Below are 124,376 nucleotides of genomic sequence, written 5' to 3'. Positions count from 1 at the left end.
AAACATGTGTGAGTCTTCTGGAAAACATGTGTGAGTCTGCTGGAAAACATGTGTGAATCTACTGGAAAACATGTGTGTCGGCTGGAAAACATGTGTGAGTCGACTGGAAAACATGTGTGAGTCTACTGGAAAACATCTGTGAGTCTACTGGAAAACATGTGTGAGTCGACTGAAAAACATGTGAGTCTACTGGAAAACATGCGTGAGTCTTCTGGAAAACATGTGTGAGTCCACCAGAAAACATCTGTGAGTCTACTGGAAAACATGTGTGAGTCCACTGGAAAACATGTGTGAGTCTACTGGAAAACAGGTGTGAGTCCACTGGGAAACATGTGTGAGTCCACTGGAAAACATGTGAGTCCACTGGAAAACATGTGTGAGTCCACTGGAAAACATGTGAGTCTACTGGAAACATGTGTGAGTCGACCGGAAAACATGTGAGAGTCTACTGGAAAACATGTGAGTCAACTGGAAAACATGTGTGAGTCCTCTGGAAAGCATGTGTGAGTCTACTGGAAAACATGTGTGAGTCTACTGGAAAACATGTGAGAGTCCACCAGAAAACATCTGTGAGTCTACTGGAAAACATGTGTGAGTCTACTGGAAAACATGTGTGAGTCTACTGGACAACATGTGTCAGTCCACTGGAAAACACGTGTGAGTCTACTGGAAAACGTGTGAGTCTACTGGAAAACATGTGTGAGTCTACTGGAAAACATGTGTGAGTCCACTGGAAAACATGTGTGAGTCCACTGGAAAACATGTGTGAGTCCACTGGAAAACATGTGTGTCGACTGGAAAACATGTGTGAGTCTACTGGAAAGCATGTGTGAGTCTACTGGAAAACATGTGTGAGTCTACTGGAAAACATGTGAGAGTCCACTGGAAAACATCTGTGAGTCTACTGGAAAACATGTGTGAGTCTACTGGAAAACATGTGTGAGTCTACTGGACAACATGTGTGAGTCTACTGGAAAACATGTGTGAGTCTACTGGAAAACATGTGTGTCTACTGGAAAACATGTGTGAGTCTACTGGAACACATGTGTGAGTCTACTGGAAAACATGTGTGAGTCTACTGGAAAACATGTGTGAGTCTACTGGAAAACATGTGTGAGTCTACTGGAAAACATGTGAGAGTCTACTGGAAAACATCTGTGAGCCTACTGGAAAACATGTGTGAGTCCACTGAAAAACGTGTGAGTCTACTGAAAAACATGTGTGAGTCTACTGGAAAACATGTGTGTCTACTGGAAAACATGTGTGAGTCTACTGGAACACATGTGTGAGTCTACTGGAAAACATGTGTGAGTCTACTGGAAAACATGTGTGAGTCTACTGGAAAACATGTGTGAGTCTACTGGAAAACATGTGTGAGTCTACTGGAAAACATGTGTGAGTCTACTGGAAAACATGTGTGAGTCCACTGGAAAACATGTGTGAGTCTACTGGAAACATGTGTGTCTACTGGAAAACATGTGTGAGTCTACTGGAACACATGTGTGAGTCTATTGGAAAACATGTGTGTCTACTGGAAAACATGTGTGTCTACTGGAAAACATGTGTGAGTCTACTGGACAACATGTGTGAGTCTACTGGAAAACATGTGTGAGTCCACTGAAAAACATGTGTGAGTCTACTGAAAAACATGTGTGAGTCTACTGGAAAACATGTGTGAGTCTACTGGAAAACATGTGTGAGTCCACTGAAAAACATGTGTGAGTCTACTGGAAAACATGTGTGAGTCCACTGGGAAACATGTGTGAGTCCACTGGAAAACATTGAGTCCACTGGAAAACATGTGTGAGTCCACTGGAAAACATGTGAGTCTACTGGAAAACATGTGTGTCTACTGGAAAACATGTGTGAGTCTACTGGAAAACATGTGAGAGTCTACTGGAAAACATGTGTGAGTCTACTGGAAAACATGTGTGAGTCCACTGTAAAACATGTGTGAGTCTACTGGAAAACATGTGTGAGTCCACTGGGAAACATGTGAGTCCACTGGAAAACATTGAGTCCACTGGAAAACATGTGTGAGTCCAATGGAAAACATGTGAGTCTACTGGAAAACATGTGTGTCTACTGGAAAACATGTGTGAGTCTACTGGAAAACATGTGTGAGTCCACTGGAAAACATGTGTGAGTCCACTGGAAAACATATGTGAGTCCACTGGGAAACATGTGTGAGTCTACTGGAAAACATGTGTGAGTCCACTGGGAAACATGTGTGAGTCCACTGGAAAACATGTGAGTCCACTGGAAAACATGTGTGAGTCCACTGGAAAACATGTGAGTCTACTGGAAAACATGTGTGAGTCTACTGGAAAACATGTCTGAATCTACTGGAAAACATGTGTGAGTCCACTGGAAAACATGTGTGAGTCCACTGGAAAACATGTGTGAGTCCACTGGAAAACATGTGTGAGTCGACCGGAAAACATGTGAGTCTACTGGAAAACATGTGTGAGTCGACTGGAAAACATGTGTGAGTCCTCTGGAAAGCATGTGTGAGTCTACTGGAAAACATGTGTGAGTCTACTGGAAAACATGTGAGAGTCCACCAGAAAACATCTGTGAGTCTACTGGAAAACATGTGTGAGTCTACTGGAAAACATGTGTGAGTCTACTGGACAACATGTGTGAGTCCACTGGAAAACATGTGTGAGTCTACTGGAAAACGTGTGAGTCTACTGGAAAACATGTGTGAGTCTACTGGAAAACATGTGTGAGTCCACTGGAAAACATGTGTGAGTCGACTGGAAAACATGTGTGAGTCCACTGGAAAACATGTGTGTCGACTGGAAAACATGTGTGAGTCCACTGGAAAGCATGTGTGAGTCTACTGGAAAACATGTGTGAGTCTACTGGAAAACATGTGAGATTCCACTGGAAAACATCTGTTAGTCTACTGGAAAACATGTGTGAGTCTACTGGAAAACATGTGTGAGTACTGGACAACATGTGTGAGTCTACTGGAAAACATGTGTGAGTCTACTGGAAAACATGTGTGAGTCCACTGGAAAACATGTGAGTCCACTGGAAAACATGTGTGAGTCGACCGGAAAACATGTGAGAGTCTCCTGGAAAACATGTGTGAGTCGACTGGAAAACATGTGTGAGTCCTCTGGAAAGCATGTGTGAGTCTACTGGAAAACATGTGTGAGTCTACTGGAAAACATGAGAGAGTCCACCAGAAAACATCTGTGAGTCTACTGGAAAACATGTGTGAGTCTACTGGAAAACATGTGTGAGTCTACTGGACAACATGTGTGAGTCCACTGGAAAACATGTGTGAGTCTACTGGAAAACGTGTGAGTCTACTGGAAAACATGTGTGAGTCTACTGGAAAACATGTGTGAGTCCACTGGAAAACATGTGTGAGTCCACTGGAAAACATGTGTGAGTCCACTGGAAAACATGTGTGTCGACTGGAAAACATGTGTGAGTCCACTGGAAAGCATGTGTGAGTCTACTGGAAAGCATGTGTGAGTCTACTGGAAAACATGTGAGAGTCCACTGGAAAACATCTGTGAGTCTACTGGAAAACATGTGTGAGTCTACTGGAAAACATGTGTGAGTCTACTGGACAACATGTGTGAGTCTACTGGAAAACATGTGTGAGTCTACTGGAAAACATGTGTGTCTACTGGAAAACATGTGTGAGTCTACTGGAACACATGTGTGAGTCTACTGGAAAACATGTGTGAGTCTACTGGAAAACATGTGTGAGTCTACTGGAAAACATGTGTGAGTCTACTGGAAAACATGTGAGAGTCTACTGGAAAACATCTGTGAGTCTACTGAAAAACATGTGTGAGTCCACTGAAAAACATGTGTGAGTCAACTGAAAAACGTGTGAGTCTACTGGAAAACATGTGTGTCTACTGGAAAACATGTGTGAGTCTACTGGAACACATGTGTGAGTCTACTGGAAAACATTTGTGAGTCCACTGGAAAACATGTGTGAGTCTACTGGAAACATGTGTGAGTCTACTGGAAAACATGTGTGAGTCTACTGGAAAACATGTGTGAGTCTACTGGAAAACATGTGTGAGTCCACTGGAAAACATGTGTGAGTCAACTGGAAAACATGTGTGTCTACTGGAAAACATGTGTGAGTCTACTGGAACACATGTGTGAGTCTACTGGAAAACATGTGTGAGTCTACTGGAAAACATGTGTGAGTCTACTGGAAAACATGTGTGAGTCTACTGGAAAACATGTGAGAGTCTACTGGAAAACATCTGTGAGTCTACTGGAAAACATGTGTGTCTACTGGAAAACATGTGTGAGTCTACTGGACAACATGTGTGAGTCTACTGGAAAACATGTGTGAGTCCACTGAAAAACATGTGTGAGTCTACTGAAAAACATGTGTGAGTCTACTGGAAAACATGTGTGAGTCTACTGGAAAACATGTGTGAGTCCACTGAAAAACATGTGTGAGTCTACTGAAAAACATGTGTGAGTCTACTGGAAAACATGTGTGTCTACTGGAAAACATGTGTGAGTCTACTGGAAAACATGTGTGAGTCTACTGGAAAACATGTGTTAGTCTACTGGAAAACATGTGTGAGTCCACTGGAAAACATGTGTGAGTCCACTGGAAAACATGTGAGTCTACTGGAAAACATGTGTGTCTACTGGAAAACATGTGTGAGTCTACTGGAAAACATGTGTGAGTCTACTGGAAAACATGTGTGAGTCTACTGGTAAACATAATTGGGGGATAGATGAGACTAGTTATTTCATAGTACATGTTAGCAGTATTGTGATGTCATGCCTGGTATTGAGGGCCACCATCCATTGTTATGAAAGATTCGTCATCGCAGACAGGTCGCAGGTCTCCGTCTTCTACAACCTCCTTTCTGATATTGTACCCACTGCTCTTTCCCCCGAGCTTTGTCCCTCCACTCCCAGTTGTCTGCAGGGACACACACAGTCCAACATCAACGCTTTTCTGGTAAAACTACCGAAATCCAGCATCACTGTTCACCTCCACTCATGTGTTCCTTTTTTCTCACTGGAGGAACCAACTTCCACATCCTCTTCAATCTCATTCTTCCCTCTATGTCTTCAAAGCAGGTGTTCACCACCATACAGATCATTCCTAAACCAATACTATGATATTTTCTACACTAGTTAACCCCTTTCCCCCTTAGTAGGGTCAATATACGAAAAAAAACTCACCTAACCCCCAAAAAATTGATACAAAAGGTTTTTCAATGGATTCTGGTACCATTGGGCATGCTAAATAACATACTAAAAATCTAGTAACATTTGACTTCCGGAAAGGGGTCATTTTCAAGATGGCGTCCAAGATGGCCGCCAGGAGCTTAAAATGGCCATATCTCAATTATTATTCAACCTCGAAAGGTGGTTTTGGTGTCTAACCCTAGGTTTTAGGGCCCAAGGAATCCAATTGAATCAATAAAATTACCATCAGTTAATTATTTATTGACAAGTCCAAGATGGCATCCCAAGGTGACATCCTGATCCACTAAAATGGCTCTGTCGAATAGTAGTCAACCTAGAGAGATATTTTCAGTGTGTATACCTAGGTTTAAGGCACCCAGGAAATCATCAAAATTACTTAAATAAGCACAAAGTAATCAGGTAATCCAGTAAGCCAGGTTTACCAGCCCATTAGGCATTTGTTGTCTTATACAGTTAGTCGCTATTCATCGTCATCCTCCGACTCCTCTGGAAGAAACTTGTTATGTGGATTGTCACATTCTTCAAGTTGGCACGGTCCACAGGCAGTAGTACATGGTAGTCTATATCGTCTTCAAGAGCAGCGGAGTGTCTTGCAGGCAGTGGAGCAGTTACAATGAATGACCTTCAAGAGACTGTCTGGAGCAGCGTTCATTCTTGACATAAGTGGGACAAACTGATTATCCTGCAGGCTCCACCCCCATTTCATGGCATCCATACCCTCTTTTTTTCCCATCCACACCATGATCTGGTAGTACGCTCTACGACAGTGAAGTTTGGTAGCAGATTCAGTTGGGGGCAGACGTTCGGGTGTTACAAAAGACGAAGCAGAGACAACCTTCTTGCTGAAGGTGTTATATCGCATTGTTGCAAGGGAATCTTTGCACTTGCCACCAAAGAGGATAGCCATTACTCGGCATCCAAGGTCATCGATCACCTCTGTGGTCTGGTTTGGGATGGTGAATGTGTTGGCACAAGACCGAAGGACAGGGTCTCCTTTAACAAGCTTCTGGAAAGCAGTCTTTTCGCCAACACCAAAAATCCGAGAAGTCGTGTCACAACCAATCATGGCATGGATGAATATCAACTGAGAACACATGTCATGTCCGAGGATTTCTTTTAGACGGTTGATGTCATACACTTTAAAACTGCCATCAGCTTTGGACTTGTCTGATCTGAAATAAAGGCTCTTACTGTCTCCTTGCGCATAGTAAAGGAGTAAGACAAGGAGATCAGTATCTTCTCCAATCAGTGTAGTGGTGTGTAGAAGAGATGCCTCCACTGCAGCCTTTACTATATCTACGTCGGCATCTCCAGGTGCATTGACCACAGTGCAATACCTTTCTCTCAGTTCATCACTTATCATCCCGATCAGTCTCTGTTTATTGATATCTCTTGACAGGACCTCCTCCTTCTTGCCTGAGAACTTTGTCTCAGCAGTGAAGCTGACAATGGGATGAATATTGTGTCCTCTTCTCTGATGCGTGTTGTCTTTAATGGACGGCCCTTCCTCATAGCCATCAAAGACAATGGTCGTAGCTGAACCATAATGCTGGATGGTGAAGTCAGCATACGACTGCGCTATTTCACCATAGCTTTCTCCACTCTTCCATGGTATTCTGTGAAGGAGTGAACCTCCATCAAGGACGTGGATCTCCGTTTCTGGTACAGAATCTAGGATGGCATCACTTGCATGATCACAGATCGCGTGAGCTAGTTGTGGCTTATCAGCCTTTCGGAAGACGTTTCTGGCTTCAAAGAGGGCAGGAGGGAAAGGACTGAGCTCATAACTCATAACCTCCTGCAATGATAGCTCTCCGGTTTATAGGATGACGATGAATAGCGACTAACTGTATAAGACAACAAATGCCTAATGGGCTGGTAAACCTGGCTTACTGGATTACCTGATTACTTTGTGCTTATTTAAGTAATTTTGATGATTTCCTGGGTGCCTTAAACCTAGGTATACACACTGAAATATCTCTCTAGGTTGACTACTATTCGACAGGGCCATTTTAGTGGATCAGGATGTCACCTTGGGATGCCATCTTGGACTTGTCAATAAATAATTAACTGATGGTAATTTTATTGATTCAATTTGATTCCCTGGGCCCTAAAACCTAGGGTTAGACACCAAAACCACCTTTCTAGGTTGAATAATAATTGAGATATGGCCATTTTAAGCTCCTGGTGGCCTCTTGGACGCCATCTTGAAAATGACCCTTTTCCGGAAGTCAGATGTTACTAGATTTTTAGTATGTTATTTAGCATGCCCAATGGTACCAGAATCCATTGAAAAACCTTTTGTATCAATTGTTTTGGGGTTCAACCATATATTGACCCCTCTACCTCCCACCAAACACCAATCCCTCCTCCTTCCAAATCTCCAGTTTTCCCTCCTTGGAGTTTCCTTCTCTATCCATCTTGTCCACCCCATGCATCCTCTCTTGGCCCCCAGTCGTCCCCTTCCCCATTGTTTGTCGAAGTCTGCCTCTATCTCGGCCTTCACCTCTGCTGCTCGTGTTTCCCCCCTCTCCCACCTGTTCCTTTTGTCATGTTACATCCTGATGCATTCAGTGGATTCACTCTTCCACGATCCTTGACTATGTACACAAAAATAAACTAGAAAGCATCTGTAAATGCAAAGCCCGCCCGCGTCCGCTTTGTATTCAGACGTCTTTGTCTTCTTCTTCCATATGCGAAACATGACAAAAATAGCTGAAAAGAAAACACAAAAAATTGACGATTTTAGGCGACCATGACCTTTTGATCTCAAAAGCAATATAGTGCATGGTGTTGTGTCATTGTAGTGCAAAATTTGCTACACCAGTGGAACCAATGTTTTTTGGAATCCTTATACCCTAGGCAACAAGACCTGAGTTGGTTCCATTTTTTTCAATGGCGTCTTTGGCGGCCATTTTGACTTTCAAAATGGCCGCCATTTTTTGCAATTTTGTATGTACCTTTTCACATAAAACACTTTGATTAACCATTTTTCTGGCATTTTTGTCATTCCTTGTACAGAAAATCCACCAGAACACTTATATCCAGTTAACAGACGTTTTTTGAGTGTTTTCTGGACACACAACACTATTGAGGTATGAAAGCTTCTCAAGAACTGTCACCAGTGTTGTCCACTCATGAGCTGGTGCCTTAATGATAGGCATCGTGTGATCTTGATCAAGGTTGGGTGTCTTGTTCTCTTCTGGAGTGCACACACGAGAATTGTATGCTGACCAAACTGGTATACCGTCTGATGTCTCTTCATGGTGCCTCTGTGAATACCGTGAAAGTAGCCATGCAAAGTCTTGCTGTGTTGCATTAACAACTTTATCTTGATACTGACCAAGTTGAAAGTTTTCATAGCGTGGACTTCTACTTGGCTTGGGGTTACCAGTAATTGTACAGTCAGACATTTCAGTCACAGTTGGCAGGATGTTCTCAAGTTTTGTTGAGGTGTTGTCATGCAGCTTCAGTGGTTCAGCTACAGTCTCGTATTCTGATATATCTGGGGGAACTCGTTGATAGACAGCAAGAGCAGTCCCATGGAATGTGTTCCGTCCATCAGCTCTGTCTACCTTGGCATCTATGTTATCAGCTGAGCATCTGTTTGGCAGATTTTTCAACAGTCCTGGGGGCACGTAAACGCCATTGAATTCATTCATATTCTCTTGGACTGTGGTGGCAATCTTTGAAGTGATCTCCTTTACACGTTGATATGAAACACCAACGCCACTCTGGTACAACATGTCTATGTCTCTGCGACTGCGGTGTGCATGATGGCTATGGAGTGAAAGTCCAACCCCTAATGGCGTTTCAGTTGTGAACCTGAAGGTTGAAGTTGAGGACTTTGGCTGATATTGCACCTGCCGATCAGATTTGAACTCCTGGATGATGTGCTGTCCAATAAGTGCACATGTTCCATTTATCTTTTCATTGCGTGATTGTGTTTTGGTGGTGGCTGCTCCCTGGATGATCCATCTTATCATACAGAACAGTTGTTCCGGTATTCCAACTTCAATACTGTCCTTTAGCGGACCCCTCAAATTTCCAAGGATTTTGCCTCGCCTGTGTTATTGCATTTCTTATAATCTTTCCACTTTGAAAGAGAATTTTGAACTTTGCTTGCATATCCTTTTGTTCAGCAGAAGCTGCCCGAATCGCTGCAGCACCAGCATCACTGGAATGAACTGTTGATCGTTTTCCAGATATGCCTGTGATTTCGACATTATCCAGGTTGTTCTTCAGTTTCTGGTTTAAGTATCGCCTCTTGTTGGGATCAAAACCAGGAACGTTGTGGTTCTGGAAGATATCTTTACACAGAAGGTGCACATCAGGCATGGGGATGAACTCTCCTTCATCAATCCTTTGCTGTATGATGCTTGTAAACTCTACTTCAGCTGCTATGGATTTCAGGTTCTCTTCCTGTTTGGCTTCAAAGGACAACTCACCACCCTTACGATGTGGACGTTGAACATATTTTTCCCAGTTACGAGTGTAACAAAGGTGATGGTACACAATATCTCTAGCAAGTAAATCACCAGAAGTTATCACATCACCTAGGTTTACCTGCCAAGTCTTGTTTCCACTCTTATTGACAATATCTGTGAAATACGAGCCTCTACTATAACTAGTACAAGGATGGAGAACCTCATTAGTATCTTTCTGGCAAAAGAAACATTTATCTCTGAAGAATGAGTCACTTTTGCTTTGAGATCTTGTAACTGTTGACACAGTTGTTGCTGAAGTTGACGGTGCTGCTCTGTTTTGAGGATTCGACGGTCGTCCGCTCTTGCGGTTCGTCAGATTTGAAATATTCTTGGATTCACAAGATTTACTAAAGTTCACTTCATCACGTTTGATATGAGCACGAGTTGTCACTGCCTTGTAACATTGCTTGTGCCATGTAGCCTTTTTTTCTTTAAGTACTACTGAATAAACATCACATAGTCACGCAAAGCTTAAGTTGCCAAGTTGCACTCTTTTGTGTAAGCTGCTAAGAAATGTTTCATATGAAGCACATTTGAAATGGCATGAGCAACGTCAACCAAAGGTTCAGGAGTTCTCTCTTGGCAGAATACACAAAGTTCGTAACTTGTGCATTGCTTCTTAGAAGGCGGCTCTTCAAACGATGACATTATGCGGCGGTGAAGCTGAAATCCAACTTGTCTATGAATACCTGTAAGATAAAAAAGAATAAAGCAAATGTTCATACGTATTTCTTTCATTATTGTAATTATAGTTATCTATGTGTAGTTTAAGACTGTAGAAATTAGAATACATACAAAATTGCAAAAAACGGCGGCCATTTTGAAATTCAAAATGGCCGCCGAAGACGCCATTGAAAAAAATGGAACCAACTCAGGTCTTGTTGCCAAGGGTATATAGATGCAAAAAAACATTGGTTCCACGAGTGTAGAAAATTTTGCACTTACATATAATAATTCTACATAACACCATGTACTAATAGGCTTCAGTGACGCAATATGCAAGCCCTGCTCATATCTAAAGTCGATCTGATAAAAATGGATGATTTTATGCAACATTGACCTTTTGATGAAAAAAAAAACAAAAAAACAATCGGCTTCTAGCTTTTTATTGTGGAACCAATTCAATGAATTTTTATTGGTGAACCAATTCAAGAAATTTTTAGTGGTGAACCAATTCAATGAATTTTTATTGGTGAACCAATTCAATGAATTTTTATTGGTGAACCAATTCAATGAATTTTTATTGGTGAACCAATCCAATGAATTTTTATTGGTGAACCAATTCAATGAATTTTTATTGGTGAACCAATTCAATGAATTTTTATTGGTGAACAATTCAATGAATTTTTGTTGGTGAACCAATTCAATGAATTTTTATTGGTGAACAATTCAATGAATTTTTATTGGTGAACCAATTCAATGAATTTTTATTGGTGAACCAATTCAATGAATTTTTATTGGTGAACCAATTCAATGAATTTTTATTGGTGAACAATTCAATGAATTTTTATTGGTGAACCAATCCAATGAATTTTTATTGGTGAACCAATTCAATGAATTTTTATTGGTGAACCAATTCAATGAATTTTTATTGGTGAACTAATTCAATGAATTTGTATTGGTGAACCAATTCAATGAATTTTTAGTGGTGAACCAATTCAATGAATTTTTATTGGTGAACAATTCAATGAATTTTTATTGGTGAACCAATTCAATGAATTTTTATTGGTGAACCAATTCAATGAATTTTTATTGGTGAACCAATTCAATGAATTTTTATTGGTGAACCAATTCAATGAATTTTTATTGGTGAACCAATTCAATGAATTTTTATTGGTGAACCAATTCAATGAATTTTTATTGGTGAACCAATTCAATGAATTTTTAGTGGTGAACCAATTCAATGAATTTTTATTGGTGAACCAATTCAATGAATTTATATTGGTGAACCAATTCAAGGAATTTTTATTGGTGAACCAATTCAATGAATTTTAATTGGTGAACCAATTCAATGAATTTTTAGTGGTGAACCAATTCAATGAATTTTTATTGGTGAACCAATTCAATGAATTTTTATTGGTGAACCAATTCAATGAATTTTTATTGGTGAACCAATTCAATGAATTTTTATTGGTGAACCAATCCAATGAATTTTTATTGGTGAACCAATTCAATGAATTTTTATTGGTGAACCAATTCAATGAATTTTTATTGGTGAACCAATTCAATGAATTTTTATTGGTGAACAATTCAATGAATTTTTGTTGGTGAACCAATTCAATGAATTTTTATTGGTGAACAGTTCAATGAATTTTTATTGGTGAACCAATTCAATGAATTTTTATTGGTGAACCAATTCAATGAATTTTTATTGGTGAACCAATTCAATGAATTTTTATTGGTGAACCAATTCAATGAATTTTTATTGGTGAACCAATTCAATGAATTTTTATTGGTGAACCAATTCAATGAATTTTTATTGGTGAACCAATTCAAGGAATTTTTAGTGGTGAACCAATTCAATGAATTTTTAGTGGTGAACCAATTCAATGAATTTTTATTGGTGAACCAATTCAATGAATTTTTATTGGTGAACCAATTCAATGAATTTTTATTGGTGAACTAATTCAATGAATTTTTATTGGTGAACCAATTCAATGAATTTTAATTGGTGAACCAATTCAATGAATTTTTAGTGGTGAACCAATTCAATGAATTTTTATTGGTGAACCAATTCAATGAATTTATATTGGTGAACCAATTCAAGGAATTTTTAGTGGTGAACCAATTCAATGAATTTTTATTGGTGAACCAATTCAATGAATTTTTATTGGTGAACCAATTCAAGGAATTTTTAGTGGTGAACCAATTCAATGAATTTTTATTGGTGAACCAATTCAATGAATTTTTATTGGTGAACCAATTCAATGAATTTTTATTGGTGAACCAATTCAATGAATTTTTATTGGTGAACCAATTCAATGAATTTTTATTGGTGAACTAATTCAATGAATTTTTATTGGTGAACTAATTCAATGAATTTGTATTGGTGAACCAATTCAATGAATTTTTATTTGTGAACCAATTGAATGAATTTTTATTGGTGAACCAATTCAATGAATTTTTATTGGTGAACCAATTCAATGAATTTTTATTGGTGAACCAATTCAATGAATTTTTTTATTGGTGAACCAATTCAATGAATTTTTATTGGTGAACCAATTCAATGAATTTTTATTGGTGAACCAATTCAATGAATTTTTATTGGTGAACTAATTCAATGAATTTGTATTGGTGAACCAATTCAATGAATTTTTATTGGTGAACCAATTCAATGAATTTTTATTGGTGAACTAATTCAATGAATTTTTAGTGGTGAACCAATTCAATGAATTTTTATTGGTGAACCAATTCAATGAATTTGTATTGGTGAACCAATCCAATGAATTTTTATTGGTGAACCAATTCAATGAATTTTTATTGGTGAACCAATTCAATGAATTTTTATTGGTGAACCAATTCAATGAATTTTTATTGGTGAACCAATTCAATGAATTTTTATTGATGAACCAATTAAAGGAATTTTTAGTGGTGAACCAATTCAATGAATTTTTATTGGTGAACCAATTCAATGAATTTTTATTGGTGATCCAATTCAATGAATTTTTGGTGAACCAATTCAATGAATTTGTATTGGTGAACCAATTCAATGAATTTTTATTGGTGAAACAATTCAATGAATTTGTATTGGTGAACCAATTCAATGAATTTTTATTGGTGAACCAATTCAATGAATTTTTATTGGTGAACCAATTCAATGAATTTTTATTGGTGAACCAATTCAATGAATTTTTATTGATGAACCAATTCAAGGAATTTTTAGTGGTGAACCAATTCAATGAATTTTTATTGGTGAACCAATTCAATGAATTTGTATTGGTGAACCAATTCAATGAATTTTTGGTGAACCAATTCAATGAATTTGTATTGGTGAACCAATTCAATGAATTTTTATTGGTGAACCAATTCAATGAATTTTTATTGGTGAACTAATTCAATGAATTTGTATTGGTGAACCAATTCAATGAATTTGTATTGGTGAACCAATTCAATGAATTTTTGGTGAACCAATTCAATGAATTTGTATTGGTGAACCAATTCAATGAATTTTTATTGGTGAACCAATTCAATGAATTTTTATTGGTGAACTAATTCAATGAATTTGTATTGGTGAACCAATTCAATGAATTTGTATTGGTGAACCAATTCAATGAATTTTTGGTGAACCAATTCAATGAATTTTTATTGGTGAACCAATTCAATGAATTTTTATTGGTGAACCAATTCAATGAATTTTTATTGGTGAACCAATTCAATGAATTTTTATTGGTGAACCAATTCAATGAATTTTTATTGATGAACCAATTAAAGGAATTTTTAGTGGTGAACCAATTCAATGAATTTTTATTGGTGAACCAATTCAATGAATTTTTATTGGTGATCCAATTCAATGAATTTTTGGTGAACCAATTCAATGAATTTGTATTGGTGAACCAATTCAATGAATTTTTATTGGTGAAACAATTCAATGAATTTGTATTGGTGAACCAATTCAATGAATTTTTATTGGTGAACCAATTCAATGAATTTTTATTGGTGAACCAATTCAATGAATTTTTATTGGTGAACCAATTCAATGAATTTTTATTGATGAACCAATTCAAGGAATTTTTAGTGGTGAACCAATTCAATGAATTTTTATTGGTGAACCAATTCAATGAATTTGTATTGGTGAACCAATTCAATGAATTTTTGGTGAACCAATTCAATGAATTTGTATTGGTGAACCAATTCAATGAATTTTTATTGGTGAACCAATTCAATGAATTTGTATTGGTGAACCAATTCAATGAATTTTTATTGGTGAACCAATTCAATGAATTTTTATTGGTGAAGCAATTCATTGAATTTTTATTGGTGAACCAATTCAATGAATTTTTTATTGGTGAACCAATTCAATGAATTTTTATTGGTCAACCAATTCAATGAATATTTATTGGTGAACCAATTCAATGAATTTTTATTGGTGAACCAATTCATTGAATTTTTATTGGTGAACCAATTCAATGAATTTTTATTGGTGAACCAATCCAATGAATTTTTATTGGTGAACCAATTCAAGGAATTTTTAGTGGTGAACCAATTCAATGAATTTTTATTGGTGAACCAATTCAATGAATTTTTATTGGTGAACCAATTCAATGAATTTTTATTGGTGAACCAATTCAAGGAATTTTTAGTGGTGAACCAATTCAATGAATTTTTTATTGGTGAACCCATTCAATGAATTTTTATTTGTGAACAAATTCAATGAATTTTTATTGGTGAACAAATTCAATGAATTTTTATTGGTGAACCAATTCAATGAATTTTTATTGGTGAACCAATTAAATGAATTTTTTATTGGTGAACCAATTCAATGAAATTTTTATTGGTGAACCAATTAAATGAATTTTTATTGGTGGACCAATTCAATGAATTTTTATTGGTGAACCAATTCAATGAATTTTTATTGGTGAACCAATTAAATGAATTTTTATTGATGAACCAATTAAATGAATTTTTATTGGTGAACCAATTAAATGAATTTTTATTGGTGAACCAATTAAATTATTTTTTTTATTGGTGAACCAATTAAATGAATTTTTATTGGTGAACCAATAAAATGAATTTTTATTGGTTAACCAATTCAATGAATTTTTATTGGTGATCCCTTTATAGAAGGGATCGTTTCTCCATATGCAGCTTTAACATGGGGACTGAAAATACGTTTCTCGGCTTCTACTGGACAAAATCAACTGCAAATTTCAGAAGTAAATGCTTTATACGTTGAGGTAATATGTTCCAACTTTCAGCAACGTCAGTTTTTGCATTCTTGAGTTTTATTTAGAAAACCGTCAAAATCACGTTGGTGTCTGTCCGTCCATCCAAAATGTGCTGGCGCTCATATCTCAAGGACTCTACATTGAAACCAGCTGAAACTTGGAATGTACATCAGCCAATAGGTCTAGTTAATGGCTTTCGAAACAAATTCCACCAAAGTCCTATAGTTTTTGCTTTAAAATTAAATACATATAAATATATAAATAAATAAATATTTATAAATATAAACGCACTTTATAACTCTTCAAAATATTATGACACAGATATAACGTGCTGGCCCAATCGCTTAATGAACAAGAAAAAGAGTAATCAGAGATTGCAAACCCTCACCAGGATGTATTTTCAGTGGTTTTTAAGGCTTTTGTGTTAAAACAAATATGGCGACCGAACCACGTGATCGATGACGGCATCATTTTTTTTTCTCCACCAATTTATGCTTACATGACGCTCAAGAAATTTCATCTTGATCGGATAAAGTTTTGTACTTGTCGAATTATTATGTCATAATGGAGGCACCTGTGACATCATCATTAACATATTTTATTCCCCATGGAAAGTTCTTTACAATGAGCCATGTCTCAATTTTTTCTATTCAGCGCTTTCAGAGATATAGAGGTGCAAAATTTTACGGTTTTTCCAAGATGGCGGCCGAACCACGTGACATATGAAGTCATAATTATCATTAAAAAAATTCTACAGGTGGAGATGCACCGACGGTGAAAATTTCCTGTCAATCGGACCAAGGGTTGCAGAGAAAATCATATTTATTCTGTGCGGACAAACAGACAAACAAACGGATTCAAACGCAATACCCTCTCCTCTGGTGAGGGTAATAAAGCATCAGTTCCTCCCTAGCTGGGGTTTGTGGGTTCAAATCCTGTCTGGGTTTAATATTTTTTCTCCTTACTTTTTCAAGTCTTTTATATAGTCTAAAAATAATGAACATCTTGTAGAATGAGCAAATGCATTTTGTTCGTATTTAAAACGTAATTATTCTTAATCCTGAATTTCAGCGTCATTGTATGTATTGTACCACATCAAATTGCTTATTGTATGGAAATCAAGGGAGAAGGTACAAAGCTCCACTTCCTTTGTAATACCGTCCAGTTGAGTTCATCACATACTGAACCCTTCGGCGTCCGTCGTCTGTCGTCGTCGTCTGTCGTCCGTTAACTTTTCGACGTTAACACTCCAGCGTCCACAAATATCAACCGATTCTGATCAAACCTGACATGCAGCATCCGTACCCCAAGGACCAGGTTGGTATTACATTTCAGCCCGATACGTTGAAAAATGGCGGACTTAGGCGACCATTTTGTTTTTGGTCATGAAAACGACGTTAACACTCTCGCGTCCACAAATATTAACAGATTTGGATCAAACTTAGAATGTTTAACCCTTACCACACAAGGTAGGTTGCTATTGCATTCCAACCTGATCCGTCACAAAATGGCCGCCATATTGTTTTCAGCTCCGAAACGACATTAAGACTTTAACGTCCACAAATATTTATGGATTTAGAGCCATTACAAGGACCTTAAAATTATTACACAAGGTTGTTGGCTTTTCATTTAAGTCAAATCTAGTACACACAACTGACGTACTTTAAAGTTGTCCAGTCAGTTCAGTTGAGTTCTGCTTCCCTGGAAACTCTAGTTTTGGGATGGTTTCTCCGAATGCAACTTTAACATGGGGATTGAAAATTCGTTTGTCGGCTTCTACTGGTATATCTTCTATCTTCTATCTTCTATATATATAAAAGAAAGTTTTTGTTTGTTACTTGAAAAATCAAAGATTTTTCGATTTTTCAAGAAAATTTGTCGGTTGCGTTTGTGGTTCTGTCTGTCTGTCTGTCTTGTCTGTCTGTCTGTCTGTTTGTTTGTCACCGGCCTACAGGTCACAATTTTCAACCGATCTTCACGAAACTTCACCAAATGGTAGAGTTGGTCAAAAGCAAGAAGCCTATTGTTTTTGGGGTCAAAAGGTCAACATAGTCCAAAGGTCACCAACTTTGCTAAATTTCTAAAATCCTCAATTTTCATCCAATTAACATGAAATTTGAAGAGGACTTGCATATCTGGTCACTGAATTCAACCACCACGTATTTTTGAGGTTAGCATAGGCCAAAAGGTCAACATAGGCCAATTTTCTAAAATCCTTAATTTTCATCCAATTGACTTGAAATTTGAAGAGGACTTGCATATCTGGTCACTGAATTCAACCACCACGTATTTTTGAGGTCAACATAGGCCAAACGGTCAACATAGGCCAAAAGGTCAACATAGGCCACATTTCTAAAATCCTCAAAATAAAAACATAAAATTTTCTTTAAAAACCTTATTTTTGAGGTTCAACCACCACGTAAATTTGGTCAACATAGGCCAAATTTTTAAAATCCTCAATTTTCATCCAATTGACTTGAAATTTGAAGAGGACTTGCATATCTGGTCACTGAATTCAACCACCACGTATTTTTGAGGTCAACATAGACCAAACGGTCAACATAGGCCAAAAGGTCAACATAGGCCACATTTCTAAAATCCTCAAAATAAAAACATAAAATTTTCTTTAAAAATCTTATTTTTGAGGTTCAACCACCACGTAAATTTGGTCAACATAGGCCAAATTTTTAAAATCCTCAATTTTCATCCGATTGACATGAAATTTGAAGAGGACTTGCATATCTGGTCACTGAATTCAACCACCAAGTATTTTTGAGGTCAACATAGGCCAAACGGTCAACATAGGCCAAAAGGTCAACATAGGCCACATTTCTAAAATCCTCAATTTTCATCCAATTGACTTGAAATTTGAAGAGGACTTGCATATCTGATTAGTGAATTCAACCACATATTATATTTTAGGTAAACATATGCCAAAAGGTCAATATAGGCCGAATTTCTAAAATCATCAATTTTCATTTGATTGACTTGAAATTTGAAGAGGACTTGCATATCTTGTCACTGGATTCAACCACCAAGTATATTTGAGGTCAACATAGGCCAAAAGGTCAACATAGGCCAAATTTTTAAAATCCTCAATTTTCATCCGATTGACTTGAAATTTGAAGAGGACTTGCACATATGGTCACTGAATTCAACCACCAAGTATTTTTGAGGTCAACATAGGCCAAAAGGTCAACATATGCCAAATTGCTAAAATCCTCAATTTTTATCTGATTGACTTGAAATTCGAAGAGGACTTGCATATCTGGTCACTGAATTCAACCACCTAGTATATTTGAGGTCAACATAGGCCAAAAGGTCAACATAGGCCAAATTTTTAAAATCCTAAATTTTCATCCGATTGACTTGAAATTTAAAGAGGACTTGCATATCTGGTCACTGAATTCAACCACCAAGTATATTTGAGGTCAACATAGGCCAAAAGGTCAACATAGGCCACATTTCTAAAATCCTCAATTTTCATCCGATTGACTTGAAAATTGAACAGCATTTGCACATTGAGTCACTAAATAGGGAAACTAACTATTTTTGAGGTCAAAAGGTCAAAGGTCAACTCAAGGTCAACCTTACAAAATCATCGTTTTTCATCTGAAAAATCATCACTTTTCTTCCTGTTGACCCGAGCTTTGATCAAGATTGTCAATTTTAATCTTGATGAAATAGACAATTTGCTGTTTCAATGGAATTTTTTTTTCTAGGGGTGGGGGAGGGGGAGCCGATTTTGCAAGTATCGTGATCCGCATGACATCCTCTTGTTTGTTTGTCTGCACATGCTAATCTCCTGAACGCTGGCAAGACTTGGAGGAAACCTCTGAAACAAAAAATGTCGGGACGGGCCTCGGGAAGGTTGTAGGCTAGGTGGCGAGGCCAGTCGAGGCCCACCTCGGCCGGGCTGGGCCCATTTCGCAATTAAAAGCTGAGCTGAATTATAGGAGTCAATCTTCTACGGCCACGAGTAAAAGCTGAATTATAGTAGTAAATTCATTCCAAAAAACCCCAAAAATGTCGGACGGATCCTGGGAAGGTTATAGGCTAGGTGGCGAGGCCGGTCTAGGCCGCCTCTGCCAGGCTGGGCCCATTTCGCAATTAAAAGGTGAGCTGAATTATGGAAGTCAATCTTCTATGACCACGAGTAAAAGCTGAATTATAGTAGTAAATTCATTCAAAAAAACCCAAAAATGTCGGACGGGTCCTGGGAAGGTTATAGGCTAGGTGGCAAGGCCAGTCGAGGCTGCCTCGGCCAGGCTGGGCCCATTTCGCAATTAAAAGCTTAGCTGAATTATAGTAGTCAATATTCTTAGGCCGCAGTGTAAAAGCTGAATTATAGTAGTCAATCTTCTACGGCCGCGAGTAAGAGCTGAATTATAGTAGTAAATTAATGAAATGCGGCCGGATAGTCAAACTCCGCTGCTTCGCAAGGCCGTGTTTTATTCCTTTTTTAGTACAGAAGATTAAATTCATTCAAAAAGAACCCGGGCAACGCCGGGTGCATTCACCTCGTTGTATATATAAATATACATAATATACAAACTTTATAGTCTTTAAATATATATATTTTTAATTCTGACTTGCTGGCTCAATTGCCTAATGGATAAAGCATCAGACTCCCAAGCTGGGGATTGTTGGTTCAGAATCCCATGTGGGTTGAGTATTTTTTTTCCTCCTTACTTTTTCAAGTCTTTTATATCATCTTGATTCTTATTCGTTCGTTCGTTCTTCGACCACGTGTTTCTCCCCCATTTCCCCAGATAGATTGTCAAATTTCAACTCGTTATTTTATCGTCCATGCGATATTGTTTGATTATAGTTAGTTTTGGTTTGAATTTCCTGTAACTCGTAATTAATTAATCGTTTTCTGCTCCTCGTGTGTGGCCTTGTAGTTGTACCCCCGTCGGTGTTTTGTTAACTTAAGTGTGTTTTGCTTGGCTCTTGGTTTTTTCCCTTCTACCCCGAACATAATACTGTCTAACGTTCTAAATCCCCACACCCCCCCCCCCCAAAAAAAACAAAAAAAACAAAAACATTTATTTTCTTTTCTCCATGTGTACTGTTGTCTCATCCTGTATTTTCTGTCCAGGTGTGCTGTTCGCCCCACCCCCATTATCTCCTTGCCATCCACCGTTTGCCCTGTTCACGTGACTCGTGGTGGTCCCTCTCGGCTCTCCCCCCGTTGGTATTTTTTGTGCATATAAGATTGTTCATAGTTCTGTTTAAATATTATTTAAATATGTTTAACCTTTCCCCTTCTGTTTTTTATTCAGTGGTATATTACAACACGCTGTTTTTCTTCCTATTTAAAAGGCTTTTCTCAATTTCCTCTCCAACTCATTCCACTTCAAAAAAAAGAAATTCAATATCTTATACGTCTCCCTCACTACATGGTCTAAATTCACATTCATTCCATCCCTCCTCCATCATTCTGAACCGGATTGCTAACTTGAAAATCACAACAAACCCAATTTGTTATCAATGTTCGTCTTTCATTAATCATCCACTTTCTAAACTCCCCTCTTGCCCCTCCCATCCAAATCCCCCCCCTTGCCCCTCCACTCTTAAACTCCCCCCTTGCCCCTCCACTCCTGAACTCCCCCCTTGCCCTTCCCCTCCTAAACTTCCCCTTTGCCCCTCCCCTCCTAATCCCCCCCCTTGCCCCTCCACTCCTGATCTCCCCCCTTTCCCCTTCCCTCCAAAACTCCCCCCTTGCCCCTCCCCTTCAAAACTCCCCCCCAATCCCTCCCATTCAATTCTCCCCCCATACCATTCCTCTCCAATTCTCTCTCCTCCCCCCTCCTCCTCCAAGCTGCCTCCTCCCCACTTCGTCTCCCTTCTATCTCATACCTCCACCCCCCCAAACCTTCTACTTTCCTCTGCCCCCCCTCAAACAACCCCTCACTGTGCCGCATCCCTTCACCATCAAACCTTTCATCCTCCTCATCCTTCCCTTTCTTGGAACTCTTCTGCAACATCTGAAACACTATCAACTGCTCTCCCTACCTCCCCCTCTCATCCTTCATCTTACCCTACTCCTCCCCTCCCCTGTCCTGTACCCGATGCTCCCCCTCTCTCTTCATTAACGGTATGGACCTCAAACATCCGGGGCCTTCGCTCAAACCTGACTGATCTCTCCATACAGGTTGCTTCTGACAATCCAGACTTGATCTGCTTAACAGAGACTTTCCTCCTTCAAGATGTCTCTGATTCCTTAATATCTCTTCCTGGTTACTCCCTCCTCCGGTATGATAGACCTGAGCCTCGGCCTGGTGGTGGGGTGGCTATCTTTGTCAAAAACTCTCTTCCTCACTCTCCTTGCACTGCTCTCTTTCCTCCTCACCCGCAGGAGTACCTCTGGTTACGGCTTCCTCTCCGCTCCCACCTTTTGTTCATATGTGTTCTGTACCGTCCCCCAAACAGTGATGACTCCATCTACATTTCAATGTCTGACAACATGGATCAACTTCTATCCACTCATCCCAACTCTCTCTTCCTCATATGTGGTGACTTCAACTGTCATCATGCCACCTGGTTGGGTGTGGGTTCCTCTCTCACTCGTCATGGCACCTCAGCAAAGGACTTCTGTGACTCACTGGGATTGACACAATCTGTCAATTTCCCGACCCGGATCTCAGCCAATGGAGTATCTTCTCTTCTAGACTTGGTTATGACAAACTTCCCTGCTAATGTCTGCTGCTCTTCTTCTGTTCCAATCGGTTGTTCTGATCATGTGCTTGTCAAAGTGGACATCTCTCTGGCCATTCTCAGAGAGCCTCCTCAGCGTCGACGAGTCTGGCATTTCACTCAGGCCGACTGGGACGGTCTTCAAGCAGCCATCAATCGTCTGGATTGGTCTCCCATCTCCACTGCCTCTGACATCAATTCTTCCTGGGAATTCTTCCAAAGCAAACTGATCTCTCTCATGCACAGATTTATCCCATCTCGCCTTCAATTGTCTTACCCTTCCTCCCGTCCATGGTACACTGAATCTTGTGGTGAGGCAGTTGCCCTGAAACAACTTGCCTTTGCCTCTTGGAAGGCTAATCCAACTGAAGGAAATCTCAGTTCCTTCCACCAAGCTCGGAACAAGTGTGTGTCTACCCTCAGGAGTGCCAGGAAGCACTATCTCTCCTCACTCAAGAATGAACTCTCAAACCTGTCTCCTTCCTCCAAATCCTGGTGGCGTCTGGTCAAATCCGTTTCTGGTGTTTGTTCCCCCTCCATCCCCTCCCTTACCTCAAATGGCCACACAGTTGACATCGCACGTGACAAAGCCGAATGCCTCAACTCTGTGTTCGCCTCGAAATCCTTAGTCCCAAACCCATCTCTCTCTGTTCCCACCTTTCCCAGTCGAACCCAACTGCTCCTGGACTCTGTGTCCTTCTCTCCTGACAAGGTGGAGGAGTTTTTGTCAAACCTCGACTCTGATTCTGCAACTGGACCAGACGGCATCAGCCCACGGGTCCTAAAATCCTGCTCTGCCGCTCTATCTCACCCTCTCTCTGTTCTTTTCACCCTATCTTTTGCTCAAGGTCATCTGCCAGCATCCTGGAAATCAGCTAACATTACCGCTTTACACAAAAAAGGTGCAAAAACAGATCCTTGCAACTACAGACCAATCAGCCTGCTCCCAATTATCAGCAAAGTCATGGAATCCATCATTGCTTCGGATATGAAATCTTTCCTCTTCTCCAATGGCTTGATCTCTGATCATCAATTTGGTTTCAGACCAGGTCACTCTACTCTGGACATGCTGCTTCTGCTGTCTCAACAATGGATGGAGGTCCTCAATGCCAAACAGGAAATCAGAGCTGTCTCCCTTGACATATCAAGGGCCTTTGATACGGTCTGGCACCCAGCTCTGCTCACCAAACTCTCCTCCTATGGTATCCATGGAAATCTCCATGCATGGCTTGCGGACTTCCTCTCTGGTCGTAGTCAACGTGTGGCCCTGAATGGATTTCTCTCATCTCCCCTTCCTGTTCAGGCTGGAGTTCCCCAAGGAAGTGTGCTGGGCCCTGTGCTTTTTCTGGTCTTTATCAATGATCTCTCTGACTCTCTGGAAAATCCTCTCTATCTCTTTGCTGATGACTCCACTCTCTGCCGCTCCATTCCTCTTCCCTCAGATCGGCAGTCTGCAGCCTCCTCACTCTCTGAAGACCTGGACAAAATCACAGACTGGTCAAACAAGTGGAACATGTCTTTCAATCCTGCCAAATCTCACTCTCTTACTATGTCTCTCCGAAAAGATCGACTGGACAACCCTGCCATCTACTTTCTCAACAATCCTCTCCAAGAAGTTCTGTCACTCAAGCTTTTGGGTCTCACTATCTGCCATGATCTTTCTTGGGAAAACCACATTTCCAAGCTGGCCTCCAAAGCCAGTCGCCGACTGGGCATCCTCCGTCGTGCGAAGTCCTTCCTCGGCACACCTGAGCTCCTCACCACATACAAGGCTTTCATCCGCAGCTCAATGGAATACTGTTCTCCCCTATGGGCTGGTGCTCCTGCCTCACACCTGGCTCGGCTTCACGCTGTTGAATCCAAAGCTTTCAAAATCATTGGAATCTCCCGCGATGAAGCTATCTCTGAGGGCCTTTCACTCACTCACCGCAGGCAGGTAGGTGGCCTTTCTGTTTTCTACCGACTCCTCTCCGGCCTTGCTCCCCCAGCTCTCTCTGTGCTCAGTCCCCCAAATATTCCTACAGGTCGCACAAGATCTGCCAGCAACCCTCTGATGGTTAAACTGCCGAAATCTCGGCTCTCTGCTCACCTTCACTCTTTCATTCCTCTTTTCTCCCGCCTGTGGAACAAACTCCCACACTCCCTTCAATCCCTCTCCTCCCTCCAGGTCTTTAAAACAGCTGTTCACCACCATCTCTTATCTTCCCCCATCCATAACCTTGATCTTTTCTACCCCCACTAATTCACCCCAGATCCACCTTGTTTGAAATTCCAACTTCTTTCCTGGAAATCCTGGCAGTGTCCATATGTTTATACCTCTCCCACCCCCCCCCCCTTCACATGCCTCCCCCCCTTCACATGCCTCCCCCCCTTCACATACCTCCCCCCCAAAGCCCTCTCCCTCCCATAGATCTCTCGATGTCTCCATGTCTCTCGGTCCCTGCTCTCAAATGTTGTGTTTGTGTCCTTCCCCCTCTCTCCCCATCTTGTCTACCACTCCCGATGTTATTTGTTCTATGTGTCTGTTTGTCTTTCTGTGTGATTAATGTTCGCTCTTTCACGAGCCTCGATCTTGTATACAAAAAAAAAAAAAAAAAAAAAAAAAATCTTGAATAAAATCTTGTACGATGAACAAATGCATTTTGTTTGTATTTAAAATGTATCTTGTGAAAAATGCCGGGGACATAGAAAAGGCCCCTTTGTATGGGATGTGCCATGTGGCAAACTACAGAAAAGAATGAACATTCTTGGGTAAAATGTCATGGGCATAAAAAGGCCAATTTATAGAAGGGTATGTGCCATGTGGCAAAGTATAGAAAAGAAGGGATATAAGAATGCAGCACAGGAAGTACACGGAGAAGGGAGTACAGACAGCTTGAGTTTCTCATTTATTAATTATTTTGGAATGAATATATTGTAGCGGCTGCCGCTGAGTTTTCACAATCGCCTTGCACCTATCAAGGACGCGGAGCGATCACCATGCCGGGCTCGTCCAGGACGCCCAGGCCCGCGCTCAACTTGCCAGGCCTCAGTCGGGACGCCCGGGCATGCCCGGGCATGCCCGGGCAGGCTCGCCCTCAACTTGCCAGGCCGCAGCCAGGACGCTGGGCCACGCCCCCTGGCGCCGGGCCTGGGCAAACCCCCTGGCGGAATAGATATATATTGCTGACTGATAAACGGCTTTTCAGAGTGCCTGAGTGTTTGATTTCATTAAAGCAACTCAGATGAATTCTAGCTTTTTGTCGCGTCCATTCTTCCGATCGACGTGGGAGACCCGGCTCCTTCATTGGTGACCTATCGACATGGACACGGCAGTCGCCCTTAAACTGCCTACCTTCTGGGAGGCTCACGCGGCGGTTTGGTTCGCACAGGCGGAGTCCCTGTTCGCCCTGCGAGGCATCACGGCCGACGACACCCGCTTCCACCATGTGGTAGCTGCGCTCGGGTCGGTTACCGCGGCCCGCGCCCTGAGCCTCCTCGAAAGCCCGCCAGCCGCTGACAAATACGGCGCGATTAAGAAGCTGCTCCTCGATGATTTCGCCCTCCCATCGGCGGAACGCGCACGGCGCCTGCTCGATCTACCTGAGCTCGGCGACACGCGCCCTTCCGAGCGCATGGACTACATGCTTTCACTGCTCGGCGAGCACTCTCCGGCATTCCTGTTCCGGGAGCTGTTCTTCCGTCAGCTGCCTAACCCGGTACGCCTCGCCCTGGCAAGCACGACGATCACAGATCCCCGGGCCCTTGCCAGAGAAGCCGACAAGATCTCCGCCGCAGGACAGCGCATCGTAGCGGCGACATGGGACCCACCGCCGTCCGACGCAACACCCAGGGCGCCCGAGCACCCGGCACGGTCGACGGCCGAACTGCCGACGCCATTGGCGGCCGCTCTACCGAGCCGACCACCTCCGGCACGACGACCGAGGCCTCCACCTGACCAAGAGTGGTGTTACTATCATGCCAGGTTCGGACAGAAGGCCCGGACATGCCGACCCCCGTGCACCTTCGGCAGGCCGGGAAACGGCCGGGCCGGCGTTCATTACCAGCCATGAGCGCCGGCCACACGGGCAACTTACTGTTCATCACGGATAAAGCGTCCGGACGGCGCTTCCTGTGCGACACCGGCGCCCAACTGAGCGTCATACCCGCCTCTGACCAGGACAGGCAATCCGCGGTTTGCGGCCCCTCCTTAGTTGCGGCCAACGGATCGACTATCCGCACCTTCGGCCCGCGCAACGTCACCCTCTGCTTCGGCGGCCAACGCTTTGCTTGGACGTTTGTAACCGCCAACGTGCCCGTGGCTCTGCTAGGCGCCGACTTCCTCTGCGCACACGGACTGCTGGTGGACGTCCAACGGCGTCGTTTAATCAACGCTGAAACCTTCAGCTCCCTGGTATGCACATTGAGCAGCTCCGCGCCGACCGAGCTGGCATGCGCCGTCCCGGCGGCGAACGAGTTTGCTCGCCTGCTCACGGAGTTCCCGGCCCTCACGCGGCCGACGTTTTCGGCCGTCGCAGTACGGCATGGGATCGAGCACCACATACCAACCACGGGCCCGCCGGTCTACGCCAGGGCCCGCCGCCTCGACCCAGCCAAGCTCGCCGTAGCGAAGGCCGAATTCGACGCGTTGGAGCACCTCGGCATCGTGCGGCGCTCCGATAGCGCGTGGGCCTCGCCACTGCACATCGTGCCAAAGCCGGGGGGTGGATGGCGCCCGTGTGGCGACTACCGCCGTCTCAATGACGCTACCACCCCCGACAGGTACCCGATCCCGCATATCCAAGACTTCTCCGCCCGTCTGGCGGGACGGGTCATTTTTTCGAAAATTGACCTCATACGGGGATATCACCAGGTACCTGTCAGGGCGGCCGACGTCCCTAAAACGGCAGTCATCACGCCGTTCGGCTTATTCGAATTCTTGCGGATGCCGTTTGGTCTCAAGAACGCGGCTCAGGCGTTCCAGCGCTTGATGGACGGCGTGCTGCGTGACCTGCCGTTCCTTTTCGTTTACCTGGACGACATCCTCGTCGCCAGCACGTCCCGGGCTGAGCACCTCCTCCACCTCCGGACACTGTTCGAGCGCCTCAGCGAGCATGGCCTCATCGTCAACCCGGCCAAATGCCACTTCGGCACGACGGCCGTTGATTTTTTGGGCCATCACATCACCAAGAACGGGGCCGTGCCGCTGCCAACCAAGGTCGAGGCCATCACCACGTTCCCACGTCCCCGCACCATAAAGGCCCTGCAGGAATTCCTGGGAATGGTGAATTTTTATCACCGCTTCGTGCCCCGCGCTGCTCAGCTCATGCGGCCCCTCTACGAAGCCCTCCGGGGCATGCCGGCCAAGCACGACATCGCCTGGTCCGCAGCAATGGATGCGGCCTTCCAAGGCTCAAAGCGGGCCCTCGCCGACGCAACACTGCTCGCTCACCCGGTGCTCAACGCTCCCATCGCCCTCACCACGGATGCCTCCGACTACGCGGTGGGCGCCGTACATGAGCAATGGGTGAACGGGGTTTGGCAGCCACTCGCTTTTTTCAGCCGGCAGCTCCGGCCGAACGAGCTCAAATACAGCACGTTTGACCGGGAGCTCCTCGGTCTACACCTGGCCGTCCGCCATTTCCGCCACCTCCTGGAGGGCCGACCTTTCACGGCGTTCGTCGACCACAAGCCGTTGGTTTACGCCATGGCCAAGGTCACGGAGCCATGGTCGGCCCGCCAACAGCGCCACCTCTCCGCCGTGTCGGAGTTTACCACGGACATCCGGCACGTCGCCGGCAAAAACAACGCCGTGGCCGACTGTCTTTCCCGGGCCAGCGCGAACGCGGTCCACCTGGGCGTGGATTTTGCGCTTATGGCGGCGGACCAAACCACCGACACCATGGTGCAAGCCCTCCGGGCGGCGGACACGGGCCTCCGCCTGGCCGACATCCCCTGCGCGGACACTGTCCTGCTCTGCGACGTCTCCCAAGGCCAGCCTCGCCCCATCGTGCCCGTCGCCTGGCAACGCCGCATCTTCGCCTCCCTCCACGGCCTTTCCCACCCGGGCCGGAAAGCTTCCCAGAAGCTGGTGTCGGCGCGTTTCGTCTGGCACGGCCTTCGTCGGGACGTCCGCGATTGGACCAGCGCCTGCACGGCCTGCCAACGGGCCAAGGTCCACCGACACACCCAGGCCCCGCTGGCACCTTTCACCGTGCCCGAACGACGTTTCGACCACGTCAACGTGGATCTGGTGGGCCCCCTCCCCCCGTCACGGGGGTTCACACACCTGCTCACCATGGTGGACAGGACCACCAGGTGGCCGGAGGCCGTTCCCCTCGTCTCCACCACCACCGCCGACGTGGCGCAGGCTTTCATCGCCACCTGGGTCGCCCGCTTCGGCGCACCGGCGGACATCTCGTCAGACCGCGGTCCACAGTTCACCTCCGAGCTGTGGGGCGCGGTCGCCCGCAACCTGGGGATCAAGCTCCACCGTACTACGGCCTACCACCCCCAAGCAAACGGGTTGTGCGAGCGATTCCACCGCTCCATGAAGGCCGCGCTCATGGCCGGCCTTCAAGACGTCGGGTGGGCCGACCGGCTGCCGTGGGTCCTTTTGGGCCTTCGCACGGCCCCCAAGGAGGACCTCCAGGCATCCACCGCCGAGCTTGTCTATGGCCAGGTGCTACGCGTCCCGGGCGAATTTGTGCCCGACGCTACCAGTCCCTGGTCCGCAGCTCACCAGCGCTCGGACCTCCAGGAGGCCGCCCGACGGTTTGCCCCCGTGCCAACATCCCACCACGGTGACCCCCAGTCCTACGTCCCCCCAGCACTCCGCACAGCGGAGTATGTTTTTGTGCGTCACGACGCACATCGGTGGCCACTCCAGCCGCCGTACGACGGGCCCTTCCGGGTGCTGCGACGGGACGACAAGTCGTTCGTCATCGACATCGGCGGCAGGTCGGACCGGATTGCTGTGGACCGCCTCAAGCCGGCGCACGTGGACGTCGACCACCCACCACGGGTGGCCCTTCCGCCGCGGCGAGGCCGTCCCCCGTCCACGGTGCCCCCCACTCGACCGCCCACCACCTCACCGGACCCCCTCCCACGACCCGCCAGGGGTCGCTTCGGCCGGGTCATCAGGACCCCCCTCAAATTGACCCTGCCGGTGCAAGTCGATTCTGGGGGGACGTGTGTAGCGGCTGCCGCTGAGTTTTCACAATCGCCTTGCACCTATCAAGGACGCGGAGCGATCACCATGCCGGGCTCGTCCAGGACGCCCAGGCTCGCCCTCAACTTGCCAGGCCGCAGCCAGGACGCTGGGCCACGCCCCCTGGCGCCGGGCCTGGGCAAACCCCCTGGCGGAATAGATATATATTGCTGACTGATAAACGGTTTTTCAGAGTGCCTGAGTGTTTGATTTCATTAAAGCAACTCAGATGAATTCTAGCTTTTTGTCGCGTCCATTCTTCCGATCGACGTGGGAGCCCCGGCTCCTTCAATATATATATATTTGATTTTTAAGAGAGGAGGAGGATAGGATAAAGTTGTTGAAGCCGAAAGGACAATAGTTGTGGAATAAGAGGCAGAAGAAGGCACATGGAATCAGGGCAGCAACAGAATTTGCACACCGGCTAGCTCAGGCCAGAGCGAGAAGGCCTGAGCCACATGGAGAAGAATTCAACAATGCGACACAACATGATACGGTTTAACACAGAAAATTGGAAGAAAACAGAAACAGCAATACATGTACAGGGGCAATAGAACAGAACTCGGTCGAGAGCATACCTCCACCGAGGCTGAAGAGCTACGTTTTGTATCCCACTGATCTGGATCCGGACCTGACCCAAAATCGAATCGGCTTCTTCTTGTCAACTAACGAACTCATCCACCTAGTTTTGTCATAAGTTATCCACAACCTTTTGAAATATCCTGTTATATTTAGTCTTGGTCCTATCACTCTGGTAAAGAATCACTTAAAAAGAAAACTATTCTCGTATCCGGATTCGGATCTTCACCAAAGTAGAATCAGGTATTCCCTGTCACACACCTAACATCTCCACCAAGTTTCGGCTGAATCCGTCCAAAACTTTATGAAATAGCCTGATATATATATATCGTTTTTAGCCTTAACTCTCAATGGTGAAAAATTACATCGAAAATTCTCGGATCAAGATCCAGATCCGAATCTTCACCAAAATCGAATCACTTATGCCTTGTCACTTACCCAACCTGTCCACCAAATTTCATCCGAATCTGTCCACAACCTTTTGAGATATCCTGTTCACCAACAGACAGACAGACAAACAGACCGGGGTGAATACATAACCTGCATCAACCTACTGTGGCCGAGGTAAAAATATAACAGAAAGATATGACAGACCAGGTCTGAAAAACCTACCTTTGTTGAGGTGGAGGTAGGAACTGTTAATTCTTTTAAAACCAACAAAGCCCCAGGCTTAGATGGATTTAGCCAAAGGGTGATACAATCTGTAATGAAACAAATTGCTGGATGAATGTGTCACACTTGTAATTTATCTTTGAACAAGGGGATATTCCCAAACAAATAATAATTACATCTTGTAAAAAGTTACATTAGTATTCAAAACTGGAGAAAAAAGGGAACTTCCAAATTTATAGGACAATTTTGGTAAATTGTGGTTTAAAAATTGATATAAATTTTTTTTTTTTTTGTATACAAGATCGAGGCTCGTGAAAGAGCGAACATTTATCACACAGAAAGACAAACCGACAAACCGACACATAACCGACAAACCGACACATAAAACAAAAAGCATCGGGAGCGGTAGACAAGATGGGGAGAGAGGGGGAAGGACACAAACACAACATTTGAGAGCAGGAACCGAGAGACTTGGAGACATCGAGAGAACTGTGGGAGGGAGAGGGCTTTGGGGGGGAGGCATGGGAAAGGGGGTGGGAGAGGCATAAAACATATGGACACTGCCAGGACTACCAGGAAAGAAGTTGGAATTACAAACAAGGTGGATCTGGGGTGAATTAGTGGGGGTAGAAAAGATCAAGGTTTTGGATGGGGGAAGATAAGAGATGGTGGTGAACAGCTGTTTTAAAGACCTGGAGGGAGGAGTGGGATTGAAGTGAGTGTGGGAGTTTGTTCCACAGGCGGGAGAAAAGAGGAATGAAAGAGTGAAGGTGAGCAGAGAGCCGAGATTTCGGCAGTTTAACCATCAGAGGGTTGCTGGCAGATCTTGTGCGACCTGTAGGAATATTTGGGGGACAGAGCACAGAGAGAGCTGGGGGAGCAAGGCCGGAGAGGAGTCGGTAGAAGACAGAAAGACCACCTACCTGCCTGCGGTGAGTGAGTGAAAGGCCCTCAGAGATAGCTTCATCGCGGGAGATTCCAATGATTCTGAAATGGAAGTTTTTTGAGTAGTCCTTTTTTTGAGAGCAAGTCCTTTTTTAATTATAAAACACCTACTATGGGGGTCTCAAACCCTCCTTAGACCTCGATTTTACTAGTGCCGTAAACAAACTTTGGTACATCATGGGTGATGAAGGTTGTGGTCAAGTTTCATCGAAATTGTGTGTCAAATACGTATTTTGGGAGGGGGGGAGGGCAACCGCCCCCATAGACACACTTATGGCTCGATCTTTTAACCTTCGCCCGCGAAGCAAAACGCAGGGTTAGTCATTCGGTTGTGTACATTGTGGGGTATGTGTGTACATGTGGGGTACGTGTGTACATGTGGGGTACGTGTGTGCATGTGGGGTACGTGCGTGCATGTGGGGTACGTGCGTGCATGTGGGGTACGTGCGTGCTTGTGGGGTACGTGCGTACATGTGGGGTACGTGTGTACATGTGGGGTACGTGCGTGCATGTGGGGTATGTGCGTGTCTGCATTTTAAAAATTCATTTCCTCAGCAACTGTTAGTCCGATGGACACGGAATTTTAACCATAGGAGCGCTTCCTCCTGTAGAATTATATAATGATAATTATGACGTCATATGTCACGTGGTACAGGCGCCGTCTCGGAATTTTTTTTAAAACCTTGCACGTCTATGTCTCCGAAACCGCTACATGGAAAAAATTGAAACAGTGCGTTGTCAACTTCTCCCCATGTGGAATAAGATATGGTAATGATGATGCCATCAGTTCCTTCGTATGACGTCATAATGAGACAAGTGTAATGCTTCATCCAATGAATATAAAAAAAATTTCCCCGCAACTGTTGGTGTGATGGAAACGAAATTTTCACCATAGCAGCGCATCCTCCAGTAGAATATTTTAATGATAATTATGATGTCAGGTCACGTGGTACAGGCGCCATCTTGGAAAAAACAAATAACATTGCACTTCCATATCTCCAAAACCGCTGCATGGAAAAAATGTAAGCAGGGCTCATTGTAAAGAACTCCACATGGGGAATAAGTATTGTTAACGATGACGTAATTGGTGCCTTCATTATGACGTCATAATTTGACAGGGACAACACTTAGTCTGATCAGTTTGAAATTACTTGAGTGTGATCTACGCAACAAATCAATTAGATTATAGAGTATAAATTTATGATGTCATCGCTCACGTGGTCTGGCAGCCATATTGGATCAAAGGAAAAAATCCTTCAAAAACAGAAGAGTTGACTGCACAGGGTAAGTATTCCATGAATGCCATTTAGTTTCATGCCATGAACAAACTTTGGTACATCACGGATGATGAAGGTTGTGGTCAGGTTTCAGCGAAATTGTGTGTGTAGTTTCAGAGAAGAAAGCAAACACATATTTTGGGGTTAATCAACCTGTAGACCACCTTAGACCCAGATTTTCCAAATGTCGTGTACAAACGTTGGCATATCACAGGTGATGAATAGAACGTTGTGGTCAAGTTTGATTGGAATTGTAGGCCTATGTGTAGTTTCAGAGGAGAAAGCAAATAACTAGTTTGGGGGGGGGGGGGGGGTCGGGGGGGTCAAACCTGGATCCACTTTGACTCCCGGTAGACCCCCTTAGACCCCAATTATTTTAATGCCGTTAACAAACTTGAGATGCAACGTAACAAATATAATTTGTGCCAACTTTGGCCACAATCCCATTAATACGGCAGATAAGTGAAATATTTGGGAAAATTGTGACTTTGATGATACAAGCACGAGAGTTGGCACACAGTTAGAGTATGCCCTAAGGAAGATATTTGGCTATAGGGCCATCGCAGATTTGTCCTTTGACAACAATGGCGGCCATTTTTAAAAAATGGCCTCCATTGCTTGTTATTTTACATATATTTGGTACATTACTGTGTATAAATTGTTGTTGTGGTCATAGAAGCTTGACATTTGGCACATAATTAAAGACCCCTAACTATAGGGTTGTCATATATTTGTCCTGTGACAACAATGTTTTTAAAATGGCCGCCATCTATATAGCATATTATGGTATATGGTATATGGTAAATGGTACATGGTATATGGTATATTAATTTGTATAAACTGTTGTTGGAATCATACAAGCATGGTATTTGGTACACAGTTAAATATTCTGACTATTAGAGTCATCACAGATGTGTCCAATAAAAATGGCGCCCAATTTTTATTACGGCAGATAAGTGAAATATTTGGGAGAATTGTGCCTTTGATGATACAAGCACAAGAGGTGGCACACAGTAAGAGTATGCCATAAGGAAGATATTTGGCTATAGGGCCATCACAGATTTGTCCTGTGACGACAATGGCGGCCATTTTTCAAAAAAGGACAAATCTGCAATGGCCCTATAGCCAATTATCTTTCTTAGGAGATACTCTGACTGTGTGCCAAATGCCATGCTTGTATCATGAAAGGCACAAATCCTGCACTTATCTGCCATACTACATCAGCGGTTTCGGAGAAGAAGTTGCAAGTGTTCATGGACTGATGGACTGACGGATGCCGCGGCGTGCAATCGCATAAGCTCGCCGGAACGACATTCCATGTGAGCTAAAAAATAGAAATAAAAATAAAACCGGCTTAAAATATTGTTGCGGATCTCAGCGCCGGCCTTTTCCCTTTACCAAGGGGGGATTAGTCCCCTTGTCTTTTACTAGCCGACGGGACCCGGGACCTATGACGTCACTCCTGGACAGCGTTAAATAGGGTTTTAGGACTAGGGATTCCCTATTACCTAAGTACTAACGCCGCCCAGAAACGAGGAAATAAGCCCCGCCCGAATCACGGGTGTTGGTGGAAACGCCGAGCGGTAGCGAACCCGTGACCCGAGCTGTTAGCAATGACTAAACCCGATCCGAGCGGTTCGTAATCGTGCCACGCTTACCAATGGAGGAAATGACTGAAACTGTCGAATTTGGGAAGAAAAGGAATAACAGAATTTATTTACACTTGGTACAATCAGAAGAAGAAGAAGAATACACAGTGCAGCCTTAAACAGTCTTAACTTATCCCTGGACAAACGGGCCCGTCACACTCAGACACACTCACACGGGGTTGCAGATGAACAGGTCGATGGTCCAGGAATGGCGTCCAGGCAGCTCTTCCTCCGGTCCCCAACTCGCACTGCGAAGGAGACGAACAAAGACGGCAGAAGCTCTCCACGTGTCGATCTTGCACACGGGATTATCACAGGGCGAACGGTAGGCTGGCCTTGGCGATTACACTTGCGGCTCAGCCGCGTACGTAATAAGCGAATAGTTCGTAATAGTTCAATTAGTGCGAACAATGCCCTTCGCAATCAAGGCTCGAAACGTCATGTGCACGCCAGTCCTCTTAATGCAGTTCTCACACACCAGTCCTCCTTGCAAGTCCTTTGTAAGCGCCTCTCCCTTCTCATCTCAACTGCCGTACCGACAAGTCCTCTCAATACAGCCAGTCCTTTCCCCACGAGTCCTTTGTAAGCGCCTCTCTCTTCTCATAGCTCAACTCAACTCGTGCCGACAAGTCCTTTATACAGTCCTTTCACACGAGTCCTTTCAAGGCAGTCCTTTGTAAGCGCCTCTCCCTTCTCAGCTCTCAACTCTCGTGCCAACAAGTCCTGTTCAAGGGCTTTGTGCGCTGGCTTATATAGCCTTTCCCAGCGAACCCTCTCGAACTCACCAGACGTTTCTTGCCACACCCTATCAAGCCATGCCCTCTCAGCCCTGGTTGGCTGTTGCCCTTACCGTCACCGCCTCTGACGCGCCGCTTGACGCGGCCACACCTCGACCTCGCGCTTCTCCCTCTTTTCAGGCCTACCTCGTGTCACTTGGCTAGTTCGAGCGAGCAAAAGGCAGCTAACGCTGCTGGCAGCCAAAGCGTAACAAACTGCTGCGGGTAGCCCAAAGCATAACAAATTGAGGGATGCCAAATGGGGCACGGGATCGAGTATGCCCATAGATGAAAATGAAGGGTGGCCGCAAAATGAAAGGACCTAAGCTCAATTCTTTACACAACGCAGATGTCACTAGGGAAATGGCCTACTCTTACACATACTATGACATATCTAATTCTAATGGGCCTTCGTGTTGTTTGTGGACTAACTATGGGGGGCAAACCTTTAACCTTTAATGATGTTATTTGTACAAACTCAAAACCTCAACACTGCACCCCTCCTTCGCCAGGCTCGTCCCCGAGCCGAACCCACACAAGTGAGCATGACCAGTTTTGAGCAAGGGTCAGGACTACTTTTTAAATTACGTGTGACACTTAGGTGTGGTCCCCCTCGACATTTAACCGAACACCCTGTGTGTGACAGTTTTACAACACTAGATATGCCTCACCTACTGCGTTGTGTACTAACTAACAGATTCACACCCACAACTAACCGAATTGCGGAAAGAATTCTCAAACTACACACAAAGCCGGTGTGGAGCATGTTATTTACAAGTCTAACTAATTATTTACAGTTCTACAACCCAGGACCTGTTCTTTTGTGGGAAAGAAATTTTGGAGAGGAGAGAAACACAATGCACTGCACCAATACACCATAACACCAGAATGCACAAAAATGCACAAAAATGCACAATCATCAAAAATGCACATTTCACAATAAATTCTGGCTTTTGCTGCTTGGCTGCTGCTGGGCTGCTGCTTCTTGCGTCTTCCTGCTTCGTCTTCGGTGTGTCATAATAAAACTTGGAGATCTTCCTTCCTGACACACCGGAATAAAATAAAAAGTGCACAAACCGTGTTCGTTTTTTATTATTTCAGCAGGGCCAATCTCATGGTCCATCTGTGTGACTTTGACACCACTAAAAACCAGTGGTCCGCAGGGCAAGATAATGCTTGCAGCAATTGTCTGCTCCAGCAAAAGGTGCCAGGCCACAGAACGTGTGGTCCATAGGTGTACTGGTGAAGCCAGAGGTAGCAGTGTGCAGCACAAAAGTGCAGCTGCACAGCTCAGGTTACCTGCCCACTCCCCTCAACAAAAATATAGGTCCATGGGTGGGGAGGAAAGACAAAGCAGAGAGTCAGCGGAGGAAAGGGCGCAAGGGTACACTTCAACACAAGGCAATGCAACATGAGGAGCACGGGCGAGCGAGCGGAGAAAGCTCGTCCCTAGCCATTCATAACCCCCCCATGTCAGCCTACACTACCCTTGCCCTTCCCTGTATTTACACTTTACAATTCGTCGCTACGTCTTGTCTTTTCTATCCCCCCTCTACTCCGAATTCGTCATCCAATCCCTCCCAAGAAGGAAGCGATGGAATATCACACAATGTCAAACTCACGTCATGATGCGTCTTTACCATCCAAACGTTTGCAAAATCTGGTGTGGAGTTCCGTCACCTTGGTGAGTGGATGTTGATGGTGCGAAGAGATTTCTCATCCTACCTATCTTCTAATAACATTAACTCCTTTACACTACCCAGGGTCTTGCCCTGCCAATTGGCAACTTTAAACTATGCGGTTCTAAAAACCAATTCCCATTGACCCACCCTGTGGTGCCATCCAATTCGGGTGTCACTCCCCAATTTTTCCTACTGTGTCCTCGCACAATTTCGGGGCTGGGTCATGTGGCTCCACTAGCAGGTCCAACTACCTGCACACCTCTGCCACTGAAGTCGCCACCCGAGCTTACCATGCTCCTTACAACTACCCTAACTCGGGGAAGGCCCCTCCTGGCTCTCTCACCCCTGGATGCCCTCTCTGGCATTGGGCTACCCGGGTCCTTCTCTCGGATCCTCGGGCCCCACTGAACACTTCTCTGAACTCTACCTGGCTCCCAGAGCCTACCTGCGGCCTCACCTGGCCGACAGACTACCAGTGGCGGAGTGCCCCAATAACTATACTCACCAATTAAGCCCACATGCCCAGCCATTTCCACAGACTCACACACCCCTCTACGCACTTCTTCGCTACTACCTGCACCACAGGTGTCAATATCCAACAATTTACCTAAGCCCTCTACCGAACTTTAAACTACCCTCCCCGGGTATTCGTGAAAAGGTCCATCTTCCCCCATCCACTCCTTCGCACCATGTACTCCACACCACTCATTCCACACCACTCATTCCACACCATTTACTCCCACCAAGCATTCCACACCAAATATTTCCCACTTGCACACCATGCAAGTCCATTCACTCAACACAATTACACTTGTCCACAATACTCCATTTATACACTTTCTCTGGTCATCCCCGACCAATTCCTCATTTGCTCACGCTCACCACAAAGATTCTCATTCAATTCCTCATTTGCTCACGCTCACCACAAAGATTCTCAATCTCAAGCTCATACACACAGCATCATCTAACTAACTACTTCCCTCTAATACTCGAGCTTTCCTGTCTTCCCTTACACTAAGCACACCCTCGTCATTAACATCCATCTAATCTCTCTACGTCCCCTCTACCTGTACAAAAGTCACTACTTAAATCTTGTCCCTATTGTCATTTCTAAATCCCTAACAATATCCTAGCCCGCCGTCGGCTAGTTTTCACTACCATCCCCATAATCTAAAGCTCATGTGCCCCAATTGTGAATGGTAAAGCTACCATTCGCCAACACTATGGCTATTTGTCCACTACACTGGAGCCTCGTCGTGCGGGAATACATTTTCACAGCTCGGCTTCGCAAAGCCGAGCAATGCATGCGGGTGGTTGGTCTCCTGTTGGTTGGGTCCGTCCGGCATTTTCGATTCTGGGGAGGAGGCATACTTGGGCCGAGGTTCCAGGCGCCATCTCGGCGCGGAGCCTTTCGGTCTCCGGCACGATGGCCCAACCAAACTCGGTCGGAGCACCGCGCACGCTAGGGGGCGAAGGTCCGACCTCTCCTTCCTCCCTTTGAATCGTGCCGTTCGCCTTTCCCGTCAAAGCGTGGCACCGACCATACAGGGCGGGGCCCGGCACGAATCGTGCACGGCGGTCCTTGCGAAACCGCCGCGGCAACGATCCCCGCCGGCCCCCGCAGCACACAAAGCGCACCACGCCCCGAGAGCTCGCATCGGCTATACGTCGGCCTAAATGCTAATCCCCCCGGTCTGGGTCAATGCTTGAGCCGCATTCTCACACCACGCGACCCTTTCCATACTCGCACATCGAGGCGCTCCAGCGCCTCCCATACACCCCCTGCAATCCGTTATTGCACTTTCTCTTGCATTCTCTTTTCTTGCACACTCAGGTGCACACCACTCAGGCGCACTCACCCCACTCACACACTCCATTACACACTTGGCCATCGCACACCCTCGTGTACACTCTCCCATTACGTACTCCGTAACAACCACGGGTGTGCACTCCTGCACACACCCAATCACGCGCTCTGGTGTGCACTCCCACACACTCTCTTCGGCCATTGCACACTATGTGTCACACTCCGTTTCACACTCTTCTTCAACACACTCTTCCCACATACACCCCGTCTTACACTCGCACTCCGGCGCCATTTGCACACGCGCGCCATACACCTTCACACAGTGCACCACGCACCTTCCACGAGCGCCCGGGTGACGTCGCGATCCCAAGCACGCGAAAAATCTTTTCCGCCAAACACTTTCGCGCCATACATTTTCCCACTATACACGCTCCTACTCACCTTCGGGATTCTCTACTCCTCCAACCGCACCTGCAATCTTTCATTGGGGTTAGGCAGCACGACATCACGATGTGAATCCAGACTTTGAGTACATTCCATCTCAATCTCCCGTGATACATGTACTAACTCTGCTGTCTCCTCAACCCCAATTTCAATTATAATTTCTTTTTCTTTTTTAAGTTCGACGACCGCTGGCGCACATAAAATAAAATTTTCCAATTCGGCGGCCGTCGGCTTTTCCACACCCCGAGTCGCGATTTCTACCCCGGTCAACTTGACTGTGCTCTGCCCAAGCTCGCTCTTCCCGCGTTTCTCAAATCGCGTTACCTCGTCGCGTACCCCCGCGACCTCCTCGCTCAACATGCGATCAATGTCCTCCCCCATTTCTTTTATGTCCTTCTTTGACTCTGCCATCATTTTTTCCACTTCACACCTGGACTTTTTTATTTCGCCCCTAATTTCCTCTATTTGATTAGTCATTTGAGTGCCCATTTTGTTAATTTCCCCGGTGGATTTGTTTCCCTGGGCACACATTTTGTTCTCTTCATCCCACTTGGTCAAAAAGTCATCATTTGTGCCATAAAAAGGTCCATATCCATTGGTGCTGCGGGCTCGGCTCTCGCCGCCACGTGCGAGGTGCCGCCATTTTCTACCCCTACTGCCGGCCCTTCTTCTGCTTCCTCCTCTATTTCTCCCAATTCTTCCCGGGGGTCCTGGGTTATTAATTCTAATTCCTCCTCCACCTCATCGTTTACCCCCACCGGCATCCGACCATCTTGGTTATCCACGGCACGATTTTAAATTTGGATTTTACTAATTAAATTTGGGCCGCTCGTAATTTTGAGTGCGTTAGGCACACTTCGGCTCAAATCCCACTCCCCGACACCAATTGTTGCAACCAATATGCACAATTGGTGTCCAAAATTTGGTCTAAAAAATTTAGTCCCACGTTCCAAATCCCCACTCCTGACTACCAATTGTTGCGGATCTCAGCGCCGGCCTTTCCCCTTTACCAAGGGGGGATGAGTCCCCTTGTCTTTTACGAGCCGACGGGACCCGGGACCTATGACGTCACTCCTGGACAGCGTTAAATAGGGTTTTAGGACTAGGGATTCGCTATTATCTAAGTAGTAACGCCGCCCAGAAACGAAGAAATAAGCCCCGCCCGAATCACGGGTGTTGGTGGAAACGCCGAGCGGCAGCGAACCCGTGACCCGAGCCGTTAGCAATGACTAGACCCGATCCGAGTGGTTCGTAATCGTGCCACGCTTACCCAAAGGAGGAAATGACTGAAACGGTCGAATTTGGGAAGAAAAGGAATAACAGAATTTATTTACACTTTGTACAATCAGAAGAAGAAGAAGAATACACAGTGCAGCCTTAAACAGTCTTAACTTATCCCTGGACAAACGGGCCGGTCACACTCAGACACACTCACACGGGGTTGCAGACGAACAGGTCGATGGTCCAGGGATGGCGTCCAGGTAGCTCTTCCTCTGGTCCACAACTCGCACCGCGAAGGCGACGAACAAAGACGGCAGGAGCTCTCCATGTGTCGTTCTTGCACACGGGATTATCACAGGGCGAACGGTAGGCTGGCCTTTGCGATTACACTTGCGGCTCAGCTGCGTACGTAATAAGCGAATAGTTCATAATAGTTCAATTAGCGAGAACAATGCGCTTCGCAATCAAGGCTCGAAACCGTCGTGTGCATGCCAGTCCTCTTAATGCAGTTCTCACACACGAGTCCTCCTTGCAAGTCCTTTGTAAGCGCCTCTCCCTTCTCATCTCAACTGCCGTACCGACAAGTCCTCTCAATACAGCCAGTCCTTTCCCCACGAGTCCTTTGTAAGCGCCTCTGTCTTCTCATAGCTCAACTCAACTCATGCCGACAAGTCCTTTATACAGTCCATTCGCACGAGTCCTCTCAAGGCAGTCCTTTGTAAGCGCCTCTCCCTTCTCATGTCTCAACTCTCGTGCCGACAAGTCCTGTCCAAGGGCTTTGTGCGCTGGCTTATATAGCCTTGCCCAGCGAACCCTCTCGAACTCACCAGACGTTTCTTGCCACACCCTATCAAGCCATGCCCTCTCAGCCCTGGTTGGCTGTTGCCCTTACCGTCACCGCCTCTGACGCGCCGCTTGATGCGGCCACACCTCGACCTCGCACTCCTCCCTCTTTTCAGGCCTACCTCGTGTCACTTGGCTAGTTCGAGTGAGCAAAAGGCAGCTAACGCTGCTGGCAGCCAAAGCGTAACAAACTGCTGCGGGTAGCCCAAAGCGTAACACATTGAGGGATGCCAAATGGGGCGCGGGATCGAGTATGCCCATAGATGAAAATGAAGGGTGGCCGCAAAATGAAAGGACCTAAGCTCAATTCTTTACACAATGCAGATATCACTAGGGAAATGGCCTACTCTTACACATACTATGACATAACTAATTCTAATGGGCCTACGTGTTGCTTGTGGACTAACTATGGGGGGCAAACCTTTAACCTTTAATGATGTTATTTGGACAATCTCACAACCTCAACAATATTCTCCCTTGTTTAAAAGTCTAATAAGTATGTTTAAGAATCGTTTGATATTGTGTTGAAATGCATTAAAAATGTCCAGCTACCTCATCTTAAATACCTAAAACAGCTGTTCACCACCATCTCTTGTCTTCCCCCATGCAAAACCTTGATCTTGTCTACCCCCATTAATTCCCCAGATCCACTTTTTTTTGAAATCCCGACGTTTTTCCTTCCTGGAAGTTCTAGCACTGTCCATGTGTTTTATACCTTTCCCACCCCTATCCCCCGCCTTCCCATGCCTCCTCCCCCAAAGCCCTCTCCTCCCCACAGATCTTCCACCGTCCTTGTTCTCTACTGTTGTACTTGTGTGGTTCCCTCTCTCTCCCCATCTTGTCTCCCGCTCCCTTTATCATATGTTTTATGTTTTATGTGTCAGTTTGTCTTTTTGCTCTTTCACGAGCTTCGATCTTGTATACAAAAAGAAAAAAAAAGAAAAGCCGCTCCAATTCTGAATCGTTCTGTTTGCATTGCCTCAAATTCGAATCGATTTTGTACAACTACCTGACATTTGTAGCAATGTTTAGTGCCTTTGTTACATCATCAGTCCTTGCATTGTTACCTGTAATTTTGAGTCTCTGTTACGAAGGGCCCCAACACAAGCCACCTGAACTCAGGCTGCCTTCCACTGCTCTTTTCATGCATTGGATTGTATTGAATTTGAAGGAGGAAATAAACGTTTTATAATTAAATTCACTCAATAGCTGAAGATGTGAACGTTTAATGCACAAAATAATGCAGCAAAATTTACCTTGAATCCAGGTGCTGTTACCATGCACCGAAAAATGCTCCCTTCTGTGATCGTTGTTCCAAAATTGCCTTTTTGTTTCTGTATCGGAAAAACATTGAGCGTTGCGAAGCGACTTTTGTGTGAACTTCAAATGTTACATAATGTAGTCATGTCGGACAATATGAATGGCAGAGACGCGTTCCGCGGGCGTAAATTGTGGCGCCAAATCAAATTTTCTCGGCAGAAGACATAGTTGTGGCACAGATATGGAAGAAGATAAATTACTGCGAGAAAAAGAAAAAAACAACAAATGGCAAGAAAAGGCGCTTTTTCCAGCATTAGGGAAATGTCAGGGAAAGTGCACGGCGACATGATAAATAAATCCTATAAAACGTTTGACATTCGAGAAGAAACGTTTGATTTTTTTAATTGGAAGTTTAGGAAACGCTTGACTTCGCAAAGTCGAATGGATTCGAAGTGAAGATGCCACCCTGGCGTGTTTCCTGGGATGGGACGTGGAGGTGAGAGTGGTTGGAGTGGTTGGGAAATTTGAGATGAGCCACATCTAATGGGGAAAATATCGGCATACGAAGACAGCTCCAGGTATCCAGGACTCCCAGAAAAATGTTTGATCTTGGCACCTTTCCTTTCAAATTTAATTTGTCTACTTTAGCAGGGAGAGAAATATGTGGAATTTCCACAACGCATGACTGGCATGTTCTTCATGTTACTCCATTTTATCAACCTGTAACTGAAAGGTGGAGTCCATTTTCATGGTCTTCATTTGAAGTCGTTCCAAAGGTCATTCGTCACCAATCAAAGTATTGGGAGTGAAGAATTTCCTTTTTGTGTGATGACTTCTCTTGGAAGGTAGAAAAGAATGACCGTCATATTTTTAACATTTGGATCATTGTTTGAGAATTTACGTCAATTATGGAAACTCGACCTCTGAAGATTCAACGGACTCGGACTTGAGCATTTCCAAATGAAATCTTAAATACCTGAGCATTTTGGAATGATTGGAAAAATCTGACCACGTTTCTTTGGCAATACGTTGGGGGAAGTTGTGCTGGTGGTGGTTGGGACTGTGGACAACAACCTCCGATAGGATTTGCACATCAATACTCCAATAGGAGCCAATCGTCTTTAGATGATGTTATCACGTGATAGCGATGCATAAACAATCATGTGATTTGGAAAGATGCTTATGATGAAAAAAGTAACAATTCAGTTCCATTTAAAAAATGTACATGTATTTTCCTTTCCCTTCATTTGGATAAATTTTCACAACAATTAACAAACAGCAAAAATATCCCGATTTAAAAAGATGATATTGTGTTGAATGGACACAAGAAGTAAAGGAATGAACAAACAGATAAAGAAGAGAGAAACCAGGGGATGAAATGCAGTAACCTGCAAGTACGGAGGTTAATGGGGTCGTACACATTATACAGTAAGAATGAGGGATGATGTGAGATTGGGGTTCACTGATTGGTTGAAACCCTTGGTGGAAGAGTGGGATAGAACCTACTCAGGAAGATGGGTGCTCAGATTGGGAAAACTAGGAATAAAAGAGTTGAGGTGTGTCGGTAGTCAGCCGGGAAGTTGGGAATTTAACCAGGAGCCTGTTTATATAAATACTGCATACATCCAGCTGGGAATACCTGGGAAGGATCTGAGCGTTAAGATAGCAGAGGGAGCTCGTCCGCATGAATGGGGGTGAAAAACAGAGAAACCACCAACCTGTCTGTGACGTAACAACAACAGACCTTGTGCTTAAGACTCATTGCAGTGTGATTGAAAAGAATAATGTGATTCCCAGTCCTGCTTTCTCCTAGGAGAAGAAAAAAATAACTGGAAGAAGTGGTTTGCATTCCGAGGCCTGTGAATAAGTCCAATATGTTGAGTCCTTTGGATTCCACAGATTCCAGGAGAGATATTTGTCATTCTGGAGCTCCGTCCCATGGCGGAGATCAGTTCTCAATTGAGCCACAACCAAAGGCCTTGTAGACTGCAAATACATTCGATTTTTCCAGGAAAGACTTGGAACGAAAAAGGATGCTGAATTTGCATCTGGATTAGGAGGTCAGCCTTGCTCCATGGTTAGCAAGAGAGAGGTCGCGGCTGATAGTGAGGACAACTTCAAGAGCCTGACCCTCTTCCAGTGGCTAACCATGGAAATAGGTATACGTTAGTTAATTTATGATCCTTAGAGAGTTATTTGTACCACTATGTGTGTTGGAATCATGTGATTCCCAGTCCTGCTTTCTCCTGGGAGAAGGAGAGAGGAATCATGAGACTCCCAGTCCTGCTTTCTCCTGGGAGAAGGAGAAAAGAATCATGTGATTCCCATTCTTGCTTTCCCCTGGGAGAAGGAGAAAAGAATCATGTGATTCCCATTCCTGCTTTCCCCTGGGAGAAGGAGAAAAGAATCATGTGATTCTCATTCCTGCTTTCCCCTGGGAGAAGGAGAAAAGAATCATGTGATTCCCAGTCCTGCTTTCCCTGGGAGAAGGAATAAAGAATCATGTGATTCTCATTCCTGCTTTCCCCTGGGAGAAGGAGAAAGGAATCATGAGATTCCCAGTCCTGCTTTCTCCTGGGAGAAGGAGAAAAGAATCATGTGATTCCCATTCCTGCTTTCCCCTGGGAGAAGGAGAAAAGAATCATGTGATTCCCATTCCTGCTTTCCCCTGGGAGAAGGAGAAAAGAATCATGTGATTCCCATTCCTGCTTTCCCCTGGGAGAAGGAGAAAAGAATCATGTGATTCCCATTCCTGCTTTCTCCTGGGAGAAGGAGAAAGGAATCATGAGATTCCCAGTCCTGCTTTCTCCTGGGAGAAGGAGAAAAGAATCATGTGATTCCCATTCTTGCTTTCCCCTGGGAGAAGGAGAAAAGAATCATGTGATTCTCATTCCTGCTTTCCCCTGGGAGAAGGAGAAAAGAATCATGTGATTCCCATTCCTGCTTTCTCCTGGGAGAAGGAGAAAGGAATCATGAGATTCCCAGTCCTGCTTTCTCCTGGGAGAAGGAGAAAAGAATCATGTGATTCCCATTCCTGCTTTCCCCTGGGAGAAGGAGAAAATAATCATGTGATTCCCATTCCTGCTTTCCCCTGGGAGAAGGAGAAAAGAATCATGTGATTCCCATTCCTGCTTTCCCCTGGGAGAAGGAGAAAAGAATCATGTGATTCTCATTCCTGCTTTCCCCTGGGAGAAGGAGAAAAGAATCATGTGATTCCCATTCTTGCTTTCCCCTGGGAGAAGGAGAAAAGAATCATGTGATTCTCATTCCTGCTTTCCCCTGGGAGAAGGAGAAAAGAATCATGTGATTCCCATTCCTGCTTTCCCCTGGGAGAAGGAGAAAAGAATCATGTGATTCTCATTCCTGCTTTCCCCTGGGAGAAGGAGAAAAGAATCATGTGATTCCCATTCCTGCTTTCCCCTGGGAGAAGGAGAAAAGAATCATGTGATTCTCATTCCTGCTTTCCCCTGGGAGAAGGAGAAAAGAATCATGTGATTCCCATTCCTGCTTTCCCCTGGGAGAAGGAGAAAAGAATCATGTGATTCCCATTCCTGCTTTCCCCTGGGAGAAGGAGAAAATAATCATGTGATTCCCAGTCCTGCTTTCCCCTGGGAGAAGGAGAAAAGAATCATGTGATTCCCAGTCCTGCTTTCTACTGGGAGAAGGAGAAAGGAATCATGAGATTCCCAGTCCTGCTTTCTCCTGGGAGAAGGAGAAAAGAATCATGTGATTCTCATTCCTGCTTTCCCCTGGGAGAAGGAGAAAAGAATCATGTGATTCCCATTCTTGCTTTCCCCTGGGAGAAGGAGAAAAGAATCATGTGATTCTCATTCCTGCTTTCCCCTGGGAGAAGGAGAAAAGAATCATGTGATTCCCATTCCTGCTTTCCCCTGGGAGAAGGAGAAAAGAATCATGTGATTCTCATTCCTGCTTTCCCCTGGGAGAAGGAGAAAAGAATCATGTGATTCCCATTCCTGCTTTCCCCTGGGAGAAGGAGAAAAGAATCATGTGATTCCCATTCCTGCTTTCCCCTGGGAGAAGGAGAAAATAATCATGTGATTCCCAGTCCTGCTTTCCCCTGGGAGAAGGAGAAAAGAATCATGTGATTCCCAGTCCTGCTTTCTACTGGGAGAAGGAGAAAGGAATCATGAGATTCCCAGTCCTGCTTTCTCCTGGGAGAAGGAGAAAAGAATCATGTGATTCTCATTCCTGCTTTCCCCTGGGAGAAGGAGAAAAGAATCATGTGATTCCCATTCCTGCTTTCCCCTGGGAGAAGGAGAAAAGAATCATGTGATTCCCAGTCCTGCTTTCCCCTGGGAGAAGGAGAAAATAATCATGTGATTCCCATTCCTGCTTTCCCCTGGGAGAAGGAGAAAATAATCATGTGATTCCCATTCCTGCTTTCCCCTGGGAGAAGGAGAAAAGAATCATGTGATTCTCATTCCTGCTTTCCCCTGGGAGAAGGAGAAAAGAATCATGTGATTCCCATTCTTGCTTTCCCCTGGGAGAAGGAGAAAAGAATCATGTGATTCCCATTCCTGCTTTCCCCTGGGAGAAGGAGAAAATAATCATGTGATTCTCATTCCTGCTTTCCCCTGGGAGAAGGAGAAAAGAATCATGTGATTCCCATTCCTGCTTTCCCCTGGGAGAAGGAGAAAAGAATCATGTGATTCCCATTCCTGCTTTCCCCTGGGAGAAGGAGAAAATAATCATGTGATTCCCATTCCTGCTTTCTCCTGGGAGAAGGAGAAAATAATCATGTGATTCCCATTCCTGCTTTCCCCTGGGAGAAGGAGAAAAGAATCATGTGATTCCCATTCCTGCTTTCCCCTGGGAGAAGGAGAAAATAATCATGTGATTCCCATTCCTGCTTTCTCCTGGGAGAAGGAGAAAATAATCATGTGATTCCCATTCCTGCTTTCCCCTGGGAGAAGGAGAAAATAATCATGTGATTCCCATTCCTGCTTTCCCCTGGGAGAAGGAGAAAATAATCATGTGATTCCCATTCCTGCTTTCCCCTGGGAGAAGGAGAAAATAATCATGTGATTCCCATTCCTGCTTTCCCCTGGGAGAAGGAGAAAATAATCATGTGATTCCCATTCCTGCTTTCTCCTGGGAGAAGGAGAAAATAATCATGTGATTCCCATTCCTGCTTTCCCCTGGGAGAAGGAGAAAATAATCATGTGATTCCCATTCCTGCTTTCCCCTGGGAGAAGGAGAAAATAATCATGTGATTCCCATTCCTGCTTTCCCCTGGGAGAAGGAGAAAATAATCATGTGATTCCCATTCCTGCTTTCCCCTGGGAGAAGGAGAAAATAATCATTTGATTCCCATTCCTGCTTTCTCCTGGGAGAAGGAGAAAATAATCATGTGATTCCCATTCCTGCTTTCCCCTGGGAGAAGGAGAAAATAATCATGTGATTCCCATTCCTGCTTTCCCCTGGGAGAAGGAGAAAATAATCATGTGATTCCCATTCCTGCTTTCCCCTGGGAGAAGGAGAAAATAATCATGTGATTCCCATTCCTGCTTTCCCCTGGGAGAAGGAGAAAAGAATCATGTGATTGCCATTCCTGCTTTCTCCTGGGAGAAGGAGAAAGGAATCATGTGATTCCCATTCCTGCTTTCCCCTGGGAGAAGGAGAAAAGAATCATGTGATTCCCATTCCTGCTTTCCCCTGGGAGAAGGAGAAAATAATCATGTGATTCTCATTCCTGCTTTCCCCTGGGAGAAGGAGAAAAGAATCATGTGATTCCCATTCCTGCTTTCCCCTGGGAGAAGGAGAAAAGAATCATGTGATTCCCATTCCTGCTTTCCCCTGGGAGAAGGAGAAAATAATCATGTGATTCCCATTCCTGCTTTCTCCTGGGAGAAGGAGAAAATAATCATGTGATTCCCATTCCTGCTTTCCCCTGGGAGAAGGAGAAAAGAATCATGTGATTCCCATTCCTGCTTTCCCCTGGGAGAAGGAGAAAATAATCATGTGATTCCCATTCCTGCTTTCTCCTGGGAGAAGGAGAAAATAATCATGTGATTCCCATTCCTGCTTTCCCCTGGGAGAAGGAGAAAATAATCATGTGATTCCCATTCCTGCTTTCCCCTGGGAGAAGGAGAAAATAATCATGTGATTCCCATTCCTGCTTTCCCCTGGGAGAAGGAGAAAATAATCATGTGATTCCCATTCCTGCTTTCCCCTGGGAGAAGGAGAAAATAATCATGTGATTCCCATTCCTGCTTTCTCCTGGGAGAAGGAGAAAATAATCATGTGATTCCCATTCCTGCTTTCCCCTGGGAGAAGGAGAAAATAATCATGTGATTCCCATTCCTGCTTTCCCCTGGGAGAAGGAGAAAATAATCATGTGATTCCCATTCCTGCTTTCCCCTGGGAGAAGGAGAAAATAATCATGTGATTCCCATTCCTGCTTTCCCCTGGGAGAAGGAGAAAATAATCATTTGATTCCCATTCCTGCTTTCTCCTGGGAGAAGGAGAAAATAATCATGTGATTCCCATTCCTGCTTTCCCCTGGGAGAAGGAGAAAATAATCATGTGATTCCCATTCCTGCTTTCCCCTGGGAGAAGGAGAAAATAATCATGTGATTCCCATTCCTGCTTTCCCCTGGGAGAAGGAGAAAATAATCATGTGATTCCCATTCCTGCTTTCCCCTGGGAGAAGGAGAAAAGAATCATGTGATTGCCATTCCTGCTTTCTCCTGGGAGAAGGAGAAAGGAATCATGTGATTCCCATTCCTGCTTTCCCCTGGGAGAAGGAGAAAAGAATCATGTGATTCCCATTCCTGCTTTCCCCTGGGAGAAGGAGAAAAGAATCATGTGATTCCCATTCCTGCTTTCTCCTGGGAGAAGGAGAAAAGAATCATGTGATTCCCATTCCTGCTTTCTCCTGGGAGAAGGAGAAAAGAATCATGTGATTCCCATTCCTGCTTTCCCCTGGGAGAAGGAGAAAAGAATCATGTGATTGCCATTCCTGCTTTCCCCTGGGAGAAGGAGAAAAGAATCATGTGATTCCCATTCCTGCTTTCCCCTGGGAGAAGGAGAAAATAATCATGTGATTCCCATTCCTGCTTTCCTCTGGGAGAAGGAGAAAAGAATCATGTGATTCCCATTCCTGCTTTCCCCTGGGAGAAGGAGAAAAGAATCATGTGATTCCCATTCCTGCTTTCCCCTGGGAGAAGGAGAAAAGAATCATGTGATTGCCATTCCTGCTTTCCCCTGGGAGAAGGAGAAAATAATCATGTGATTCCCATTCCTGCTTTCTCCTGGGAGAAGGAGAAAAGAATCATGTGATTCCCATTCCTGCTTTCCCCTGGGAGAAGGAGAAAAGAATCATGTGATTGCCATTCCTGCTTTCCCCTGGGAGAAGGAGAAAAGAATCATGTGATTCCCATTCCTGCTTTCCCCTGGGAGAAGGAGAAAATAATCATGTGATTCCCATTCCTGCTTTCCCCTGGGAGAAGGAGAAAGGAATCATGTGATTCCCATTCCTGCTTTCCTCTGGGAGAAGGAGAAAAGAATCATGTGATTCCCATTCCTGCTTTCTCCTGGGAGAAGGAGAAAGGAATCATGTGATTCCCATTCCTGCTTTCCCCTGGGAGAAGGAGAAAAGAATCATGTGATTCCCATTCCTGCTTTCCCCTGGGAGAAGGAGAAAAGAATCATGTGATTCCCATTCCTGCTTTCTCCTGGGAGAAGGAGAAAAGAATCATGTGATTCCCATTCCTGCTTTCTCCTGGGAGAAGGAGAAAAGAATCATGTGATTCCCATTCCTGCTTTCCCCTGGGAGAAGGAGAAAAGAATCATGTGATTCCCATTCCTGCTTTCCCCTGGGAGAAGGAGAAAAGAATCATGTGATTGCCATTCCTGCTTTCCCCTGGGAGAAGGAGAAAAGAATCATGTGATTCCCATTCCTGCTTTCCCCTGGGAGAAGGAGAAAATAATCATGTGATTCCCAGTCCTGCTTTCCCCTGGGAGAAGGAGAAAAGAATCATGTGATTCCCATTCCTGCTTTCTCCTGGGAGAAGGAGAAAGGAATCATGTGATTCCCATTCCTGCTTTCCCCTGGGAGAAGGAGAAAAGAATCATGTGATTCCCATTCCTGCTTTCTCCTGGGAGAAGGAGAAAGGAATCATGTGATTCCCATTCCTGCTTTCCCCTGGGAGAAGGAGAAAAGAATCATGTGATTCCCATTCCTGCTTTCCCCTGGGAGAAGGAGAAAAGAATCATGTGATTCCCATTCCTGCTTTCCCCTGGGAGAAGGAGAAAATAATCATGTGATTCCCAGTCCTGCTTTCCCCTGGGAGAAGGAGAAAAGAATCATGTGATTCCCATTCCTGCTTTCCCCTGGGAGAAGGAGAAAAGAATCATGTGATTCCCATTCCTGCTTTCCCCTGGGAGAAGGAGAAAAGAATCATGTGATTCCCATTCCTGCTTTCCCCTGGGAGAAGGAGAAAATAATCATGTGATTCCCATTCCTGCTTTCCCCTGGGAGAAGGAGAAACGAATCATGTGATTCCCATTCCTGCTTTCCCCTGGGAGAAGGAGAAAAGAATCATGTGATTCCCATTCCTGGTTTCCCCTGGGAGAAGGAGAAAATAATCATGTGATTCCCAGTCCTGCTTTCCCCTGGGAGAAGGAGAAAAGAATCATGTGATTCCCATTCCTGCTTTCCCCTGGGAGAAGGAGAAAAGAATCATGTGATTCCCATTCCTGCTTTCCCCTGGGAGAAGGAGAAAAGAATCATGTGATTCCCAGTCCTGCTTTCCCCTGGGAGAAGGAGAAAAGAATCATGTGATTCCCATTCCTGCTTTCCCCTGGGAGAAGGAGAAAAGAATCATGTGATTCCCATTCCTGCTTTCCCCTGGGAGAAGGAGAAAAGAATCATGTGATTCCCATTCCTGCTTTCCCTGGGAGAAGGAATAAAGAATCATGTGATTCCCATTCCTGCTTTCCCTGGGAGAAGGAATAAAGAATCATGTGATTCCCAGTCCTGCTTTCCCCTGGGAGAAGGAGAAAAGAATCATGTGATTCCCATTCCTGCTTTCCCCTGGGAGAAGGAGAAAATAATCATGTGATTCCCAGTCCTGCTTTCCCCTGGGAGAAGGAGAAAAGAATCATGTGATTCCCATTCCTGCTTTCCCCTGGGAGAAGGAGAAAAGAATCATGTGATTCCCAGTCCTGCTTTCCCCTGGGAGAAGGAGAAAAGAATCATGTGATTCCCATTCCTGCTTTCCCCTGGGAGAAGGAGAAAAGAATCATGTGATTCCCAGTCCTGCTTTCCCCTGGGAGAAGGAGAAAAGAATCATGTGATTCCCATTCCTGCTTTCCCCTGGGAGAAGGAGAAAATAATCATGTGATTCCCATTCCTGCTTTCCCCTGGGAGAAGGAGAAAAGAATCATGTGATTCCCATTCCTGCTTTCCCCTGGGAGAAGGAGAAAAGAATCATGTGATTCCCATTCCTGCTTTCCCCTGGGAGAAGGAGAAAATAATCATGTGATTCCCATTCCTGCTTTCCCCTGGGAGAAGGAGAAAATAATCATGTGATTCCCATTCCTGCTTTCCCCTGGGAGAAGGAGAAAATAATCATGTGATTCCCATTCCTGCTTTCTCCTGGGAGAAGGAGAAAATAATCATGTGATTCCCATTCCTGTTTTCCCTGGGAGAAGGAGAAAAGAATCATGTGATTCCCATTCCTGCTTTCCCCTGGGAGAAGGAGAAAAGAATCATGTGATTCCCATTCCTGCTTTCCCCTGGGAGAAGGAGAAAATAATCATGTGATTCCCAGTCCTGCTTTCCCCTGGGAGAAGGAGAAAAGAATCATGTGATTCCCATTCCTGCTTTCCCCTGGGAGAAGGAGAAAAGAATCATGTGATTCCCATTCCTGCTTTCCCCTGGGAGAAGGAGAAAATAATCATGTGATTGCCATTCCTGCTTTCCCCTGGGAGAAGGAGAAAAGAATCATGTGATTCCCAGTCCTGCTTTCCCCTGGGAGAAGGAGAAAAGAATCATGTGATTCCCATTCCTGCTTTCTCCTGGGAGAAGGAGAAAAGAATCATGTGATTCCCATTCCTGCTTTCCCCTGGGAGAAGGAGAAAAGAATCATGTGATTCCCATTCCTGCTTTCCCCTGGGAGAAGGAGAAAAGAATCATGTGATTCCCAGTCCTGCTTTCCCCTGGGAGAAGGAGAAAAGAATCATGTAATTCCCATTCCTGCTTTCCCCTGGGAGAAGGAGAAAAGAATCATGTGATTCCCATTCCTGCTTTCCCCTGGGAGAAGGAGAAAAGAATCATGTGATTCCCATTCCTGCTTTCTCCTGGGAGAAGGAGAAAAGAATCATGTGATTCCCATTCCTGCTTTCCCCTGGGAGAAGGAGAAAATAATCATGTGATTCCCAGTCCTGCTTTCCCCTGGGAGAAGGAGAAAAGAATCATGTGATTCCCATTCCTGCTTTCTCCTGGGAGAAGGAGAAAGGAATCATGTGATTCCCATTCCTGCTTTCCCCTGGGAGAAGGAGAAAATAATCATGTGATTCCCATTCCTGCTTTCCCCTGGGAGAAGGAGAAAAGAATCATGTGATTCCCATTCCTGCTTTCCCCTGGGAGAAGGAGAAAAGAATCATGTGATTCCCATTCCTGCTTTCCCCTGGGAGAAGGAGAAAATAATCATGTGATTCCCAGTCCTGCTTTCCCCTGGGAGAAGGAGAAAAGAATCATGTGATTCCCATTCCTGCTTTCCCCTGGGAGAAGGAGAAAAGAATCATGTGATTCCCATTCCTGCTTTCCCCTGGGAGAAGGAGAAAATAATCATGTGATTCCCAGTCCTGCTTTCCCCTGGGAGAAGGAGAAAAGAATCATGTGATTCCCATTCCTGCTTTCCCCTGGGAGAAGGAGAAAAGAATCATGTGATTCCCATTCCTGCTTTCCCCTGGGAGAAGGAGAAAAGAATCATGTGATTCCCATTCCTGCTTTCCCCTGGGAGAAGGAGAAAAGAATCATGTGATTCCCATTCCTGCTTTCCCCTGGGAGAAGGAGAAAAGAATCATGTGATTCCCATTCCTGCTTTCCCCTGGGAGAAGGAGAAAATAATCATGTGATTCCCAGTCCTGCTTTCCCCTGGGAGAAGGAGAAAAGAATCATGTGATTCCCATTCCTGCTTTCCCCTGGGAGAAGGAGAAAAGAATCATGTGATTCCCATTCCTGCTTTCCCCTGGGAGAAGGAGAAAATAATCATGTGATTCCCATTCCTGCTTTCCCCTGGGAGAAGGAGAAAATAATCATGTGATTCCCAGTCCTGCTTTCCCCTGGGAGAAGGAGAAAAGAATCATGTGATTCCCATTCCTGCTTTCCCCTGGGAGAAGGAGAAAAGAATCATGTGATTCCCAGTCCTGCTTTCCCCTGGGAGAAGGAGAAAAGAATCATGTGATTCCCATTCCTGCTTTCTCCTGGGAGAAGGAGAAAAGAATCATGTGATTCCCATTCCTGCTTTCCCCTGGGAGAAGGAGAAAAGAATCATGTGATTCCCATTCCTGCTTTCCCCTGGGAGAAGGAGAAAAGAATCATGTGATTCCCAGTCCTGCTTTCCCCTGGGAGAAGGAGAAAAGAATCATGTAATTCCCATTCCTGCTTTCCCCTGGGAGAAGGAGAAAAGAATCATGTGATTCCCATTCCTGCTTTCCCCTGGGAGAAGGAGAAAAGAATCATGTGATTCCCATTCCTGCTTTCTCCTGGGAGAAGGAGAAAAGAATCATGTGATTCCCATTCCTGCTTTCCCCTGGGAGAAGGAGAAAATAATCATGTGATTCCCAGTCCTGCTTTCCCCTGGGAGAAGGAGAAAAGAATCATGTGATTCCCATTCCTGCTTTCTCCTGGGAGAAGGAGAAAGGAATCATGTGATTCCCATTCCTGCTTTCCCCTGGGAGAAGGAGAAAATAATCATGTGATTCCCATTCCTGCTTTCCCCTGGGAGAAGGAGAAAAGAATCATGTGATTCCCATTCCTGCTTTCCCCTGGGAGAAGGAGAAAAGAATCATGTGATTCCCATTCCTGCTTTCCCCTGGGAGAAGGAGAAAATAATCATGTGATTCCCAGTCCTGCTTTCCCCTGGGAGAAGGAGAAAAGAATCATGTGATTCCCATTCCTGCTTTCCCCTGGGAGAAGGAGAAAAGAATCATGTGATTCCCATTCCTGCTTTCCCCTGGGAGAAGGAGAAAATAATCATGTGATTCCCAGTCCTGCTTTCCCCTGGGAGAAGGAGAAAAGAATCATGTGATTCCCATTCCTGCTTTCCCCTGGGAGAAGGAGAAAAGAATCATGTGATTCCCATTCCTGCTTTCCCCTGGGAGAAGGAGAAAATAATCATGTGATTCCCATTCCTGCTTTCCCCTGGGAGAAGGAGAAAAGAATCATGTGATTCCCATTCCTGTTTTCCCTGGGAGAAGGAGAAAAGAATCATGTGATTCCCAGTCCTGCTTTCCCCTGGGAGAAGGAGAAAAGAATCATGTGATTCCCATTCCTGCTTTCCCCTGGGAGAAGGAGAAAAGAATCATGTGATTCCCATTCCTGCTTTCCCCTGGGAGAAGGAGAAAAGAATCATGTGATTCCCATTCCTGCTTTCCCCTGGGAGAAGGAGAAAAGAATCATGTGATTCCCATTCCTGCTTTCCCCTGGGAGAAGGAATAAAGAATCATGTGATTCCCAGTCCTGCTTTCCCTGGGAGAAGGAATAAAGAATCATGTGTTTCCCAGTCCTGCTTTCCCTGGGAGAAGGAATAAAGAATCATGTGATTCCCAGTCCTGCTTTCCCCTGGGAGAAGGAGAAAATAATCATGTGATTCCCAGTCCTGCTTTCTCCTGGGAGAAGGAATAAAGAATCATGTGATTCCCATTCCTGCTTTCTCCTGGGAGAAGGAGAAAAGAATCATGTGATTCCCATTCCTGCTTTCCCTGGGAGAAGGAATAAAGAATCATGTGATTCCCAGTCCTGCTTTCCCTGGGAGAAGGAATAAAGAATCATGTGATTCCCAGTCCTGCTTTCCCCTGGGAGAAGGAATAAAGAATCATGTGATTCCCAGTCCTGCTTTCTCCTGGGAGAAGGAATAAAGAATCATGTGATTCCCATTCCTGCTTTCCCCTGGGAGAAGGAATAAAGAATCATGTGATTCCCAGTCCTGCTTTCCCTGGGAGAAGGAATAAAGAATCATGTGATTCCCAGTCCTGTTTTCCCCTGGGAGAAGGAGAAAAGAATCATGTGATTCCCAGTCCTGCTTTCTCCTGGGAGAAGGAATAAAGAATCATGTGATTCCCATTCCTGCTTTCCCTGGGAGAAGGAATAAAGAATCATGTGATTCCCATTCCTGCTTTCCCTGGGAGAAGGATTAAAGAATCATGTGATTCCCATTCCTGCTTTCCCTGGGAGAAGGAATAAAGAATCATGTGAATCCCATTCCTGCTTTCCCTGGGAGAAGGAATAAAGAATCATGTGATTCCCATTCCTGCTTTCTCCTGGGAGAAAGAGAAAATAATCATGTGATTCCCAGTCCTGCTTTCCCCTGGGAGAAGGAGAAAATAATCATGTGATTCCCATTCCTGCTTTCCCCTGGGAGAAGGAGAAAATAATCATGTGATTCCCATTCTTGCTTTCCCCTGGGAGAAGGAGAAAATAATCATGTGATTCCCATTCCTGCTTTTCCCTGGGAGAAGGAGAAAATAATCATGTGATTCCCATTCCTGCTTTCCCCTGGGAGAAGGAGAAAATAATCATGTGATTCCCAGTCCTGCTTTCCCCTGGGAGAAGGAGAAAATAATCATGTGATTCCCATTCTTGCTTTCCCCTGGGAGAAGGAGAAAATAATCATGTGATTCCCATTCCTGCTTTCCCCTGGGAGAAGGAGAAAATAATCATGTGATTCCCATTCCTGCTTTCTCCTGGGAGAAGGAGAAAAGAATCATGTGATTCCCATTCCTGCTTTCCCCTGGGAGAAGGAGAAAAGAATCATGTGATTCCCATTCCTGCTTTCCCCTGGGAGAAGGAGAAAATAATCATGTGATTCCCATTCCTGCTTTCCCCTGGGAGAAGGAGAAAAGAATCATGTGATTCCCATTCCTGCTTTCCCCTGGGAGAAGGAGAAAAGAATCATGTGATTCCCATTCCTGCTTTCCCCTGGGAGAAGGAGAAAAGAATCATGTGATTCCCATTCCTGCTTTCCCCTGGGAGAAGGAGAAAATAATCATGTGATTCCCATTCCTGCTTTCCCCTGGGAGAAGGAGAAAAGAATCATGTGATTCCCATTCCTGCTTTCCCCTGGGAGAAGGAGAAAAGAATCATGTGATTCCCATTCCTGCTTTCCCCTGGGAGAAGGAGAAAAGAATCATGTGATTCCCATTCCTGCTTTCCCCTGGGAGAAGGAGAAAAGAATCATGTGATTCCCAGTCCTGCTTTCCCCTGGGAGAAGGAGAAAAGAATCATGTGATTCCCATTCCTGCTTTCCCCTGGGAGAAGGAGAAAAGAATCATGTGATTCCCATTCCTGCTTTCCCCTGGGAGAAGGAGAAAATAATCATGTGATTCCCAGTCCTGCTTTCCCCTGGGAGAAGGAGAAAAGAATCATGTGATTCCCATTCCTGCTTTCCCCTGGGAGAAGGAGAAAATAATCATGTGATTGCCATTCCTGCTTTCCCCTGGGAGAAGGAGAAAAGAATCATGTGATTCCCATTCCTGCTTTCCCCTGGGAGAAGGAGAAAATAATCATGTGATTCCCATTCCTGCTTTCCCCTGGGAGAAGGAGAAAAGAATCATGTGATTCCCATTCCTGCTTTCCCCTGGGAGAAGGAGAAAATAATCATGTGATTCCCATTCCTGCTTTCCCCTGGGAGAAGGAGAAAATAATCATGTGATTGCCATTCCTGCTTTCCCCTGGGAGAAGGAGAAAATAATCATGTGATTCCCATTCCTGCTTTCTCCTGGGAGAAGGAGAAAAGAATCATGTGATTCCCATTCCTGCTTTCCCCTGGGAGAAGGAGAAAAGAATCATGTGATTCCCATTCCTGCTTTGTCCTGGGAGAAGGAGAAAAGAATCATGTGATTCCCATTCCTGCTTTCCCCTGGGAGAAGGAGAAAAGAATCATGTGATTCCCATTCCTGCTTTCCCCTGGGAGAAGGAGAAAAGAATCATGAGATTCCCATTCCTGCTTTCCCCTGGGAGAAGGAGAAAAGAATCATGTGATTCCCATTCCTGCTTTCCCCTGGGAGAAGGAGAAAAGAATCATGTGATTCCCAGTCCTGCTTTCCCCTGGGAGAAGGAGAAAAGAATCATGTGATTCCCATTCCTGCTTTCCCCTGGGAGAAGGAGAAAAGAATCATGTGATTCCCATTCCTGCTTTCCCCTGGGAGAAGGAGAAAATAATCATGTGATTCCCAGTCCTGCTTTCCCCTGGGAGAAGGAGAAAAGAATCATGTGATTCCCATTCCTGCTTTCCCCTGGGAGAAGGAGAAAAGAATCATGTGATTCCCATTCCTGCTTTCCCCTGGGAGAAGGAGAAAAGAATCATGTGATTCCCATTCCTGCTTTCCCTGGGAGAAGGAGAAAAGAATCATGTGATTCCCATTCCTGCTTTCCCTGGGAGAAGGAGAAAAGAATCATGTGATTCCCATTCCTGCTTTCCCTGGGAGAAGGAATAAAGAATCATGTAATTCCCATTCCTGCTTTCCCTGGGAGAAGGAATAAAGAATCATGTGATTCCCATTCCTGCTTTCCCTGGGAGAAGGAATAAAGAATCATGTGATTCCCATTCCTGCTTTCCCTGGGAGAAGGAATAAAGAATCATGTGATTCCCAGTCCTGCTTTCTCCTGGGAGAAGGAATAAAGAATCATGAGATTCCCATTCCTGCTTTCCCCTGGGAGAAGGAGAAAAGAATCATGTGATTCCCATTCCTGCTTTCCCTGGGAGAAGGAGAAAAGAATCATGAGATTCCCATTCCTGCTTTCCCCTGGGAGAAGGAGAAAAGATTCATGTGATTCCCAGTCCTGCTTTCCCTGGGAGAAGGAGAAAAGAATCATGTGATTCCCAGTCCTGCTTTCCCTGGGAGAAGGAATAAAGAATCATGTGATTCCCATTCCTGCTTTCCCTGGGAGAAGGAATAAAGAATCATGTGATTCCCAGTCCTGCTTTCCCCTGGGAGAAGGAATAAAGAATCATGAGATTCCCATTCCTGCTTTCCCTGGGAGAAGGATTAAAGAATCATGTGATTCCCATTCCTGCTTTCCCTGGGAGAAGGAATAAAGAATCATGTGATTCCCATTCCTGCTTTCCCTGGGAGAAGGAATAAAGAATCATGTGATTCCCATTCCTGCTTTCTCCTGGGAGAAAGAGAAAAGAACTGGAAGATGTGGTTTGCGTTCCTAGTCATGTGAAGAATTCCAATCAATGTTTGAAATGTTGGACCTGACTCTTACATTTGTGTGAGACAAAAAGGGTCCTTGCTGCAGCTTTTGTGCAAATCATAACCTCCTCCATTGTTATCTCATTCGTTAAACAATAAATGTTTCTTGTGTTTCCTTAAATAGTCATTCGTCCTATGACTATACGGCCTATACAATCAAAAAGCCTTTTGTACAAAGTGAGAGAAGTTTGAGTTACAATTGGATGAAGGTAAGCAGATTGTGGCAGGAAGCACCACGTGTCATTGGGAGTCTTAAGAGCTCAAAATGTCAGCCAAACAAGCCCTTCGGGACGTAAGCACCATGTAGCTCTGTTGGAATCACGTGCTTTGCCAAACTCCAGATCTGCTCCATTGGCAGCTGCATCACCAGCTGAGTTGTCCGGGGCTTATGCACGTCTGGTAACAGAGCACAAATCATCGTGATAACAACCCATTTTTATCTCCGCCTGCACCACATTAACAAGCAAAAAGACTGCAGTGGCAAAGAGCAGCCTCTTGTGAATAGTGGAGGAGGTTGGCTTTTTTATATAAAGTATCGATAAGCACAGAGTTTTGTGCACAAAACAAGAACCGGATAGCCGGTTGGCAAGGGCCAATGATGGTGTGGAACAGTGAACACAAAGATCTGAATCATTATTTCAGCTTACTGATTACACAAATACAGGGCAAGAGATCATCCACTGCTGGGAACATCTTACAGGTGGATTTGCAGCTATTTTATATTACCTGACTTCATAATACCCACCTGTTCTCTGGACTGATGACTGAGCAATTCGTTGGAAAATAACAACTTTTAAATTCACCTAAAGTGATGTAAGTCTTACTTTAGGTGATGTGTTCATAATTTGGAGATATAACTAAGAGCTGGATTTTTGACTTGATAAAAAGAACATAACATCACAGCTTTTAGGTTTGGTATCGCCAATAAAAACTAGAAAAAGAGCAATCAGAGATTGCAAACACACACACATAAATACTACACACACACATACACATACGCAAACACACACATAAATACTACACACACACATACACATACGCAAACACACACACATAAATACTACAAGAGCAATCAGAGATTGCAAACACATACACATACACAAACACCCACATAAATACTACACACATACATACACACACAAATACACACATAAATACTACAACACACATACACATACGCAAACACACACACATAAATACTACACACACACACACACACACATACACATACACAAACACACACATAAATACTACACACACACACACACACACCCACATACAAATACACACACACACAGACGCACACACAAATACACACATACACACACAAACATACAAACACACACACACACACACACACATACATACTACACACACACATACACAAACACACACATAAATACTACACACACACATACACACACAAACACACACATAAATACTAGACACACACACATACACACACAAACACACACATAAATACTACACACACACATACACATACACAAACACACACACATAAATACTACACACACACATACACAAACGCAAACACACACACATAAATACTACAAGAGCAATCAGAGATTGCAAACACATACACATACACAAACACCCACATAAATACTACATACATACATACACACACAAACACACACATAAATACTACACACACACATACACATACACAAACACCCACATAAATACTACATACATACATACACACACAAACACACACATAAATACTACACACACACATACACATACGCAAACACACACACACATAAATACTACACACACACACACACACACACACACACACACACACACACACACACACACACACATACACAAACACACACATAAATACTACACACACACACACACACCCACATACAAATACACACACACACACAGACGCACACACAAATACACACATACACACACAAACATACAAACATACATACACACACACACACAAACACACACATACATACTACACACACACATACACAAATACACACATAAATACTACACACACACATACACACACAAACACACACATAAATACTACACACACATACACACACAAACACACATAAATACTACACACACACATACACATACACAAACACACACATTAAATACTACACACACACATACACACACAAACACACACATAAATACTACACACACACATACACACACAAACACACATAAATACTACACACACACATACACATACACAAATACACACATAAATACTACACACACACATACACACACAAACACACACATAAATACTACACACACACATACACACACAAACACACATAAATACTACACACATACATACACACACACAAACACACACATAAATACTACACACACACATACACACACAAACACATAAATACTACACACATACATACACACACACAAACACACACATAAATACTACACACACACACATACACATATGCAAACACACACACATAAATACTACACACACATACACACATAAATACTAAACACACACATACACACACACACACACACACTCACACACAAACATATAAACACTTGTCCATTATGGGGTAAAAGTAGGCCGCACATTGCCAGGCAACAATAGGAAAAGCTCATCGGATTTTAGGCTGTATTCACAGGGTGTAATTTATTGATCAATCGACATTGTGTTGACGTCATTCAGTAATTTGCTCAGGTCTGCCATAGAAGAAAGGATTCTGTGCTGCGGAAGATATTCACCTTGAGCAAGCAGATTAACCCCATTGTGGGATCGAATATTGGGATCATCTGATGGAGGCTTGACCTTTTCCACCTCGAAGGAGGCGAGATGTATGTGTTCAAAACCGCCATTGATTGAATCCCCAAAATATATAAAGTTTGTCCAAAGTAGATGAAGTGGGTTTATCTGAGCTCCAGGCGTCCCACTCATCGCTAACTTGGAATGTTGTTTTCATTGGGGATGAGCATAGATTGACGACATTCCAACTGCCCCAAAATTGAGGCAAAGTCCATAATTGTGTCCCAGGTCAGACATGGCTTGGGCAAGTCTCGCCCTTCCACAGAAAACAACCTGGACTCCTGCTCCTTAATTCTTCCACGATTAATTGGTCTCTCACGTTTGCTGACCCTCACGTTTGCTGACCCTCACGTTTGCTGACCCTCACGTTTGCTGACCCTCACGTTTGCTGACCTGCGAGTGTCCACTATTGGGAAATAATGATAATGCAATGGATTTTCCTTTTCCATCTTGTTCACTTAGCGATGAACGGGAGAGTTTGCCTTCCGAACTCCCCACAGATGGATGTTCGACGAACCACAGTTGACTTGTTGGCAAATGCAATGGCTCCTTGTTTCCAGAACATGTCGCACTATCCTTTTGTCCAAACACATTGATTTTTTTCCTCTCTCCCTGCAAGAAAGAAAGTGAAAACAATGGATGTAAATATTTGCCCAGAATCCTGAGCCCCTCAAGCGCCACCGAACCCTGATGCGAGGAGACGAATGGATGTTTGCGCTGCCGGGGCTGAATGCAGATGTTTGTTTGACAATAATCGGGAAAACAAGGAGCGGGCGCAAACCCAACCTCATCTCCACTCGGCTCGATGGAGCAATAAAGGGAACCGGTGATCCCTGCCTCGATTCCGCACTTATTGGAAGGAGGGAAAGAAAGGGAAAAAAGCCACGGAGTGTGTGGTCTTACCTTTTCTGGGTACCAATCCTCATTTTGATGTATTAGGTGGCAACACAGTCATGCTACCTGCCCACACCCTCTGACAAATTTTCACCATAAGTGTACATTATGTCATTGTTGTGTTAACAAGACGATGTTTTGCCAACACCTCGATGAAGAGACCAATTTTTCAAGTTCAACCCTCCGTGGTAGCTTAGCGTAACAACCGAGATGAAGATTCAGAATTACATTACTCTGCTGCAATCTATAGTTGGGCTCACCAGGTAATTCTCATGTCAAGTGGCTCCTGGTCTGTGGATTTAACCAAACAGGTTCACCTTAAATTTGTTCACCTGAATGGGTGAACTTTACATGACAAATAAATTTGTGCAAAATAATTGTTTGTATTATGATTTGTGTAAATCATGAGAACACAGCAACTCAGGTAGTCATTATCCTCAGCGAAAACAAGCCCGTTCCTCAGCAACGACGTTTGGTGAGGTGAGCGTGATGAGCTGAGCCAAGCTCGTATATATATATATATATATATATATGTATATCTCATATCTCTTTTTTTTTTTCTTCTTTTTTTTGTATACAGAGTCGAGGCTCGTGAAAGAGCTAACATTTATCAAACAAACAAATCAAACAAACAAGCAAACAAAGTATATAAAAAGGGGAGCGGTCGACAAGATGGGGAGAGAAGGGGAGGAAGCACACAAACACAACATTTGAGAGCAGGGACATCGGGAGATGTGTGGGAGGGAGAGGGCTTGGGGGGAGGCAGGATAGGTATAAAACGCAAGGACACCAAGGACTTCCAGGAAAGAAGTTGGTATTTCAAAAAAGTGGATTTAGGGTGAAATTAGCGGGGGTAGAAAAGATCAAGGTTTTGGATTGGGGAAGATAAGAGATGGTGGTGAACAGCCGTTTTAAAGACCTGGAGGGAGGAGTGGGATTGAAGAGAGTGAGGGAGTTTGTTCCAGAGGCGGGAGAAAAGAGGAATGAAGGAGTGAAGGTGAGCACAGAGTCTTGATTTTGGCAGTTTAACCATAAGAGGGTTGCTGGCAGATCTTGTGCGACCTGTAGGAATATTTGGGGGACAGAGCCCAGAGAGAGCTGGGGGAGCAAGGCCAGAGAGGAGTCGGCAGAAGACGGAAAGACCACCAACCTGCCTGCGGTGAGAGAGTGAAAGGCCCTCGGAGATAGCGTCATCGTGGGAGATTCGAATGATTCTGAAAGTGAAATTCTTGTCATAAGTCAAAAAGTCATAGACGACTGAATCAGGTACCGAAGAGATTTGAGACTGTGGGAGACTGAATCAAGAGATTATATGGGGCTGCAGGCGACTGAATCAGGTACCGAAGAGATTTGAGTCTGTGGGAGACTGAATCAGGTGCCGATGAGATTATAAGGGGCTGCAGGCGACTGAATCAGGTACCGAAGAGATTTGAGACTGTGGGAGACTGAATCAGGTGCCGATGAGATTATATGGGGCCGCAGGCGACTGAATCAGGTACAGAAGAGATTTGAGACTGTGGGAGACTAAATCAGGTGGCGATGAGATTATATGGGGCTGCAGGCGACTGAATCGGGTACCGAAGAGATTTGTGACTGTGGGAGACTGAATCAGGTGCCGATGAGATTATAAGAGGCTGCAGGCGACTGAATCAGGTACCGAAGAGACTTGAGACTGTGGGAGACTGAATCAGGTGCCGATGAGATTATATGGGGCTGCAGACGACTGAATCAGGTGCCGAAGAGATTTGAGATTGTGGGAGACTGAATCAGGTGCCGATGAGATTATATGGGGCTGCAGGCGACTGAATCAGGTGCCGAAGAGATTTGAGATTGTGGGAGACTGAATCAGGTGCCGATGAGATTATAAGGGGCTGCAGGCGACTGAATCAGGTGCCGAAAAGATTTGAGATTGTGGGAGACTGAATCAGGTGCCGATGAGATTATAAGGGGCTGCAGGCGACTGAATCAGGTACTGAAGAGATTTGAGACTGTGGGAGACTGAATCAGGTGATTATACGGGGCTGCAGGCGACTGAATCAGGTACGGAAGAGATTTGTGACTGTGGGAGACTAAATCAGGTGCCGATGAGATTATAAGGGGCTGCAGGAGACTGAATCGGGTACCGAAGAGATTTGAGACTGTGGGAGACTGAATCAGGTGCCGATGAGATTATATGGGGCTGCAGGTGACTGAATCAGGTACCGAAGAGATTTGAGACTGTGGGAGACTGAATCAGGTGCCGATGAGATTATATGGGGCTGCAGGCGACTGAATCAGGTACCGAAGGGATTTGAGACTGTGGGAGACTAAATCAGGTGGCGATGAGATTATATGGGGCTGCAGGTGACTGAATCGGGTACCGAAGAGATTTGTGACTGTGGGAGACTGAATCAGGTGCCGATGAGATTATAAGAGGCTGCAGGCGACTGAATCAGGTACCGAAGAGACTTGAGTCTGTGGGAGACTGAATCAGGTGCCGATGAGATTATAAGGGGCTGCAGGTGACTGAATCAGGTACCGAAGAGATTTGAGACTGTGGGAGACTGAATCAGGTGCCGATGAGATTATATGGGGCTGCAAGCGACTGAATCAGGTACAGAAGAGATTTGAGACTGTGGGAGACTGAATCAGGTGGCGATGAGATTATATGGGGCTGCAGGCGACTGAATCGGGTACCGAAGAGATTTGTGACTGTGGGAGACTGAATCAGGTGCCGATGAGATTATAAGAGGCTGCAGGCGACTGAATCAGGTACCGAAGTGACTTGAGACTGTGGGAGACTGAATCAGGTGCCGATGAGATTATATGGGGCTGCAGACGAATGAATCAGGTGCCGAAGAGATTTGAGATTGTGGGAGACTGAATCAGGTGCCGATGAGATTATATGGGGCTGCAGGCGACTGAATCAGGTGCCGAAGAGATTTGAGATTGTGGGAGACCGAATCAGGTGCCGATGAGATTATAAGGGGCTGCACGCGACTGAATCGGGTACCGAAGAGATTTGAGACTGTGGGAGACTGAATCAGGTGCCGATGAGATTATATGGGGCTGCAGGCGACTGAATCAGGTACCGAAGGGATTTGAGACTGTGGGAGACTAAATCAGGTGGCGATGAGATTATATGGGGCTGCAGGTGACTGAATCGGGTACCGAAGAGATTTGTGACTGTGGGAGACTGAATCAGGTGCCGATGAGATTATAAGAGGCTGCAGGCGACTGAATCAGGTACCGAAGAGATTTGAGACTGTGGGAGACTGAATCAGGTGCCGATGAGATTATATGGGGCTGCAGGCGACTGAATCAGGTGCCGAAGGGATTTGAGACTGTGGGAGACTGAATCAGGTGTTGATGAGATTATAAGGGGCTGCAGGCGACTGAATCAGGTACCGAAGGGATTTGAGACTGTGGGAGACTGAATCAGGTGTTGATGAGATTATAAGGGGCTGCAGGAGACTGAATCAGGTACCGAAGAGATTTGAGACTGTGGGAGACTGAATTACATGCCGATGAGATTATAAGGGGCTACAGGCGACTGAATCAGGTACCGAAGAGATTTGAGACTGTGGGAGACTAAATCAGGTGCCGATGAGATTATATGGGGCTGCAGGCGACTGAATCAGGTACCGAAGAGATTTGAGACTGTGAGAGACTGAATCAGGTGCCGATGAGATTATAAGGGGCTGCAGGAGACTGAATCAGGTACCGAAGAGATTTGAGACTGTGGGAGACTGAATCAGGTGCCAATGAGATTATATGGGCTGCAGGCGACTGAATCAGGTGCCGAAGGGATTTGAGACTGTGGGAGACTGAATCAGGTGTTGATGAGATTATAAGGGGCTGCAGGAGACTGAATCAGGTACCGAAGAGATTTGAGACTGTGGGAGACTGAATTACATGCCGATGAGATTATAAGGGGCTGCAGGCGACTGAATCAGGTACCGAAGAGATTTGAGACTGTGGGAGACTAAATCAGGTGCCGATGAGATTATATGGGGCTGCAGGCGACTGAATCAGGTACCGAAGAGATTTGAGACTGTGGGAGACTGATTTACATGCCGATGAGATTATAAGGGGCTGCAGGAGACTGAATCAGGTACCGAAGAGATTTGAGACTGTGGGAGACTAAATCAGGTGCCGATGAGATTATATGGGGCTGCAGGCGACTGAATCAGGTACCGAAGAGATTTGAGACTGTGGGAGACTGATTTACATGCCGATGAGATTATAAGGGGCTGCAGGAGACTGAATCAGGTACCGAAGAGATTTGAGACTGTGGGAGACTAAATCAGGTGCCGATGAGATTATATGGGGCTGCAGGCGACTGAATCAGGTACCGAAGAGATTTGAGACTGTGGGAGACTGAATCAGGTGCCGATGAGATTATAAGGGGCTGCAGGAGACTGAATCAGGTACCGAAGAGATTTGAGACTGTGGGAGACTGAATCAGGTGCCGATGAGATTATATGGGGCTGCAGGCGACTGAATCAGGTGCCGAAGAGATTTCTTGAGACTGAGGGTGACTGAATCATCAACGGTCGCAATACTCTCGGGTGATCTTCCTGATTTTGGTCGGCCAGAATGGTCTCCTTTGTTTGATCAATTCATATTCAAGGCTGTGCTATGCTGTCTAATGTTTTTCACCAACCTTTGAATTTGAGTCTGGCCAGGTGATTTCCTTGTTGTAAAATGTCCACAGACAGGAGTGAGAACGTCTGTGAGAATGCATTTGGCTGCAGATAGTTTTCTACAGAAAATAGCTTTTTTGAGGTGTCGACGACATGGCGTGTGAATGTCACAGATTCAAAAAACTTGGAAGATAAACTCTCCTTTAACTCATTTCAGACCTCGTGAGAAATGGAAGAGACTGAATGAAAACTGTTTTTGGGTCACCTTGTAGCTCATTGTAGTAAAAGTTGTGTATTGCAACTACTGTTACATATTTTCTTCCTTTTGTCTTTTTCAGACAGACTCTTAATAGAGCAATCAATTTTGCTTCATTTCCGGCTTCTCGAACATTTTCGTGCTAACACAAAAGCAGCAATAATGAATGAGACGTCGTTATCCTCGTGTTGAATTTGTTGAAAACCTTGATTTCGTGGCATGCATTTTCAGTAGTTGTTTCATCAAATCGAATTGAAATGCAGATGTTAAATGCGACAGATGTTTTTAAATTGCTTTGCCTTTTTCTTTCGATTCTGACGAACGGACTGTTATCTAGTTTAACTGAACGCAAATGAGATGCAAAGGACTATGAATCTATCACTGACGAGCATAATTGTCATAACAGTGTCTTTGATGTACCAATTAAGCTTTAAAACCACTTGAACCTCCATCTAAAGTTCACCATGGCGATTCACGGTGCTGAAGATGCACCTGACAACAACATCAAGGGTCTGTTGTAGGTTTTTTTTTTTTTTTTTTTTTTTTTTTTTTTGTATACAAGATCGAGGCTCGTGAAAAAGGGGTTCGAGAAGGTTCGAGAAGTGACATGGTGTTGCGTGGATAAATTACAATGTCACCAACTTATAACTTATTCATTACCAGTGACAAGCTATTTCTGATCAACCGCTACTCCAATTAAGGCAGAATTAGGGACCATTAGATGTGGATGCAAATTACTCTTGGCATGCAATTGTGGTTATACCAGCGATTCCTGTCGACATATCTTACTATAATTCACCAAATGTCTGTCTGTCTGTTCCCAGGTACCGCAAAATGGCTGAACCGATCGCGACGAAATTTTGGGTGGATAATCCTGGGACCCCCTGGAGTAATAGTTTTTCCAATTTTTTTCCAATTTTTCCAATTTTTCCAATTTTCCAGTTTTTCCAAACACGACGGTATAATATTTACCGATATGGACAGTGATGTGGCTTTTATTTAAATTCTACAAATACTTTCTCAACAATCCTCTCCAAGAAGTTCTGTCGCTCAAGATTTTGGGTCTCACTATCTGCCATGATCTTTCTTGGGAAAACCACATTTCCAATCTGGCCTCCAAAGCCAGTCGCCGACTGGGCATCCTCCGTCGTGCGAAGTCCTTCCTCGGCACACCTGAGCTCCTCACCACATGCAAGGCTTTCATCCGCAGCTCAATGGAATACTGTTCTCCCCTATGGGCCGGTGCTCCTGCCTCACACCTAGCTCGGCTTCACGCTGTTGAAACCAAAGCTTTCAGAATTATTGGAATCTCCCGCGATGAAGCTATCTCTGAGGGCCTTTCACTCACTCACCGCAGGCAGGTAGGTGGTCTTTCTGTCTTCTACCGACTCCTCTCCGGCCTTGCACCCCCAGCTCTCTCTGTGCTCTGTCCCCCAAATATTCCTACAGGTCGCACAAGATCTGCCAGCAACCCTCTGATGGTTAAACTGCCGAAATCTCGGCTCTCCGTTCACCTTCACTCTTTCATTCCTCTTTTCTCCCGCCTCTGGAACAAACTCCCTCACTCCCTTCAATCCCACTCCTCCCTCCAGGTCTTTAAAACAGCTGTTCACCACCATCTCTTATCTTCCCCCATCCAAAACCTTGATCTTTTCTACCCCCGCTAATTCACCCCAGATCCACCTTGTTTGAAATTCCAACTTCTTTCCTGGAAGTCCTGGCAGTGTCCATATGTTTTATACCTCTCCCACTGCCCCCTTCCCACGCCCCCCCCCCCCCCAAAGCCCTCGCCCTCTCTCAGATCTCTCGATGTCTCCATGTCTCTCGGTCCCTGCTCTCAAATGTTGTGTTTGTGTCCTTCCCCCTCTCTCCCCATCTTGTCTACCGCTCCCTATGTTATATGTTTTATGTGTCGGTTTGTCTTTCTGTGTGATTAATGTTCGCTCTTTCACGAGCCTCGATATTGTATACAAAAAAAAAAAAAAAAAAAAAAAAAAAAAAAAACTGTTTCGATTTTGATGATTTGCGTGTGACATGATTTAACGGATGTTTATATAAATCGTTTAAAATAAAATAAAACCTTCAATTTCTGATATTTTGCCTTTTCATTTGGACCTCCCAATTGAAGCCCCGCCCATAGGGCGGGTACCTTTTGCTAGTAGAGATAATACAAAGTATGGGAAATATATCACTCACTGTTGGTTCCATCGAAGCACTTGGGCCTGGGGTCATGCTGGGCCGTTTGCCATCCCTTTCCCAGCGGTAGTTAGGTTATAATTTGTAATTTGTTCATCATGCCGGCGATAGCTCGGCTACTCTTTGTGTTCACCCATTGGAAGGATGTGTGTGCTAGAATTGGACGTTGGTGGATGTTAATGATCCCACCATGTTTTTTGCGAAAAGTAAGCGAGTTATCGCCAGCATCCTCAACAAATTACAATTACCTGCCGTCTTCAGTCGTGTGTCCTGTAACGGAGTTGTGTCCCTTCCAAGATTGAGTGTCGCAAAAACGTTTCTGAACTCGTCATGACATTCCACGGAGCTCCATGAAGACGATGAAGCAATAAATAAACAAGACGTCATGCAGAGCAAGGTAATATTGCAAAATCCACCCCTCCCTCCCAAACGAGGTTGCCATGGATACATCAAATTGTCCATTTCATCAAGATTAAAATTAACGATCTTAATCAAAGGTCGGTTCAATCGGATGTGAATTGATTATTTTAGAAGTTTGAACTTGAGTTGACCTTTGACCTTAAAAATAGCTGATTTCCCAATTCAATGAGGCACTATGCAATTGCTGTTTAACTTTTTAATAGTTAATTCTATCAATTTTTAAAATGACATACACACAGACAAACAATCAAACAGACAGACAGAACAATGCACAAGACCAATCAATGTCCTTGAAAAATCTTAGATTTTGCGAGTAATAAATAAATAATAAAAATAATAATAATGTTTTTGGTTCCAAAATAAAACCGAGATTGCATTTTGTTCCATCCTAAAAATATCAAACATCATCGTCTAATGTAATCTTACAATTACAAATACTTTGTAAGTATTAAGTTAACTAAGTCTTTCCCTCGCGGTCCCCCTGTGCTGTCTTTCCCTCGTGGTCCCCCTGTGCTGTCTTTCCCTCGTGGTCCCCCTGTGCTGTCTTTCCCTTGGGGTCCCCTTGTGCTGTCTTTCCCTCGGGGTCCCCCTGTGCTGTCTTTCCCTCGTGGTCCCCCTGTACTGTCTTTCCCTCGTGGTCCCCCTGTGCTGTCTTTCCCTTGGGGTCCCCTTGTGCTGTCTTTCCCTCGGGGTCCCCCTGTACTGTCTTTCCCTCGCGGTCCCCCTGTGCTGTCTTTCCCTCGCGGTCCCCCTGTGCTGTCTTTCCCTTGGGGTCCCCTTGTGCTGTCTTTCCCTCGGGGTCCCCCTGTGCTGTCTTTCCCTCGTGGTCCCCCTGTACTGTCTTTCCCTCATGGTCCCCCTGTGCTGTCTTTCCCTCGGGGTCCCCTTGTGCTGTCTTTCCCTCGGGGTCCCCCTGTGCTGTCTTTCCCTCGTGGTCCCCCTGTACTGTCTTTCCCTCGGGGTCCCCTTGTGCTGTCTTTCCCTCGGGGTCCCCCTGTGCTGTCTTTCCCTCGCGGTCCCCCTGTGCTGTCTTTCCCTCGGGGTACCCCTGTGCTGTCTTTCCCTCGGGGTCCCCCTGTGCTGTCTTTCCCTCGCGGTCCCCCTGTGCTGTCTTTCCCTCGGGGTCCCCCTGTGCTGTCTTTCCCTCGGGGTCCCCCTGTGCTGTCTTTCCCTCGCTGTCCCCCTGTGCTGTCTTTCCCTCGTGGTCCCCCTGTGCTGTCTTTCCCTCGCGGTCCACCTGTGCTGTCTTTCCCTCGTGGTCCCCCTGTGCTGTCTTTCCCTCGCGGTCCCCCTGTGCTGTCTTTCCCTCGCGGTCCCCCTGTACTGTCTTTCCCTCGCGGTTGTCAGCTCTTTCACGAGCCTCGATTCAGTATTAAAAAAAAAACAAAAAAAAAAAACATAAAAAACGGAATATTGTGTTTCATATTGGGGAAAATAAAAAAGAAGCCTCAGCTTTAAATTACATCGTTTATAACCATTGTAGTTAAAAAAAAGACAAGCATATTCAAAAGACTGAGACGATGTTGATACAAATTGATGAAGTTGTTTTTTAGTGGCTCCTGAAAGATGCACGAGTCAAACCCCCAGAGGAAAAGGTCCTTGTCCTTGGAATAAAAGGATTCAGCAGCACTCACCATATCTCGATATCACCGATAAAGAACTGCTAAAGTGGACATAGATATTATACTTAACGCAGATTTAAAAACTCGGAACAAAATGTATTAATCTAATAAAAATACAACGGTAGCAAACTTGGTTATTCTAGTTAGTGAATGCAATTTGACGGAAGAAGAAAAAAAAAATCAACAAAACTTTTAATATTTACAGAAGTAGAAATTATTACCGTTTGGAAAACAATTTAAGAAGACATCTCCCGTATCGTTTTACCGATATCAATGAGGTGTAGACAAATATTCGTTCAAATTCCCATCCATCACTGGATCAATCTCCCCAATATGTTATCTCTATATGCGGGTTTCAGAAAGTGGACCGTAGCCCTCCCAGGTCTCACAGTGTCTACCTCCATTGTGTGTGTGTGTGTGTGTGTGTGTGTGTGTGTGTGTGTGTGTGTGTGTGTGTGTGTGTGTGTGTGTGTGTGTGTGTGTGTCCATGAATCCATGTCTAATATAGTTTAATTTTTTTTTTTAAATCTACACCCTCTTGTCTGATTGACGCGAAACTTTAACCAAAGGAGAGACTCCCCATAAATAACATTTTAGTGATAACTCTGACGTCATAGGTCACATTGCATGGCAGACATATTGGATAAAAGGAAAATAAATTGGACATCTTCTCCGAAACCACTCAACCACTTTTACCTCCCTCATCCCCCTTCCCACGCCTCCTCCCCCCAAGCCCGCTCCCTCCCACAGATCTCCCGATGTCCCTGCTCTCAAATGTTGTACTTGTGTGCTTCCCTCTCTAAAGGGAAGCACACTGGTCTCCCGCTCTGGTCTCCCGCTCCCTTTATTTTATCTTATGTGTCCGTTTGTTTTTTTGTCATAAATGTTAGCTCTTACACGAGCCTCAATCTTGTACACAAAAATATATATATATATTGAAACATGTGAAGTGGTATTCCAGCTATAATTGGTTGAATGAAAATCCCGTATGTGAAAAATCTGAACCTTCATATATCTGAACGTCAACCCTGGCAGGTGAACAATTAATCTTATGATGTCATTGGCCACATGGTCTGGTGGCCATATTGGTCTGGTGGCCATATTGGTCTGGTGGCCATATTGGTCTGGTGGTCTGGATTGAAAATAAAAATGTTGAAAAAAATCATCTCCAGAATCGCTTGACAGATCGATGCGAAATTTCATACATATGATCGACTAGCCGTGTTGAATATAGTTTGAATTTATTTTTTCATATTCACCCTCAATGTCACAATTTAGCGTTGTCGTGCACAAACATGATTGTTAAATAACCTAATAAGTAATCACTAATCAATAAAGCTACGGATAATGGCAATGTGTGTGACGTAATAGGGTGCAGCATGAAATGCGTACATGGGCCACAATAGCAGCGTGTTCAGTTAATGATGGTATTCCTGTTCAGTAGGAGTTCAGTTTTTGTCATCCTGAAAAGAAGAGTAGATCACGTGATCTCCTTGTTAACTCCATTTTGGCCTCTGCAAAACTTGCAATATACAAAAACATAAACGCAAAAATTTAAAGTGATGAGGTGCAATATAGCTTTGCACGGCTGATAACTTAATTTTGTTCATTTATTATTTCAGAGTTTAAGGGGGCACAATATTCCCAAACTAATGGAGGTTTAAAGATATTTGGACCACAAATTGTGCACCTTGCGGCATCTCCCACGTGGTTCCTTGCTTTTACCTGTCTAAATATCACTCTTATTTTTGTACATAATTTTGTTTCACTTATTTTTCCCTCCTTATGTGTCTTGTTAGTGCTTTTTCTTTAAAATGTTCGACCTTGTCAACTGTGTTTGCAAACATGGACTTGCAGGGTCAAGGAAGTGGAGCGACACCAAAAAGAAAAATGATGTCTGCCTGAGTTTTCCTGCGCCCTGAGTGCAAGCATCGAAAGTCATTCCAACACAACTACATCTACAACTACTACTACAACTACAACAATTACACGCACTACAACTACAACTACAACTACTACTACTACAACTACAACTACTACAACAACAACAACAACTACAACTACAACTACTGCAACTACAACTACAACAACTACAACTACAACAACTACTACAACTACAACAACTACTACAACAACTACTACAACTACTACAACTACTACAACTACAACTACTACAACTACAACTACTACAACTACAACTACTACAACTACTACAACTACAATTACAATTACAACTACTACTACAACTACTACAACAACAACAACTACAACAACTACTGCAACTACAACTACAACTATTACAACTACTACAACAACTACAACTACTACAACTACAACAACTACAATTACAATTACAATTACAACTACTACTACAACTACTACAACAACAACAACTACAACAACTACAACTACAACTACAACAACTACTCCTACAACAACTACTACTACAACAACGACTACTACAACAACTACTACTATTACAACAACTACTACTACTACTTTTATGGCCCCAATTATTCCCAGCTTCTTGTGGAATCGGCTGGGGAGTATGTTTGGCCCAGGTTTTTCACAAATCTCGGCTGGTTAGGTTTGATGTTGCACTGAAGGCGACATTATTACCGGGCCTGCATACGTGAAAAAAGTGGGGATACGCATCTGCCCGATAATGTCTGTCCGTTTGTCTGTCTGTCTACAAACACCAGTTTATGATCGAGGAACAACTGAATTTCAATTGAATATTTTATTTTGAACACAAATCAGAACACGAACCTGTAGTTTAACAGTTATTTGGCTCGGAATTCGTCCCGAACGCACTGGTACAATACGGAGTGACTTTTTTTTTCTTTTTCTTTTTTACTCTGTCTATCTGGCAGTTAAACAAAATTGAAAATCATTCTGGAGTGCGGTGCTATGCGCACGACTTGTTTTGCCAATAAAGGAAGCAACAACGATGTAACCACAAGTGTCTTTATTCCACGGATCAAACTATAGCACTGCCGTGCTCAGGGCTGTGAGCCCCGTGTATATCCTGACGCCACGCCTACCCCTCGGGCGTGGCCGACACCCTCCTGGTGCGCGGCATGATGTCATCGCGCCAGCGAGCCATCGTGTCCGCCACACGCGCCCCCCCAGAATTCCCGCGCACCTGAAGGGTCAGTCTGCGGGTCAAACGGATGACCCGGCCGAAGCGCCCTCTGGCGGTTGGCGGCGTCTGGGATGCCGGGATGCCACCGGCTGCCCCTGGGATGGGTGCGGGGCCGGGGGGCGGCGTGCCGGCGGGGTTGGGCGGTGCCGGGGGTCCGCCCGCCGGGGGGCGGCCCCTACGCGGGGGCTGAGCCACTGGCGGGGGGTGGTCCACGTCGAGGTGGGCCGGTTTGAGGCGGCGGGCCCGGGCGTAGACCGGTGGCCCGACGGTGGGTATGTGATGTTCCACACCGTGCTTTACGGCCACCGCCGAGAAGGTGGGCCGCGTGAGGGCCGGGAAACTGGTGAGGAGGCGGGTGAACTCGTCCGCTGCCGGGAGCGTACAAACCAACCTCGCCGGGACCGATCCGCTCAGCAAGCCGCTTGGCGAGCCGCTCGGTGAGCCGCTCAGTGAGCCGCTCAACGAGCTGCTCAGCGCGCAAGCAAGCGAGCTGTACGTTTCAGCCTGGACGAGGCGTCTGTTCTTTACGTCTACCAACAACCCGTTTGCACAGAGGAAGTCCGCACCGAGCAATGCCATGGGCACTCCGGCGGTTACGAACGACCACTTGAAGAATTGCCCTCCGAACCGCAGGGAGAGGCAGCGCTTCCCGAACGTGCATATGGGTGTTCCGTTGGCTGCAAGCAACGTGGGGCCCCGGCCCGTGGTTCGCTTGTCGGACGTAGACGTCGTAGAGGCAGGGATAACGCTCACCTGTGCACCCGTGTCGCATAGGAAACGGCGCCCGGACAAGGTGTCCATTATAAAAAGAAGGCTGCCGGAATGGCCGACGCTCAGGGCCGCTAACGAGCACCGGCTTGGCAGTTTCCCGACTTGCTGAACGAGCACGGCGGGCGACAACTCCTCGCCTTGTGGCCAAACCTGGCGTGGAAATAGCACCAGGTTTGCGGCGAAGGCGGAGGCCGTGGTTTTCGTGGTGGTGGTGGGCGGGGCGTGGCGGCGGCCACGCGGTGTGCATCAGCCTCGAGATCCACGAGGTGTGGTGCATCAGCATCAGTGTCAGCCCCGGGATCCGCGACGGCCACACCGAAGCTCGCCCACGTGTCACACGCCGCAAAAACTTGTCGGCCTCGACGGCCAGCGCGCGGGGCTCCTTTATCGTGGAACCGGCCAACGCGAGGCGTACCTGTGCCGGCAGCTGGCATAAAAAATCCGGTGCTTTGTCCCCCAGTAGCGACAGCATGTGATCCATTCGGACCGATGGTTGCGTGTAGCCGAGGTCGGGAAGGTCCAGGAGACGGTCGGCCCGTTCGTCCTCTGTGAGGCCGAACGTGGCGATGAGGTGACGCTTGAGCGCCTCGTACCTGTGGTCAGCCGGTGGGTTCCGCAGGACAGACACGACTCGGGCGGCTGTGCCGGGCCCGAGGGCGGCGATGACGTGGAAATAGCGCGTCTCGTCCGCCGTTATGCCACGAAGCCGAAACTGGGCTTCTGCCTGCATAAACCATATCTCCGCCTGAGCTTCCCAAAACTCGGGGAGTTTCACCGCTACCGCGTTGCTGCTCGTCATGGCGCGTTCTGTAGTTCAGCGTCGGCTGAACTAGTCGAGGTCACCAATGTAGTGCGGTGCTATGCGCATGACTTGTTTTGCCAATAAAGGAAGCAACAACGATGTAACCACAAGTGTCTTTATTCCACGGATCAAACTATAGCACTGCCGTGCTCGGGGCTGTGAGCCCCGTGTATATCCCGAGGCCACGCCTACCCCTCGGGCGTGGCCGACACCCTCCTGGTGCGCGGAATGATGTCATCGCGCCAGCGAGCCATCGTGTCCGCCACAATTCCAAACAGGAAACTTACAGTTTTTAAGGAAGTCATAAACGACATAAACAACAGGCACAAATAACTAATGTAACGTGTTCAATATGGTGATGTAAAAGTCACTGCATCAACGGCGGTAAACTTCCAAAATTATTTTTCCCTAAAAGCTTTAAATCGTTTATTTTATTTCAACTTAATTATTAACTTGAACAGTGTGGTACACAAATTCACTTTTGACACTTTCAAGACCCTTCCGTTTAGCAGTACTTGAGCAAAATTTTACAGCATTTTACGTCCAATCAAGTTTGCCGCTCGTAGACAACGCCCATGTCATTGTTTGTCAAGACTGCGTGGGGTAAGGTGTTCTATGAACTCTAGTTTGTAATTTGTTTATGATGCCGACGATTACTCGCCTAATCGTCACGATACACACCGTGGAATATTTAACGTCCCTCCAAGCCAAGTGCTGACACGTGGGTCTGCCAGCTTGAGGTCCTTCCGAACGATGGCACGCATTGACGCATCGCCCTGCGTGCAAAACATCGGGATGACAATGCAGAGCCGGGTCGAGATTAAAATCAAGGGTAGACAGCCCAGAGACAAGGGCGCTACTTCTACACGGCATCGCCAGCCCATATAAAAACCTTGTAAAGACACAATTACAATGGAAAAAGTCCTTGAAAAATGCTTGAGCCACCCGAATACACTTCTGACTCTGAGTTTCAAGTTGACAAATTGTTGCCAATGTCTTTCCCTCCCAAAACAAAGGTCATTGTATGAAGAAGGTCAACCAGGAAGAGATATCGGCATCTGTTGGTTGGATGGCTGTGATATTTCAAATGCCTAAAATGAGTGTTTTGTTGTCAAAGTCGAATTTCACTTTCTTAATGAAAATGTAGCTGCTTCTCAGACGTGTCACTGAACCCAAAATCAGTACTGTAGCTATTTATATCTCCATCTAGACGTTTTATTTTTCAGATATAAACCTGCAATGCCTCTGCACTTTTTCAAAAAAATTACAATCAATTCCAGTTGCCGTTTCGTATGCGGCCTGTGGCTGCTGGTTGCATCATTTTTCTGGAAGCACGTTTGTGCCGCTGATGCAGTGGCCCAACTACGAGTGAGCTGGTACTCAATTTGCCGACCTCGGAAGGATGACAGGCTGAATCAACCCCTCCGGAGCATTAATTCAACGATTGACCGGGATTCTAGCTCAGGATCCTTGGATCCCAAGCCGGCACCCTAACCGCTCAGCCAACACCAGGTAACACCTGTAATGGAGACGAGGTTTAATCGGAACACGGGGCACGTTGAAACATTGAGATTATCCATATGTCATGAGTGTATTGGAATTCAGCCAATGATGACCTCGCCACCATTTCCTCTTCAGGATGATATGTACGAGGAGAACAGAAGAGGTGAAAATCAAACAACTAATCTATATATATATAAAACACAGTTTGTGTGTGTGTGTGTGTGTGTGTGTGTGTGTGTGTGTGTGTGTGTGTGTGTGTGTGTAATGTTACCGATAGACTCCTAAATGGAGAGGCTCACGTTCTTGATATTTGGCATAGACATGGCCATTGAGCCTGGGAAGAACATGGCCGACCTAAAAAAAATTATTTCATAATATTTTTTTAAACATATTTTTACCTCAGCGCATTTCAGCGAGGAATATTATGCACGGAATCTGAGGCGGTGGCAGAGCAGCGGGCTGATTCGCTCAGAGCGATCACGTGATGTTCCTTGCCGCCATAAACTCACAGCAAGTAGCATAGATTTTAGCATGATTAGCATTTAGCATGATTTAGCATGATTTAGCATAGATAGTAGCATGTTTCACATAGATTTTTTTTCAGCGAGGAATATTATACACGGAATCTGAGGCGGTGGCAGAGCAGCGCGCTGATTCGCTCAGAGTGATCACGTGATGTTCCTTGCCGCCATAAACTCACAGCAAGTAGCATAGATTTTAGCATGATTAGCATTTAGCATGATTTAGCATGATTTAGCATAGATAGTAGCATGTTTCACATAGATTTTTTTTCAGCGAGGAATATTATCTACCCTCCTCCCCGTTCCCCTCCCCTTCCCTTTCCCCCTCCCCATCCCCCTCTCCGTCCTCCCCTCCCCCCTCCATCCTCCCCTTTCCCCCCTTCCCCCTCTCCCTCCCCTCCCCCCTCTCCCTCCCCTCCCCCCCTACACCCTACCCCTGCCCCCTCCCCCCTCTTCTCCCCTCCCCCCCCTCTCCTCCCCTCCCCCCCCGTTCCCCTCCTCTCCCCTCCCCCCCTTCCCCTCCCCTCCCCCCTCCCCCCTCCCCTCCCCCGCCCGGCAATGCCGGGTACTTCTGCTAGTCAAGAATAATCGCAATACTTCATCCTGCCCTCTGTTCCCACTATCCCTTCTATCCCATCTTTAAACTGCTCTCCTCCCTTGGCCAATGTTTAAAATTACTCCAGAAGCTTCATGTAAGGAACAAGCAGCATATTCTAAACACCTACAGGTTCAATACCATGTAACTTGTGCTTAAATTGGGAAAATGTGTTTCTTTTTGGTTAAAGCATCAGGAAGTTTTTCCTAAGCCCACAATGATAAAAGGGTTAGTTATTTGATAACTTAAAGTAATAAGAAAGAAAAACAACAGGAAGTATAATAATTCTGTCAATATTTTCACTTTCAAAAGTACAAGGCTGATTTCTGTATATCGGATGTAAAAACATTGATTGTTCTGAAGATGAACATATCGTGATGCAGATCAATCATCTCCATGAGTATTTGTTTCCAGTCGACATTAAAATTCAATGTTATTGTTTCCTCCGCAACCGGAGGTGGTTTTCTCCCCTGTCTGTTTGTTTGTGAACAAAATATCTAAAAAAGTTGTGGACAGATTCGGACGAAATTTGGCAGAGATGTAGCGTATGTGACACGGACGAAATGTTTAGAGTTTGGTGAAGATCCGGATTCGGATCCGGCTACGAGAATTTTTTAAGTGATTCTTCACCATTGGGAGAAGGGGCCAAAAACGATACATAGCAGGATATCTGAAAAAGTTGTGGACGGATTCGGACGACACTTGGTGGACTGGTTGGGTATCTGACAAGGACGATTCGATTCGATTTTGGTGAAGATCTGAATATGGATTCGGATATGAGAATTATTTAATTTTTAAAGTGATTCTTCACCATTGGGAGATGGGGCCAAAAACTATACATTGCGGGATATCTCAAAGTTGTGGATGGATTTGGACGAAACTTGTTGGACAGGTTGTGTAAGTGACAAGGAAAAATCGATTCAATTTTGGTGAAGATCTGAATATGGATTCGGATATGAGAATTGTTTTTTTTTTAGTGATTCTTCACCATTGGGAGATGAGGCCAAAAACTATACATTGCGGGATATCTCAAAAAGTTGTGGATGGATTTGGACGAAACTTGTTGGACAGGTTGTGTAAGTGACAAGGAAAAATCGATTCGATTTTGGTGAAGATTTGAATATGGATTCGGATATGAGAATTGTTTTTTTTTTAAGTGCTTCTTCACCATTGAGTGATATGGCCAACCAGGTGAAGGTGTGCTCTTTACTGAAAGCCGTTCAAGTTATTTTTGTAATTATAATCATCGTCTTTAAAGGAAATTGCATTGGCGTACAGAGATTGGGTAAGGGGAGCGATCCAGGGAGTATGAGAGAATGGGGGTGAAGGATGTTTCAATAGTCTTGTGCACAGCACAGTATGTGTTCTGCCCCCACAAACAACCACAAGTGATTAAAAGTGGGAAATGCGGAAAATAATTTGGCTGATTGTGGCTGAAGGATAAATTTGGACGGTGTGGCGTGTTGTCTCACCTGAACGGTTGCGATGCGTCTCCAGTCTCGCATGTGTTAGACAAGTTCTTTATAGAAAGTTATTAATTAAAAAGAATCAATTAATTAACTTATTCCCCTCCAGGGGTTTTAAATCAACCGGATCGAATTTATCAGTCGACGTAGGCAAGATGGCAGGAAGCAGACAATCACACAACCTTAATATAAGGCAATATAATTACCCCCCACACGCGAAGCGAAAAGCACGGTTAAGCAATTGGGTCGCTCTGTCTGTCTGTCTGTCTGTCTGTCTGTCTGTCTACCAATGCCAGTTCATGATCGAGGAAGATCTTAATTTCAATTGAATGTTATATTTTGAACATGAATTCCAACATGAATCGGAAAACGAACCTGTGGTTTAACAGTACTTTGGCTCCGATTTCGTCCCGATTGCGCATGCATGGAGGACCGAGATAAATTTTTTCATCTGTCTGTCTGGTAGTCTTAATTATTTTTGTATCTGGCAATCAAACTAAATTGAAAATCATTTTTTATGATTAGGAAAAAATTTCGTGTGAAAAAAATCCGGCAATCAAACATTCCATCGCTACACCGTCCGAAAATCATATTTTATGATTTTATGATCCAAAACAGGAAACTTACTGTTTTAAAGGATGTCATAAAGGACACAAACAGCAGGCACGAAGAACTAATTTAACATGTTAAATAAGGTGGTGTAAAAGACGCTGCATCAACGGCGGTAAACTTCCGGGAAAAAAATTATTTGCTGCATTAATTATTAAATTAAATTAACTAAATTTATTATTTATTAATTATTAAATCTTATGATTTAAATGAAATAATCATTAAATTAATTATTTAATTATTTACTTTAAAAAAATAATTATGTCCACCAAAGGCGGACTGAGGTTATTTTTCCACCTGTCTGTCTGTTTGTTTGTGAGAGGACATGTTGAAAAGTTGTGGAAGGATTCAGACGAAATTTGGTGTACAGGTTGTGTGTGTGCCAATGGCGAATTGATTAGATTTTGGTGAAGATATGTTGGAACCCATCTGTGGATCGGTCCCATCGGCCGATGGGTCTGACCCGTTTGGCGACCCATCTGTGGATGCACGAGAAATGACAATGCAGACCCATCGGCCGATGGGTCTGCGCCATCTGCGGATGTGTTGTTCACCTTGAAGGAATGTGTTGACAGAATGGTGCTCTTCAATCATTATTATTCAATCTTTTTTTATTCAATCTTCAATTAGGGTTAGGGTTAGGGTTAGGGTTAGGGTTAGGGTTAGGGTTAGGGTTAGTGGTTAGGGTTAGGGTTAGGGTTGTTAGGGTTAGGGTTAGGGTTAGGGTTAGGGTTAGGGTTAGGTTAACTCATCCACCATTGATGCATACACATTCCTTCAAGGTGAACAACACATCCGCAGATGGCGCAGACCCATCGGCCGATGGGACCGATCCACAGATGGGTTCCAACAGATACACATCCGGATACTATAATTTTAGTGATTCTTCACCATTGAGAAATATAGGTAAAAACGATATATAGCTGAAAAAGTTGTGGACAAGTTATAACAAAACTTGGTGGAAGAGTTGCGTCGGTGACGAGAACAAACAGACTCGATTTTGGTTCAGGTCCAGATGCAGATTCGACCTATCAGTGTGATAGAAACGTAAACTGTTCATCCTGGCGGAGGTATGCGCTCCACTAAATGCCGTTCTCGATTTGATGTCAATTTAATTATATACTAAAACACTGTAGAACACAAATCACCTTATATGGACTCTCAAAAACCTTTGGATAAGCAGCATTTGGATAAAATATTACAGCATGTTTCATCTTCTCGACCAATCAAATTCGCTGCTCGCAGACCCCGCCCATTTCCTTTTTTCTCAAGACTGTCTGGGGTAAGGTGTTCTATGAATGCTCAAGTTTGTAAGGAAATGTAATTAGGACAAGTATAATTAAATATAAGGAAATGTAATTTATTTGGCATAAGATAGAACAATATTGTGAAATTCCGGACAAAGGGCAGACACAAAACACAAGTACCTGCTAAACAAGGAAACCAGACACTATTATGGCACCAAATGGTCACACGCAGGTGCGGATTCACATTTTTGGGGCCCTGGGCGCAAAAATATTTAGACCCAAAACATCAACCAAAAACACGAATACATGAAAATGCATTAATACTGTAATACATAGACTCCATTCAATGTCACACCGAGTTAATAAAGGATACATACACCAGGAATAAGTACAGCCACTACGAATAGGCCTAGCCGATTGGTCATGAACACACCTAAGCACTATCATTGGTGAGTTCCTTCCCAAGTTTTTATTACTTGCAAAATCGAAGCTTTTTCAACTATATTGGTCGATCTTGTGCATTGCCGTATTCTGTCTGTCTGTTTGTATTTCAATCGCCTGCAGGTCACAATTTTAAACCGATCTTTACGAAACGTCACCAAATGGTAGAGTTAGCCATAAGGAAAAAAGCCTATTGATTTTGAGGTCAAAAAGGTCAGGATAGGCCAAAGGTCAACAACTTTATCAAATTTCTAAAATCTGCAATTTTCATCTGATTCTCTTGAAATGTGAAGAGGATTTGCATATCAGAACAATTATTTCAACCACCAATTATTTTTGAGGTCAACATAAGCCAAAGGACAACAACTTATTTTAGGGATTTCCCAAGTTTCATTCTATGCACGACAGATTTCTTGTTTGTCTGTTTGTTGGTCAATCGCCCACAGGTTACAATTCCAAACCGATCATCATAAAACTTTACCAAGTTGTAGAGGTAGTCACAATTGAGAAGCATATTGATTTTTAGGTCAAAGGTCATCTTGAGGTCAAATTTATAAAATTGTCATTTTTCATCCGATCGCCTTGAAAGTTGAACAGAATTTGCATGTTGAGTCTCTGAATTGGGAAAATAATTATTTTTGAGGTCAAATGTCAACTCGAGGTCAAACTTCTAAAATCATAAATTTTCATCTGAAAAATTGTCAATTTTCATCAGATAAACCTGCAGATTAAAGAGCAATTGCATAATTCATCACTGAATTGGGAAACCAACTATTTTTGAAGTCAAGAGGTGAAAGGTCAACTCAAGGTCAAACTTCTAAAATCATCAATTTTCATCAGATAAACCTGAAGATTAAAGAGCAATTGCATAATTCATCACTGAATTGGGAAACCAACTATTTTTGAAGTCGAGGTCAAAGGTCAACTCAAGGTCAAACTTCTAAAATCATCAATTTTCATCTGAAAAATCATCAATTTTCATCAGATAAACCTGAAGATTAAAGAGCAATTGCATAATTCATCACTGAATTGGGAAACCAACTATTTTTGAAGTCGAGGTCAAAGGTCAACTCAAGGTCAAACTTCTAAAATCATCAATTTTCATCTGAAAAATCATCAATTTTCACCAGATAAACCTGAAGATTAAAGAGCAATTGCATAGTTCATCACTGAAGTGGGAATCCAACTATTTTTGAGGTCAAAAGGTCAAAGGTCAACTCAAGGTCAAACTTCCAAAATCATCAATTTTCATCTCAAACATCGTCAATTTTCAGCCAATTGACTGAAATTGAACAGCATTTCCACATCGAATCACTGAATTGGGAAACCAATTATTTTAAGGTCAAAAGGTTAAAGGTCAAGTCAGTCAAATTTCAAAATCATCACTTTTCATCTGAAAATCAATGAGTTATGATTAAGATTGTCAATTTTAATCTTAATGAAATGGACAATTTGATGTCTGCATGGCAATTTTTTGGGGGGGGATTTGGGAGTGGATATTCCAAGTATTGTGCTCTGCACGACATGTTTCTTGTTGTTTTATTTGTTTTTGCATACATAGACGAGGCTCGACAAAGAACAAAAAGTTTACTGTAGAGCGCTCGCCAAGTGAAGTGAACACTGAATCAGCACATCAACAAAACCATTGTTAAGGAACGGTTGGCTTGGCGAGCGAAAGCAAGCCAATTGGTAACTGAACACACAATCTAGACTAGGCAGACCCAAGACCCTTTTCTGCTTCTGTCACTTGTGTAATGCAAAAAGTTAATTTTGGGTGATTTTCAACCCTTTTCGCCTTTTGTTACCTCTGCAACTGACGGTGGATGGAGGTTATATTTTCACTCCTGTTTGTGAACAGGATATCTCAAAAATGTGTGGACGGATTCGGATGAAATTTGGTGTAGAGGTTGGTCATGTGACAAGGACGAAATGATGAGATTTTGGTGAAGATCCGGATCCGAATCCTGGTCTGGATCTGAGGAGTTTTCATAGTGATTTTTCACCATTGAGAAATAGGGCAAAAAACGATATATACCATGATATCTCAAAGATTTGTGGACGGATTCGGATGAAATTTGGTGTAGAGGTTGGTCATGTGACAAGAACGAAATGATTAGATTTTGGTGAAGATCCGGATCCGAATCCTGGTCTGGATCTGAGGAGTTTTCATAGCGATTTTTCACCATTGAGAAATAGGGCAAAAAACGATATATACCACGATATCTCAAAGATTTGTGGACGGATTCGGATGAAATTTGGTGGAGAGGTTGGTCATGTGACAAGGACGAAATGATTAGATTTTGGTGAAGATCCGGATCCGAATCCTGGTCTGGATCTGAGGAGTTTTCATAGCGATTTTTCACCATTGAGAAATAGGGCAAAAAACGATATATACCACGATATCTCAAAGATTTGTGGACGGATTCGGATGAAATTTGGTGGAGAGGTTGATCATGTGACAAGAACGAAATGATGAGATTTTGGTGAAGATCCGGATCCGAATCCTGGTCTGGATCTGAGGAGTTTTCATAGTGATTTTTCACCATTGAGAAATAGGGCAAAAAACACTTTATACCACGATATCTAAAAAGGTTGTGGACGGATTCGGATGAAACAGACCTTGATAACCGCCCTTGATTTTTTTTGAAAGATATTGTCGACAACACCAAGGTGGCAAACCTGCTGAGCATAACATGGCAAGAACTCGTGTACTGCCTTGATGTTCTGCACACGACAAACGGAACTCAAGTTAAAGTGTATTGATGCACAAAACTTTGAGTTTCTTCATCATATAAACCAAAGGGTGTCGTTGTATCATTTGTGGTTCTAAGTATATTAACAACCAAAGTTGTCCAGGTATTTTGGGAACACCCTGTATATTCCTGCCCTCGCTTTTCTCCCCGGTTTTTCCTCTTCTTCTTCATTCCTCAATTTACCACACCCAACATCTTCTTTGCATACAAAATGTGTACATTAATCCATATTTCATTCTGGCCGGTTTAGTTTCAGCATTTCTCTCTGAGCCCACGTCATTGCTCACCTGATGTAATTTAACCCTTGCTGGACCATAGAGCAAACAGACCTCGACAAAGCAAGACCTTTGTGGTTATCCACCACATTTATCATGTCACCTTTAAGTTCAGTCAAAGAAAAACTTTATTTTGGGAGTAATTCCAAGGAAGTTGTAGCAAAAGTATTTTTTTTGTCCAATCATACTGAAATTTTGTCCAATCACACCGTTTTTTTGTAAATCTGAAAATCCTAGAAAAAAAGAAACATGACTATGCCAATTTCCACCAAATATTGCGTACGTGCTGGCGGTACCCAGTCTTGTGCACAGGCACAACCCCCGTCCTCGTTCTCTCAAGGGTTACCATCGTTTCTAGCTGTATTAAAATAATGGCATTCTCTGTATGTGTGTAGGAATGATCATTATAAAGAATGGTGGGGCCAATCCGGGGAGACGACTCGCAATTTTCCTCTGTCCATGTGGGCTGGTGCAAGTGGTTTAACCACCGATCCCTGCCCAAAGGAGGGGGGCATTGTCGCCATATTTTGTGGTTATTACGATTAGCCTGTATTAAATAAACAGGACGTTGGTCGAGGTATGCTAACCGTAGTGGGAACCAATGAGAAGATGGAGTTTCCGGTGCTCACCCTCTGTCGGAGCAAAAGACGCTCCGACGATGGATTAACGCTCAAAATGTGAACTTCTCCTTGCTCGCCACAGGGTAGGACACCTCGACCAACGCTCTGTTCATTCCATCCATTGTATGTGTTTGTCGATTAAGCAGATAGATATGATATATAGATAGATAGATTAAGCAGATAGATAGTATGCTTCACGAGCAAGAATAGTTCTTCATTCTTTTTTTCTTTAAGTTTTAACCCATCTACAGTCACCTTCATCGATCCACAACCTTCTTTTTTGGAAAGTGCACACTTTTTCTGATTCTCCTCCTTTGCCACACGCTTGACTCGCAATTCACGAGCACCGTCCCTCCCCTCCCTTCCTCCAACCCTCACCTCCCACTCCCCCTCCCCTCCCAATCTCCCTCCCTCGCCTCCTCTTCCACTTCCCCTCCCTTCCCACTCCCCTCCTACATCCCCATTTTTAATCAGAATTCCTTTCTGCTGTCAACCTCGTCATCCCTTCCCTTCTCCCTCCCCCTGTTTTCAATACAAGGCACCTACCTGGCTTTATTGCCGCACCACACCTCCACCTCCCCGGCCTGTGATATACAGCATTGTGCACTTTGGAACTCATAACCTGATGTTTGACATATGTGGCAATTATGTTATGTTTTACATGAGTGCTGCTATTCATAACACCAGGCCTGTTATATCATCATCCATTGCACATTCCCTTTCATGGAATTTACAATACTAGGGCATGCCCGTACTATATCTATATCTAAAATTATATCCCCCCCTCTATTTACATGAAATGGTTTGGTCCATGAAATGTTTTGGTCCATTCGCAACGCCAAAGCGAACGGCGAACGCTTTACATGAAATGGTTTGGTGCATGAAATGTTTTGGTCCATTCGCAACGCCAAAGCGAACGGCGAACGGCTTGCGAGTACAGTGACAATCCCCCCGGGGTTTTTATTAGTTTTAAAACATAGTTTAACGCCAACATAGCGCCAACATAGTTTGCAAACGTGAAATAAATGAATACGCTCTCAAATGTGCCATCCGAGGCAGAGTGTGTCCGCCACGTTCGGCACACGCGATAGCTCGCTGCTCTCTGATTGGTTGAATCGTTTTTTGGACATAGCTCGGTAAGTAATTGTCCGATTAATATGAAACCTTGAAAAGGCACATCCTCGGGTCCCCAGCAATATACCTGGCAAGTTTAAAGTATATCGGACCCGTGGTTGTCGAGAAACAGCGGTCACAGACAAACAAACGTACAAACGTACAAACGTACAAACAAACACACAGAGATTACTGGAATTATAGATAGATTATCATCATCAACATCAACATCGTGTGGCGTTTTAATACTACACGATATTCAGAACATTGATTTGTTTGTTTTTTCAGGTTATTATTTTTCAGTGATGTTGTAAACATGTCATTTAATTATTTATTGCACGTGATTGATCCGAGTCCAATTTAATACATCTTCATATCATTTATTTCTTGACTGCACATCCATTCTTGTTTTGTTTTATGGTCCATCTGGGTTTTCATGGTTTCTCTTCATATTGATGGCTACCATAGCTATTTTGTGATTGTTGCAGGATTATTAGCCCTTCCCCACGCAGTGGGAGACAGGGTTTTGCAATCACGTGTGTGTGTGTGTGTGTGTGTGTGTGTGTGTGTGTGTGTGTGTGTGTGTGTGTGTGTGTGTGTGTCTGTCTGTGTACCTGTGTGTCTGTCCAAACTAACTTTTTAGCTTATCTGGAATTGGAATTCCACATGAGGTATTGTCATCGTGCACCTGTCCATCTCCTATTTCAAATTCTCTGGCCAAACCGCTGCGCAAATCCATCTGAAATTTGGCAGCAAGGTTCCCCTCCTGCCTGTTAACGGGGTTGTAATGCACGTTCGGTCACGTGACTTTAAGTTAAATGGCGGACTTAGTAAATTCCTTCAAAAATCTTCTTTCTCCAGACCCACCAGTCAGAATGCTACTAAATTTGGGTTACCACGTTAAGTCAGGGTAGGAATGTTAAATTGAGGAGGTCATGCCAATCACGTGATCGGATGTATGTCAAAATGGCCGACTTGGTCAATTTTTTGGAAAATCACGTAAATTCTTTCAAAAATCGTCTTCTCCAGACACACCAGTCAGAATGCTACCAGATTTGGGTTATAACATTAGGCCAGGGCCCACATATGTCCAGTGGTCCTATAACATTTTCAATAAAGCTTTATTATGAGAACATGGAGAATACAAATTAATATAATTTGGTGAAAAGGTCAAAGGTCAGCATTACAAAATCGCCAATTTTCATATAATTGACCTGAAATTTTAAGAATTTGCATATTGGGTCACTGAATTGGTTCACCTCTCAAAATCCAGAAGCTGAGTGTTTTTAGCCGCATCGCAGACGCTGGTCATAGAGTGCCCTCTGCTGTTGTTGTTGTTCTTCTTGTTCTTGTTCTTGCAGAGAAGACAAAACCTCAAAGCTCCACCCATTCTGGGAGAGGCTTCATATAAACAAATATCCACCATTTTATTAACTCGCATAGCTTTGAGGCCTGTTTTGTAGGCCCGTGGTGTCTTCCTCTCTCACACAGTTTTATTTCAAATCAAATTCGATATATCATTTCATTTTTCACAGTCGCTAACATAGTTTTAGACTCGGTTGAAAAAAAACGGGAAGAAAATCCGATGAAAGTTGCCCTTTATAGAACGAAATGAATTCTCAAAGGCCTGTAACTTCAAGTCCATCGAGATTTTTTTTTTTTAATCGCGGCATGGTCAGTCATACACCGCCCGAAATAACAGACGGGAAAATGCCGAGATATATATATTTTGTTTAAATCGCGGCATGGTCAGTCATACACCGCCCGAAATAACAGACGGGAAAATGCCGAGATATATTAAAAATTCGTCGCCACACACGGAAAATTGCCGAGATATATTATTTTTAAATCGCGGCATGGTCAGTCATACACCACCCGAAATAACAGACGGGAAAATGCCGAGATATATTAAAAATTCGTCGCCACACACGGAAAATTGCCGAGATATATTTTCACTTTGCACAAAAATAACATCAAGTAATCGAATCAATAGGAATGTCCTGTGCCTATAACATCGACGTTATAGGCACAGCTGCATCTAGGCATTGTGTAACATCGACGCGGCTTTTGTTTTAATTAAAACTTTTTGTACTTGTTTTTAGATAAAATGGTCAAAGATCAAGGTTGTGGAAAATAATCGCTTTTTTGTAGCTTTTTTTTATCATGTTTAGCGTATGGAAGAAGTCTGAATACAAAGCAGACGCTGACGGACTTGACATTTTCAGAAGCTATCTAGTTTCTCTTTGCTTTTTATTTATGTTTGTAGTATTACAAAAAGCTCTTGCCTAAGCTGAAACTTATGTATCAAAACGGTATTTTAAATCACTAATGTCTGTTACAGATCAGCACTTTTGTACCTTTGTATAGTTGTTACTACATTTTATTTATTATTGGTTTTTTATTGCTGCCAAGTGTAGACTAAAATAAGGATTTGCTGCAAGATTTCCATGGTTAGATTTCATTCGAATTAGTTACTTCAACTATTAAGTTGACTGCGCCTGTCAATTTTTTAAAATTATTTTCTATTTGCTTGGTGATATTTTGAGCAACATTGCTTTTTCATAAGTAGCATTCTGTTGGCCATATTGGGCCGGCAGGATAGCTTAGAGGTGTCTGCACTCACCCTTGAGCTGTCCAGCCTGGGTTTGAATCTCGACCAAACTACTGTATATACTGTCACCTTCGCATTTTGTCTTCCATTGGATGGACATTATGCCAGAGGACCAACTGATTGTTGGTGGAAATTAAAGATCCCATGGTGGTGTCTGTCACACATTATTTATGATCTGTCTGTCTGTTATGTGGTGTATTGGTAAAGTGCAATGTTAATGCTTCAAAGGCTACAACACTATAAACGAGAATGGCACTTGGTAGAGAGCATAACTCCGTCAGGATGAACAGTTTACGTTTTGTATCCACTGACAGGTCGGGACTGGATTCAAACCTGAACCAAAATCGAATTGTCTTGTTCTCACCTACCCAACTCATCCACCTTCTTTTGTTAGATGTCATCCACAAACTTTTGAAGTATCGTGCTATATATCGTTTTTAGCCCTACCTCTCAATGGTGAAGAATAACTTTAAAATTATAGTGTCCGATCCAGATCTTCACGAAGATCGAATTAATTTGTCCTTCTCACACACCAAACATGTCCACCAAATATTGTCCGAATCCATCCACAACTTTTTGAGATATCCTGTTCACAGACACACAAGCAGACAAACAGACATACAAACAAGCAAGCAAACAGACAGACAAACAAGCAAACAGACAGACAAACAAGCAAACAGACAGATAAAGAAACAGACAGAGACAAACAAACAGACAAACAAAAAAGCAGACGGACAAACAAACAAACAGACAGACCGACAAACAAGCAAACAGACAAACAAAGACAGACAACCAAACAGACAAACAGCCAAGAAATATGTCGTGCATAGCACGATACTTGCAAAATCCCCAAAATAAGTTGTTGGCCTATGATGAACTCAAAAATATTTGGTGGTTGAATTAATTGTCCAGATAAGCAAATCCTCTTAAAATTTCAAGTCAATCAGCTGAAAATTGAGGATTTTAGAAATCTGGCCTATGTTGACCTTTTGGCCTATGATGATCTCAAAAATAGTTGGTGGTTGAATTCAGTTAGCTGATATGAAAATCCCATTCAAATTTCAAGTCAATCGGATGAAAATTGAGGATTTCAGGAATTTGAAAAGGTTGTTGACCTTTCGGCCTATGTTGACATTGTGACCTATGTTGATCTCAAAAATAGTTGGTGGTTGAATTCAGTTAGCTGATATGTTAATCGGATTCAAATTTCAAGTCAATCGGATGAAAATTGAGGATTTTAGAAATCTGGCACATGTCGACCTTTTGGCCTATATCGACTTCAAAAATACCTGGTGGTTGAATTCAGTGTCCAGATATGCAAATCCTCTTAAAATTTCAAGTCAATCAGATGAAAATTGAGGACTTTAGAAATTTGGCCTCTGTTGACCTTTTGGCCTATGTTAACCTCAAAAATACTTGTTGGATGAATTCAGTGTCCAGATATGCAAATCCTCTTAAAATTTTAAGTCGATCGGATGAAAATTGAGGATTTTAGAAATTTGAAAAGGTTGAGTTTTTGGCCTATGTTGACCTTGTGATCTATGTTGATCTCAAAAATGGTGGGTGGTTGAATTCAGTGAGTTGATATGAAAATGCCATTCAAATTTCAAGTCAATCGGATGAAAATTTAGGATTATAGAAATTTGAAAAGGTTGTTGAGCTTTTGGCCTATGTTGACCTTATGACCTATGTTGACCTCAAAAATACTTGGTGGTTGAATTCATTGTCCAGACAAGCAAATCCTCTTAAAATTTCAAGTCAATCAGATGAAAATTGAGGATTTTAGAAATTTGGCCTATATTGACCTTTTGGCCCATGTCCTTTTGGCCTATGTTGACGTCAAAAATACTTGGTGGTCGACTTCAGTGTCCAGATATGCAAATCCTCTTAAAAATTCAAGTTAATTGGATGAAAATTGAGGATTTTACAAATCTGGCCCATATTGACCTTTTGGCCAATGTTGACCTCAAATACTTGGTGGTTGAATTAAGTGTCCTGGTATGCAAATCCTCTTAAAATTCTAAGTCAAACGGGATGAAAATTGAGGATTTTAGAAATCTGGACGAAGTTGACCTCAAAAATGTTGGTGGTTGAATTCAGTTTTTTTTGTTTTTTGTTTTTGTTTTTTTTGATACAGAGTCAAGGCTCGTGAAAGAGCTAACATTTATCAAACAAACAAATCAAACAAACAAGCAAACAAAGTATATAAAAAGGGGAGCGGTCGACAAGATGGGGAGAGAAGGGGAGGAAGCACACAAACACAACATTTGAGAGCAGGGACATTGGGAGATGTGTGGGAGGGAGAGGACCTGGGGGGGGGGGGGGCAGGATAGGTATAAAACGCAAAGACACCAAGGACTTCCAGGAAAGAAGTCGGCACCTCAAAAAGTGGATTTGGGGTGAAATTAGCAGGGGTAGAAAAGATCAAGGTTTTGGATTGGGGAAGATAAGAGATGGTGGTGAACAGCCGTTTTAAAGACCTGGAGGGAGGAGTGAGATTGAAGAGAGTGAGGGAGTTTGTTCCAGAGGCGGGAGAAAAGAGGAATGAAGGAGTGAAGGTGAGCAGAGAGTCTTGATTTTGGCAGTTTAACCATAAGGGGGTTGCAGGCAGATCTTGTGCGACCTGTAGGAATATTTGGGGGACAGAGCCCAGAGAGAGCTGGGGGAGCAAGGCCGGAGAGGAGTCGGTAGAAGACGGAAAGACCACCAACCTGCCTGCGGTGAGTAAGTGAAAGGCCCTCGGAGAGAGCGTCATCGCGGGAGATTCCAATGATTCTGAATGCTTTGGTTTCAACAGCGTGAAGACGAGCTCGGTGTGAGGCAGGAGCACCAGCCCAGAGGGGAGAGCAGTACTCCAATGAGCTGTGGATGAAAGCCTTGTATGTGGTGAGGAGCTCAGGTGTGCCAAGGAATGACTTCGCACGACGGAGGATGCCCATTCGGCGACTGGCTTTGGAGGCCAGCTTGGAAATGTGGTTTTCCCAGGAAAGATCATGCCAGATAGTGAGACCCAAAAGCTTGAGTGACAGAACTTCTTGGAGAGGATTATTCAGAAAGTAGATATGAGGGTTGTCCAGTCGGTCTTTTCGGAGAGACATCGTAAGAGTGTGAGATTTGTCAGGATTGAAAGACATGTTCCACTTGTTTGCCCAGTCTGTGATTTTGTCCATGTCTGCAGAGAGTGAGGAGGCTGCAGACTTTCGATCTGAGGGATGAGGAATGGAGCGGCAGAGAGTGGAGTCATCAGCAAAGACATAGAGAGGATTTTCAAGAGAGTCAGAGAGATCATTGATGAAGACCAGAAAAAGCACAGGGCCCAGAACACTACCTTGGGGAACTCCAGCCTGAACAGGAAGAGGAGATGAGAGAAACCCATTCAGGGCCACACGTTGACTACGACTAGAGAGGAAGTCCGCCAGCCATGCGTGGAGATTTCCATGGATACCAAAGGAGGAGAGTTTGGTGAGCAGAGCTGGGTGCCAGACCGTATCGAAGGCACGTGATATGTCGAGGGAGACAGCTCTAATTTCCTGTTTGGCATTGAGGACCTCCATCCATTGTTGAGACAGCAGAAGCAGCATGTCCAGAGTAGAGTGACCTGGTCTGAAACCAAATTGATGATCAGAGATCAAGCCATTGGAGAAGAGGAAAGATTTCATATCCGAAGCAATGATGGATTCCATGACTTTGCTGATAATTGGGAGAAGGCTGATTGGTCTGTAGTTGCTAGGATCTGTTTTTGCACCTTTTTTGTGCAAAGCGGTGATGTTGGCTGATTTCCAAGCAGATGGCAGTTGACCTTGAGCAAAAGAGAGGGTGAAGAGAACAGAGAGAGGGAGTGAAAGAGCAGAAGAACTGGATTTTAGGACCTGTGGGCTGATGCCGTCAGGTCCAGTTGCAGAATCAGAGTCGAGGGTTGACAGAAACTTTTCGACCTTGTCAGGAGGAAAGGACACGGAGTCCAGGAGCAGCTGGGGACGACTGGGTACGGTGGGTACAGAGAGGGATGGGTTTGGGACACAAGATTTAGAGGCAAACACAGAGTTGAGGCATTCAGCTTTTTCACGCACGGAGTCAACTGTGTAGCCGTTTGAGGTAAGGGAGGGGATGGAGGGGGAATAAACACCAGAAACAGATTTGTCCTGACGCCACCAGGCTTTGGAAGAGGGAGACAGATAAGAGAGTTCGGCCTTGAGAACGGAGAGATATTGTTTCCTGGCTCTCCTGAGGGTGGACACACACTTGTTTCGGGCTTTGTGAAAGGAAATGAGATTTCCTTCCGTTGGATTTGCTTTCCAGGAGACGAAGGCAAGTTGTTTCTGGGCAACAGCCTCACCACAAGATTCCGTGTACCATGGATGGGAGGAAGGGTATGACAACTGAAGACGAGATGGGATAAATCTGTGCATGAGAGAGAGCAATTTACTTTGGAAGAAATCCCAGGATGAGTTGATGTCAGAGGTGGTAGAGATGGGGAACCAGTCCAGATGATTGATGGCTGCTTGAAGACCGTGCCAGTTGGCCTGAGTGAAATGCCAGACTCGTCGACGCTGAGCAGGCTCCCCGAAAATGGTCAGAGAGATGTCCACTTTAACAAGCACATGATCAGATGAGCCGATTGGAGCAGAAGAAGAGCAGCAGACATTTGCAGGGAAGTTAGTCATAACCAAGTCCAGAAGAGAAGATGCTCCGTTGACTGAGATCCGGGTCGGGAAATTGCCAGATTGTGTCAGTCCCAGTTAGTCGCAGAAGTCCTTTGCTGAGGAGCCATGGCTGGTGAGAGAGGTACCCACACCCAGCCAACTGGCATGGTGACAATTGAAATCACCACATATGAGGAAGAGAGAGTTGGGATGAGTAGATAGAAGTTGGTCCAATTATCAGACAGCGAGATGTAGATAGAGTCATCACTGTTTGGTGGACGGTACAACACACATATGAAAGAGGTGGGAGCGAAGGGGAAGCCATAGCCAGAGGTATTCCTGGGGGTGAGGTGGAGAGAGTGCAGTGCAGGGCGAGTGAGGAAGAGAGTTTTTGATAAAGATAGCAACCCCACCTCCAGGACGAGGCTCAGGTCTATCATACCGGAGGAGGGAGTAACCCGGGAGAGATACTAAGGAATCAGAGACATCATGAAGGAGGAAAGTTTCTGTTAAGCAGATCACGTCTGGTTTGTCAGAAGCAACCTGTATGGAGAGATCAGTTAAGTTTGAACGAAGGCCCCGGATGTTTGAGGTCCATACCGTTAATGAAGAGGAAGGGGGAGCATCGGATACATAACAGGGGGGAGGAGGGGTAGGGTAAGATGTGGAAGAGGTGGAAGAGGTAGAGAGAGCTGTTGAAGGTGTGTCAGAGATTTCAGAATAGTTCGGAGAAAGGGAAGGATGGGGCGGACAAAAGGTTTGATGGTGATTGGGTGAGGCACAATGAGGTGTTATTTGAAGAGGGGGCAGAGCGAGGCAGAAGGTTGGGGGAGATGGAGGTGAGAGTTGGAAGGGGGAAGAAGCGGGGAGGACGCTTTGAGGAGGGGGAGTGAGAGGGGGGATATTGAGAAGAAATGAGGGTGGGGAGATTTGAAGGGGAGGGGTGAGGGGGGAGTTTAGGAGGGAAGGGACAAGGGGAGGTATTTGAAAGGGATGGGATATGGGGGAGATTTGGAGGGGAGGGGTGAGGGGGGGAGTCTAGGAGGGGAGGGGCGAGGGGGAGTCTTGGAGGGGAGGGGTGTGGGGGGAGTTTAGGAGGGAAGGGGCAAGGGGGTAGATTTGAAAGGGATGGGTGATGGAGAGAATTTGGAGGGGAGTGGTAAGGGGGAAGATTTGAAAGGGAGGGGTTATTTGGAAGATTTGGAGGGGAGGGGTTATTGGGAAGATTTGGAGGTTTTTTTTTTTTTTTTTTTTTTTTTTTTGTATACAATATCGAGGCTCGTGAAAGAGCGAACATTAATCACACAGAAAGACAAACCGACACATAAAACATATAACATAGGGAGCGGTAGACAAGATGGGGAGAGAGGGGGAAGGACACAAACACAACATTTGAGAGCAGGGACCGAGAAACATGGAGACATCGAGAGATCTGAGAGAGGGCGACGGCTTTGGGGGGGGGGGGGGGCGTGGGAAGGGGGCAGTGGGAGAGGTATAAAACATATGGACACTGCCAGGACTTCCAGGAAAGAAGTTGGAATTTCAAACAAGGTGGATCTGGGGTGAATTAGCGGGGGTAGAAAAGATCAAGGTTTTGGATGGGGGAAGATAAGAGATGGTGGTGAACAGCTGTTTTAAAGACCTGGAGGGAGGAGTGGGATTGAAGGGAGTGAGGGAGTTTGTTCCAGAGGCAGGAGAAAAGAGGAATGAAAGAGTGAAGGTGAGCGGAGAGCCGAGATTTCGGCAGTTTAACCATCAGAGGGTTGCTGGCAGATCTTGTGCGACCTGTAGGAATATTTGGGGGACAGAGCACAGAGAGAGCTGGGGGTGCAAGGCCGGAGAGGAGTCGGTAGAAGACAGAAAGACCACCTACCTGCCTGCGGTGAGTGAGTGAAAGGCCCTCAGAGATAGCTTCATCGCGGGAGATTCCAATAATTCTGAAAGCTTTGGTTTCAACAGCGTGAAGCCGAGCTAGGTGTGAGGCAGGAGCACCGGCCCATAGGGGAGAACAGTATTCCATTGAGCTGCGGATGAAAGCCTTGTATGTGGTGAGGAGCTCAGGTGTGCCGAGGAAGGACTTCGCACGACGGAGGATGCCCAGTCGGCGACTGGCTTTGGAGGCCAGCTTGGAAATGTGGTTTTCCCAAGAAAGATCATGGCAGATAGTGAGACCCAAAATCTTGAGCGACAGAACTTCTTGGAGAGGATTGTTGAGAAAGTAGATGGGAGGGTTGTCCAGTCGATCTTTTCGGAGAGACATAGTAAGAGTGTGAGATTTGTCAGGATTGAAAGACATGTTCCACTTGTTTGACGAGTCTGTGATTTTGTCCAGGTCTTCAGAGAGTGAGGAGGCAGCAGACTGCCGATCTGAGGGAAGAGGAATGGAGCGGCAGAGAGTGGAGTCATCAGCAAAGAGATAGAGAGGATTTTCGAGAGAGTCAGAGAGATCATTGATGAAGACCAGAAAAAGCACGGGGCCCAGAACACTGCCTTGGGGAACTCCAGCCTGAACAGGAAGATGAGATGAGAGAAACCCATTCAGGGCCACACGTTGACGACGACTAGAGAGGAAGTCCGCTAGCCATGCGTGGAGATTTCCATGGATACCAAAGGAGGAGAGTTTGGTGAGCAGAGCGGGGTGCCAGACCGTGTCGAAGGCACGTGATATGTCGAGGGAGACAGCTCTAATTTCCTGTTTGGCATTGAGGACCTCCATCCATTGTTGAGACAGCAGAAGCAGCATGTCCAGAGTAGAGTGACCTGGTCTGAAACCAAATTGATGATCAGAGATCAAGCCATTGGAGAAGAGGAAAGATTTCATATCAGAAGCAATGATGGATTCCATGACTTTGCTGATAATTGGGAGAAGGCTGATTGGTCTGTAGTTGCTAGGATCTGTTTTTGCACCTTTTTTGTGCAAAGCGGTGATGTTGGCTGATTTCCAAGCAGATGGCAGTTGACCTTGAGCAAAAGAGAGGGTGAAGAGAACAGAGAGAGGGTGAGATAGAGCAGCAGAGCAGGATTTTAGGACCCGTGGGCTGATGCCGTCGGGTCCAGTTGCAGAATCAGAGTCGAGGGTTGACAGAAACTTTTCCACCTTGTCAGGAGGAAAGGACACGGAGTCCAGGAGCAGCAGGGTACGACTGGGTATGGTGGGTACAGAGAGGGATGGGTTTGGGACACAAGATTTAGAGGCAAACACAGAGTTGAGGCATTCAGCTTTTTCACGTGCGGAGTCAGCTGTGTAGCCGTTTGAGGTAAGGGAGGGGATGGAGGGGGAACAAACACCAGAAACGGATTTGACCAGACGCCACCAGGATTTGGAAGAGGGAGACAGATAAGAGAGTTCGGTCTTGAGAACGGAGAGATATTGTTTCCTGGCTCTCCTGAGGGTGGACACACACTTGTTTCGGGCTTTGTGAAAGGAAATGAGATTTCCTTCCGTTGGATTTGCTTTCCAGGAGACGAAGGCAAGTTGTTTCTGGGCAACAGCCTCACCACAAGATTCCGTGTACCATGGACGGGAGGAAGGGTATGACAACTGAAGACGAGATGGGATAAATCTGTGCATGAGAGAGAGCAATTTACTTTGGAAGAATTCCCAGGATGAGTTGATGTCAGAGGTGGTAGAGATGGGAGACCAGTCCAGATGATTGATGGCTGCTTGAAGACCGTGCCAGTTGGCCTGAGTGAAATGCCAGACTCGTCGACGCTGAGCAGGCTCCCTGAGGATGGTCAGAGAGATGTCCACTTTAACAAGGACATGATCAGATGTTCCGATCGGAGCAGAAGAAGAGCAGCAGACATTTTCAGGGAAGTTAGTCATAACCAGGGGTGAGGTGAGGGGTGAGATTGGATTTTAGAAAGTGTACGATTCATGGGAAACAAACATTTATTGCTAAATGCGTTTCTTGTGACCTTCGAGTCAAAAATACGTTTAAGGACGCTGGAGGGAGGATGGAGTGTAGGAGAGTTTAGGGAATGTAGAAAAGAGGCACTGTAAGAGATGGAATTTTTTTTTGGGATGAATAGATTTGGTGAGCAAGTCGAAAGCAGCCTTTTAAAGAAGAAGAAGAAAAAGGTGTTATAATATACGACGGAATACAGAACTTGAGGGGAAAGTGTAAACATTTTAAAGTTTAACAGTTTAAACTATCTGGGGAAATGGGGGAAAAACACGTGGTCGAAGAACGAACGAATGAATAAGAACGAATAAACGAATGAGAACAACAAATAAGAACAGAGAAGGAAATGTTTTTTTTGTTTTTTTGGGGTTTTTTTAGTTGAGATTTTAAACAAGCAAGTAGGCTATGGGGTGAAAAGACTGGGAAAACAGAGAACGAAAGTTATTGGAGCACAAACGACAGACCGCTGAGAGAAAAACAAAGCCTCAAGGTTGGACACTGTACAAGGCCTCAAAAGACACGACACGAATTAACACGATTTTCTATACAGGTATGAAAGATTTGCACCGAAAATCTTCCTCCGGACACACTATACGTACAACACCATAAAATAAATACAGTTATAACGAAAATACAAATGGGAACAATTGCTTAACTTCGATTTCGATGGAGAGCATGGAGAGCTGCGAATAAACGAAACCTCGCCAGCAAGACCAGAAGTGAGCAGTTAGCTGATATGTTAATTGGATTCAAATTTCAAGTCAATCGGATGAAAATTGAGGATTTTAGAAATCGCGCCCATGTCAACCTTTTGGCCTATATTGACCTCAAAAATACCTGGTGGTTGAATTCAGTGTCCAGATATGCAAATCTCTTAAAATTTCAAGTCAATCAGATGAAAATTGAGGATTTTAGAAATTTGGCCTATGTTGACCTTTGGCCTATGTTGACCTTTTGACCTCAAAATTATATAGGATTTTGTCGGGCCACAAACTCTAAAATTTGGTGAAGTTTCGTGAAGATCGATATAAAATTGTGACAAGTGTAGTCGTGGCTAAAAATATTGGCACCCTTGCACTTTTTTCAAATAATTCACCATTTCTTCCAGAAAATTGTTGAAATTAAAAAACTTTTGGTATCCACATACGTATTTATTTAGTTTGCAGTGGAGCAAAACAAAAAAAGTTGAAAATAAATACTAAATCTTAGCTTATTCCAGACAGAAATCCTAAATGGCCCGGACAATATAAATTTACTAAATCTTAGCTTATTCCACACAGAAATCCTAAATGGCCCGGACAATGTAAATTTACTAAATCTTAGCTTATTCCACACAGAAATCCTAAATGGCCCGGACAATATAAATTTAATAAATCTTAGCTTATTCCACACAGAAATCCTGAAATAGCCCGGATAATATTATTGGCACCTTTTAGAAGTTATTAGAAATAATTAGATTTCAAGCAGGTGATTCTCCCTTACTTTCTAATTGAACTCACCCGTGGTGAACTGTTGTTAGAACCAGTTTGAATCCGTGGTTTACTTTCGAAGGTGCCTGCAATATCAAAATCACTCATTCAACCAGTTTGAATATAGAAAAGGAGTCATTCTGCCCTTTTGTGTCACTGTGTGTACCGCAATGAGCATGGAGAAAAGAAAGAAAACGAGAAATTGCCTGAGGAGGTCAGACACAAGATTGTAGCCCAGCATGGACAATATCAAGGCTACAAAAGTCCATCTCCAGAGACCTTGATGTTCGTGTGTCCACCGTACGCAATGTTATCAGGAAGTTTAAGGCCCATGGCACTGTAGCCAACCTCCCTGGACGTGGCTGCAAGAGAAAACTTGATTGTAGATTGCAGAGAAGGATTGTTCGAATGGTGGAGAAAGCACCTCAATCAATTGACAAACAGATTCAAGCTGACCTTCAGACACAAGGTACGACAGTTTCAACTCGCACCATCCGTCACCACCTCAATGAAAGGAGACCCAGGAGGACTCCACCACTGAGAGAGAGAGAGAGAGAGACATAAGAAAGCCTGACTGGTGTTTTCCATGCTTGAACAAGCCAAAATCCTTCTGGGAGAATGTCTGGTGGACAGATGAGACCAAATTAGAGCTTTTTGGTAAAGCATAACATCTCTAGGTTTACAGAAAACAAAATGAAGCCTTCAAAGAAAAGAACACCTTCCCTACAGTCAAAGATGGAGGTTCAGTGATGTTTTTGAGTTGCTGTGCTGCCTCTGGCACTGGGTGCCTTGAATGTGTGCATGGCATCATTAAATCAGATTACCAAGGTATTTTGGAGCACAATGTTCAACCCAATGTCAGAAAGCTGGGTCTCGGTCAAAGGTTATGGGTCTTGCAGCATGACCCCAAACACACTTCAAAAAAACACCCAGGAATGGTTGGACAAAACTCTGGACTGTTCTGAAGTGGCCAGCAATTAGTCCAGATGTAAATCCCATTGAACACATGTGGGGAGATCTGAAAACAGCAGTTGGGAGAAGGCACCCTTCAAATCTGGGAGAACTGGAGCAGTTTACAAAAGAAGAGTGGGCCAAACTGCCAGTAGAGAGGTGCAGGAAGTTCATTCATGGCTATAGGAAGCGCTTGACTGCAGTTATTTTGTCCAAAGGCCGTGTTACCAAATATTAAGTCGAGGGTATCAATAATTTTGTCAATGCATTTATTTTTATTTGCTGATTTAAAAGGATATATTAAGTTCAGAATCAAAAACAAAGGTTCTGTAATATTAACAGTGAAATAAAGAATTGTGGAGACCAAATACTTTTGTCAATTGCAACTTATTTTAAGGGGGCATTATAGCATTGAAGGCAAAAAATTTTTTTTTTTTACAAATATACAAATGCATCAATTAAAATGTTTGTTTCCTAGTATTGTATATATATATGTACCAAGTTTGAACGTAAATGGACTTGTCATAGAGAAGATATAAGCTCCCCATTACACTGAACACAGTAAAAACAACACTGAATCACAGTAATGCACTTTTTGATAAAATGTCTTGATTGAAAATATGCAAAACTATATATGTACATGTTGCTTGATATATGAACATTACATTGGTATACATTACATAGCATTATATTATGCATGGTTACCATGGTAACCAGATGCATACAAATGATGAATTACCACTTTACAGCTTATATCTTCTCTATGACAAGTCCATTTACGTTCAAACTTGGTACATATATACAATACTAGGAAACAAACATTTTAATTGATGCATTTGTATATTTGTAAAAATATAATTTTTTTTGCCTACAATGGTATAATGCCCCCTTAAGGGGGGGGGGGGGGAAACAACAACTTCAGAGGCCATTTTCCCCTGCAAAGCGGGGGTTGGCCTTTTTCGGGCACCGTGGTTGTTGTTTTTGTTGGTCCCCTTTTTGAAGCAATGTTTTACGGCCGGATGCCCTTCCTGCCGCCAACCCTGTTTGTCGCCTTTTTACGACACACAGTGAATTACCAGTGAGCTGGTACTCAATTAGCCGACCTCGGAAGGATGACAGGCTGAGTCAACCCCCCTGGCGTTAATTCAGCGATCGACCGGGATTCGAACCCAGGATCCTAGGATCCTAAGCTGGCACCCTAGTCGCTACACCAACACCAGGCTCAATTTTAAGGGAAAATTGTGAGTTATTTGAAAAAAGTGCAAGCGTGCCAATATTTTTGGCCACAACCGTATAAGTGAGCAGACAGACAAACACACAAACCAGAGTGATCAACATACTTGTACAAAATAATACAAAAAACTATTTTTTTTATAGTGATCAACATACTTTTACAAATAATACAAAAAAAGTATTTTTTGTATAAATTCCCAAACAAAATTTTTTTTTGCCAAGTTACGCACGCACAAGACCAACCAATATATTTGAAAAATCTTTGATTTTCGCAAATAAGAAACAGACAGAAGAAAAATCACTCATAGAGCTACACTTGGCAAAACAGACCAAGTAGAATGGCACTCAGTAGGAGTAGAGCATCCTTTTGACCTCAAAAATAGTTGGTGGTTGAATGCAATGACCTGATATGAAAATCCTATTCAAATTTCAAGTCAATCGGATGAAAATTGAAGATTTTAGAAATTCGAAAAAAAGGTGGTTGACCTTTGGCCTATGTTGACCTTTTGACCTCAAAAATATATAGGATTTTTTCGCATGACGAACTCTACCATTTGGTGAAATTTCGTGAAGATCGGTTTGAAATTGCAACCTGTAGGCAAGTACAAGTGAGTGGACAGACAAACACACACACACACACACAAACCGGAGTGAGCAACAAACATACTTACCAAAAAAAAACATTTTTTGTCAAGTAACAGACAGACAGGGGGTGAAAACATAACCTCCGTCCACCTTCAGCGGCAGAGGTAACAGGTGCAGCAGCAACAACAAGAACAACTACGTGTTATAAAAGATCCTTTTTTCACATGTTTATCCTCATTGAGATCCGCAGATAGACATGCAATATGTTTGTGAAGTACAACATGTTATATTTTGATTAAACTCGTCGGAGAAGCGACGGCTACGCACGAGTAGTTTGCCTGAAATTAGCTCAGTTTGTAGAAGCTTCAAATCTTAATTCTTCATCGTTATACTGTCAGCTGTATTCGAACCAACCTTCAGTATTTTAGTCCATTGTGCTGCCTCCATTTGGACATCATCGTTTTCCTTTCTGCTCCGTAACTGCTGCGAGATGCAAACTTGGACGACCATCGGGGCTACAGAAACATTCAGGGACGATGGAACGAATTTGTTTGTTGTCTCTCTTCTTCATCAGAGAGGCATTTCAGGCTAGGTTGATTGTGCTGACAAAATAAATGTAAACATCATTAGTTTAACGTCATCAGTGTTAATTCCCGGGAACAAGGAGATGTCAGCTGTATCACGGAATGGCAGCAGGAGTGGGATCAGCCCTGAGCAATAAAGGAATAAGCTATCAATCCACAAGGAAAAAAAAAAAAAATCATTGCCGTTATTTTTGGGTCAAACTTGATGCCCTTTGTTTCAAATTGCACACCCAGCACAATGTGCAATAATATGATATAACTGCAATGTTTCCCAAACGGGAAATCTGCAAGATTTTCACTGTGACAACAATTACCCAGTTGCATGATATATGGCACAAGCAGGTCTTACGTTTGTGATGTCACAAACAATTGCTTTTCCCAGGCAACAGTGGAGGACAAACCCTGAGGCCGATGCAAAGTGTCAAAGGGCATGCGGCCGCATTAATTCGCAGAAAGTTGCATTAATAAAACAGGGCATTGCGATCACTCATTCAGGCGTGCCTTCCCATTTTCTTCGAGGGATTTTACCGAGGGGTGTTAGGCAGGTTGTGCGGTGTGGGTTATTCGGGAAGCCGCATGGAGGTGGACGAGGGGGGAAGCGATGGGGGTGGCTTTACCTGCCTCTATTTTCTCACACATATTGTTTTGCGGCGGGCGTCATTCAACGCACTGTGCAAATGCATTTATCATCGCAAATGAGAAACATAGCTGATGTTTCCACAGGGAAGACCTTTTTTGGGTGTCTATATTCCCTGAGCAGAGGGAGAAACTTGCCTTTCCTCATGAATGATGAGCCAAATCCAGATGCAGGATGGATAGCCAATTGTACACGTTCGAAACGCAATCATATTTCGTACTTCTTAAACATCGCCAGGTGCCAGGCAGCATTTTATCATAATATATCATACCCGAGTAAGAAATGTATGCTTCCAACATATTACAAAGAAAACTGTATTCATACAATGTCGACAAGATTTGCTTCACACAGAATTCTTTATCATTCAAATTAATCTCACTGTCATAATGTTCTCCCTGATCAGATGTCTCTGCTTTTTGACTGAATCGTATGAGACGAAATTGCTTTCGGAGTTCTAAAGTGCATTAACATAGTGCATACTGTATTTGAAATAAAGGTCGAAAAGGGTTGGGGTTCAAAAATATTTATCTATGGTCAACTTATTCACAATTGTCTAAATCACACCAATGTTTTATATTTTTCATTCTATACGTGGAGTATCTCACTATAATTCACCAAATGCCCGTCCATCTGTCTGTCCGTCCGTTCCCAGGTACCGGGTATGGGTCCCAGGTACGGCTGAACCGATCGCACCGAAATTTTGGGTGGGTAATCCTGGGACCACCTGGAGTAAAATAGGCTAGATTGTTTTTCCAATTTCAGCTTTGGTCTCCAGCATTTTCAGGTTTTGACTCCCGCCTAACGTTATTCTCCCGGGTTCCGCAAAAACGGCTGCACCGATCGCAACGATACACCTCCATGCCCGTGGGATTCCCAGGGGTGACCCCACTGGTATATATAATTGGTAAAGGCATATATATACATCTACATAGTTTAATGTCATCAGTGTTAATTCCCAAGAACAAGCAGAGTCAGCTGTATCACAGCATGACAACAGGAAGGCGACAGCCCTGAGTATATATATATATAACATGTGCAAGCGTGGATCGGTTCGCTACGCTCGCCTCACCATACGTCGCTACAGAGGCACAGGCTTGTTTTAAATCAGGGTAATGACTATGTGAGCTGCTGTGTTGGCATGATTTACACCAATAATTAAACAAACATTTATTTTGTTCAAATGTATTTGTAGTATCATGATATGACATTTTATAAGCAATTGAAGTTGAAAATTTAAGTTGAAAAATTTTTTTTTTTTCAAAAAATAAATTTAATTTTCTTATTTTCAACATATTCCAATTTCTTTTCAAAAAAAATATAAAAAATTAAACCCCTTAGGATATACACACAGGAGTAGTAGGTGCAGACTGGAAGTTTGGCACGACTTCATAAAAGTTTGAGGCAGTAGTTCAGTGACGTGACAGATGCTGCACAGATGTAGTGTGGCCTTCAGAAAGTATTCACACCCCTTGACTTTTTTCACATTTTGTTGCGTTACACTCTGAATTTAAACTGGATTAAATTGAGATATTTTGTCATCGATCTACACATAATACCCCACACAATGTCAGAATGTAATTTTTTGTTTTGAAATTTTTACAAAATAATGAAATATAAAATACACAAATATCTAATTATACATAACTTTTCAACCCCCTGAATCAATACTTCATAGAAGCACCTTTAGTCAGGTTCACTATGTTAACAAATATAATTTCTTTCAAAATTTTGGGATTAGCAAACCTGTACATTTTTGGAATCTTCAGAGCATGGAGAATCTGAAAATCAATGTTGGCATTTGCACAGACACCTGCATGGCCGCCATTTTGGATTTTGAAAATGGCCACCATAAAATACATATTTTGCGCGATCTCGGCTTCTAGTCAACCTAGAGACTTAATTAAATATGCTAATCCTATGTTTTCTGGGTCAAGGAATCCAATAAAGGCCTCAAAATAGTGCTCAGGATTATAGAAAAGCAACAAAGAAATTGAAATGGTAATTGAAAACCATTGTCTTTATATTTGTGATATAACTGTATTACATAATACATGATATTGCAAGTCCTTTGAAGTTATAGGTTGTTATAGGAAGTTATAGGTAGTATCAGATTGAACTATAAGTCCTATACACAGGATCTACGAGGTCTATACCGTTCAGGAATATGCTTTTACAGATCTTCATCACTGTCCTGAGTGTCATTTTCGCAAAGGTGTCTACGCAAATGTAAACATTAATTTTTGGATTCCTCATGCTCTGAATATTCCAAAAATGTATAGTTTTGCTAATCTACCAAAATTTTGAACGAAAAAACATAGTGAACCTGACTACTTTGGCAGCGATTACATTTTCAAGTTTTCTTCGTATGTCTATCAGCTTTGCACCTCCATATTTGGGGAGTTTCTCCCATTCTTCCTTGTAGATTTGCTCAAGCTCTGTTAAGTTAGATGGGAAGTGTCAGTGCACATCAATGATCAAGTATTTCCACAGATTCTCAATGGGATTCAAGTCTGAGCTTTGGATGGGCCGCTCAACGATGTTTATGTTCTTGTTCTGAAGCCATTCCAGTGTTGCTTTTGCTGTATGCTAGGGGTCATTGTCCTGTTGGAACATCAGGTCTTTTGCATTCTGAAGCAGGTTCTCCTCAAGGATTTTCCTGGATTTAGCTCCGCTCATTGTTCCTTACAAGTTTCCCAGTCCCTGCCACTGAAAAGCATCCCCATAGCATGATGCTGCCCCCACCAAGCTTCACGGTTGGGATGGTGTTAGCTGGGTGATGACCTGTGCTCAGTTTCTGCCAGACGAAGCACTTTGCATTCCGGCCAAAGAGTTCGATTTTCGTCTCATCAGACCTTTTGAGCTGTGCTCGCCTCATCAATAAATCTTTTGTCTCATGCTCTCAGAGTCTTTCACATGCCTTTTTGCAAACTCCAGGTGTGCTGTAAGGTGGTGCCTTTTTCTGAGGAGTGGCTTCCGTCTGGCCACTCTCCCATAGAGCCCAGATTTGTAAAGTGCTGCAGAGACTGTTCTCCTTCCGACAGGTTCTCTCATCTCAGCCAAGGAACTCTATAGTTCTGTCAGAGTGGTCATTGGGTTCTTGGTCACCTCCCCGACCAAAGTCCTTCTTGCCCATTTGCTTAGTTTGGTCAGCCGACCAGCTCAAGGAAGAGTCTGGGTCGTTCCATATTCTTTCCATTTTTTAATGATGGAGCTCACTCCGCTCTTGGGAACTTTCAAGACTACAAATTACTTTATACCCTTCCCCAGATCTATGCCTCCTCACAATTCTATCTCGGAGTTATACGGACAGTTCCTTGGACTTCCTGGTAGAGTTTCTGCTGTTCACATGCACTGTCAACTGAGGGACCTTATATAGAAAGCTGTTTCTTTCTAAATCATGTCCAATCGAATTGGCTACAGGTGGACTCCAATGAAGTTGTAGACATCTCAGGGATGATGAAAGGAAAATGGATGCACCTGAGCTCAATTTGGAATGTCATAGCAAAGGGGTTGATCACTTATTGACTAAATACATTTCAGCTTTTCTTTTTTAATTATTTTGTAAAAATTTCTAAAAAATAAATTACACTTTGACATTTTGGGGTGTTATGTGTAGATGATCAGTGACAAAAAAAATCTCAATTCAATCTATTTTAAATTCAGCCTTTAACACAACAAAATGTGAAAAAAGTCAAGGGGTTTGAATACTTCCTGAAGACCACACTGAATGTCTGACTTTATACATGCGTAGCAGTTCCTTGATGGTGTTGTATTGAGTGATTGGCTCGATGATGCTCAGGTAGTAGTCAATAGTGCCTTTCCAATTTGGAGGCTTTCCTGTAGCGGATATGAACCCATCGAGAGCAGGAAGTAATTGCTTGCCAGAAATGTACACTTTCTGGCATAACAAGCACACATAATTAATAGACTTGCAGACCAAGCTTTCAGGACTGTTCATTCTCAGGTGGAAGATCAAATGTGCAGTTCTCCATTGGTGGTCCATGTCATTTGTAATAGATGTGCAGTGGAGGTAGCGATGACGGCAGGTCTGGTTTGAGACTACGCTCCTTGGTCTTGGGAATGGTTGGGAGGGTCCGGGTTTGTGGAGGTGCAATGACATCTTTTGTGTCCTGCATCATGTTCTCAGCTGACGAATTGATACATGGGTTACCATGACTACCTGTCAGCACATGATTATAATTGTCCCACTTTGAATGGAAGAGACCATTGCTTCCATCCTCACTATCTATGGAGGGAGAGTGTGAGAGATGAAACTTTCCGGTAGTTTTGTCCAGTTTTTGATGTTTATTTTGCTGTCTCCATGTTTACTCTATGCTTCTAGTTTGGGTTTTGTGCTAAAACTTGCGCAAATTTGTAAGTATTCATCGGACTTTTTGTGCTGGGTTTTTTTAGGCCTACATTTTCCTAGTTCTATTCTACAATTGTTTTTCCTTTTCTTTTCTCGCTACTACTTTCAGCCTTTTTATTTTCTCCCCCAATCCCCTTATTTCTCGTTCAAATCCTCCCAACTATAACCTCTGTTTAGTGTCTGAAGAAGAAACAAACAAACAAAAAAACTCGATCAAATCACGAGCCAGAACTATACCATCACACCCACGAACCACCACCACACTCTCGCTACAATCACTACAAAACCACACCACTCTGAAAAAATAATAAGTGGTCATTTATTATCGATTCCCTTCAATAGAATATTACACAAGCATATTCTCCACTGCTAAACCACCACGCGGCCTAAACCACAGTAAAAACAACCACGCCGCCTAAACCACAGTAAAAACCACCACGCCGCCTCAACCACAGTAAAAACCGCCACGCCGCCTCAACCACAGTACAAACCGCCACGCCGCCTAAACCACCGTACAAACCGCCACGCCGCCTAAACCACCATACAAACCGCCAAAACGCCTCAACCACAGTACAAACAGCCACGCCGCCTCAACCACAGTACAAACCGCCATGCCGTCTGAACCACAGTGCAAACCGTCACGCCGCCTCAACCACAGTGCAAACCGTCACGCCGCCTCAACCACAGTGCAAACCGCCACGCCGCCTCAACCACAGTACAAACCGCCACGCCGCCTCAACCACAGTACAAACCACCACGCCGCCTCAACCACAGTACAAACCACCACGTCGCCTCAACCACAGTACAAACCGCCACACCGCCTCAACCACAGTACAAACCGCCACGCCGCCTCAACCACAGTACAAACCGCCACGCCGCCTAAACCACAGTACAAACCGCCACGCCGCCTAAACCACCGTACAAACCGCCAAAACGCCTCAACCACAGTACAAACCGCCACGCCGCCTCAACCACAGTACAAACCGCCACGCCGCCTCAACCACAGTACAAACCACCACGTCGCCTCAACCACAGTACAAACCACCACGCCGCCTCAACCACAGTACAAACCGCCACGCCGCCTCAACCACAGTACAACCGCCACGCCGCCTAAACCACCGTACAAACCGCCAAAACGCCTCAACCACAGTACAAACCGCCACGCCGCCTCAACCACAGTACAAACCGCCACGCCGCCTCAACCACAGTACAAACCGCCACGCCGCCTCAACCACAGTACAAACCGCCACGCCGCCTCAACCACAGTACAAACCGCCACGCCGCCTCAACCACAGTACAAACCACCACGTCGCCTCAACCACAGTACAAACCACCACGTCGCCTCAACCACAGTACAAACCACCACGCCGCCTCAACCACAGTACAAACCACCACGCCGCCTCAACCACAGTACAAACCCCCACGCCGCCTCAACCACAGTACAAACCACCACGCCGCCTCAACCACAGTACAAACCACCACGCCGCCTCAACCACAGTACAAACCACCACGCCGCCTCAACCACAGTACAAACCACCACGCCGCCTCAACCACAGTACAAACCACCACGCCGCCTCAACCACAGTACAAACCACCACGCCGCCTCAACCACAGTACAAACCACCACGCCGCCTCAACCACAGTACAAACCACCACGCCGCCTCAACCACAGTACAAACCACCACGCCGCCTCAACCACAGTACAAACCACCACGCCGCCTCAACCACAGTACAAACCACCACGCCGCCTCAACCACAGTACAAACCACCACGCCGCCTCAACCACAGTACAAACCACCACACAACCACAGCAGATGCCCACAGCCACTTTCGGAGCAACAACAACGACTGCATGATGCGCCAGTGGTCGGTGCTTCAAGCCTCGATAACAGGAAGCGCAAATGTACGTGAAAAGCCCACGCCCAGTAACCTCTTGTGAAAAGCCTTGACGTAGTTTCGATCCGTGGCCCGTTTCCGGGAGGAAGTGACGTCACCTCGTACCAGAAACTCGTGAGGGTGACGTCACTCGGGAGCTCATCTGCACCAATGGGCGCACCGCATTTGGGGACACGTGACCCTTGATCCCGAGAACAACGCCTTGGAAAGGAGGGGCGTCACCCTCGAATCCCGCCAAGCTCCGCCTCTGCCAAGCTCCGCCTCCACCAAGCTGCTATTTAAGTGGTGCGGCGTTCCAGACTTCCAGACTTCCAGTTCCAGACTTCGCAGGTGGTTCATGGCTTGGTCAATGGCGGCGCGACTGGATTTGAAAGGTGGAACGGAGTCGGCAGAATGGAACGTTGTGTAAGTGAGATATCCAGCCGCCATGCAGGGTGCATTCCTTAGAAAGGAGGCCAGGCCAATTACCACCTCACACACTAAATCTTTCTAGTTTCTTCTCACAGTCTCTCACACGTTCTTTCTGTCCTCTATTCGTCTGCTTTGGATGCACCAAGAGCTCAACGTTGACCCCTGCCGGATATGACTATTGATTGGTCTTCCACCCGGGCAAGAACATTTATTGTGCTGACGCGCTCAGTCGCTTTCCGCTTCCTGCAACTATCCCAGAACCTCCTCAATCTGGCGATATTGCTCATCTCTTGGCTAACATCATTCATGAAGAAGCATCTGTAACCGCAAATCAGGTTGCTCATGCTACCAATAGCAATCCAGAATTGTCACAAGTCAAACACTGTCATGTCAGGTGAATGAGCATCACAACCGGAAGGGACGAAGCGAAACTGTATCTCATCCGTAATGGCGAGTTGACCATTGATGCAGACTGCCTGCTTTGTGGTAGCCGAGTGGTAATTCTGCCTAAATGCCGTGGAAACATTATCAGCGAACTTCACAATGCTCATCCAGGTATTGTCACCACGAAGTCGATTGCCCGAGTCCATGTTTAGTGGCCCAGTATGGACAGTGGCATCGATTCCAGTGCAGGTGAAGCGATAGCAAGCTTAATGCTAATGGAACCACTGCTGTACAATGTCAGATAACATCAATGTCCCAACTTATTAAATTGAACGTTTTCAAAAATCCTGGAGTGTGTTCAGTTACCAAGTTTCTTGTAGAGCATGCACCAAGTGGCTAAGGCACTCAAGCAAACACTCCATTCGAAACCATTGATAAGGAACGGCTGGCTTGGCGAGCACAAACTATATATAACTGATGGGAACTGAACACATCAATGTGCTCATTGGTATAAAAAAAAACGTGTATATATTGGTTGAGAGGACCAATAAAATGATGCAATGTAGGGGGCGTGGCCACAGTACAGTATGACGTCACAATGGTTCATGGTCACAATGCGAATTCCAATAATATGGAACACTTAAGACAGACATATTGTTACATCACCAGTTGGTGGACTGACTTGCACGGGAGATGTACTTCCTCATCGTAGTGTTCATGCTGGTCTGGTCTCCGGAAGTGGAACATCCCGACCATCGCAGCAGGTAAGTGAGGATTGTAAGAGATAACAACGTACTCAGGCAAGGTACACAACACAATCGGAGTTGTTTTTTTGGACTTTGTGAAATACGTTTTTGGGTTGATGGAAAGGTAAACATGTGGTGTATTCCGTGTTAAATTTCTCTTGTTTGTGATTCCAATGGGAATAAAAGCCTCGAGTGAATACAGCAAGTGTGATTCAAATAGTAAACGTTATATGAAATTAACTTTCTTGCAAGGGATTGTTAACCAATCACCGTTGTTAATTTGGGGAAAGGGGCAGTGGGACATGGGAACTCATCTTGTGAAGCCAATATCACCTCCATCTTCTCCATGCTCATTTTCAGCCCATTTTTCTCAAATCCCTCCTTCCACTCCCCCAGTACTAGCTGCATCTCCCTCCCACTCTCCACCACAACAACCAGATCATCCGCATACAATATCCTCCCCATAATATCCTTCATTTTCACCTTTCTGCTTACCAGCTCCATCACCATAATAAACAGGAGTGGGCTGAGAAAGCTTCGCTGCCTCAAACCGATGTTTACACTGAACTCCTCCAACATCCCAGGACCAACCAAAACTCTTCCCTTCGTTCCCTTGTATATCCCTTCCACCAATCTAACTTCTGCTTCCCTTACTCCCATCCATCTCAGGTCGCCATCAGCATTTCTCTCGGGACAGTATCATAGACCTCCTCCAGATCCACAAATCCCAATGCCATTTCACCTTGCACCTCCAACCTCTTCAGCTGTCTCAGGGTGAACATCCCATCCGTCGTCCCACATCGTTCCTAAACTCCTGCTGCTCTTCTCCGATCTCCTTCTCCACACTCTTCCTTATCCTCCCATCCAGAACCCTCTCCAGCACCTTCATGTCATGACTAAGGAGGGTAATGCCCCTGTACTTCCCGTGATCTGGAACATTCCCCTTCCCCTTCCAAATCGGCAAATTTAACCCTCTCCTTCAATCCCCCGGAATTGTACTCTCTCTCAAACATATATTAAACAACCTCTTTGTCCAACTGACTCCAACTTCTCCCGCTGTAATTATCAATGGAAGCACAAACCACCCCTCCATTTATTTCGGATAGTTTCTCTGTATACAACTTTAACATATGGACTGAAAATTCATTTCTCAGCTTCTACTGGACGAAATCGGCTGCAAATTTCAGAAGTAAATGCTTTGTACTGTATATCGAGGTAATATGTTCCAAATTTCAGCGACGTCCATTTCCGCATTCTTGAGTTTTATTAAGAAAATCCTCGAATTCTCTTTGGTATCTGTCAGTCCGTCTATCCGTCCGTCCTGTTGGCACTCATATCTCAAAGGCTATGCATAGAAACTAGCTGAAACTTGGAATATACATCGGCCAATATGTCTAGTTAATGGCTTTCGAAACAAATTCCACCTAAGTGCCATAGTTTTTGCTTGGCTCATTGGGGCGAACCCCAAAAAGTTGGACATAGAAAAATTTCGACCAGTAGTAATCAATATAGAATGCATGCAATATAGCATGAATGATACACATATGCAATATATGTGCATAGTATGCATACATATACATAACAATATACAGACAATATATACATACATATAATGATACAACATAGCAATTATATACAATGCAATGCAATATAGAATGCATGCAATGCAATATAGAATGCATGCAATGCAATATAGAATGCATTTCAGCTCTTTCATGAGCCTCGATTCAGTATACAAAAAAAAATAAAAAAAATAATGCAATGCAATATAGAATGCATGCAATGCAATATAGAATGCATGCGATGCAATAGAGAATGCATGCGATGCAATATAGAATGCATGCGATGCAATATAGAATGCATGCGATGCAATATAGAATGCATGCGATGCAATATAGAATGCATGCGATGCAATATAGAATGCATGCGATGCAATATAGAATGCATGCGATGCAATATAGAATGCATGCGATGCAATATAGAATGCATGCGATGCAATATAGAATGCATGCGATGCAATATAGAATGCATGCGATGCAATATAGAATGCATGCGATGCAATATAGAATGCATGCAATGCAATATAGAATGCATGCGATGCAATATAGAATGCATGTGATGCAATCTAGAATGCATGCAATGCAATATAGAATGCATGCAATGCAATATAGAATGCATGCAATGCAATATAGAATGCATCCAATGCAATATAGAATGCATCCAATGCATTCTAAGCATTGGAATGCATCCAATGCATTGCATGCATTCTAAGAGCACATTGGAATCTCCCGCGATGAAGCTATCTCTGAGGGCCTTTCACTCACTCACCGCAGGCAGGTAGGTGGTCTTTCTGTCTTCTACCGACTCCTCTCCGGCCTTGCTCCCCCAGCTCTCTCTGTGCTCTGTCCCCCAAATATTCCTACAGGTCGCACAAGATCTGCCAGCCACCCTCTGATGGTTAAACTGCCGAAATCTCGGCTCTCTGCTCACCTTCACTCTTTCATTCCTCTTTTCTCCCGCCTCTGGAACAAACTCCCACACTCACTTCAATCACACTCCTCCCTCCAGGTCTTCAAAACAGCAGTTCACCACCATCTCTTATCTTCCCCCATCCAAAACCTTGATCTTTTCTACCCCCACTAATTCACCCCAGATCCACCTTGTTTGAAATTCCAACTTCTTTCCTGGAAGTCTTGGCAGTGTCCATATGTTTTATACCTCTCCCACCCCCCCCCCCCCCCTTCCCATGCCTTCCCCCCAAAGCCCTCTCCCTCCCACAGTTCTCTCGATGTCTCCATGTCTCTCGGTCCCTGCTCTCAAATGTTGTGTTTGTGTCCTTCCCCCTCTCTCCCCATCTTGTCTACCGCTCCCGATGTTATTTGTTTTGTGTGTCTGTTTGTCTTTCTGTGTGATTAATGTTCGCTCTTTCACGAGCCTCGATCTTGTATACAAAAAAAAAAAAAAAAAAAAATGCAATGCAATATACAATGCATGCAATGCAATATAGAATGCATGCAATGCAATATAGAATGCCATTTTCTATGACCACTCACAGTGGCTCATAGGACATTCTTGTGAAATAGAAAATAAAATGAAGGACATTCTTGTGAAAAATGCCAGGGGCATAGAAAGGGCCACGTTATATGGTATGTGCTATATGGAAAACAATATAAAAGAATGTCAAATAAGGGACAATCAAAAAATCTCCTGTGCATGCTGTACTATATTATGCTATGTATTATTATGTATTATGCACTATTATTATTATGCTGTACCCTTATGTTCTTAGGAGGAACCAAGTAATGCTCAAGAAAAGTTCATATGAAGAGGCGTCCTACAGATATCATTTAAAACCCGACAGTATATAAAGATGTTTCAGCTGTACAAATCAAATTGGTACCCCTGTATATGAGCTTTACTGGAGCATTACTTGGTTTCTCCTAAGAGCACAAGGGTAGTTTTCAACATGCCGACGATATTTTTTGAATGTGCCTTCTTTTCTATTGTTTGGCATTTTCTACAATCTATGGAATGCCCCTTCTTTTCTATACTATGCCACATGGCACTCACCATATAAAGGGGCCTTTTCTATGCCCCTGGCATTTTCACAATCATCTCTGTACACACCTTGGTCTTGGTCATCAATGCTTGGTGCTTTTCCCTTCTTCATCCTCTTCAATATGGTCCACACCTCCCCCTCTGTGATCCCCACCAACTCTACTTTCCCCTCCACATAACATGGCAGTTCCACTTCACCGTTGCTTATTTCCGGTTCAACAGCTCTTTGGAATATCCTTCCCACACCTTCAATACTGCCTCCCTCTCTGTCATTAGCCTCGCGTCACCATGCTTAAACATCGCCGCCTCTTCATGTCCTAGCCATCCTCATCTTTGGCACGAGCCAATTCATAGATCATCTTTCTCCCACGCTGCGAACCTACTTGTTTTACACCTCCTCTTCCATATCATTTGTGCCTTATAAGCCACACTCATTGTTCCTTTATTCTTCTGCCCAAACATGTGCAGCAACCCCACATCCGGTTGCCTCCCTCTATCCTTGATGTTCTCTATCCTCTTCTAAACCTCCTTCTTTTCACCAACTGCCTTCGCTACTGCCTCCGTCCATCATACCTGGTTTCTATCCCTCGATGACACACCCTTTCCTGGCGTTCTTCCACACAACACTTCTGAAATTCCCCTAAATGCCTTTCCGTACTTCTTCCACTTCTTCTCCAAACCTTCCATTTTTTGGTAAGTTGCTCATACCTGGCCCTAATCCTCTCCTTGTACTCTACAACGTCGTTGCCCCTTCACTTTCCCCACCTAATCATCTTCCGACCCCTGGTCTTAACCTCCCTCCTTTTCTTCATTCGTACCATAAATACCACAGGGTTGTGCTGGGTAGTAACATGCTCTCCCTCCACTTCCCTGCAATCCTTAACCCTCCACAACTGTCACTTCATCACCACCACCAAATCCAATTATTTTCTGTGCTTCCCACTCCTATAGGTAATCTTGTGGCTTTGCCGCTTTTCATGTTTGAGTGAATTTACGTTTTCTCATTCATCAATGCTGTCTGCTCATTTCTATCATCTGCTCCGATTTGGATTGAGGTTTCCATCTTCAAATTCAACTCGGTTTTAAATATTATAACAAACTTCAAATGTGACTGAGCGAGATATTGTTACGTGTATGGGGTTAGGTAATGAAAGACCGTAGTCGAGGTCAAATTGTGTAGAGTAGCGTGCTCCATATGCCGTGAAGCCACCTCAATGTATTTAAGTTAGGACCGGATGTCCGTGTGAGCCTTATGTGTCTCCATGTGAGGGGTGGAGCTATGCTCTTTAGTTAGGGCCTATGGATAAATTCCCAGTGTAATTGCCCTTGTGATGTTTCCCTTCGTTCTTATAAAGCACACTCGGCTGGCCATGCGACCGACCCATGATTAAAATAACATAATCGCTGACGATACCCAGACACTAAGACACCACCCATCCAAAACTTCTCGAAGGGCGCCAAGTATGGCCATGAGGCTCTGCCCCGAAGGATGATTGGTTGGGACAATTCGCCAGCACTCGGTGATTGGAGCGTGGGTGACGCCGGGGAGTACGTTCCAGACAGTTGGAGCAAAAAGGGAAAACACTGCCATTTTCTCTCCCTCTTGGCCCGGGCTCTTGGTACGAGTGGTCGCACTTCCTGCTCTCTCTCTCTTCCTCGCACGAAGGTCGCATTTTGCATTCTCTCTTGTGCTGGGTTTCATTGCGAGCAGTCGCACTCTCTTTCTATCCTGGGGTTCATGACCAGTGGTCGCAGTTTGTGCTCTTTCTCTCTCTCTCTCTCTCTCTCTCTCTCTCTCTCTCTCTCTCTTGGTCCGGGCAGTGGGTACGAGCAGTCCCATCTTTCTGTCCCTGGCTGGTAACAGGCTGTCACATTCGCGCTCTCTCTGTTCCTGGCTGCGTGGAAGGCGGACCCATTTTGCTCTCTCTCCCTGTGCCCTCAACGGAGGCGGCTGCGCGTGGAGCGGTGCGCACTAGTAAACGAGTGTTGGAGCCCGGTGGGTTGCGATGATCAGAGGAGGAGGGAGTTTGGCCGTCGCTCCGCGGGTCGGTGGCTACTAGGGGCGCAACTGTGCGCCATCATATGTGGTTCTCGCACGGTGGTTCCACGACCAGTCAAGGACGCCAGGCGTAGCCAACGCACTACACTACAGTTTATCGTTATTTTATCATTCCCTATGTCTGTATACGAGTCCGTTTGGAGGGTCCCTCATTTAGGAATTCGATTTTACCTTACTTTTCATTTTTGTTAACCTGGCATTTATTTCCATTGAACCATTTTTTGTTGCATTTCATTTGTTGTATTGTTGATTTGCCTGTCTTGTACGTTTATTTGTTGTGGGGATCGGATAACCCCCCCCCCCCCCCCCGTGTGCAGTCCGTCCGTGCAGGTAAGGACCTCGCTACCCTCCACCACCCCCTTGATGTATTCCCCATGCGTGCAAAAGGTACTGCCATAGTTGGGTATATGCTTCGGAGTTAAAGCTCATTTGGTCATCTGTCGCCCTGAGGTCTTCACTACAGGGTAGACACGACAATTTTAATGAATCTCTACCGAAAGTAAATAAAAGGGTAAACTAGAACGACACTGACACTCGGTAGAGAGCATACAGTACTTCCGTCAAGCTGAACAGTTTACGTTTTATATCCACTGATAGGCCAGACCTGGATTCGGACCTGAACCAAAATCGAATCAGCTTGTTCTTGTCACCTAACCAACTCATCCACACAGTTGTCATAATTCCTCCATATTTTTTGAAATATCTTGCTATGTATCGTTTTCGGCCCCATCTCTCCATGGAAAAGGTTCACCTAAAAATTTTTTAAATTCTCGTATCTGGATATGGTTTCAGCTCTTCACCAAAGTCAAATCATTTCCTCCTTGTCACACACCCAACCTGTCCACCAAATTTCGTCCGAATCCATCCACAACTTCTTGAAATATCCTGTTCATAGAGAGACAGGGTTGTAAACATAAGCTCTGTCTGTCTACCTTCATTGATGGAGGTAATAAAGGTCACCAAGGCAGGTGTGCTTGCTGTATACATTGGGGTACTTGTGCTGGAATATCGTCGTTGTCTTGCAGAAAAATGGCCGTCACAAACCTGTACAGATGGACCACCTGTCTGTAAAGGCCTCTTTTCCGTGTCCCTTGAGCGGTCTTTCTATACAGGTGTTACTGTGTTTTGGGATCCATTTCAGAAGTTTTAAGATATTTCCTGGGTTGCTTGGAGTATTGAGTTCCCCCACAATGCAATGCACTGCTCTGTATGCAAGAGATGTCCCTCTGCCACAGACTTAGCAAAGCTCTGTTTCGTTGGATATTTGCTGCTCTTTTTTTGTTCATTTATTTGTATGCAGCATGCGGGAGTTGGTTGCATCATTTTCTGGGGGTGAGGCTGTGCCACTGATGCAATGCCCGGTTACCAGCTAGCTGTTACTTATTTTGCCGACCTCAGAAGTATGCCATGCTGAGTCAACCCACCTGGTGTTATTTCAATGGCACGACAGGTGCTCAAACTCAAGAGTAAAACCTTAAGCCAGCCACCTTAACCATTCAGCCAACACCAGGATTTGCTGCTCTCTTGTCTGCCAGAGAAGGAACTGTTGCTTTGAGGCTCCGTTATACAAGCACCTTAGCAGTAGCAAACTTATTGGTCATGGAATGCACCACTGCTGTACAATGTCAGATAACATCAATGTCCCAACTTATCAAATTGAACGTTTTCAAAAATCATGGAGTGTGTTCAGTTACCAAGTTTCTTGTAAAGCACTCAACAAGTGGCTAAGGCACTCAAGCAAGCACTCCATTCGAAACCGTTGATGAGGAATGGCTGGCTTGGCGAGCACAAGCTACACTAGATCTGTTTGGTAACTGAACACACTGCTGTAATCATTGGTATAAAAAAACATGTACATGCAGGTTGAGACAACCAATAGAATGATGCAATGTAGGGGGCGTGGCCACAGTACAGTGTGACGTCACAATGGTTCATGGTCACAATACGAATTCCAATAATATGGAACACTTAAGACAGACATATCGTTACATCACCAGTTGGAGGACTGACTTGCACGGGAGATGTAGTTCCTCATCGTATGTTTCATGCGGGTCTGGTCTCCGGAAGTGGAACATCCCGACCATCGCAGCAGGTAAGTGGGGATTGTAAGAGATAACAACGTACTCTGGCAAGGTACACAACACAATCGGAGTTGTTTTTTTGGACTTTGTGAAATACGTTTTGGGTTGATGGAAAGGTAAACAGGTGGTGTATTCTGTGTTAAATTTCTCTTCTTTGTGATTCCAAAGAGGAATTCGATTTGATTAAAAAGCCGCGAGTTGTTAGGGTTAGGGTTAGCAAGCGGAAAATTCTTTTCGTGAGTTTGGGGGAGAAGATTTCTACACAATTCCTCCATGTGAAAACCCAGGGGTTTCTTCTGTTAGTAAACAGCTAGCTATCGCTTTCCATACAAGTCGTTCTGTCAACCACTTTGCTAGCTTCTCAGGTATCCGCTTAGCAGGTGCAGTAAGGGATTATGAAAATGTCATGTCGTCGACACCAAGAGACTCACAAACTAGTGTGATTACGTGTCACCACTATCGCTTGCGGCACTCGTTTAATCAGCCATATTAATACCTCCCCCTTCCGGTTGTTGTTTCCCAGCATCATGACAGTACGGTAGAGTAACATGTATTCAAAAGTATCCAAACTCAATACAAACAATTTATCATGACAGAGTGGGGCTACGTTACGTGAGCAAAAATGGCCGCCGTAGTCGGATTCAAAATGATAGAATGCCAGTTTAGGTAGTTGACCCCCGAAGCGTACTGTGAAATTGAACTACAAACAAGATGTTGTTTTATGAGAAAACTGAGCTGTATTAATCGCTCAACATGAGTCGAGACAACAACAACACAAACTGGTCCACCAGGAACTACGCATGCCATTCAGGTGTGGCTAGGACACGTCACCCTTACAACATCCATGTATCAAAAGGTCGCACAAGATCTGCCAGCAAGCCTCTTATGGTTAAACTGCCAAAATCAACACTCTCTGCTCACCTTCACTCTTTCATTCTTCTTTTCTCCCGCCTCTGGAACAAACTCCCTCACTCTCTTCAATAACACTGCTCCCTCCAGGTCTCGAAAACAGCTGTTCACCACCATCTCTTATCTTCCCCCATCCAAAACCTTGATCTTTTCTACCCCCGTTAACTCACTCCAGATCACACTTTTTGGAAATACCGACTTCCTTCCTGGAAGTCCTTGCAGTGTCCATGTGTTTTATACCTCTCCCACCCCACACCCCTACTTCCCATGCCTCCCCCTCCCCAAGCCCTCTCCCTCCCACAGATCTCCCGATGTCCCTACTCTCAAATGTTGTACTTGTGTGCTTCCCTCTCTCTCCCAATATTGTCACCCGCTCCCTTTACCTTATGTTTTATGTGTCTGTTTGCCTTCTTGTGATTAATGTTAGCTCTTACACGAGCCTCGATTTTTGTATACAAAAAAACTATACTGACACAGCTACCGTACCTTTTTTTTCTACCAAGTCATCACCTTGTGAGAACTACCTTGGAGACTCGGGGAAAAAGCTCCACCAAGATGGCTTGCAATGTGAGACCAGAGACCTACCTTGGAGACTTGGGAAAAGCGTTCTGACGAGATGCCTCACAATGTGGGTGCACACTTCCAGTTTCCGGTTCCTTGAGCTCGGTAGTGCTGTTTTTGGATTCTGCTGATTCTTCAAAGATAAGTACTCCCAGGTGCTTTTGTCAAGTTTTTGCTGTTTATTTTGCTGTCTCTGTGTTTACTCGATGCTTCTAGTTCGGTTTTTGTTTTGAAACTTCTGCCAATTTGTAAGTATTCGTCGGACTTTTTTGTGCTGGGTTTTTGAGGCCTACATTTTCCCAGTTTGAGGCTGTGGTGCTATGCACACACAACTCGTTTGTCAAGAAGGTAGGCCACCACGCGTTGAACAAAACCAAACACTTTATTCCATGCTCGCATGTAGGCACTGGGCGGGCTCGACTTTCGAGTCCGCATATATGTCCCGAGGCCACGCCTTGCCCTTGGGCGTGGCCGGTCGGCCGAAAGGCGGGGCATGTATTACAGTTCAACCCTGAGCCTCATGACTCCTTTGCTCCGGGCGTGGCCCGAGCCTTGCTTCCACGTCCGGTCGCTCGCGTCACCCACTGGTGCGCGGAATTATGACCCGCTGGCATTGTGTCCGCCACACGCGCCCCCCCAGAATTCCCGCGCACCTGAAGGGTGAACTTGCGGGGAGGCCGGATGACCCGGCCGAAACGCCCTCTGGCGATGCGTGCAGGGCTGGGGGGGTGGCGGGACGAAGGGGGATGGGGGTGCTGGGGGTCTGCCCGCCGGGGGGCGGCCTCGACGCGGAGGCAGAGCTCCTTGCGGGGGGTGGTCCAGGTCGAGGTGGGCCGGCTTGAGGCGGTCCACGGAGATGCGATCTGGAGTACCGCCGATGTCCACGGTGAAGTGCTAGTCCCCGGTCTCCAGCACGCGGAAGGGCCCGTCGTACGGGGGCCGCAGCAGTGCCCGGTGGGCGTCGTGCCGGACAAAAACGTACTCTGCCGTGCGAAGCTCCGGGGCGACGTGTGAGGACGGGCAACCGTGGTGTGCCATCCGCACTGGGGCGAACCTCCTGGCGGTCTCCTGAAGGGTGGAGCGCTGTTGCGTCACGGACCAAGGTGCCGTGGAGTCGGGGATGAATTCGCCCGGTACCCGCAGCGGTTGTCCGAAGACCAGCTCCGCCGAGGACGTGCGCAGCTCGTTCTTGGACGCCGTCCTGAGGCCCAGCAGGACCCAGGGGAGCCAGTCGGCCCAGCTGCCGTCGCGGAGGCTGGCCCGGAGCACAGCCTTCATCGAGCGATGGAAGCGCTCACACAGGCAGTTGGCCTGGGGGTGGTAGGCCATGGTGCGGTGCAGCTTGATGCCGAGCCCTTACGCCACCGCTCCCCAGAGCTCCGAGGTGAACTGGGGGCCGTGGTCGGACGACATGTCCGAGGGGGCGCCGAACCGGACAACCCAAGTGGCGATGAAAGCTTGTGCGACATCAGCCGCAGCCGTCGCCGCCAATGGCACGGCCTCCGGCCACTGGGTGGTGCGGTCCACCATGGTGAGGAGGTGGGTGAAACCCCGCGAGGGGGGCAGAGGTCCCACCAAGTCGACGTGTACATGGTCGAACCGATGTTCAGGCACCGTAAACAGGGCCAACGGGGCCTGGTTGTGGCGGTGGACCTTTGCTCGCTGGCACGCGAGGCACGTTCTGGCCCAGTCCTGGATGTTCTTCCGGATTTACGGGGACCTGGTGGTAGCCCCGGATGTGGTCCACCTTGGAGAAAATGGTTGTTTTCGCCAACCGGGCGGAAAAGTCCTGAATGTGCGGGACCGGGTAGCGGTCGGGGGTGGTGGCGTCATTGAGCCGGCGGTAGTCACCGCACGGCCGCCATCCACCGCCGGGCTTGGGCACAATGTGCAGAGGTGAGGCCCATGCGCTGTTGGAGCGCCGGACGATGCCCAGCTGCTCCAGCGTGGCGAAAGCCGCTTTTGCAATGGCGAGCTTCGTTGGGTCGAGGCGGCGCGCTCGGGCGCAGACCGGTGGTCCGACGGTGGGAATATGGTGTTCCACCCCGTGTTTGACGGCCACCGCTGAAAAGGTGAGCTGCGTGAGTGCCGGGAAACTGGCGAGGAGGCGGGTAAACTTGTCCGCTGCCGGAAGCGTACAGACCAACCTCGCTGGGACGGAACCGCTCAGCAAGCTGCTTGATAAGCCACTCGGTGAGCCGCTCAGCGAGCTGCTCAATGAGCCGCTCAGCGAGCAAGTGAGCGAGCTGAAGGTTTCAGCCTGGACGAGGCGTCTGCGCTTAACGTCCACCAACAGCCCATGCGCACAAAGGAAATCCGCACTGAGCAGGGCCATTGGCCTGCTGGCGGTGACGAAAGACCATTGGAAGCGCTGTCCCCCGAACCGCAGCGAGAGACAACGCTTCCCGAATGTGCAGATGGGAGTTCCGTTGGCAGCGAGCGAGGCGGTGCCCCGGCCCGCGGCTTGCTTGTCGGACGCGGAGGCAGGGAGGATGCTTACCTGCGCTCCAGTGTCACACAGAAATCGACGACCAGACGAGGTGTCTGTGATGAAAAGGAGGCTGCCGGAATGGCCGACGCTCATGGCCGCAAGTGAGCGCCGGCCTGCTCGTTTCCCGACCCATCGAAAGAGCACGGCGGGCGGCACGCCCTGGCCTTGCGGCCGAACCTGGCATGATAACAGCACCAGGTTTGCCCCGGTGGTGGCTGCCGCGTCGGTCGTGACGGCGGTGGTGGACGGGGTGTAGCAGCGGCCACGAGGGGATCAGGGGGCACTGAAGCCTCCGCACCGGGTTCCATTACGGCAGTGCTATACGTCGGCCGCGTGTCGCAGGCCGCGAAAAATTTGTCCGCCTCTCTGGCCAGGGCACGGGGTTCCGTTATGGCCGAACCGGCCAGCGTGAGCCGCACCTGCGCAGGTAGCTGGCGGAGGAAAAGCACTCGGAAAAGGAAATCCGGGCGTTTGTCTCCAAGAAGGGACAACATATAGTCCATCCGAATGGACGGTCGTGTGTCGCCGAGGGCAGGAAGGTCAAGGAGGCGGTCGGTGCGGTCGGCCTCCG

General features: G+C 44.8%; 1 long non-coding RNA gene across 2 annotated transcripts; it reads right to left on the bottom strand.

The window, feature by feature from the left end:
• Positions 1–10,382: 10,382 nt before the first annotated feature.
• LOC137430682 (uncharacterized) lies at positions 10,383–110,677 on the bottom strand. 2 transcript variants are annotated; one of them, XR_010985155.2, is made up of 3 exons: positions 110,640–110,675; positions 103,534–103,634; positions 10,383–10,396 (listed from the first exon to the last, which is right to left on the bottom strand). It is a non-coding gene; the product is annotated as an uncharacterized LOC137430682 (long non-coding RNA). The 2 variants fall into 2 exon arrangements; XR_013623995.1 differs by lacking the exon at positions 10,383–10,396 and adding an exon at positions 88,976–89,076 and having other exon boundaries at positions 110,640–110,677.
• Between the last annotated feature and the right edge of the window lie 13,699 nt (positions 110,678–124,376).

Source organism: Myxine glutinosa, chromosome 7, assembly GCF_964187855.1.
Source record: "Myxine glutinosa chromosome 7, kmMyxGlut1.1, whole genome shotgun sequence".
Classification (NCBI taxonomy): Eukaryota; Metazoa; Chordata; class Myxini; order Myxiniformes; family Myxinidae; genus Myxine; species Myxine glutinosa.
The sequence above is the reverse complement of the archived record's forward strand: the minus strand, read 5'-3'. Positions and strand labels throughout refer to the sequence as shown.